Genomic DNA, 142,457 nt, shown 5'->3' with positions numbered 1-142,457 from the left:
ATTTTCATGGACCAATACACTGTAGAAGTAGTGTGAGGTGAATTCTGTGAGTTCAGTGAAGTGAACTCTATAGCTGCCCAGTCATAAAAGTTCTGAAATAGTGGCAGAAGGTGAAAGAATAGGGATGTCCTTTATTTATGTATATCTGGACTCCATTTTTCGACCCAATGGGGGAACTAAAGTGAGTTACAACACCATTCTCTCCTCCTCCATTTTATCCTCACAGCAACCCAATGAGGTAGGTGAGACTGAGGGACAATGACTGGCCCAAGGGGACCCAGTTATCTTCTATGGCAGAGGGGGGATGATGATGAAGATGATGATATTGGATTTATACCCCACACTTCACTCTGAAACTCAGAGAGAGCAGCTCACAATCTACCTTACCTTCTTCCCCCACAACAGACTCCCTGTGAGGTGGGTGGGGCTGAGAGAGCTCTCCCAGAAGCTGCCCTTTCAAGGACAGCTCTGTGAGAGCTATGACTGACCCAAGGCGACTCCAGCAGCTGCAAGTGGAGAAGTGGGGAATTAAACCCAGTTCTGCCAGATAAGAGTCCACGCACTTAACCACTACACCAAACTAGATTCGAAGTTGGGCCTCCCAGATCTCAGTCTGACACTAATGCTGGCTAGCTCTCCCTTCTGGCAGGCTCTTTGTGTAAGAGTCAAATAGAAAGTTCCGTTTTCTTCTATGTGTGCGTGTGTGTGAGAGAGACAGAGTTTCTGAATGGGTTATTCCAGCCATGTAGCCTGTGGTGGTACAACTTCATGCGAGGACTGTGCCACATTAGAAGCAACATCTTCCAATTAACCCTCCAGGAGTCTCTGCTGTTTCACACTGCCATCTCCTCAGAACTTATTACAAGTTGCTGTTTCTAAAGTAGCAGAGTCATTGCAGGAGGTTGTACCACCAACACGGAGTTCTTGTACATTCCCTTTGTGTTAACTGGCTCCTCTTGAATTGTTCCAGGAATCTCTGGGGACTGGAAGAACCACTTGACTGTGGCACAAAGTGAACTCTTTGACCGTGTCTATCGGGAGAATATGCGGGGTGTGAACATGACCTTCCCATGGGACTGAAGAATCCCAGAGTGTTCTGCATTCCCCACAGAACAGACGTGTCATCTGGTCCAGATCTAGGGTTCCCAGATGGCAGGAGATCCCCCAATTTTGGAAGTTTTTGCCTGCTGGCAGCCAGCTGGCTAGCTTGAGAAGCCCCACCCCCAAAGAGCAATGCCAGTGTGAAATGTCCCTGATAGGGTTAGAGGGACGCTACGGATAAAAGGGGGCTCACACTGTAGAATCACAGTGACAACATCAGGATGCATACAACGTGGATTCCAATGTCTCTACACTAATGCACAGATTATGGGAAACAAACAGGAGGAACTGGAAGTCCTAATAAAGGAAGGAGACTATGACATAATAGGCCTTACAGAAACATGGTGGGATGACACTCACAACTGGAATATTAGGATTCAGGGGTACAACTTATTTAAAAGGGACAGGCAAATGAGAAAGGGTGGAGGCGTAGCAGCATATGTGAAGGAGGTATATACTTGTGAGGAAATATGTGAATCAGAGCATGGCAGCTCAGTTGAGAGTCTCTGGGTAAAAATAAAAGGAGTAAGAAACAACAGTGATATTATTGTGGGGGTCTGCTATAGACCACTAAGTCAGGCAGAGGACTTGGATGAGATACTTCTACAGCAGATTGCAAAGTTCTCCAAGAGAAGAGATACAGTGATCAAGGGAGATTTCAATTACCTGGACATCTGTTGGAAGTCCAACTCTGCTAAAAGTGAAAAGTCAAATAGATTCCTGACTTGTCTTGCTGACAACTTCCTTTTTCAGAAAGTGAAGAAGGAAACAAGGGGATCTGCTATCTTGAATTTGATTCTCACCAACAAGGAAGAATTGATTGAAGAAGTGGAAATAGTGGGCACCCTGGGCAGTAGTGACCATGTGATTTTGGAATTTACAGTCTTAGGTAGGGTTGCCAAGTCCAATTCAAGAAATATCTGGGGACTTTGGGGGTGGAGCCAGGAGACTTTGGGGGTGGAGCCAGGAAACATTGGGAGAGGAGCCAGGAACAAGGGTGTGACAAGCATCATTGAACTCCAAGAGAGCATTTAAAGGGACCGCACACCTTTTTAAATGTCTTCCTTCCATAGGAAATAATGAAGGATAGGGGCACCTTCTTTTGGGGCTCATAGAATTGGACCCCATGGTCCAATCATTTTGAAACTTGGGGGGTACTTTGGGGAGAGGCACTAGATGCTATACTGAAAATTTGGTGCCTCTATCTCAAAAAACAGCTCCCCCAGAGCCCCCGAAACCTCCAGATCAATTCCCCATTATACCCTATGAGAATCCATCTCCACACAGGGAATAATGAAGCGCCCAGCAGACATATCCCCCACCCCTCTGTTTCTGGGGATTGGCCTCTCTACTCACGAGTTGCTGCCAATTTCTTCAAAGTAACACAGACACCCCACCCCAAGAGGAAGCCTTTCAATTGGAGACTGAAGCCTCCGTAGGGGGACAGGCACATGGTCCTCTGGGGGTGGGGCTTCCCCCCACTGACCTGCTGACTGGGGGTGGGAAGGAGCTTGGGAAAGTGGGAAGAACCCCCGCTGGGACCTGGGGATTGGCAAGCCTAGTCTTAGGGAAGGGGAAAGCTATATGTAGTCAGACTTATAGGTTGGACTTCAGAAAGGCAAACTTTGATAAACTTAGAACTATGCTGGGTAAAATCCCGTGGTCAGAAATACTTAGGAGGAAGGGGGTTCAGGAGGGGTGGAGTTTCTTAAAAGCAAAATACCGAAAGTGCAATCACAGATGATTCCTATGAGAAGAAAAAATGGAAAAAGCCTAAAGAAGCCAAAGTGGCTTCATAAACAGCTCTCTAAAGACTTGTGAAATAAAAAGACTCCTTTAGGAATTGGAAGGAGGGCCTTATAACCAAGGATGAATATAAAAAAATCACTAGTGCTTGTAGAGAAAAAGTTAGGAAAGCTAAAGCTATGAGCTTAGGCTGGCCAAAGATGCTAAAAACAACAAAAAAATGGTTCATTTCTTATGTTCAGTGTAAGAAAAAGAGCAAGGACATGGTAAACCCATTGCGAGGGCAAGAAAGTGAAATTGTAACAGGTAATGAAGAGAGGGTGGAACTGCTCATTTCCTACTTTTCCTCAGTCTTCTCTTCTGAGGGGAACGGTGCTCAACATGGCAAAAACAGAACATATAAGGAAGGTATGAAGTTCCAACCAAGGATCAGCGTAAGGGTAGTGCATAAACACATAGTTTCTTTAAATGAAACTAAGTCCTCAGGGCCAGATGAATTGCATCCAAGGGTTCTAAAAGAGCTTGCGGATGTAATTTCTGAGCCTCTGGCTATTATTTTTGAAAATTCTTGGAGAACAGGAGAGGTGCCGAAAGATTGGAGTTGGGCGAATGTTGTCCCCATCTTCAAGAAGGGGAAAACAGAGGATCCAGGTAACTACCGACCCATCAGCTTGACGATTATACCTGGAAAAGTTTTAGAACAAATAATCAAACAGTTGGTCCTGGAACATTTAGAAAGAATAGATGTGATTACTAAGAGCCAGCATGGTTTTCTCAAGAACAAGGCATGTCAGACTAACCTGATCTCTTTTTTTGAGAAAGTGACTACCTTGCTGGATTGGGGGAATGCTGTAGACATTGTTTATCTTGATTACAGTAAGGCTTTTGATAAGGTTCCACATACTATCCTTGTTGACAAGTTGGTAAAATGTGGTTTGGATCCTGTTACCATTAGGTGGATCTGTAACTGGTTGACAAATCGCACCCAAAGTGCTTGTGAATGGTTCCTCATCCTCTTGGAGAGGAGTGACAAGTGGAGTGCCTCAAGGATCTGTCCTGGGACCTGTTTTGTTCAACATCTTTATCAATTATTTGGATGAAGGAATAGAGGGAATGCTTATTAAATTTGCAGATGATACTAAATTGGGAGGGGTTGCATACACAGAAGAAGACAGAAACAGGATACAGGATGACCTTGACAGGCTGGAAAACTGGGCTAAAACCAATAACATGAATTTCAACAGGGATAAATGTAAGGTTCTGCATTTCAGTAGGAAAAATGCAATGCATGGTTATAGAATGGGGGAGACTTGTCTTAGCAGTAGTATGTGCGAAAAGGATCTAGGGGTCTTAGTGGATCATACTCTGAACATGAGTCAACAGTGTGATGTGGTGGCTAAAAAGGCAAATGCAATTTTGGGCTGTATCAACAGAAGTATCATGTCCAGATCACGTGATGTGATGGTATTGCTTTACTCTGTTCTGGTAAGACCTCACCTGGAGTACTGTGTTCAGTTTTGGGCACCACATTTTAAGAAGGATATAGACAAGCTGGAACGGGTCCAGAGGAGGGCAACGAAGATGGTGAGGGGTCTGGAGACCAAGTCCTATGAGGAAAGGTTGAAGGAGCTGGGGATGTTTAGCCTGGAGAGGAGGCGGCTGAGAGGTGATATGATCATCATCTTCAAGTACTTGAAGGGCTGTCATATAGAGAATGGTGTGGAATTGTTTTCTGTGGCCCCGGAAGGCAGGACCAGAACCAATGGGTTGAAATTAAATCAAAAGAGTTTCCGGCTCAACATTAGGAAGAACTGCCTGACCGTTAGAGCAATTCCTCAGTGGAACAGGCTTCCTCAGGAGGTGGTGGGCTCTCCTTCCTTGGAGGTTTTTAAACAGAGGCTAGATGGCCATCTGACAGCAATGAAGATCCTGTGAATTTGGGGGAAGGTGTTTGTGAGTTTCCTGCATTGTGCAGGGGGTTGGACTAGATGATCCTAGAGGTCCCTTCCAACTCTATGATTCTATGAGTCTTGTGAGCAAAAATTCTGCTTTGTGAGCTACTGGCATTAAAGTTGTGAATTACAGCATAGTGTGCTCTGGGACCATCCTTCCTGAGCTAAGACAAAAATCTGTGAGCTAGCTCACATGAACTCAGCTTAGAGGGAACACTGCTCCCATTATTACGTTCTCCTATGTGACCACAGTGGATGACGATGATTTTTCATCTGTCTGTTTTATATGTTTTGGTTACTTCCACATTTTTTTGTGGGGGAAAATATTAGAAAGTTTGTCAAATCAGCAAAATTCTCAAGGGGGTTTGAACAATGGAGCTCAGAAGCAAGTATTTTTTTTTTTTTTTTGTGGGGGATAAAGAAAGAGCACAATAAAATTTAGAGGTTCCAGAGCTCTGCTCCTGTGAGCTGCTGCCCAAAATAAGGCCTGGTTATTGGGGATATGCCAGATGCAACAAAGAAGTCTTCACCTGACAAGACACCAACAGAAAGAGACAGACAAATCTCCCCGTGGAGGGAGTTCCAAAGATTGTCCGGGCACACCAAAGTTTACACCCAGAATTAGACTTTGTTGGTCTTAAAGGCACCACAGGACTCAAACTGTTCTGTTGCTTCAGACCAGGGGTGGCCAAACTGTGGCTTGGTGTGGCTCTCAAAGCCCTCACCGCCTTGTTTTGCCAGCTTGGATAAGACATTTCTTTATTTAAATCAAGCCAGTGGCTTGGATAATGCATTTAAATTACTTTATTTCTACCTCTCCCTCCCTACTCCCACCCCCATCTATTTTCCTGCCTGCCTGCTCTCAAACATCTAGTGTTCATGTATTGCGGCTCTCAAGCATCTAATATTTATACTATGTGGCTCTTTCATTAAGCAAGTTTGGCCGCCCCTGCTTCAGCCCAACACGGCTACCCCCCTGAACCTCTCTGTTGTGTGCAAAATCCATCCATGTGTTCCAGCAGCAGCTTAGTAAGGCTGGGCTTGCCAGTACTCTGGCTTGTGCTTCAGTCACATGGTAGGAAGCGGAAAACAAAGGGAAAGCCGCCTTAACAAAAAGCAATAAGGAGAAAGTGTGCGACGTTTTTGCAGTTTTTCCCACCAAACACCCCACCGAGATCCTTTCATTGGCCAGCGGCTGGTGGCGGGCGCGTCATTAAGATCGCTTGGTTCAGATCAATGTTCTTTTAACTACTTGGACTCACGATCGGGCTGTAAATAACTCTGGATTCTCTCCCTACCCCCTCCACACGCTCCTATCAAATGCGTGTTGCTTCCTAATCTCTATCCGTTTGAACGACTGCAAAAGGTAAATTGCAGGTCGTGTGGATTCGGTTCTCGAGTCATTAACACGGATTTGGTGAGTGAGAATCTCCCGTTTTTATCTTTCAAAAGATGGGGCTGTGATCGTCGAGAAGGATCCTCGAGAGAGCCGCCAGTGCTGGTCAGTGGGAGAAATCGCCTGGACGAGAGCTGCCTCCCGACTGCGAAAGGGCTGAGAGAAACGCTTCGGGGAGGAGGCAGCCGGGAAATTACGTGTTTTGTGATGAGCAACTGTCTGGCTTTGCAAGATATCGCCTCGGCCAAATGGTCATTTGGTGGCCTAAGGCTGGCTCCGCAGCCCTCAAGTTTGCAGTAAATGGAGCTGATAAATGTTAGCTTGTTTTACAAGGATGTTGCAGGGAATGTGGAAGAGGTTGCAGCTGAAAGTGCTGAACATCAACAATTTTATTACTATTATCAGGGCTTTCTTGTAGGAAAAAAAAAAATCTAGCAGTGACTCATTTGCATATTAGGCCAAACCCCCTGACAGGACGATTAGAACAAAGTAGAAGTCAAGTTGTACCTTTGACCAACAAAGTTTTATTCAGAATGTATCTGATTCCTTGTCTGATGAAGTGTGCTTAGAGCACATGAAAGCTTACATTCCGAATTAAAACTTTGTTGGTCTTAAAGGTGCAAATTGACTCTTGCTTTGTTTGGCTGCTTTTAGGTTCCTCTTGGGGAGGAGAAAGGCTGGGATATAAACACAGAAAGTGAACAGAAGTGGGATAAAACAAGGCTTGAGTTCAGTGGCACAGTCTAAGAACATTGAATGCCATCTGTAACTTAATGGAAATTAGCACCAAATTGTTTAAATTGTTTTAACTGTTTTAACAATGTTTATCTAAATTGTTTTATTGTGATATACTGTGTACTGTGAGCCTGCTTTGCTGGGGAGGGCGGGATATAAATCATAAACCAAACTAGATTTTGAAGACCAACAAAGTTTAATTCTGGGTGTAAGCTTTCATGTGCATGCACACTTTTCAGATGCATTTAAAAAAAGACTTCCTCAAGCCTTACATCTAGGTGGGGAGGGGCGGGGTTAGTTGCCGGAAAGGGATAATTAATTTGCATAAGTAATTTGGCAATAAGTATAGTTGAGGTTGGATTAGAACTGTTGGTAAGATCTGTGAAATGTGAATAGCAGGGAATTAGCTAATACGAGGCTGTCCAGAATGAAATAGGGCAGCTGAGTCCTTCCTATACAAGGTGTTTGAAAATCGGATGAATGTGAGCCATTGTGCAGGGCATTTGATGAGAGAGGGGGAAATGTTCCAAAAATAGGATTGTGCCTATAAGGGACTGAACAGTGGTGTGTTTTTCCCCATGGCCAGATGAGTGTGGACTGCCAGATAAAGGATTATAGCACGCAGTCTTTCTCTAGCTGAAGCTCTAGCATGTTCTTATTTCTCCCTCCCTGCCTTTCATCCAAAGAGCTCTGAACAGCATACATTATTCTCTTGCATTTGGCCCTCACAGCAACTCTGAGAAGCAGCTTGGGCTAGGGTTGCTAAGTGTCTGCTTAGGAGAGAAGGGCTACTGCTGGCAGGGGTCAACCCCACGCCGCCCATGCTCTTTGGACCAGTGGGTGCAAGGTCGAGGGAGGGGTGGAATGATGTTGCATGAGGCCACAGCCAGCCCAAAAACCCTGGTATGATGTAAACACGTCCCCAAGAACTCCATGGTAAGTACCAAAGCATCCAAAGCATACAGTTTATGGCACATTCAGGTTTCTTTTGCTGGATGTGATGTCATATGATGTCATTTCTGTCCCCTTGCCCTGCCCATTAAAGCACCTGGGGATGTTGGAAACCCGTCTGGAATCCCTATATTTGGGCTGAAAAAGAGTGACTTGCCCATGCTCACCCTGCTTTGGGACTGAGTAGAGGCTAAAAGTCAGAGCTCCCTCCCTCTGAACTACACTGACAGGATTCGCCCAAAATACAAACAAAAAGAATGCCTCTGTAATTCAGCAGAGCTAGCAGGAAGAGTCTGTTGATGTAATTTGTGGTATCCTCTGCAGTACTGCAGTCCAAGCTCTGCTCACAGCCTGAGTTCGATTCCGGCAGAAGCTGGGTTCAGGTAGTCAGCTTGAGGTTGACTCAGCCTTCCATTCTTCTGAGGTCATTAAAATGAGTATCCAGTTTGCTGGGGGTAAAGTGTAGATGACTGGGGAAGGCAATGGCAAACTACTTCGTAAAAAGTCTGCCAAGAAAATGTGATGTGATGTCACCCAATAGGTCAGTAACGACTTGGTGCTTGCACAGGGGACTACCTTTTACCTTTACAATTTTTTTGCCTAAAGGATAGAAGCCAGTAGTTCTTTGAGGTCTGGAGGGGGAGTTTCAGATGTCCTTTTTCAGAGGGCAGACCTCTTTTTTGAGGCCTGGAACATCAGGATTCTGCTTCCATCCAATCAAACCAGCTGAAGTAACTTCTGCACGTGCGTTTGCTGAAGAACTTCTGTAACTATTTGAGTGGCGGACTGTCACTTGAGAAACTGAGTTGCCCCAAACAGAGCTGGCACTATGGTGAATTGTATTTCTATTCAGAGTATAGTACTTATATTTTAGTATATGTTTTAGATTAATTTTTTAAATTTTTAATGAGAATTTCACCCAGCATGGATTTATTGTGCATTGTTAGCCATCTTGCGGTAGAAATGGCTGAAATGAAATAAAGAAAACCAGCCATTGTTGACGTGCCTAATAGAACCCAACAGAACTTACCAGTTTGTATCTGTAAACAGATTCAGTTGAAGTCTGACAATGTAAAATTGCCTCCTTGCTGCCCATTCAGAACCAATTGGTAATTGAAACTGTTGCAAAATTTTTGTATCTAGCTTCTAGGAGGCACTCAATGAATTCGCAAACTGCCAGTTGATGGACGGACTGGTGGATATTATGCCAATAAAGATAGATCCAAATAGGCAGCCGTGTTGGTCTGAAGTAGTAGAATAAAATAGGAGTCGATTGCACCTTTAAGACCAACATAGTTTTATTCAGAACATAAGCTTTCGTGTGCATGCACACTTCTTCAGACGAGGAATGAGGTACAGTAAGCAGAGCCACATATAGCTGGTGGGGTTTGGAATGCCAAGTGGTACAAAGTTAAAATCCAATAGCAGAACAGTAAAATTAACAAATTCAGAAAACCTTTGATCTGGGTTGCATTAGCGTGGGAAACCATAAAACAGTAACATGTGAGAATGTGAGAATGCCTGTTAATTATTCTATTGCTAATAAACCTGGGTCAAAAAGCAGGCATTTCTTTCCCAGAAGTTTTTCCTGTCCAACTAATTTACCTTTTAACATGTAACATAAATATATACATCATTCTAGTTTGCCATTAGGAAAAAATACATTACAATATAGTAGAAGATGGGTTTATTATATGTAATAAGATAAACAGCTAATATTCCTAGTTTGAGTATGTCAATACAACATCATTATTTTGATACACTATCCTAAAAGAGAAATACATTGGAATACTGTGGATATATTGCCATACTTGGTGAAAGAAAAAGAAGAAGATATTGGATTTATATCCCGCCCTCCACTCCAAAGAGTCTCAGAGCGGCTCACAATCTCCTTTACCTTCCTCCCCCACAACAGACACCCTGTGAGGTGGGTGGGGCTGGAGAGGGCTCTCACAGCAGCTGCCCTTTCAAGGACAACCTCTGCCAGAGCTATGGCTGACCCAAGGCTATTCCAGCAGGTGCAAGTGGAGGAGTGGGGAATCAAACCTGGTTCTCCCAGATAAGAGTCCGCACACTTAACCACTACACCAAACTGGCTCTCTAAAGTGGGTTTAGCATATGTAATGAAATGAAAAAACAAAACAACATCTCTGTTCAGTCCTGGAGAGGTGTTTGTTCCAAGTTTCATAATAGTTTGTAATTCAGCAGTTCCCCTCTCCACTCTGTTCTTAAAGTTCTGAGAGTGGGTTTAGCATCTGTAATGAGATAAAAAACCAATATCCCTGTTCAGTCCTGGGGAGGTGTTTGTTCCAAGTTTCATAATAATTTGTAATTCAGCAATTTCTCTCTCCATTCTGTTCTTGAAGTTCCTTTGCAGTAAAACAGCTGCTTTGAGATCACCCATTGAATGCTTTGGAAAGTTATTGATCTTGATCTACAGATTCACTTTGCATCTGATACAGCTTGTAACTGTATTCAAATGGATATGGGTAAATGGGGAAACCATGTATCTCCCAGCACTAGCTCATACTTTTTTCTTTTTAAAAATTCTCTCTTCCCGACACGGATGATGTCCCTCTACAACGCACAGAAGCAAGGCAGAGTTGTTGAATTCAAATCAAAAGTGAACGTCATGCAGCAAAACCATGCAGGCATCATCTCGTTAGGTATGAATGCTTTCATTCTCATTTAATCAGGCTGTGGGGGGAAGGGGTGTTTATAGGTTGCACGATGAGAAGGGACTTTATTTTTTATTTAGTCCATTTGTATCCTGCTCCCTCCTTTAGTTTGCCTACCATCTTATTTATCTTCATTGTATTTATTGTAACAACCTGCCCTCGTCTACCAAACTTGCTCATTTGAGTGGCTTATGAAAATTGCTAAAAATTCCAAAATTCAGGATTGTTGTAAGTTGGCTGTGATGTAATGGCACTTTCCTCCACCACGAGTTGCAGTAATTGTGTTAAATTTAATTTTTAAACAAGTTTAAAAGAGCTGTTTGAATCAAGAAGAAACTATAAAATAAACTTTATCTGCTCATTTTTGCAGATCGTATTGTGTAAAAACTCCACAGTGTGGTGTATTGATTAAAGTAGCTGTTTAGAACTGAGGATGCTTGGATTCCTATCCCCACTTGGATATGAAGATTACTGGGTGATTTTGAGCCAGTCACTCACTTTCATATTAACTACCCTTACACAGGGGTGTCAAACTCATTTGTTATGAGGGCTGGATCTGACATAAATGAGACCTTGCTGGGCTGAGCCATGTTGGACCGGGCCATATATGTACCTATTTATGATTAGGTAGCATATAAACTTTATAAAGGACACAGACAAACACAATTAAAGATTTTTTTAAAAAACTTAAAATAAAGGGTGCTTAAAACATCAGCGCTCCTTGGTCTTAAAGGTGCTTTCTTTGTATCTCTCTCATGGGATCCAGGGAACTGGGCAAAGGAAGTTCTGGCTCTTTCCATCCTTTCCCAGGGGACTAGGAGGGGGAGGAGCCTCACCCAATAGAAGGAAGAGAGGCTTGGATCTGCTCCACAACTTTTCCAGCATCATAAACTGGTAGATTTATAAATATGAGAAAGTTGCTTTAGAGTTAAATACCATTGAATTAAAATTTTAATAGATTGGATCTTTAAAACAAAGAATGACTGTGTAAGGATTGATGTTGCCTTTCTCTGTTTCAGAAGACAATGAGTGTGAAATAATCTACCCTGGAGAAAAACCACATTACTACACAATCTATGGCAAAAACTTCAGTGACAAATCCAGCCTCGTTAACCGCGAGAGGCAAAATGTGGTGGAGAAGCGGTACAAATGCCCTGACTGTGGGAAATGCTTCAAGAAACGATCAGCCCTCCTCACCCATGAGAGAACCCACACAGGAGAGAAACCGTATACGTGCTCCGAGTGTGGGAACAGCTTCAGTAACAAATCCAGCTTGACGAGACACAAGAGGAAACACACTGGAGAGAAACCCTTTGGCTGCGTGATCTGTGGGAAAAAGTTCAGCCAGAGCTCAAGCCTTATCAGGCATGAGAGAAACCATACTGGATTGAAACCATACAAATGCTCAGATTGTGGTAAGAGCTTCAAGCAGAGCTCCAGCCTCCTTGTCCACGGGAGAACCCACACGGGAGAGACGCCCTATAGCTGCTCCATCTGCGGGAAAAGCTTTTCCCAAAGTTCCAACCTGGTAAAGCATGAGAGGATCCACACTGGCGAAAAGCCCTATCGGTGTTCAGACTGTGGCAACACCTTCAGTAACAAATCTAGTCTGACAAGACATAAGAGAAACCACACCGGACTGAAACCATATAAATGTATTCACTGTGGGAAAAGGTTCAAGCAGAGTTCTGGCCTTCTTAAACACGAGAGGATCCATGTGCGACCAAATCTACCAAAACCCTCTGAGTCTGGCAGGAGATTAAATCAGAATTCCACTCTGCTTCCTGCCCACTCAGGAGAACCTGTGGAAGTGCTCGTTCCATGAGAAAAGCTTTCCTCAGGGACCAGATCTTTTTCCCTGCAGGAAATGAAACTTGCAAAAGCGAAACCATATGAAATGCTCAGCATTTGTGAGGAATTGCAACCTCCCTAATCTACACATGCAAGCAGAATGAAGTGGTATGTGAAAATACACAAAAGTTTGGCTGAGTCACATCAAGACTCCATCTAGGCCGGCATCCAGTTTCTATAGCAGCCAACCACATGCTTCAGAAGGCCTATAAGAGAGGCACAGAGACCAAAGTCATCCCCTGTTGTCACCCCCCTCAGCAGCTGATATTCAGAAGTACCCAGCCTCTAAACATGATGGTACTATTTAGCCTTTAATGGATCTGACCGTTAATGTACACTATCCCCATTTAAAGAAATTTAAGCTAGAGACCATTACAACAGTGGGTTCCACAATTTAAAAAAGGTAAAGGTAGTCCCCTGTGCAAGCACTAGTCGTTTTCGACCCTGAGGTGATGTTGCTTTCACAACGTTTTCATGGCAGACTTTTTACAGGGTGGTTTGCCATTGCCTTCCCCATTCATCTACACTTTTCCCCCAGCAAGCTGGGTGCTCATTTTACCAACCTCGGAAGGATGGAAGACTGAGTCAACCTGAAGTCGGCTACCTGAACCAGCTTCCGCTGGGATCGAACTTAGGTCATGAGCAGAGGGCTCCAACTGCAGTACTGCAGCTTTACCACTCTGCGCCACGGGGCAGTTAAGGATGTGAAAAAAAAAATCTTTTTCCTAAATATATTGAGTGATCCCAGGTTCTAGTGTTATGAGAGGAGGGGCAAAAATTCTCTGCCACTTCTGCACCATGCATAATTTTATTAACCTATCTTGTTCCCCCTTAGCATTTATTTGGCAGGGGAGGGGCACGGAGAGATAACTAAGGTGGAAAAATGGCTCCTATTGGAAGGAGGCTATCATGTTTTTGAAGTCCTGCACTTTGGCATCTCCCTATAAACAGAATACCCAGCTGCACGCGCAAAGGGCTGAACTAGAAGTTGGCATTCTATCAAGTCAACCTGTTGATCCATCCGAGCCTGTATTGTCTATTCTGAGTAGCTACAGTTCTCCATGGCCTCAGGCAATAGAAGTCTGTGGACAACACTTTTTACTGGAGATTGAACTGGGGACCACCTGCATGCAAAATGGATGCTCTACCACTGTCCCTGCTGAGATGAGCATATACAGATGCCTTAATACCAAATCAGATGACTGGTTCATCTACCTCGGTTGATTAGTGGTGATGTTTCAGGGACTCAGGCAAAGAAAGACCTTTCCCAACAGCCACTGCCAGATCATTGTAACTGGAAATGCCTGGGCTTGAATATGGGAGCTGCAGTGCAAAGCACTGTCCCCACCGAGCTATAATATCAACTGCTGTAGCTTGCTGTTCTTTTCTTTGTGGGAAAGCATTAAAAAATGATGTGCCCCATTGGTAAGTTTGGAATTATATAGTCCATTCTGTGTCACCTCAGGAGTCTGCCACTTTATCCAGCTTCTGTTACTGGCTCAGATTTTATCTAGGACCCATCAAACAGACCACTTCTCCCCTGAACTTTACTGAGCTGAGGGTGGGCTCAATAAACATGGCTCCTGTTCCCTGGTCAGTCAGTTGGCTCAGAAGTTGTGTACCTTGTGAATGAAGGATTCGGTCTTCTTGGCATATGTGAAAGCTTGCTCAAGAAAAAGACCTTAAAATGATTATAAACATTCTAATTCTAATGAAAAGACATGGGGGTGGGAGAGGTGACAGAAAAGTCCCCTGCATAAGAGCCATCAGGAAGCTTGCAGCCTCAAAGAGAGTCTTTTGTGTCATTTTGTGCCACTTAGAGGGGGGGGGGGAGCAAATAACATGCCTTATTTAAATATTCTTAGTTTTACCTCAGTTAGGAAAAATATGTGTCTGTCAACTTATAATTATAATTGGCTCTGGAAAACTACATGTCTGAAACTGACAACTTTCTAAAAGAACCACCTCAGATGTCATAGATAAGCAATTAAGAACCTAAGAGCCCTGCTGGATAAGACCATCTAGTCCAGCATCCTACTTCACACAGTGGTCGACCAGGTGCCTTGGAGGGCCGACAAAGAAGCTGAGGCCTGTCCTGAGGAAGTGTTCGGGATCCCCAGATCTTTTCATTCGGTTGGATGTCAAGCAGGGGGGAAAAAAGAGGAGGGGGGATTTGTGACTGAGCACCTGCTTTGGATTTTGAAGGTTCAACCAGGTTCAACCTCTGGCATCTGCAGTTAAAAAGATTGTGGGTAGCAGTTGCTGGGATAGCCCTCAGTCTGCCTGATGCCCTGAGGAGCTGCTGCTGCTTAGCCCAGATGGTATTGAGAGAGCTGGCAGGACAAAGCCACTCCCTGGGTTTGCAGGCTGAAAAAGCCTCAGTCCTCCAGTCTGAACTATCTTTGAGGGGAGTGCAGCAAAGTATTAAGTGAACTATGCCAAGTGAAAAAAAATTATTTCTGGTTTTCACTTAAGACAAGGTTTGCTCATTATTTTTGAAATATAAAAGCTGTTCAGGTTTGAAAATGGTTGAAATTTGTTCCCTGCATCCTCTCATGCCTGGTTTTTGTTATTATTGTTTTGCTTTCTAGTCAAGTCTGAAGAATTCTGGGGAACTCGAAAGCTTACTAATTTGTGTCATTTTTTGATATTTAAAGAGTCCCATTGAAAACAAACGAAAATCTTACACTTCAGGACACAGCTGAGTATCTTCTTAATATGCCTTTAAATGCATTCAAAGCTGCAGTTCCCTCTATGTGCTTACTTACTCAGGTTCATTCAGTTGAACTTGCTCCTGAGTAAGCATGCATAGGATTGAGTCCTTATGTATCATAAGTCCTATTCTAGTCTAACCTTGTTTTTAAGTTTGGATATCTATTTTCTGAGTAAGTTTGTCAAACCTGCATTCTCATGTTGTGTGCCCCTGTGGATCGAGAGTTGCACTTGCAGTTCTGAGTTCAAGTGCTGCCAAGTAGTATCAGCCTCAGTTTTCAGCCTGTAAAAATGGTTATAATAGTAGCCTACATCACAGGGTTGTTGTGATGTCAAACAGAAATAAAGACTACATATGTAGCTTCTTTAGCTTTACTTTTGTTGCTTTTTTATTCTCTGAATTTTCTCCTAGGGGGAGCCTAAGGAGCTTACAACATTATCCTCCTTTCCTCCATTTTATCCTCACAATCCTGTGAGGTACGCAAAGCTAAGAGAAGGTGACTGACCCAAGGTCACCCACTGAGTTTCCATAGTAGAGTAGGTATCTGAACTTGGGTCTCCCAGCTCCTAGTCAGACATTCCAGCCACTGGCTGAATAATTTTAATTGCATTGTAGATTAAGTAGAGAGGAAAAGTATGTATTGATATTCTATCTGAAAAGGAATTATGGGAGTGATATGGGGAGCTAGAGAAGAAAAAGCACATCACAGAATCACAGAGTTGGAAGCAGCATCCCGGGTCATCTAGTCAAATCCCCTGCACCTCCCCCCCACAGCCCCAGGGAACCCTGCCCCATGCCCAGAAAATGGCAAAACAAACAAAAACCCTCCAGGATCCATGGTAAAAATGACCTGGAGAAAAATTATTGCCTGATCCCAAAATGGCGAACAGCATTTCCCTGGCCATTCAAGAAAGGGCCACGAGAACTAAACACTGGTGCAACCTTCCTGCCCTCCTTCTCATGGTCTGCCTCAGTTCACAGAATCAGCATTGCCATCTGATGGCCATCTAGCCTCTGTTTAAAACCTCCAAAGGAGAGCCCACCACCTCTTGAGGAAGCCTGTTCCACTGAGGACTGCTCTAACTGTCAGGAAGTTCTTCCTAATGTTTAGTTGAAAACTTTTTATTTAGTTTCAACCCATTGGTTCTGGTCTACCACTGACATGGAATGAATAACTGCACTAGTATGGCTTAATAGCTAGAATTGGTAAGGTATAGTGGGCAGTGTTCTGGGCTGTGTCTGTTCAAATCCTCACACACTGATAAAGCTCAGTGGATTACTATTAGCTACGAGTCTAATCTCCCTTACACAGTTGTGAGCAGCAGGGAACAGTGCCTTTGAGTACATTGGCTGCAGGATAAAAGTGCTCCCATTTGGAAGCCAAAGTGGATGGAAAACCTGTGGGTGGAAACGTCCTTTCAGTTTCTGCTTCCTGTGAAATTCTGTGCTTCTCAAAAGTTTGCAGATCATTTATTGACTGAGAAAAAAGTCATAATCCACAGCCCAGATGGATGTGCATCTTTGTATCCAACATATATATGGCTCTACCCGTTAGGAATCTGATGGGGGGGATTATTTTGAGTCTTCTGTGGTTAAGTGACGTGGGCCTACATGCTAAAGACACGACACTGGTTGTTTTAAAAATTAAAGAGAATTGTGTTGAAGTACATTGGATCCAACTCGTAGTCAATATCCATAAATACTAGCTCCTGGAAGTAGATTTTCTTCAGAAGGGATTCCTCAGAATTTTTTTTTTTTTACAATGCAATAATTATTTTATTTGTATTTAAAATAACTGCCTTTCTCCCATACAGAACTAAAGGCAGTTTACAAGTTAGATAAAATACATTTTAAAAAATTTAAATCACAATTTAGGACTATGATTAAATTTATCAAATACTGTCCTAAATAAAATCTACAACTGCCTCCAAAAGATCAAAAGTGAGGGGGCCTACCTGCGTTTAGAGTATGGTTTAGAAATTGGTTTAGTGCATGGTTCTCGAAGACAACAGCCCCGCTGGATCAGACCAGTGGTCCATCTAGTCCAGCGTCCTGTCTCATACAGTTGCTAACCAGTTACTCTGGAGGGCCAACAACAGGGCATAGAGACTGAGGCCTTCCCCTGATGTTGCTTTCTGGCTCTGGGATTCAGAGGATTTGTGCCTCTGAATGTGAAGGTTCCCTCAGTCGCCATGGCTAGTACCCATTGCTAGACTTATCCTCCATGAATCTTATGTAATCTATAGCTGTTGTTCCTGTGGCCATCATGCATCCTTCGGCAGCAGATGCCACTTTTTAATCACTCTCTGCATGAAGTAGTATTTTATTTAACCCATTCATCAGCCTGATTGAATGCCCTCTAGTTCTAGCATTTCGAGAGAGGGAAAATATGTCTCTTGGTCAACTTTCTCTACCTCATACATAATTTTATAAACCTCTATCATGCCCCTCCCCCTTTTAGTAGTCTCATACAAACGGAAAAGTCTCAGATCCTTCAGCATTTCCTCACATTGGGAAGATGCTCCAACCTCCTAATCATCTTGGTTGCCTTGCCCTCCTCTGTATTTTTTCCCAGCTCTGCATAGGGTTGCCAAGTCCAATTTAAGAAATATCTGGGGACTTTGGGGGTGGAGCCAGGAGACTTTGGGGGTAGAGCCAGAGGCAAGGGTGTGACAAGAATAATTCAACTCCAAAGGGAGTTCTGGCCATCACATTTAAAGGGACAGCAGACCTTTTCAATGCCTTCCTTCCATAGGAAATAATGGATAGGGGCACCTTATTTGGGGGCTCATAGAATTGGACCCCATGATTCAATCATTTTGAAACTTGGGGGGTATTTTGGGGAGAGACACTAGATGCTATACGGAAAATTTGGTGCCTCTACCTCAAAAAACAGCTCTCGCAGAGCCCCAGATACCCGTGGAACAATTCTCCATGATTTTCTATGGGAATAAATCTCCATAGGGAATAATAGAGTTCCCAGCAGACATTCCCCTCCCTCCCCCCCCCCCCCGCCGCTTTCTGACGACCCTAAAGTGGGGGGGGGGCTCCAAACCGGGGGATCCCCTTCCCCCACTTGGGGATTGGCAACCCTAGCTCTGCAAGGTCCTTTTTGAGACACAGTGACCAGAGCTATACACAGTTGTACGATGAAAGGACCTGAGTGTACAGCTATAAAAATTTCCCTAAATTACTGTAATCTGCAAATGAAACCATGTAGTTAACAAGTCTCCTACTAAACAGTAACAACGGCATCATCAAGGGGGAAAACTTTGCCAGATCTCCAAGAAAGTCCTAATTTTCTTGCTGTGGCCAAGAACTTTTACTGCCTTTCCTTTCTCCTCATTCCCTTTTGTCACTCAACCTGGAACAGATAACTTTATTAATTAAAACATTTATGGTCTGTGTTTCCTCTTGGTTCAAAGGCCAGTCACCTTGTGTAAACCTAACCTGCTCTATAGGCCTAAGGGCACATGCAGCTTTGGCCTGTATCTGGGTGCCTGTGCATACAAAAGCAGAGGACATACAGAGGTAATTGCTTCCGTATGTGTCCTCAGATTGGCTACTGCAGAGCCTCCAACACCCTTCCTTGGCACCAAGTATTTTTAGAAAGTGGGCTTTTGCCCAGCAAGGCTTCTGACTGATTGTTAAAAATGTTGCTTTGGCAGCAGCTACCACCAAAGCATAAGGATCTTCATTGGGTGATGGGAGGGAAAATGCAGCTGCCATTTTGTGGCTACCTCCTGTGGCAGCTGTTTTGTGGCTGTATCAGCCATGTTGTGTCAGAAAAGGGCCTAAGGACTCAAAAAGTTTGTGAACATCTAGGCCACACTCTGGGATGGTGCATTTGATTCTACTGGCAGAGAAGATGAGTCCCATTTATTTAAATACTCCCCTATGATTATAAAACTCTACAAATGAAAAAAAACAGTGACAGCAAGGCTCTGGTCAGATGCTGTATCTTTCCCCCAGATGTGTAAGTTTTCTATTGGCATGGAGATTTCATCCCATGTGGAGGAGCAATCAACTCCCCCACCCCTATAGTCAGAGGTGATGCTTAGACTGCTGGACTTCTGAGTGTGTCATCTGACAAACAGGTAAAGTCCGTAACTGCTCGTTCAAATGCTTTCTTTGTGGCTGGTCTGCCTCCCTCACCCTATTAGAAAGGCCCCTATGCCTCTATTGTTTTGCAAAATGTGCAAAAACGAATTGTTCAGGCGGGCATTCTTGTAGAGAGAGCAGAGCTGTGACTTAATGGATCAGCTTGGTGGGGGACCTCTACTAGAGACAATGTCTTTTATCTTGCAGTTCTTAAATCCCAGCTCCACTGTATTATGTTGTTTTATTAGATGTCTTTGCTGTTAGATCTTTGGATCATATTTTGTAAAGTTCCTTTTAACCCACTTGCTGACTGAATGAATAGCTTTGTTTTACTTGGCATCTTTGCTGTTAGATTCAAACATGGTTATTGTTCAAGCATTATCATATTTTGTAACCCGTTTATTGATTGATTGAATAGTTCTATCATGCTTCTAATCCCTCTTGAGTCCTGATCTGAAAAGCAGGGTAAAAATGAAAATAAAATTGTGGTCTTAATCTCCTCCGCAACTAAACCTAGGTATGTTCTTCCTGTTACTCTCTTCACCTTCTTCTCTCAGCTCCACGAGGGATTTTTGGGCTGGGGATCTGGCCCTATAAAGCAATGTGAATGTTTATGGCACTGAATTAATAACTAATAGCAATATGTAAGATGTAAAATATGTAAAATACTGAAAAGGAGATACTTGGTAGCAGTTGGGCTTTAAGAGGTGAAAAACCCAGGAAACAAGATTCTTTTTTATTTAAAACAACAACAACAAAGATAAAACGCCTCTGTGTTTATGGGGATAACTTTTATTCTAGCATTAATTAGCTTTCTCTCTGTGGTGTGGAAGAAGCAAATAATTTATAGCAATTAATCATTTGCCACCCTTGTTTTAACATTCTTAGTCTGACGATGCACACGCTTTTCCTCCTGTGTGGCTTTCGTGATGTAGTGCAAAGTTCTCACTTTTCCTGCATAGAGGGAACAGCTGAGATTTCTCCTCTGAATTATTTCCTCCATGTTGGATGAGATCTGATCTCTGATCAGAGCAATTGTATGGCTTCTCTCCTATGTGGGTCCTCTGATGTCGGAGGAGGTGGGATTTCCTATTGAAGCTCTTGTTGCAGCTGGCACAAGTGTATGGCTTTTCTCCTGTGTGCGTCCGCTCGTGCCGAATGAGGTTGGAAGTCTGATTGAAGCTTTTCCCACAGTGTGAGCATTTGTACGGCTTCTTTCCCATATGTGTTCCCTCATGCCTTGTGAGGTGCGCCCTCCGACTGAAACTTTTCCCACAAGCTGAGCATTTGAATAGCTTCTCGTCTGTGTGCATTCCCTTGTCCTCGAGGGGACACAAGACGTTCCCAAAATCTTCTAACAAAGTCCTACTTGGATGGTGACTTCTTTCATGTGCCCTGAGATCTGAACTTTGGTGGAAGCTCTTACTGCATTTGGAGCACTGGTAGGGTTTCTCCCCCGTATGGATTCTCTTGTGCCTTATAAAACTGGAGTAACTGCTGAATGATTTCTCACAGTCTGAGCATTTGTATGGTTTCTCCCCTGTGTGGATTCTCTCATGGATCTGTAGTTCGGGTCCCCAGCTGAAGCTTTTCCCACACACTGAGCATGAGTATGGTTTCTCCCCTGTGTGGGTCCTCTCATGTCTGATAAGATTCGAGCTCTGATTGAAGCTTTTCCCACAAATGGAGCACTTGTATGGCTTCTCACCTGTGTGAGTTCTCTTATGCAAGATAAGGTGGGAGGAGTTTCTGAAGCTCTTCCCACAGTCAGGGCACTGAAATGGTTTCTCTCCCGTATGGGTTCTCTCATGTATGACAAAGTGTGCCTTATTTCTGAAGGTCTTCCCACAGGTGTAACACCTATAGGGTTCCTTCCTCATATGGGTCCCCTTTTTTTCTCTGAGGTCTGAGTTCTGACTTAATCCAAGGCCATTCCCTTCTTTCTCACCTGTATGGTTCCGATGGTGCCTAATGAGGCTTGATTTGAGGCTGAATCTTTTTCCACACTCTGCACAGGTATGCAACTTCTCCCCTGTGTGTGTCTTCTTGTGTCTAATGAGGCTCGATTTTTCACAAAAACTTTTCCCACAGTCCATGCAAGCCTGGAGTTTCTCCCTCACATGTAGCAGGAGGTTTGAATCCAATATGAGGATCTTTCCACACTTGAGAATCCTCTCATGTATATCCCCCCTTTCATCACAAATCCTCTCGTCCTCCCCACAAAGAGGGATCTTCTTCACCAACATTGCTGGGTGGATTCGAGGCTCCCTTTCCACTCCATCTGGATCTTCCCACATTTCTCCCTTCTCATAACAGTTGGAAATGAGCCCTTTGACTCTTCTGAGTGATGTTTCATTTGGGCCCATATCCTCAGAAACACACAAGTGAAGATTCTTGCTTGACAGCCTGTTTCCTGTTGGAATAAAATAACATCTGTATATGTAAGATCCACTTACCAACGTTCTATCTAGGGCGGTCAAGAATTATGGTTATGAGGAAATCTTTCATTTTCTGTTCATTTCTTTTAAGAATAGCCTTCCCAACCCTCCCGCTCTGGCGGGGGATGCCAGGTTTTCGACCCTCTTCCCCCGCTCCCCCCAAAAACAGAAGCGGGGGGAGGGGGAGAAACGGCGGGCACCCCATCCCAGAGCGGGCGACGCTGCCGCGCTGCTGCCGCCCCCTCCCTCCCCGCAGCTGCTCCTCCGAGATGGGCCCAGGCTGAGCCCATCTCGGAGGAGCAGCCAAAGCAGAGAAGGGGAGGGTGGAGGCGGGCCAGGAGCATGGAGAGCCGCGAATCCGGGCCCCTCTAGGACCTGGACTTGCGGCTCGCCACGCTCCTGGCCCGCCTCCACCCCCCCCCCATTCCAACCCAGAGGCTGAGCGGAGCGCGCGACGCTGCCGCGCCGCCCCCCCCCCCCCGGCAGCTGCTCCTCTGAGATGGGCCCAGCCTGAGCCCATCTCGGAGGAGCAGCCAAACCAGAGAAGGGGAGGGTGGAGGCAGGCCAGGAGCATGGCGAGCCGCGAATCCGGGCCCCTCTAGGACCCGGACTCGCGGCTCGCCACGCTCCTGGCCTGCCTCCACACCCTCCCCATTCCAATGCAGAGGCGGAGCGCGGGACGCCGCCGCAACGCCCCCCCCCCCCCCCGCAGCTGCTCCTCCGAGATGGGCCCAGCCTGAGCCCATCTCGGAGGAGCAGCCACGGCAGCGCAGCGACGCTCCCCGGCGCCGTTTCCCCCCTCCCCCTAGCTCCACCCCAGTGTCTCCTGGCTCCACCCCCAAAGTCTCCTGGCTCTACCCCCAAAGTCCCCAGATATTTTAAAAATGGGACTTGGCAACCCTATTTAAGAACTACCTGGAAATGTGGCCGTCCCACCTATCTGAGGAAGCTGAGCCTTCTTTCTGAATCTGAAGGACCACATAGAGTGCAATCCTAAGGAGATTGACTCAGAATCCCACTCAGGTCTATTACTCTCTGGAGAGCATTTTTAGGACTGCACCTACAAACTCCGCCTCAGTTTGCTTTGGCTGGCTTCCAGCCTCAGCCTCTGAAATCCCCTTTTCAAATCCTTGCTAAGGCCTTAGGCTCTTTCCCTTACCTGCTACATTTCTACAAGCAGGAACGGTTAAGAGAAAAAGAAAAGCATTATATCTGAGGTCTCCCACTTACAGTCTGAAGTGGGAAAGTCCTAGGAAGGCTGTATCATTTGGTTTCTCCAAATAACAAGCCCATTCCTTACCTGAGACAGCAACTGCAATAGACTCTTTTCCTTCCCATTCTTGGTGGTATTCTGAGAAGCCAGGTTCTTCTTGTTCCAACTTTATGATCACATCTGGGAGCCCTGATGAGGAAAAGGGAAAGAAAAGGAGTGATTTTCCAGAAGATTTTTGTTACAATGCCAGGCATTCTCCTTGAATAACCTGGAAGCTCTTCTGTGAGCTAAACAATACACAGTTCGGGAGTTCTGTGGACAGAATAATAGGTGTGTCATTTGGCCTCAGAAAGAAGCTTCAGATTGATTTTGTGGATGCATTTTGAGAACATTCATTATTGAATGGAATTTGGAGAGTGACCATTTCTAATGTTTATGGGATAAATTTTTGTAGTTTTCAAACATAGTATTCAGAATTGGAGAGATTATTTTTAACTTCTATTGTTAGCTGCCCAGAGCTTGTTAAATGGGTAGGCTGCATGTTTTAACAGATAAATAAATTGGAGCCACAGAGCTGGGGAAAGAAAAGGAGTTCTCTTTTCCCGTTTACAATTTTATTGGAAACTGCCCTCCCCTAGGCTGCCTAAAGCTGGGACTGAGAAAAAAAGACAGGCGCACTAGGAGCATCTGTCTTTTTTTTTCTCTATGTGGGTGTAAAGCAGGCTGGGGGATGCACTCCTGATTGGGAAAATGGCACAGCAGAAAAGAGTAATTCTCTGTTCCTCTATCACAGTGGGAGCTTTCACACGTGCTAAATAATGCAGTTTCGATCCACTTCAGTGATGTTTAAAGTGGATTTCGCCATTCACACAGCTGTCTTTCACATGGCACCCGCCTTTCAAGTTGTCCCTGTGTTACTGCAGTTTTAACTATCATGCTTTGGTCATGACAAGTTCACACCCACACTTTTTCTCAGGTTTTCCCCATCAGGGTTCCGTCCATTCTCATTCACAGTAAATCATTTTGGGACGGGGAATTGTTTGATTTTATGCATGCAATGGGGAGCTGAAGTTTCATGGGCAAGTTGCCTCAGAACACCAAAACAAAAAACTGTTCAGATCCCCAAATAAGGCTTTTTTGCGAATACATGTTGCTTGCCCCCCCCCCAAGCAGTGCGAGAGAATCCATTTTTTTTAGTAACAGAAAATGGGGAAGGAATGAAACAGCAGTGGGATGTTTTCAATGTTGTGTGACCATGAGAAAAAACAACAACATTTAGACCAGGTAATGTATCAGGCATTGAGTCCACAGACAGACTGAAGTACCCAGAAACATTAATTTCATCAATGATGACGGAGTGCACTTTCTTTGCCATTAACTCAATAAGTTCCTCACATATCGTTTTGGACAGGTACGAAGGGTTGCCTTTTGCAGCATTGCCATACCATGATATGTGAGCAGCCAAGAATGGGTCAAACCGATTTATCAATTCAAGTAGCCCCAAATAATTCCCATTATTGAAAGACCCAAGTTTTTCCACTTTTCCTCGGAATGCCAATCCTCGTTCAGCCAGTGAGCAAATGACTGCTACAACACGCCGAAGCACATTCTCCCAGTAACAGTACTCCTCTTCAATTTGTTTTTCCAATGACTAAGCCTTGTTTCCAAGTTAAATATGTCAAGCCTAAGCCTTGTTTCCAAGTTAAATGTGTCAACATGGCATCTCGGTGAGTTGTACTTTTTTCATGATTGTCAATTACAGTAGTGTTTCACCAGTCACTGAATTCCTCATTTCTAGCAAAATGTGTTGACCCTTTGGGTGCAAATAGTTTACAAACAAAACAGTAAACTGATCCTTTTGAAGGAGAGTACAAAAGCCATTCTTTCTTGTAGTGTTCACCATTGGCTTTTATTCCAAAAAATATCTTCTGTGAACAGTATCTCTTTGGTTTCCCACTGATGAAATTGTGACACGATTTGTGAAATGGCCCATTGTGGTGCTGACATTCACTGAGTCCACAAGCACCCCAATAAGTCACATCATCACCATAAAATTCATCCCACAACCCTGGGTCCTTAGCTTTGTTCATTTCATCCTTGGTCAGTTCTCTAAACTCCTTGGACGGTTCAAAAGCATTTACACATCTTGTCATGGAAGTCGGTCCAGGTTGTGGCACTTCATCTTGTGCAATGTTATCATGAAAATCTGGCCTTGCACCAACACTGCCTGTTTCTGTTGAAGGAGATAATTTGATTCACTTCCTGTCTCTAAAGACTGATACTGGTTTTGATATGGACCATCTTTCTCTGCAGTTTGTAAGAAGAAATCTGTCAGCTTTCCTCTCTTGGCTACAATAGACAGATTCTTTTGCTCATTCTTTTACACGTTTTCTCTTTTGCACACCACTCAACTGAACACGCTTCATTTTTGACGTTTACATGGTGCTGAAATTAAAAAGGGGCAGAGAGGGTCATTGAAATTACTGTCATGACCACTGAATTTGACTCCATAATTTTACTTTTAAACATAGCCTATGACACTGCATCTCGCCAGCAAAAAATAGAAGATAACCCTAGGGTGCACCATAATCAACTTGCACTAGTTTTATCAATTTTTTTTTTTTACAAATCTTCATTCTTTTTTTTTTTCACCCTTTTCCAACTTTGTGGTGCCCCCTTTGGCCCTGGTGCCCTAAACACGTGCTTTGTCTGCCTAATGGTTAATCCGCCCCTGGGTGGGGGTCTGAAGCCTCATCTCCTACATCATAGTATGATCCAAGTGAGGCCCTGTGGCAATTGTGGAGGTAAGTTCCCGGCAGCTGCTGTTAGGCAGCTCACATAGGCTGGGCTGCAGTTGCATCATGGGATTCCCTCACCTGTGTTGTTGTCTGAGACAACCTCATTTTCCTCTGGTCGTGGATGACGGAGAGCAGCTGGTTTTTCTTCTTGTTCAAGCCAGGATGTTACATTGACTTTGGGACTGCGAAATTCTGCTCAGAAAGAAAAGGAGTATCTTTAAAACGGAAGCAATTTAAAGCAATTGGAGAGCTGTAGTGGTTAAGTGTGTGGACCCTTATCTGAGAGAATGGGATCTGATTCCCTGCTCTTCCACTTGTAGCTGCTGGAAGGCCTTGGGTCAGCCATAGCTCTCATAGAGCTGTTCTTGAAAGGGCTGCTTCTGTGAGAGCTCTCTTAGCCCCATCTACCTCACAGGGTGTCTGTTGTGGGACTCTGAGATTCAGAGTTAAGGGCGGGGTATAAATCCATCATCATCATCATCATCTTGGTACTTGCAAGGCATTATGTAAATATTCTCCCATAAACATAACAGAGACATGCTGTATGTTTTAGAAAGAAAAGAGGGCTTTGGAAGCTGACTTTGGGAACCAGTGTACCAGCTGGCCATGGGGAAAAGTCCTGTCCCTTTAATAGAGGCAGAATGTGTGGAAATGCATAAGTGAAGCTTTGTATGGCATGGAGGGAAACCATATCACCAGGTATTTTGTCAGAGGGATAGATGGAGATTTTAAAAGCTGTTACCCCTGGTGATGTGAAGTGGTTAGAGAATCAGACAAAGATCTGGAAAAAGCAAGTTCAAATCTGCCCCTCCCTGCTCACTGAGTGACCTTGACTGGTCACTCTCTGAAACAAGCCTACCTTGTAGGGCTGTTGGGAAGATAAAGAGGCAAAAAGAAGAACCTCCCTCAGCAACTTGGAGGAAGAGAGGGATTGAAAAAAAATGTGATGGAGCCTAATGGTTCTACAAGATGCCAAACTGTACAGGTTTCTTTCCACAGATCAAACACCACAAACTATTCTGCTTGCATTAATGAAAGGATCACAGAAATCATTTGACAGAGAGAAGCCTCTCTGTCACTGAGGGGATAACCTTTTCTGTGGGCTGTCATACTTAAAACTGAAGATGAATATTCATGTAACTGTGGGGGGGGGGGGGGTGCTCTCCACATCAGAAATAGAGGGAAGACTTCTGGACTACTTTGTTCCCTGACATGCTAGTTTTCTCTGTGTAAAGATATTTAACATAGGAGCATTCAAGCGTATGAGTCCCCATCTGTAGTCTGAAGCAGCTACTCCAATCCAGGTGCAGGTTCACTTCAGTGAGAAGGCCCAAGAACAATATATGGGCTGCAGAATGGCCATCTCGACTGCTTATAATAGTGCCAACACTGCCAAGGCTTGTTGGTCTGGTTCCCCCTTAGGGTGTAGGTGGGCCTGGATGTAAATCCTAGATAGTCTATATTTAGAGAGCCACTCTGATGTAGGGCCTAGAATGTCAGACTAGGACTGGGGACCCTACTTCCCACTGCCACATTGCTCACTGTGACCATGAGAATAATAATAATATTAGGTTTTTATACCTTGCTTTTCTCTACCTCAAAGAGTCCCAAAGCAGCATATAATCTCCTTTCCTTCTCCTCACAACAGGCACTTCATGAAGCAAGTGGGGCTGAGAGAATTCTGAGAGAACAGTGACCAGCCCAAGGTCACCCAGCAGGCTTTGTGTGCAGGAAGGGTGGGGAATCAAACCCAGTTCTCCAGATTAAATACCAACCACACTGATTCTTGCTTGAGCCCATTGTTCTTCTCTCTCAGCCTAATCTAAGTCACAGGGAGGATCAAGTGGAGGAGGGGAGAATGATGTGTCCCTCTCTGCAGGGCCAACCCTGCCACTAGGCAAATGCCTAGGGCGCTGGCCTTCTGGGGGCACCAAATTGGTTGCCCCCCATGTGACTCAGTGACATTATCAGTGTAGTGGGGGGGGGCGTCAGAAGTTAGCCTTGCCTAGAGCGCCAGAAAGTGTAGGGCTGAGCTAAATGCAGGATAAAATATGATCAAAAGTATAATAGAACTGCATTAGACGACAAAAATCTAGTCAGCCTTCTACATTTCTGAGGATTTTTCAGTTGAGATGCCTCAGAACAATGGGAAGTAATCTGCTTACCCCAAGCAGAAATCTGCAACAGCAAGAGAATAAATTTATCAGCAGGTCCCAGGATAGGTGTACTCAAAACTCACCTGAACAAGATGCTGGGAAGATCTTACTTTCCACAGGGATATGGGGATCCAAGGCCCAATACTCTTTATCCTCTTCCTTTTTTATCACATCAAAAAATCCTAAACGGGAGACAGATTGGAAGAAGTCACAGGTGGTTTTGGGATGATGGCCTCTGGGAAACCAGACCTGTTCCCCCAAACAGCATCAAGAGCTTCAGGGTGTTTGAATGGAGCACCAGAAGTAACAAGAAAGGATGGCAAGAAAGGATGCCACGTAACAGTGTGAGACAGGAAAAGGGGTAGGAACCTCTGCAGACATTTATTGGTCACCCCATTTCAAGATTCACAAAGGGAGAAATAAAATCAGGACTTTTTAGCCATATCATCCTGTTTTGAAAAAATTCCAAAATCAACAGTTCAGAGAAAAGTATATGAGAAATACTGCTACTAATATTTATTTACCTCATTTATACTCCACTTCCCCCCAATGCAAACCAAAAATGGCCTTCAGCACTCTACCCTTCTCCATTTCATCCTACCAGCAACACTATGAGGTTTACTAAGCTAAGTGTGTGTGCCTGGCCCAAGGTCACCCCACAAGTTTCCGTAGCACAGCAGGGTATAAATATGGGGCCTTGTCCAACACTCTGACCATGCTGTCTCTGAAGCTGGTTTGCTTAAAGCTGTTGTGAAGTTAATATGTCATTCCAGACATAAACGTTACAAATTTGGAAGGTCATTTGCACTCTATTAAAGCTCAGAGTCAGGATTTCCATAAGCAGAAGTGACTTGGTGACACCAAAAACCATTAGGTTAGGGGGAAGAAGAGAGGGATTTGGCTTGTTTTAAAAACCAGGAATGGCTTGGAAAGGGAGAAGCAAATATATGGCCTGCGGCTTCATGAGAACACCTACAGCTAGGCTTCCCAACCCTCCCGCCCTGGTGGGGGACCCCAGGATTTCCACCCTCTTCCCCCGCTCCCCCAAAAAATGGAAGCGGGGGGAGAGGGGGGAAACGGCGCCGAGCCGCCGGATCCTGGAGCCGGCGAGGCCGCTGCGCCGCTGCCGTCCCCTCCCCGCCCACCGCAGTTTCTCCTCCGAGATGGCCCAGGCTGAGCCCATCTCGGAGGAGCAGCCAAGAGGCGGCAGCAGCGCGGGGGAGGGCGAGGCAGGCCAGGAGCATGGCGAGCCGAGAATTCGGGCCCTTCTAGGACCCGGACTTGCAGCTCGCCACACTCTCGGCCCACCTCCACACCCCCCCGCTTCCATCCCAGAGGCGGAGCGGGCGAGGCCGCCGCGCCGCTGCCACCTCTACTCTGCTCGCCGTGGCTGCTCCTCCAAGATGGGCTCAGGCTGAGCCCATCTCAGAGGAGCAGCCACGGCAAGCGGAGCAGAGGCGGCAGCGGCGGGGCGGCTCGCCACGCTCCCCGGCGCCGTTTCCCCCCTCCTCCCTAGCTCCACCCCAGTGTCTCCTGGCTCCACCCCCAAAGTCCCCAGATATTTCTGGGGTTGGATTTGGCAACCCTACCTACAGCAAGAGAAAGAGATGAAACACATGTGCTAATTAAAGGACTATTCTGCCTACCTCTTAATAAATTTAATTTTCCCTTTGCTCAGTAAGTGTTAATGTTTGCTTGATTATATGACTTTTGTAACCCAGGACTTTGATAACAACTTAATTCCCCTCTTTTATTAATTTGATGTCATGGTGGTCTGTGCCCACCCACATACAAGCCCCACCTTGGGTAAGGTTCCCAAGCTCCAAGAAGGGTCCGGAGATCTCCCAGAATTACAGCTGATCTCCAGACAAGAGATAATATTTCCCCTGGAGAAAATTGCTGCTTTGGAGGGTGGATGCTACAACATGATACCCTGGCAGAGCTTTTTTTGTAGCTGGAACTCCTTTGCATATCAGACCACACCCCCTGATGTAGCCAATCCTTCAAGAGCTTACAGGGCTCTTCTTACTGTTAGCTCTTGGAGGACTGACTACATCGGGGTGTGTGACCTAATAGGCAAAGGAGTTCCTGCTACAAAAAAAACCCTGTACCCTGCTGATATCTCTCCCCTTCCCAAATCCTCCCCAGGCTCCAACCACAAATCTCCAGGAATTTCTCATCCTGGAGGTGGTAACTTTAATGGCCTATGTTTATTTAGTGTGGGTAATCTGAGTTCTGGAGTTAGTCTAACAAGCAAGATTCCCAAGGCTCCCCCTAAGTCCATAGCAAATTGGAGCAGCTGATCAAGAAAAATCTAGCCTTATTAATTTGAAGAACAGCATGTTGCAAGATAACAGAAATTTTACCTTTCCCAAGACTAAAAGTGCATATTTGTGTAAGTTTCCAGTAGAAAGGAGGATTGTGTCTCTTTTCAGGGAAAAAGAAATAGCAGCTCTCCAGCAGCCCTGGCCTCACTCAATGCACAGCAGCCAAGAAGGTCAGAGCGCCTGCTCCGGCTGCAATGCCACTGAGGATGTTCTCTGCAGCTGAGAACGAAACGTCTGGAAGAAAAACTTTCTCCAGTAGAACACGGCACTTGAGCCCGAAAGATTGTACAAACCCTAATGATGATGCCAGCCATGAAAACCTGAAATCTTTGATAAAAAGAATGCTGTTTCTTTGAAGGAGCTTGGGTCAGCTGGGTAAATTTCACCTCCTCCCATGGTGAAACAACTTGTCTGTGAGGTCCACACTCTCCCACACAAGCCATTCAGGCATAAGCAAGATTCAAATTCAGAATGTTCAGCCTTTTTGATGTTTTTTTATGTTTATTTTATGTTTATGTTTAATTCTATTTATACCCCGCCCTCCCCACCAAGGTGGGCTCAGGGCGGCTTACATCAAATCATAGTATACTATGATCGCAATCATAAAATCAATAAGAACCATTAAACAATACAAGTTAAAAAAATATACAGTTGGTGCTAACAAATTAGATGTTACTCTAGGAAGCTCTGGAAGAGTTCCAGTCTGAAGATGGCGGCAGCAAGCTTCTCTGGATATCGCAAGTTTTAATTGGCTCTATATGTTCTGGATATCGCAAGTTTTAATTGGCTCTATATGTTCTGGATATCGCAAGTTTTAATTGGCTCTATATGTTCTTTTTTCCCTACTGATAACGGGCTTTTAGTTCTTGGGCCAGCTGTCCTACTCGCTGACTTAGTGTTTGACTTAAAGTGTCTAACGAAATGCTTTTTCTACGGCTATAATTATGGGAGTAGCCAAATGGTCTCGGGAGTTTGAAGAATTAAATTTACAACCAGCCCAGAAGCAAACAAAGATAGATTACTTTACTGCTGGTAAAAATGATTTATATTCCATTCCTATTTCCAGTCGTTACTCACCTCTGGCAGGAATTGAAAGTGACGAAAGTGACGCAGGGGAAGAGACAGAGGCTACCTTAGTTGCAGAGCCAACGAAGGCAGCTGTGTGCAATTATCCTGAACTCACAGCTCTAACAGTAGCTAATATCTTTCATTCATTGAAAGAAATTAAGAGCTGCCTTGTGGAATTGTCACAGGAGGTCCAAAGACTGGCAGTACAGAAAAGTTCCAAGGCTAACATAAACACAGATGATCATGCTACCTGCAGTGTGGATTCCTCGTATACAGTCTGCAGAGCGGATCAGCTGCGGGGATGGCCTTTCCGAAAGGTCACAGCACACAGGAGTCTCTTCCACCTATCTTTATAACCACACAAAGTGTGCCTTATGATCCGCCCTTACAGAGGCTTCCTAGATGTTACTCTAAATGAATTTGTGTCTTACCTGAAGAGACTCCTGGGAAGCTCTTATTTCCCTCAGAGCACTGAGGCTGTGGGTCTTCCTCTTCCTTTTTCATAACGACATCAGGAAACCTGAGAAGGAAAAGGTGATATTTAGACAATCCAAGCAGGTCACCTCCACGGATTTCTCCATGGAAATTGATAACATGATAATTTGGTCCTTCATCCTGAGCAGTGGTCATTGGTTGATGCTGTAGTCAATGAGGGACAAAAATAAATGCATGTGTAAACTGGCCCCAGAACAAATGACCAGCCCAGCCCAAACAGGCCCAGTACGATTCCCCCCGCCTCAGTGCCCTCCTGTTCCCATTAGTCTGTCGAGTCCTTAACTTCCCACCCCCTTTCCTGTTTCCTTAGCACTCTGCCTTAAATTTCTTGCCATTGCCTCCAAGGGCACTCTCCACAGCATCCCCCGTCATCAAACTCACTTCTGCCTCTGCTCTCCTATTCTGCTATCCCTTGCAGCAGTTGGAATTCTTGAGAACATTCTATAACATCAGCCTAGCCAGGAGCAATGAACTCATACTTAAAACACTGCCTTGTACAGAGTCAGATCACTGGTGTATCAAGGTCAGTATTGTCTCCTCTGACTCCATGGTTTTAGGCAGAAGTCTTTCACATTACCTCCTAGCTGAACCTTTTTAAAAAAAACTGGAGGTTTCTGGGATTGAACCTGGGACCTTCTGCATGCAAAGCAGGTGCTCTGCTACTTGAGCCACAGCCTCACCCCGGAAAATGCAGAGTGAGGGGACAGTTTGCATATACACAATCAAACAACAACCAAGTTATTACTTTTTTTACACTGAAAATGGTGGTGGAGGTGACTTGGAGAAAAATGGGTGTATTTGTTCAAGGAAACTCCTTACCCCTCAGAAAGGATGGAAATAGCTGGCAAAAAGGTTGCCATGCCCGCCCGCCCCCCAACTCAGATCCTGTATCCATAAATCAGCCTTTCCTCCTGACACTTTTGAGCTTTGGCTTCCTCAAAGCACACTGTGGAAGGTGGTTATTTTGGTTTTAAAAAATACTTTGTCACCTAGTTGAAGCCACTTCATCTCCAACCCCATCAGGGACCCTATCAAATGTTAAACAAGATGCCCCTCAATGAAATATAACTGCAATTCCCCACCAAGATATATTATGTAATTGGGAGGGTGAGCTACAGCAACACAGAAAACAAAAGAATCACTCTGGATTTGCGATCAAGTACTTTTGAGACTGTTTATCCTAGAATCTAAAAATTAATGGTACCTTACCCTTTTTCATTTTGTTTGGCATCTTCTAACTAGTTTTTATTAGCCCTCCTCATTTGTGTGATTATATGTGCTCTGTTTCATTGTTTTAAATATTAAATATATTTGTAATTTAAATACTGTTTCTAATGTTTGACATGTTTTAATGTTTGCTGTCTTGGTGACCCAGAATTGGGTCAAAAGGCAGCACAGAAATGCTTTAAATACATAAAAGTTAGCTGGCTTGAATATATATAGAGGTTGTTGGAAGCTGCTTTCTACATCTTTAAATCTACTGCATGTATCTTGGAATTTCCCTGCTCTTAGGAATTATGGGTAAAAGATCACCAACAAAATGTTAAAACAATGATGTTCCTCTTGCTTCCAAAGTAATTAAAGTTATTCTGTTATGCTGCTTAAAAGATGAGTGGCGATGGGTGAGGTACAGAACTGATGCTACATTTGAAAATAGCACCTACCTTTGAAAACAGCAGCAGCTTGTTGGAAGAAAACAGAGTCCTGCCAACCTGATGAAGGGAGCTCTGACTTACAAAAGCTGATGCTGAAATTCATTTTATTTCTTTCTGGGATGCCAGCAGATTGTTGGGGTGGGGGTGGTTTGCTCCCACCAACACTAGCCTTGAGGCAGGTGTCATTACTGGGAAGATATTCTTAGTATTATCAGGGTCAAAGGAACAGTTCTGACGAGGCAGATAAATCTGTGGAAAGATGAGCACCATTCATCGTGTTTTGGAGAAATAAAAATATAAGATGGGGGATTTACCTTTGTTTTTGGTGTTCTGCAGAATCTGATCTTGTACTCCCAAGGAAGTTGCAGACTCACTTCTGTGTTTCTAGTTAAAAGATCTCAGGTAAAAGTGCTAGGAAAGGTCCTTCTGTTCGAGACCTTAGCCAGTTGGGCTAGTCAGGTCAACAATCTGGCTCATTCTAAGTCAGTTTCCTTTTGATACAAGCTGAAGATGCCAAGCCCAAGCCGTGGCCTCTCCATTTAATGGGTGTCAGGAAAGACCCCTTTCTCTCAGGATCTGACTCAATACTAGCAATTCCCTATATGCTACTGTGATCAATGACAGCAACTCAAGGAAGGGGCTCTATGGCTGTCCGTTCCTCCTCCTCCTGCAGGGTGGTCTACTGAATTTGCTCACCTGCTCAGTTCTTTTCCATTCCCGTCTTCACCCTCCTCCTGCGGCTCTCCTTCACCAGCGATCTGGTCCCCTCCTCGTGGGGTGGGAGGACTCCCTCAGTGCCTCCTCGGCAGTTTCCAGGTGTTTGTTTTGGGTGCTCCTGGCTGGTCCCTCCTTCCTTTCCGCTTCCCATTACTTGACTGAAGCAAAAGGAGCCAAGCCCAACTAATCCGAGATCAGAGCTCATGGATGAGGGAGGAGGGGAGGGGCGGAGGGATCTGAGGAGAAGAGATGAAGGGAGCATCGTATCTTCTGTATTCCGAGAAGACACCGAGATCCAGGGCATCGGCCAAGCCCCTTGAAATTAATGGGACTAAGGTGCACGATATGTTTGCACTGGCTTTAGTGGTTTGATTTCCATGGGGGATTTGAACCTAGAACCTCAAAGATGCAGCAGTTCTCCACCATAGGTGTAAATGGCAGCTCTGTCTTGTCTGTAGTCTCCCCCCCCCTTTATTATTCATCTCTTTTAAATCACACAATGATTAAGGTATCCTCTGCTTGCTCACAAGCTGATGCTCAAGGGGTTAAACAGGCAGAGTTCTCTCCATCCTAGACAGGGACAGAAAAATGCAGAAATGGGGAAAAGACTTATTAAGTTCTTTCTTGCTCTGCCCCCTCCTGTTAAAGTGTGGATTTTCTAACCCAGAACCTGGATGGTTTGAGCTACCCTGATCTTGTCAGATCTCAGAAGCTAAGCAGGGTCAGCCTCAGTCTCTCTTTTGATGGGAGACCAAGGAAGCCTGGGGCTGCTATGCAGAGGCAGGCAATAGCAATTGCAAAGCACCAATGAACATCTTTAGCCTATGACAGGGGTGGCCAACAGTAGCTCTCCAGATGTTTTTGCCTACAACTCCCATGAGCCCCAGCCAGCATGGCCAATGGCTGGGGCTGATGGGAGTTAAGAACATAAGAGAAGCCATGTTGGATCAGGCAATGGCCCATCCAGTCCAACACTCTGTGTCACACAGTGGCCAATATATGTGTGTGTGTATACACACACACACACACTGTGGCTAATAGCCACTGATGGACCTCTGCTCCATATTTTTATCCAATCCCCTCTTAAAGCTGGCTATGCTTGTAGCTGCCACCATCTCCTGTGTAGGCAAAAACATCTGGAGTTGTAGGCAAAAAAATCTGGAGAGCTACCATTGGCCACCCCTGACCTATGAAATCCCTATGGAGTTACTGTAAACCAACTGTGAGCTGACAGAGGAAGGAAGGAAGGAGTCTGATACTAGGGGTGGAGGTGGTGAGTTGCAGGTCCCCCAAAACTGCAATATAAAATTCCAATGGGGAAGTAAAAACAAAGAGATCTGGATTCTGGAACAAGAGGAAAGGAGGCACAGGAGATTAAGGGCAGGAGGGAACCGGTTGCAAATACAGCCAGAAATTCTTACTTTCATATCTGTGCATGGACTGCTGTCCACTGTTAGATCAAGGCATCATCACTGGAGAGTATCTGACTGGAGTGGAGAGGAAAGGCAGGGTTAATAATAAGGTAAATGACCCAATGCTGCCTATTTTGACTTGCAGTGGCTGCCCCTCTGGAGTTTCACAACACAACACAAAGACAGGGTTGGCCCTAGACTATTTGGCACCTAGGTGAAGCAACTTCTGGCACCCCCGCACCCCCACCCTGCACTGATAACAAATTTTCAAAAACAGATTAATTGTGGGGGAAATGAAAAGCACAAGACTCGAAATTGCTCCCTGATCTGGATAGCCCAGGGAAGCCTGAACAGGGCCAATTCTGGCAAATATTTGGATGGGAGACCTCCTTCACTGAGTCGCATGGGGGGTGCCCAATTCGGTGTCCCCAGAAGGCCAGCGCCCTAGACAATCACCTAGTTTGCCTAGTGGCAGGGCTGGCCCTGGACTCAGAATCCACATGGGAGAGAAACTGCGTAAATGTTCCTGTTGTGGTTTCTATTCTAGCTCAGTCTTGAGAAAACACAAAAGAATCTGCGCAGGAGAGAAACTATATAAATGTCTGGCACACAGAGCTTTAGTTGGCAGCTTACCCTTATTCAGAATGACAGAATCCACGTGGGAGAGAAACTGCACAGAGGCTCAGAATGTACAGACCTGATATAGCAAGCGAACATAGCATAAGAGAATTTGTGCTGATGAAAAACTATACAGATGATCAGACTGTGAGAAAAGGCATCTCATATACAGGTGACGAACTATACAGATGATCAGACTGTACTTTGTTATCAACACAAGGATGCCTATGAGAAAGAAAGTTTGTTAATTAACACTCGGGAAAGCTTTAGCTGGAACTCAGAATGTATAAGTCATCGCAAAATATTCAAGCTGGAGAGAAACCATGTAAATGCTTAGAATTTAGGAAAAACATCAAACAGAAGTCCTTGCTTTTCTACCATACGAGAATACATAAAGGACAGAAAGCCTGCAATAGTTCCAAGTATGGGGAAAGCCTTAACTGTGACTCAGCCTTCACAAAATATAAAAGGATCCATTCAGGAAAGCAGCCACATTCATGCTCTAAGTGCAGGAAATGCTTCACTCATTGCAGCGGTCTGGCTGATGGTGAAAAGTGCCATCAAGTCACAGATGACTTTTAGGGTGTGATCACATGGGAGATTTGGCCTGACCTATCCACGCCTCCCCTCTGTATTTAATGCACAGGATCACATGTGCACATCTGCCTCCCAAGTCCCACTCATACCTACCTTGGCTAAGGATGAGCTGCAACCGGATAAAATAGCTACCAGGAACTTCCCAGTAGCAAACTTCTAAAACATATATAGGGCGCATTTCCTGGCTGTCTGAGTGGCCAGTGCGCAATGCACCTGCCCCCTATGCACATGAGCAGTCTGAATGCTCCTCTTGCGCATTTGCAGCCAGTGTCTCTCCCAGCAGCAGGATGGAGGCTGTGTGAATGCCGGGGCACAGATCAAAGAGAACTGGCTTTTTCAGAGCTGGGATACTGCTGCACCAAATCTCTCATGTGATCTCACTCACGGGGTTTTTCAAGGCAACAGACTGAAGAAAAGTTGTTTCCCATTGCCTCCCTCTGCAGAGCAACCATGGAATTCTTTGGTGGTCTCCCATCAAGGGTTTGCCCTGCTTAGTTTCCAAGGTATTACAAGATGAGGCTAGCCTGGGCATTCCAGATCAGGACACTGTTCTAATTAAAAAGGTAACGTGCACCAGTCGTTTCTGACTCTGGAGTGACATCGCATCACAACATTTTCACGGCAGACTTTTACGGGGTGGTTTGCCATTGCCTTCCCCAATCATCTACACTCCCCACCTCCCAGCAAGCTGGGTACTCATTTTACCGACCTCGGAAGGATGGAAGGCTGAGTCAACCTTGAGCCGCCTACCTGAACCCAGCTTCCACCGGGATCGAACTTGGGTCATGAGCAGCGCTTAGGACTGCAGGACTGCAGCTTACCCCTCTGTGCCATGGGGCTCCTGTACTGTTGTTATTAGACCTCAGAAAATCCATGTTGGCAAGAAGCTGGAATGATGTTCAGATGAAAGCAGTGGTCAGACTAGTAAGGAATGACAAGGAAACCTGCTCATTATTAATTTTATTTATTTCCTTTATACCGCATCTTTCTCTCCAACAGGGACCCAGAGCAGTTTACACTGTAATGCAAATCAGACCTCAAACAGAAGAAGAAGAAGACTGCAGATTTATACCCCACCCTTCTCTCTGAATCAGGGACTCAGAGAGGCTCACAATCTCCTATATCTTCTCCCCCACAACAGACACCCTGTGAGGTGGGTGGGGCTGAGAGGGCTCTCACAGCAGCTGCCCTTTCAAGGACAACCTCTGCCAGAGCTATGGCTGACCCAAGGCCATTCCAGCAGGTGCAAGTGGAGGAGTGAGGAATCAAACCCAGTTCTCCCAGATAAGAGCCCACACACTTAACCACTACACCAAACTGGCTCTCAGATATCACATGACAAAAAACAAGTCATTGAACTAATGTTAAATTATGTCACTTTTTTTTCTTTTTAAAGAAGAATCATTAAGAATATTTTCAAAATGACAGGTGGAAAGTCAGATACCAACCTGCTCTGAGGCGTAGGTATAGACAGCAGACCATACGGAATGACATCATGGAAATGTCTCATTGGCTGTGTGCCTGACACAGTAAAGTGCTGAAAACAAATCGTAGATATGAGGTAGCCAGAAGATTGTTCTGCACAAAAGCTTCAGAGCAGTTTAAAAATATTGGGGGGGGGGGGGGTTGCTGCTGACCTGGATAGCCCAGGCAAGCCTGATCTCATTGGATCTCAGAAGCTAAGCAAGTACTTGGATGGGAAAACCTCCTTGGAATACTAGCAGTCGGGGGGGGGGAGGCTTTATTCAGCCACCTCTCTGAATATCCTCCAGTGTGAGGAAAAACCCCTTACAGAACATCATAGTTACCAACTTGGTTGTCAGAGCACCTGGAGAAGTAGCTCACACACGTCTGGCCAGAGAGTGTGAGTGAACCTATCCAGGGGTGAAAGGGACTTATGCAGTACTAGCAGCCATAACACTATGAAGGCACTCAAATCCAGTACAAGAGTGCCCACCAGGAGAACAGAGGGCTTTCCGCCGTTCTGTATGATGTCCATCTCTGCCGTGGAGTGGAGGAGACTGTGCCGCCAGGAGCTATCCAGGCAAACGGTTTTGAAGCACCGACTATGGAATCCACTGTGGAGGGATAACACCACACGCAGCCATCTTCCTACCAGGCCAGACTCCATTCCAGCGAAGCGAACGGCTCACGTACTCGCCAGATGTCACCTGTGATTGTAGGCAATCGACCCACCCCAGGCATGGCTAATTGTCCAACCACCACTGTCTTTGTCCAGCGGAACTCAAGACAAAGCCTGGTGCCAAGAAGAAGACTGAAGAAGAGGAAGACCATCTTCAGCCAGAGCCAAGTTCCTTTGTGTAAACCGGGTGTTACCTTAGATAACAATTTGGCCCTCTATTGTCACCCTCTTAGATGAGTGTGATAAACTCAAGCACACCTCCACCCAGTGATTTCCCCCATTCTTCTCTGTACTATCACCTTGGAGCACCCCCACCCTGGTCCATTTCAACCTGAAAGTTCACTCAGGTACCCAGGACCCAAGCCTGTTCATTGGTCAGGTATGGGCACCCAATTAAGTGCCACCAATGAACTTTCTATTGGCTATCGCAGTAGTCCAGCCCTTATGGTCACTGAGAAGCCTCCCCTTTTGCGGAGGTCATGCATCAGCTGATCACCTTCCTCCTCCCTCGTACCTCCCATCCCCTAAGGGCTCAAGATAGTCCTTATAACCTGTGGACTAGCTACCCACAGGTGTGCTTCTAGCAGTATCCCAATTCCACTGCCTAGATCCATCCCCGATTCTAAGGCCAAGTTTCGGGTCCCCTCTCCCACTTCCTTGCTCGTCGTCGTTGGAGCCTTCCTTGAAGACTACGATCGGTAAATATCGCCCTGTTCGACTACCCATGTGTTTCCCTATCTCTCTATTTTTCTTAGGACTGTATGTATGATTTTATGAGTATTTTAACTTGTATGGAGGCCTATATTTTTTCTGGAATAAATTTTAATTGTTTTACTTAATTAGAGTCCCTAATATTTTTAAGCATTAATTTCTGGACGTGGAATCCTGTATACACAGGTAAAAGATCCTGATTAAGTCAGTTGCCCACCTGACAATTCCCCAACCTTGTTCTGAGGGCATTTTGGCTTACACCAGGCCCCCAGTAGGGGTCAGTCACCAGAGGTCACCATGACTTCCATACACACAAATATACAAAAAAGATTTTCTTGAGGAGGGGCTATGGATCAATGGCAGAGCATCTGGCTTGGCATGCAGAAGGCCCTGGCTCAACCCCTGGCACTTCCAGTTAAAAGGAACAAGTAATAGGTGATGCAAAAGACCATTGCTGACTGACCTTGATGGACCAATGGTCTGATTTCATATAAGGCAGCTTCATGTGTATGAGAAAAAGCTATCTAATAATAATCTAAATCAGGGGTGGCCAAACTGTGGTTCGGGGGCCACATGTGGCTCTTTCACGCATATTGTGTGGCTCTCAAAGCCCTCACTGCCCCATCTGCTGACTGGGAGAAGGCATTTCTCTCTTTAAATCAGTTCTCCAAGCCAAGCCAGCCAGCAGATTGGAGAATGCATTTAAAGTTAAAAGTTGCTTTATTTCTACCTCTCTCCCCCTCCTTTCCTTCCTTGTTGCTCTCAAATATCTAACATTCATGTCTTGTGGCTCTCAGACATCTGATATTTATTCTATGTGGCTCTTACATTAAGCAAGTTTGGCCATCTCTGGTCTAAACAATGAGAATTTAGAATTTCAACAACAGTCCCTCAAGGTCCAACAACTATTGTGGACTCAGCCTGTGCTGTTCAAGAGATAACAGAAACCAATCATTATGGCACCATGCAAAAGAAAGACAAAAGGTGTGCAGATGAGTTAAGAAGATTTCAGTCAGTATCTAAAGATAATGCATGGGATGGAGAAAGTAGAGAAAGAAGTACTTTTCTCCCTTTCTCACAATACAAGAACTCGTGGGCATTTGATGAAATTGCTGAGCAGACAGGTTAAAACGGATAAAAGGAAGTACTTCTTCACCCAAAGGGTGATTAACATGTGGAATTCACTGCCACAGGAGGTGGTGGCGGCCACAAGTATAGCCACCTTCAAAAGGAGTTTAGATAAAAATATGGAGCACAGGTCCATCACTGGCTATTAGCCACAGTGTGTGTGTATATACAAAAAATTTTGCCACTGTGTGACACAGAGTGTTGGACTGGATGGGCCGTTGGCCTGATCCAACATGGCTTCTCTTATGTTCTTAAACTCTCCTGCCACTTCAAAAACAACAAAGGACTAAGGGAGCAGTCCAAAGCAGATCTAGTCAAAAGCAAGACCCTTTTTATTCAATGGTGCTCACTCCCAGTCCCAGGGAAGTGTTCTTAGGACCGTAGTCTGTCTGAATTATTTGAACCACTGCCTATTCAAAGTAGAGAGAGCTGCTATAATAAAAGTAGAGAAACAAACAAACTGGGAATCTAGAAGTTTCCCATTCAGGTGTCTTGAGATCACCTCTGGTCTTCAGCAATGTGTGTCTCTCTCATCCACTTGCAATATCAGGATAGTAATATTGACTTCCCTTACAGAGCTGTTGTAAGGATTGTTTTTGGTTTTGTGGTAAGCAATTACTGGTGAATTGCTCTTTACCAGAAGTACCTTGCCCTACATCTAGAGTGAGGGGTGTGTGCATGTTGTTTAAAAATAGTAAAAGCGCATAGTAAATGTGTATAAAACACTTTGAACACTTGCAAGCACTAGATAAACGCTAATAATTACCATACTCTAAAGGGGGAGGCTGGGACTGGCTTTAGTCCTCAACCTGAAAAATAGGAACTAGTACTACTTAATTTCGTCAGAATATATGTGTCCAACCATGGCTATGGGCCACAACAAGTAAATGGAACCCCCATGTTCAGGGGTAGTCACCCTCTGAATACTAGTGCTGGGGGGGACAACAACAGGGGAAAGCTCTGACCTCTATGCCCCAGCCTGTGGGTCTTCCAGGGGCACATGGCTGGCCATGGCGTCAAACAGGATGCTGGACTTGATGGGCCCTTGGTCTGATCCAGCAAGGCTGCTTTTATGTTATTACACACCACTGCGCATATTATTATACATATAATAACAACATTCAGTGGCCTGCATACTCCCATTTGGCTCAGCAAAGTCTGACATTTCCCTTCAGCCATTTCCCTCTGCTTTGAATGGCTCTTCTTCCAGCTGGGGGAAGCTGGAGGAAATTTCCTCTGGAGGAAGAGCCACTTAAGATGGAGGGAGGCTCTCTGGACTGGAGGAAGGTTGCAGCTTCAAAGCTTTGTAGAGCTGTATAATCAAATAGGTTCCTGCTCCAGGGAGCTTACAGTGATAATTCTGTGTGGCAGTGCTGCCATTAGACAGGGTGAGGTGTCCTCTCTGTGGTAGGATGTTTGCAGGTATTTTTCAAGGGTACAACACTGTCAGTTACTGAATTGGGGGGGCATTGTTAGCAGAACCACAGCCTGCTAAGAATGATACCAAATTTGCAGATGATACTAAATTGGGAAGGGTAGCAAATACGGTAAAAGACAAAGTCAGGATGATGATGACAGACTGGAACACTGGGCTAAAGCAAATAAAATGAATTTTAAGAGGGATAAATGTAAAGTCCTGCATTTAGGTAGGAAAAATCAAACACATAATTATAGAATGGAGACTTGTCTTGGCAATAGCAGGGGCTTTTTGAGCAGGAATACATAGGAACGCAGTTCCAGCTGGCTTGGCATTTGGGGGGGGGAGGTGGCCTAATATGCAAATGAGTTCCTGCTGGGCTTTTTTTAAAAGTCCTGTGTGCAACAATGGTAATGTCAGTGGGTGTGGACTAATATGCAAATAAAATTTTTAAACTTAAAATAAAGCATGCTTAAAATATTAGCACTTTAATAGTTTCTGATAACTGACACCTCTTGATCTGAGTTATTGCATCAAAATATGGAGTCAATGAATGTGCTACAGCAATCTTGAGCGTGATGTTCAGGTGTGTATCTGTAAGTTGCAAATCTACTTTTGATTTTTTTTAATTTATTGACATTCATTGCTAAAATCTCATGGTCAATGCTCTGAGCCTAAGGCCAAGGGAAAAAGATGAAATGGCTGGGCATTGAGAGCTTTTGTATGTAAATTGCTTCATGTGCTGGTCAAGAACATGTGAAGGCACCACAACACAGACTGAGGGCTATGTGTCTGTCTATTAAACTACAGTCTTCCTCAGAGAAGAAGAAGAAGAAGACTGCAGATTTATACCCCACCCTTCTCTCTGAATCAGAGACCCAGAGCAGCTTATAATCTCCTATATTTTCTCCCCCCACAACAGACACCCTGTGAGGTGGGTGGGGCTCAAAGGGCTCTTACAGCAGCTGCCCTTTCAAGGACAACTCCTGCAATAGCGATGGCTGGCCCAAGGCCATTCCAGCAACTGTAAGTGGAGGAGTGGGGAATCAAACCCAGTTCTCCCAGATAAGAGTCCGCACACAACCACTGCACCAACAAATCCTATGGGGCAGTGCAAGAACAGATAGACAGCAATTTATAGCGGTCAGTATCAGCCTACAATCTGGGAAGTTTAAGTTAAAAATCCCCAGTCTACAAATGAAATGTCTTGGATGAACTTGGTCTGGACACACATTTTCAGTCTAATCCACCTGACTGGCCTTTTGTTATTCCTCATCTAAACAGTCCACATTACTCTCCTACTCAGAAAGACAGGATCATGAAGGCATGAATACAGTGAAAAAGAGGAAGGGAATCCAGTTGCAGCCAGGAGAGCCCTGGCATAATGAGCCCAACACAAACTCTCTCTCTCTCTCTCTCTGTAGCAAGACAAAAAGCTCATACCTTGCATAAACTTTTGTTGGTCCTAAAGGTGCTTTGTATCTTTCCCATGCAATTGAGGGAACTGGGCAAAGTAAGCTCTTGCTCTAACCCTCCCTCCCCCTCTCTTCCTCTTCAGGGGAACAAGGTGGGGGAGGAGCCTCGGCCAATGGAGGAAAAAGAGGCCTGGCTTAGTAGCGCCACTGTATGATGTTTGACACCCCACCCTAGAACATCACTGTAGGATGTCAGCGATGTGATGACTTCACTTCTGGGTAATGTCATCATACTGCACATGTTTTGCACACAGGGTAGAAGATCTCGAGGAGGACACACACCCTACCACTGCGCTGAATAAAAGGTAGGATCTGGCAACCCTAGTACTCGTCCAGAGCCTGAAAAGTTGAATCCCACTGGGAGACCTGTCATTCCTGAACCACAGGCATGAGAGCGTCTTAAAATCTACACTAATATGCCTCTCTGAGGTTGATTCATCTCATGGGTAATGAGCCGCTGACACACGCAACACAAGTCGCAAAAATACAATATATTAGAGCAAAATGATAAAACATCAAAATTCAGTCAGAATACAATTGTCAGATTCTTTGCACAAAAAACTAAATAAACTCCCGCAGACTAACTAATACTTTAAAGTTCTCTTCTTTAGTCTGACAATGCATAACTCTTAGACATGGACAAAATATAGTTCCTTAATGACCATCTCCATGTGTTTGTCATTCTGACAGGCAAAGATCCCACTGAAAGGTGGTGCTGGTTGCCTAGCGACTTCTCAAAGCGACAGGGGCCAAAGGCCCCATCACTCCATACTACAGTAAATCAGGATGTTCCTTTAATTAGCACTTTAAGCAGCATTCAGCATTTATTTAATATGAAAATCTCCCACCTTTATCCAGCTTCTCACATCTCCTATGAATCCAGCTGACCTTGCTCAGAGATAAGACAGGCTTAAAGGCCCAGAGGTGCTACTACTGCTATTTTGTAAGAAATAAACTTCTATTATAACTATTAACTCTTACTGACCATGGACAAGGGGAGGAAATTAGCTCTTCACCACAGTGCAAAGCATGAATGCTCACCTTAGCACCATCGAGAGGAGGCAGAGGCGGACGTTTGCCAGCAACCTGGTGGAACTTGGAGTGTGAAGAAAAATAGTTTAAAATTGGGGAGGGTGACTGTTTGTTTTATTAATATCTGATAAACATCTTTATTATGTTGCTTGCTAATTTACTGCTACCCTCTACGTATGCGTATGGACTGGTAAATTCCATTTCATTGTCTCTGAGGAAGTGTGCGTACTCACAAAAGCTCATCCCTTGAATAAAACTTGAATGGGTTTAAAGGTGCCACTGGACATAAACTTTGTTCTGCTGTTTCAGACCAACACAGCTACCCCACCTAAATCTATGTTTATTTTGTTGTTAGTTAAAATAAAACCAATTGGAATCTTCATCAGATTTGTTGTAATGTTAGAACTGAAAAGAACCTCAGTTTGGCAAGGGTTGAAGATAAGCCCATTGCCAGGCAACAAAGGGACCCTTCTTGCTCCCATCTTTGTTCCTTGCAACAAGTGGACCTGGGTGCTGGAGGGATGCTGTTCATTTTGACTGCTGGAATTTGCTGCAGCTTTGAAGTTGTCTGCAAAACACAAAGCAGTGGTGTTGCCACCCATGTTTTCCAAATTGCAGCTGTGATACTTGAGCTGGTGAGGAAGAACAGGGGAGGTTTCTTTCTTGGGGCACAGGGGTTTCTTGCACATTCTGAAGCAAATCACTAGACTTCTTCAGATAACCCAGACAAAACTGATCTCATCAGATCTCAGAAGCTAAGCAGGATCAACTCTGGCAAGTACTTGGATGGATGGGAGACCTCCTTGGAATACCAGGAGTTGGGAGGTGGGGGCAAGCTTCCTTCAGCCACCCCTGTATATCCTCCAGCCCCACAGTAGAGGTCAGTCACCAGAAGTCACCATGACTTCCAGGTGCATGCACAGATACATGCACATAAAAATACAAAGAAAACAAAAACACAAAATGCAAAGAAAGTGCTACTTGGAGTTTCCTGTTTCTGGAATTTGCAAGCCAAGTTGCTAGAGATAATGCTGCCAGGGCCTTCCTCCTTGTGGTCCCCTAGGAATAATTTTAAATGAGCATTTGATCAATCATTATATCCATTTTGAAAAAAGAAAAAAAAAGAGTTGATGTACATTTCATTCCATTGTTCCGTTGACTGGCAAGGTTTGTAAACTGTCATCTACTTTTACTGTGGGCCAACAGAGCTGTCTTTGTAATGAGCAGTAGGTTTAGAACAGATAAAAGCAAGTTCTTCTTCACCCAAAGAGTAACATGTGGAATTCACTGCCACAAGAAGCAGTGGCTGTTAAAAGCACAGACAGCTTCAAGAGGAGATTAGATAGGGAGCAGAGATCTATCAGTGGCTATTAGCCACTGTTAATTCCATTAATTGTTCCCACAACTGTATTCATCGCTGTGACTCTTCTTTCGCTATCTTTATTATTTTTCCCCTCATATCTCTCTACACCTTATGTTGCCCACAGGATCACACTGGATTCACGCTCATTTTTTAAAATTTATTTCTTTTTTAAAAACCTAGAAAAAATAGAACAAGGAAAAACACAATATTCAGCAACTAAATAATATATTTTTTAAAAAACACACCAATATACATAATGTAAAGACAAAATTAAAACAACAGTGGCGGCGGATCTACACATAAGTTTCTATAAACAGTTTCCAAACATATTTTTAAAAATCTAAAAAAAAAAATAAAAACCTTAAACTATTAACATTAGGTTTCAAAAGGACAGTTGAAGGCACAGAAGAACTGTTACAGTCATAATGTTTATAAAATAGAATGGATAAACGAAAAAATATTGTACAAGAATAGTTCAACTTTCAGCCTAGTACTGGAAGAAAAATGTAAATCAGACAAAGGAAAAAGAAAAAAAAATCAAATTACACAACAATAAACCTGACCCTTCCTAATCCTAACATTAATACCCTTTCCAAAGTGGTGTTGGTGGAAGGTGACAGTTTTCATTGCATTCAGAGGAGGCCTTGGTATTCTCCAATCTCTAAGCTAACCTGCTCAGCTTCCGAGATGTAACCGAGATTGGTCTAGTCTGAACCATCCAGGTCAGAGTTTTCCTAACTACCTCACTTAATAAAACTCTACCTCCTTACCTGAAAAGATGTTTTAAAACTGCCACTTTTCAAACAATATATACATTTCTTCTGTAATCAAATTTTCTTTTCCAATTGGGATACTTCTCTCCTGGCTCTCTCGCTCTCATTCCGACACTCAAAGCCACTTCACGCATGCATACATCTAGAGCTTTTTTTTTTTTAAGCAGGAACTTCTTTGCATATTAGGCCACACCCCTCTGGTGTAACCAATCCTCCAAGAGCTGACAGTAGGCCCTTTAAGAAGAGCCTTGTAAACTCTGGGAGGATTGGCTACATCGGGGGGGGGGGGTGTAGCCTAATATGTTGTGGAGTTCCTGCTACAAAAAAAGCCCTTCATACATCCCTCCCCGCCCCCCACAAACATCCTTTTAAACGGTCTCTCAAGACCAATATGGACAGTTACAAACTTAAATTGGCTAGATTCAGATTCCCTAGCACCTTAGAGAACAACAAGATTTTCAGGGTATAACAGCCAAAGATCCCTTCGACAGAAAGATGCCTTTGTCTTGTTGGGCTCCAAGATCCTACTGGACTCTCCAATCTAGCTCCTCCTGTACACACAACTACCTTTCTGAAACAAATTTTACTGGCATTATCTACCACTGTTATAATGCATTACATCAGAATCACATCCCCCATTTTAACAAAGTTCACACGAAAGCTTATACCTTGAATAAAACTGTGTTGGTCTTAAAGGTGCCACTGGACTCAAATCTTGAGAAGAGGAGGAGGAGAGAGGAGGAGGAGATTGGATTTATACCCTGCGCTTCACTCAGTCTCAGGGTGGTTTACAATCTCCTTCCCTTCCCCTCCCCACAATGGACATCCTGTGAGGTAGGTGGGACTGAGAGAGCTCTTTGGAGAACTGCTCTTGAGGTAACAGCTCTGAGAGAACTTTGACTGACCCAAAGTCACAGCAGCTGCATGCGGAGGAGGAATGGGGAATCAAACACAACAACAACCCTTATTGGCATTATACACTAAGAAGTATACAGAAGATAAGGAGTACTTGATACAATTAACGCAAATCACGCCTTTTTGAAGCCAGATACAAAAAATTTGCCGGGGAATCAAACACGGTTCTCCCAGATTAGAGTCCACCACTCTTAAGCACTACACCAAACTGGCTGTATGTTCTGCTGCTTCAGACCAACAAGAGTACCCTACAATTTTCCTTTTATTTCTCTGTCACAAATTTTATACTGTGTATGTTTTATTCCCATTTTACTATTGCCTGACTGTATCTTATTAAGTTATTTGTATTTAATGGATTGGTCTTTGACCGCATTAAACTTTCACAGAGTACCCACCTAAATTGTTCCCCGTTTTAGTTTCCTTTGTGTATAGAGGTAAAAGGTAAAGGTGCAAGCACCAGACATTTTCGACTCTGGGGTGATGTTGCTTTCCCAACGTTTTCACAGCAGACTTTTTACTAGAGACCAGAGCTCCAGATGATATTTCTGGTACAGCTAGGCACCAAGAATCATGCACGATTGGAAAGATAAAAGCTCATAGAAACTAATGCGAAACGTGGGACAAAATATTACCACATCGTGCATGATTCTTGGTGCCTAGCTGTACCAGAAATATCATCTGGAGCTCTGGTCTCCGTGGAGAACATTACCTGTGGAATAGTCACCTGCACTCTTCTGATTAGGAATATATGGAGATTTTTGAAATTTGAGAGACTTTGGTTGTGGCCGTTGACATTCCTTATCTGTCTGTATCATTTGTGAACTATTTCTTGTGTACAAAAGTTTATAATTACATGTCATATATTTTTGTAAAACATTCCTGTCTGTGATTATTAAGGCTGGTTTTCGCGAAGGTTTTGTAACCCTTTTCCTACTCCATTATCCGCATTGCTTTTTTGGTTGTGTAACCTCCAAGTGAGGCTTGGAGATCTCTTGCTTTTACAGCTGATCTTCAGCTGACAGAGATAAGTTCCCCTAGAGAAAATGGCTGCTTTGAAGGGTAGATTCTATGGCATTGTACCATGCTGAGACCCCTCCCCTCCCCAAACCCTGCCCTCTCTTGGATCTACCCCCAAAGTCTCCAGATGTTTTCCAACCCAGACCTGGCAACCCCAGTTCTCAATATAATTCATCGGAGGGATGGTGGTTCAGTAGCAGAGCATCTGCTTGGTAAGCAGAAGGTCGCAGGTTCAATCCCGGGCATCTCCAACTAAAAAGGGTCCAGGCAAGTAGGTATGAAAAACCTCAGCTTGAGACCCTGGAGAGCCGCTGCCAGTCTGAGTAGACAATACTGACTTTGATGGACCGATGGTCTGATTCAGTATAAGGCAGCTTCATATGTTCAATGTACTATAATATACAAAAATATCTTAACTGCTACAACAAATACACATTTAATAACACATATAAGTATGAACAACAGGAACCATATTTCTAGACACCAATTAGTTCCTGAAATGACATTAAAGGCTATAATCAGCTGTTATATACCGACTGTCCAACTATGTGTAGACTCTTCAAAGGGTAATTCCGCCAATACTCAGAATGTGTTGTGTAGAGTATGTGCAAAAGAGTCCAATAAATTCCATATGGATCCATGATCTGCCCGAAGCAAAGCATATCCAAATCCTCTGTTTGTTATAAATTGTGCCAAAATACTTGAACAATGATGCAGAGTGTGCCAAACCATTGTTCAAGTGCTTAGGCACAATTTATAACAAACAAAGTATTTGGGTATGCTTTGCTTCAGGCGGATCGTTGGATCCATATGGAATTTATTGGACTATTTTTTGAACATACTCTATGCAACACATTATGGATGTTGGAGGAATTACCTTTTGAAGAGGGGTGGGGGGTGGGCTCCCTCTGGGAATCCTACCCCCCCAGGGAAAGTGCATGCGCAATACATAGCCTCTCCTCTCCCGGTGTAGTGAACGCAGCGTGGTCACTGTCTGGCTATGCCTGGCAGATGGTCACTGCAATGGCCTCTCCTGCATTACTGCATCCGTAGCAACACCTTCTCGCTGGTCCCCCCCGTTTTCACAGAGTTTGCTACGTCATGGTGCGACCGAATGTCCGGCGGTATAACCGGATGGGCAGGCTGGGCCCACCAACCTCGCCAGCCTAAGAGACGGAAAACTCTAACATCAAACCCGGGCAGATAGAGCTCGTTAATGTAACACCTACCACCTGGAGGACTCGCTGCCGGCGTCCCGGCTTACTGGGCCATGGCAGATGACCCCCAGGTGAAAGGGTGGAGCCAGTACCGCGCACACTGCGCTTCACCTAAAAAATTCCTCTGCGCAGGCCTGAAGGGCATATCCACACACACAACCCACAACGCATCAAGTCCTGCAGCGATGGGCAAGGGGCGAAACGGCAGGTGGAAGGTGCCACTGGAAGCCGCAGTCCCGATCCTGCATGTAGGCGGTTCAGGGTATTGGTCGCCTGATGCTGACCCGGAGACGAAAGCATTTTTCGGCAGCACCCTGAACGACCAAGCAGCCTTATCTAGGGACAGCACTGCTTGCTCCACACGGAGAGGGGCCTAGAAAAGGTGGCCTAAACAAAGCTCGTCTCCCCCACCCCAGTTGGCTAGCCGCGGTCAACGGGCATCCTTACTTGCGGTCGAAAAATAACAACAAAGAAAAGGCATGCACCTGCCTCACAAAGTGTGCAAAGACTAAAGCTTGCGTGTTGGAACATCAGAACCATGCTTGACACAGTAGGCAGTGGTCACCCTGAACGACGCTCTGCTCTAGTTGCCCATGAACTTCTCAGGTTGAATATTGACATAGCAGCTCTCAGTGAGGTCCGTTTCCCTGAGGAAGGTAGTCTTCAAGAACACGGTGCTGGCTATACCCTCTACTGGTCGGGTAAGTCAAAGGCTGAGAGCCGCCTTTCTGGCGTTGGCTTCATGGTCAGGAACTCCATTGCCTCCAAACTCGAAAACCTGCCAACAGGTCACTCAGATCGCATCATGTCCATGCGCCTCCCACTTCAAAACAAGCAGCATGCAACACTCTTCAGTGTGTATGGCCCAACCCTTCAAGCAGATCCTGCAGAAAAGAACAAGTTCTATGCTGATCTATGCAACCTCGTACGGAAGACCCCTACAGAGGACAAGGTGATCATCCTTGGCGACTTCAATGCCAGAGTAGGTAAAGACTCGGAAGCCTGGAAAGGAGTACTTGGCAAACACGGCATTGGCAACTGCAATGACAACGGGCGCCTCCTGCTAGAATTCTGCACGGAGCACCAGCTCACCATCACCAACACTATCTTCCAGCAGAAGAACAGTCTGAAGACAACCTGGATGCACCCACGGTCCAAGCATTGGCACCTTATCGACTACATTCTGGTGCGCCAGAGAGACCTTCGAGATGTCTTACACACCCGAGTAATGCCCAGCGCAGAATGTCATACGGATCATCGTCTTGTACGCTGCAATCTCCGTCTTCACTTTAAACCCACACCCAGGAGAGGAGGTATCCCTCGGAGGAAGTTTCAGGTTGGCAGCCTCCAGTCAGCCAAAGTTAAAGCTGCCTTCCAGGCAAAACTCCAGTCAAGAATTGAGGACCCCAGTTGCCCCACAGACCCTTTTCCAGAAGCACTCTGGGAACACCTAAAAACTACCGTCCTGCAGATCTCTGAAGAAGTCCTCGGGTTCTCCACAAGGAAGAACAAGGACTGGTTTGATGAGAACAATCAAGAGATCCAAGAATTACTGGCAAAAAAGAGGTCTGCCTACCAAGCACATCTTGCTCAGCCCTCCTGTCCTGGGAAAAAAGCAACCTTTCGCGCTGCATGTAGCAACCTCCAGCGCAAGCTTCGAGACATTCAGAATGTAATGTACTGGGAGACGAGACGTGGTGAAGGCATAGGTCTTTATTGGCTAGTACATCACCACAACTGAGAACACGCGGCCGGGTCCGCTAATATATACATGCCTCCCGGAACATCCCCTTCGCTGGCCAGCCCAATCCTGGCCAGTTAAACTTCCCGCCCTTGGTCAGGATTGGCAGTGGCTTTTCCCGCGCTGCGCACGGCGACCCGAGGGTGGCTCGGGTCGCGCGGCGCTTGCGCTGAGTCCGATACACTACACTCCTCCCCTCCTAGTTTAAACTACATAGTCCTGTAGGTACGCTGGCGTCCTGCGTTCCCGTGTTGATCTCCTCGGGGTTGCCGTTGGTGTGGGGCCCGATCCCAACGTGGGTGGCGCCGTTTCTGGCTGTTGCCGGCCCGGGTCGGGTGCTGGCTCCGGTTCTGGTCCCGCGGCTGCGGGGGCCTCGTACGTGGGTAGCTCCTGTATTGGCGGGGCCCCTTCTGGCGGTTCCGTTGCTGGCGGTTCCCTACTCACTGTCTCTTCTGTCTCCTCGGGTAGGGTGCGGCGGCGCAGCTGGTCGATGTGCCGCCTCAGCACCTGGCCTCCGGCGGTGGTTACCTCGTATGACCGGGAGCCTGTTACCCTCAGAACCCTTCCCGCCAACCACTCGGGGCCGCTTGCGAAGTTTTTCGCATACACTGGGTCGCCCGGAAAGAATCCTCTCACTGCTTCCCGGACCTCGGGGGACCCGCGGACATCCGGCGCCCGGTCCGGGTGTAGCCTATCTAGACGAGTGGTCAGTTTCCTCCCCATGAGCAGTTCTGCGGGGCTGAAACCGGTTACAGGGTTTGGGGTGATCCTGTTGTGGAACAGGAATGCTGAGAGGCGGTGGTCCCAATCCCCATGTACTATACGGCCAAGGGCCTCTTTGGTGGTCCGCACCATGCGCTCCGCCTGGCCGTTGGTGGCTGGATGGAATGGGGCGGACCTTATGTGCCTTATGAGGTACCGGTCGGTGAACTCCCGGAATTCCCGGGAGGTGAATGCCGTGCCGTTGTCCGTCACCAGGGTGTCAGGGATCCCGTGTGTGCAGAGGACCCTTCTGAGTGCCCTGACTGCTGCTGCGGTGGAGGTCGAGGCCACCGGGATTACCTCTAGCCATTTTGTATATGCGTCCACAAGTATAAAGAAGATCTGGCCCTGATACGGCCCCGCGAAATCCACATGGAGGCGGGACCACGGCCGCCCGTTCGACTCCCACCTGTGGACCGGGGCGGACGGCGGATTGGGTCTGGACTCCTGGCATGGTTGGCACCTTCTTACCCACCCCTCTATTTCCTCATCCATGCCCGGCCACCACACGTAGCTCCGGGCCAGGGCTTTCATTCTCACGATGCCCGGGTGGGTCTCGTGGAGATCCTCCAATACCTGTCTGCGCAGGGGGGGGGGCACCACCACCCGGCTCCCCCAGAGTATGCACCCCTTGTGTGTCGATAGCTCGTCCTTCCTGGACGCGAACGGCCGAAATGCTTCTTCCACCTTGCCCGAGGGCCACCCCCTTCCCACCCAGTCCCTGACCCGTGCGAGGATGCGGTCTCTCCCAGTCGCCCGAGCCACCTCGTCCGCGTGCAGTGGGCGCTCGGGGAGCGACTCAATGAGCATCACCCCGTGTGCCGGGGCGGGATCTGGGTCCGTTGTGGGTAGCGGCAGGCGGCTGAGGGCATCTGCGTGACCCATTGCTTTACCGGGGCGGTGTATCAGAGCGTAAGTGTATGAATTCAGGAACTGGTTCCACCTTAAAACCCTCTGAGACAGAATCTGGGGGGTCTGACGATCGGGGGCTAGGAGGCCGAGGAGCGGCTTGTGGTCAGTGGCGATGGTGAAACGCCTACCGTAGAGGTAGTCGTTGAACTTTTGCACCCCCGCCACGATCGCCAGGGCCTCCTTATCAATCTGGGCGTAGTTCCGCTCGGCAGGGGACAGAGTCCGGGAGTAGTAAGCGATCGGCGCCTCTCTCCCGTCCGGGAGTTGGTGCCCTAAGACCGCTCCTACTCCGTAGGGGGAGGCGTCGCAAGCCAGGATCAGGGGTAGGTTTTCATCGTAGTGATGAAGTACCGCGTTAGAGACCAAGAGGTCTTTCACTGCCTGGAACGCCGCGGCTTGGCGTTTACCCCAGACCCACGGGGCCTGTTTATCTAACAAGCGGTGCAACGGTTCCGCCACGGCGGCTTTGTGTGGCAGGAATGCATGATAAAAGTTCAATAATCCTAAAAAACTCTGTAGTTCTGCCTTGCATTTGGGGGCAGGGGCCTGGACTATGGCCCTGGTCTTGTCCGCCGTCGGGTGAATTCCAGCCGCGTCCACGGCGAACCCCAGGAACTCCACTCGCGGAACACCCAACAAACATTTCTCCTTTTTGACTCGCAGCCCCGCCGCTTGGAACCGTCTGAGGACCTCTCGCAGGCGGCAGCTGAACTCTCCTTCGGTGGGGGCGGCGATTAAAACGTCGTCAAAGAAGGGTTGAACTCCGGGGATCCCTTTCAAGAGAGAGTCCATTATGCTCTGGAATATCCCCGGAGCTACACTGACCCCGAACTGCAGCCGTTTAACCCTGAACGCGCCCCTGTGGGTCACGATCGTCTGCGCCTCCGCTGTCTTAGCGTCGACCGGCAGTTGCTGGTATGCTTGTGCTAAGTCCAGCTTTCCAAAAACCCTCGCCCCGGCTAGTGCTGCGAGGACGTGGCTAACCACCGGGACTGGGTAGGGGTTGTCTTGCAGCGCCTTATTGATCGTGCACTTGTAGTCAGCGCAGATCCTAACCTCCCCGTTGGGTTTGACTGGCGTTACTATGGGGGTCTCCCATTCCGCATACGTTACAGGTTCTAGGACGCCCTGGGCTGTTAGGCGGTCCAGTTCTGCCTCTATTTTAGGCTTAAGGGCGAACGGGACGCGCCTCGCTTTAAGCCTTATGGGCCTGACCATTGGGTCTATCGGTAAGGTGATGGGCGGACCCTTGTAGCTCCCCAAGGACCCGTCGAAGACCTCGGGGAACTCCCGGCAGACCCCGTCGAAATTGCTGGCCTGCAATTGGTCCACCCCCACCAGCTGGATCCCCAGTGGATTGAACCACGCCAACCCGAGAAGTGTGGTCAGTTGGCGCTTGACCACTAGGATGTCTAGGGGCCCCCTAAAACCCCCTCTTTCTACATGCACCCGGGCCCACCCCACGATGTGTACTGGGTTCTTCTGAAAGTCCCTCAGTACGAAGTCCGCTGGCCTCGTTTGGATGCGGCGGCGGGGACATAGTTTCTTGAGGGTTTCCTCCGAAATGATAGAGATGGAGGAACCCGAGTCTACTTCCATGATGCAGGGGGCGCCCTCGATTAGGACCGACATTTTGACCTTGTCTGGGGCCGAGAGGGGCAAGTTCAATACCTGCAGACTGGTGGATGCCGTCGTGTGTGTGTCCAGGGAGTCGTGATGTGCTGACGGTTGGCGGCGGCTGTTCTTGGCCCGGCAAGCCCGGGCGATGTGGCCTGTCTTTCCGCAGCTGCGGCAGTCCAGGTTGCGGTACGGGCAGTCCCGTCGCTCGTGGGGGTCGCCGCAGCTGGCGCACCTGGAACCGGTGGTGGCGGTGGCCCTCTCCGTCGCTCGTTGTCTCGCGGGGGCCCGTGTGTCCGTTCTCTGAGGCCTCCGGAGCTGAAACGCTTCTTCCTCTGCTCGGTCTTCCAGCTCAGTTTCCCCTTGGTGGACTGCTTCGCCGCGTGGCTGGCCGAACGCCTTGGTGGCCCTCTCGAACGCCGTCGCCTCGTTGAAGGCTTGTTGTAGCGTGAGCTCCTCCCTAGCGAAGAGCTTCTGCTGCAGTCGTTCGTCTCGGAGGCCCCAGACGAAACGGTCCCTCAGGGCTTCGTCCCTTTTGTCAAAATTGCAGTTCCCGGCGATCTGTCGAAGGGCCGCCAGGTAGACCGCCGCTGTCTCCCCCGACTTTTGGTCCCTCTTGTGGAAGAGGAATCGGCGGGCGACGATGGACGGTTGGGGCGAAAAGTGGCCCGTGAGGAGTCTCACGACTTCCCGGTAGGTCCTCTCGGTCAGCTTAGCTGGAGCGGAGAGGCCTCTTGCGATCTCGAAAGTTTCTTCTCCACAGACGCTCAGCAGGACGTCTCTCTTCCTGTCGTCATCTTCGATCAGGTTCGCCCGCAGGTAGCACTCGACCCTTTCGGTGTAGGTCTCCCATCTCTCGGGGTGCTCCGGGTTGAATTCCGCAAGATGGCCCGTCGTTACTGTAGAGTTCGCCATGGTGGCGGCGGGCTGTGCGATCCTGCGGTCTCACGCCTTCCTCGTCTCCGGCCCGGTCAGGTTCCCCTCGGGGCGGCCGGACCTATCTAGATCCCATCCTCGTCGCCAGTGTAATGTACTGGGAGACGAGACGTGGTGAAGGCATAGGTCTTTATTGGCTAGTACATCACCACAACTGAGAACACGCGGCCGGGTCCGCTAATATATACATGCCTCCCGGAACATCCCCTTCGCTGGCCAGCCCAATCCTGGCCAGTTAAACTTCCCGCCCTTGGTCAGGATTGGCAGTGGCTTTTCCCGCGCTGCGCACGGCGACCCGAGGGTGGCTCGGGTCGCGCGGCGCTTGCGCTGAGTCCGATACACTACACTGAACGAGTGGTGGACCAAGCTAGCAGAGAGAACCCAGCTGTGTGCAGACACTGGTGATTTAAGAGGGTTCTACGAAGCCCTGAAGGCAGTATATGGTCCATCATATCAGGCTCAGAGTCCCTTGAATAGTGCAGACGGCCAAGTGCTCCTCACAGACAAGGCATCCATACTGAACCGGTGGTCGGAGTATTTTCAGGTTCTCTTCAGTGCCAACCGCGTAGTTCAAGATTCAGCAATCCACCTCACCCCACTTCAACCGGTGAAAACAGAGTTGGATGAGATCCCCACCCTAGAAGAGACTGTTAAAGCCATCAAGCAACTGAAAAGTGGCAAGGCAGCGGGAGTTGATGGAATTCCACCAGAGATCTGGAAGCATGGGGGCACAGTACTACATAGCTCACTTCACAAAGTACTTGTCACCTGCTGGGAACAAGGCAAATTACCACAGGACTTTCGCGATGCAATCATCATCACCCTATACAAGAACAAAGGGGAAAAGTCAGACTGCTCCAACTACCGGGGGATAACCCTGCTCTCCATCGCAGGCAAAATCCTTGCCAGAATACTCCTGAACAGACTGGTGCCCACCATTGCAGAAGAACTCCTCCCAGAGAGCCAGTGCGGCTTCAGAGCTAACAGGAGCACCACTGACATGGTATTTGTTCTCAGGCAGCTCCAAGAGAAATGCAGGGAACAGAACAAGGCTCTGTATGTGACTTTTGTCGACCTTACCAAAGCTTTCGATACCGTTAGCAGGAAAGGCCTGTGGCAAATCTTGGAACGTTTAGGATGTCCCCCAAGGTTCCTCAGCATGATCATCCAGCTACACGAAGACCAGCGAGGCCAAGTCAGACACTGCAACGACCTCTCGGAGCCCTTCCCAATAGGCACAGGTGTAAAGCAAGGCTGCGTTCTCGCGCCAACTCTCTTTACGATCTTCTTTAGCATGATGCTTCAAAGAGCCGCAGTAGATCTAGATGATGACGATGGTGTATACATCCGCTATCGCACCGATGGCAGCCTGTTCAACCTGAGGCGACTAAAGGCACACTCCAAGACAATGGAAAAAGTCATCCGAGAGCTACTGTTTGCTGATGATGCTGCACTTGTCTCCCACTCGGCATCAGCTCTGCAGCATATGACGTCCTGCTTTGCAGAGGCTGCCAAGCTATTCGGCCTAGAAGTTAGTCTGAAGAAGACAGAAGTTCTCCACCAGCCTGCACCCCAGGAAGATTATCACCCTCCCTGCATCACTGTGGGTGAATCAGTTCTGAAGACAGTCCAGCAGTTCAGCTACCTGGGGTGCATCATCTCCTCAGATGCCAAGATCGACAAGGAGATTGACAACAGGCTGGCAAAGGCAAACCGTGCATTTGGCCGACTGCACAAAAGAGTGTGGAGCAACAAGCATCTGAAAAAAGGCACAAAGATCAATGTTTACAAAGCGGTTGTGATGACAACCCTCATCTACGGCTCCGAATCGTGGGTTTTATACCGTCATCACCTGCGACTCCTTGAGCGCTTTCATCAGCGCTGCCTTCGCACCATCCTCAACATCCACTGGAGTGACTTTGTGACCAACACTGAAGTCCTCAAGAGGGCGGAGGTTACCAGCATCGAGTCACTGCTGTTGAAGACGCAGCTGCGCTGGGCAGGGCATATTTCTAGGATGGAAAACCACCGCCTTCCCAAGATTGCCCTGTATGGCGAACTCTCCACCGGCCATCGAAATAGAGGGGCACCAAAGAAGAGGTACAAGGACTCCTTGAAGAAATCCCTTAGCACCTGTCACATCAACCATCACCAGTGGTCTGACCTAGCCTCAGATCGCAAAGCATGGAGGCACACCATCCACCAGGCTGTCTCTTCCTTTGAGAACGCACGCATAGCTGGTCTTGAGGACAAAAGGAGATTGAGGAAGAATCGCACTGCTACAGGACCAACCCTAAATCAGACTTTTCCCTGCAGCCGCTGTGGCCGGACCTGCCTGTCCCACATTGGTCTTGTCAGCCACCAGCGAGCCTGCAGCAAACGTGGACTATTGCACCCTTCTTAAATCTTCGTTCGCGAAGCCAAGCCGAGAGAGAGAGATGGATGTTGGAGGAATTACCTTTTGAAGAGTCTACACATGACTTGGACAGTCGGTATATAACAGCTGATTATTTTGGGAACTGGTTGGTGCTTAAAAATATGATTCCTGCTGTTCATATTTATATACAGACCTTGAATTCAGCAGGAGCTCACAGGGGTGCAGCTCCTGAACCTTTCTGAGGGTTCCCCCTCCTCTTCCCCACCGACCTTGTTCATTGAGTAGTAGGTGCAGCTGCATAACAATCCCTGGATTAGGAGAGTGGGCAGCCAGCCAGCCATCAAGAGCTTTGCCATGCCTCCAGTAGCCCTCATTAACCCCTGGAGAAGCCCACACCACCCTTTTCCCACTTCTTATGCTGGCCTTTTGACTGAGGGGGGGTGGCCAAGGAAAGCCCCAGATGAGTGAGGCCTGCTTGGGCTGGCTGGATCTCTAGCCAGTCCAAGCAGGCCTTGCTGTCCTGAGGCTCTCCTTTCTTGTGTCAGATTGCTTTTGGCTGGGGGGGGGCATATGCTAATGAGTTATGTTCAGGGCCTTTTTATAGCAGGAACTCCTTTGCATATTAGGCCACACACCCCTGATGTAGCTAATCCTCAAGAACTTACAGGGCTCTTAGTACAGGGCCTACTCTAAGCTCCAGGAGGAATGGCTACATCAGGGGTGTGTGGCCTAATATGCAAAGGAGTTCCTGCTACAAAAGCAAGCCCTGGTTATGCTAATGAGCTTCACCACCTATTTCTGTACAAAACGACTCCTGCTTATTTGTGTTGTTAAATGTGTTTCTGTTGTTGCAGTAATTGCAGTACATTAACTATACTGAGAACACACAAGTTATGAATTTTTTAAAGTCAATATAGCTTTATTCACCGTTTCATAGTGGACAATGCACGTTATTACACAGTATCATTTCTTCTTGTTTTATCGGCTGTATACTGTGTTTCCTGTTTGTATCTGTAGAGTTCCAAGCCAAGCATCCTGCATTTGAAGCAACTGTTTCCAAATGGATACTTCTGCAAAGGAAGAATTACACCTCCCAGGCTCTTAGAATAATAGAATCATAGAGTTGGAAGCAGGCTTCATTTTGGGCAGGAGCTCACGAGAGCAGACCTCTGGAACCTCTAAATTTTATTGCGCTCTTTCCTTCTCCCCCCCCACACCAAAAAATACTTGCTTCTGAGCTGCATTGTTAAAACCATCTGTGAGAATTTTGCTGAACTCTAAGATGCGACATACTTTCTAATATTTTCCCCCACAAAAAGTGGGGAAATAACCAAAACATATAAAGCAGACAGATGGAAATCATCATGCCACTGTGGCCACATAGGAGAAAGTAATTTAAAAAGTATGATGGGAGTAAGGTTTTATTATGACAATGATCATTCAAGAAACATTTTAAGGTAGATGCTGAGCTGATATAATTTGGACACCTTCTGGTGATGTCAGGGGTGTGTGGCATACGCAAAGGAGTTATGCAAAGGAGTTGTGTTAATTTGCTCCAGCGCCTCTTTTTCTACGAATTGACCCCTGGTTGGAAGGGACCTCCAGGATCACCTAGTCCACGATGTATACTAAGCCTAACATCTTTCACTTAGCTCAAAATAAATGAATCCATATTGTAGATCTATCTTGCTCTTTACAGGTAACTCCCAATTGTGATTCAACAGGTGGCTTGGTTGTTACACTATTTCAAAACGCCTTTGTCAACAATCGCTTTTATGAGTGGCAATTTTTGAGTTGTATAAAGTTCTTTTCTACAACTATTTAGTCGCACCACAACTTCAAAGTGGACAGTCATTCAGATCAGCTGTTTATTCTTCAGATGAAATGCAAATCTCCACAGTAATTAAACAAGCATATTCTGAATTCCAAAATAAATAAATAAAGTGTTCTCTAAAATTAACATCCACATACAACCTTGTCTACTTTTTAGGTTTCCCTCTGCTTGCTCTGCTCTGTCTCCAACCTGCTTTGATATGATCATTTTTGAAAGAATTCTGTCCAAATGTGTTTTGATGCCATCCTCATGGCAGAGAACATGCTTTCTAAAGGCTTAACCAAATAAGTGCTATACTATACTAGCAGTTTTATTTATTATTGAGAGCTTTGACACAAATGAGCAATTTTTATAGTGTGACCAATTGCCGCAACCATATTCCAGTTACTCTAATTTTCCAACTTTCTAACTTTCTTTTTAAAAAAAAAAATCAGTTGATTTCTGTTCCCTTTCATTGTGGACATAAAAGGGGGAAGGTACAATTTTTGTCTAGATTGCCTAAAAAGAATGGGGAGAGGAAGTTGCAGCTGAACAGATGCAGCAGGGCAGGAATTCACTCCTCCATTGGCACTGCAAATTCCTCTGCATCTGTAGTGGCAATGAAAATAACATGGAGAATTGTTATGGTGTGGATGCAGCCAAGAAGTACTTGCTGTGTGGTTCAGTATCATCACATTTTGATTTCCTCCACTATCAGGACTGGATCTACATGTTTGTTTGTTTGTTTGTTTGTTTGTTTGTTTGTTTGTTTGTTTGTTTTTTTTGGGGGGGGGCAAAATTAAAAAATGATGTCCCCTTATGGGCCTATTCTATCTTATGGGCCCATAGAATAGAATGAACTCCATACCCAATTCGGTGCCCCCCTCTGTTGCCGCCTGGGGCAAGCACCCCCCCTCTGCTCCCCCCCCCCCTAGATCCGGCCCTGCCCACCATCAGTCAACAGCATGGAGAAAAGCTAGATTAAACTCCAAACCAGGGCCTTTCTTGTAGCACGAACTCCTTTGCATATTAGGCCATACACCCCTGATGTAGCCAATCCTCCAAGAGCTTTCAGTAGACCCTGTAATAAGAAATAATAAGGCCTGCCTGCCTTCCTTCCTTCCTTCCTTCCTCCCTCCCTCCCTCCCTCCCTCCCTCCCTCCCTTCCGGCTCTCAAATATCTGATTTTCATATCTTATGGCTCTCAAACATCTGATATTTATTCTATGTGGCTCTTACATTAACAAGTTTGGCCACCCCTGCTGTTGACAATTTTGGAACTTGTGAAGAAGGGTTGAGATATTGTTCATTGAAGCCTTTTTATATGAAAATATACTTGGTGGAGTATCCTTGCATGAAGAAATTTCAAAGCAGGAGTGTCAGGTCGACTTCCTGTCCATAGGGACTCTACAACATATGACTTTATATAGAATCACAGAATCACAGAGTTGGAAAGGGCCATACAGATCACTAGTCCAGGGGTGGCCAAACTTGCTTAATGCAAGAGCCACATGGAATAAACATCAGATGTTTGAGAGCTGCAAGGAAGGAAGGAGGGAGGGTGAGAGGCAAATAGATGGGGAGAGAGAGAGAGAGAGAGGTGGAAAGAAAGCAACTTTAACTTTAAATGCATTCTCCAAGTTGCTGGCTGGCTAGGCTTGGAGAAGGGATTTAAAGAGACGAATGCCTTCTCCAAACCAGTCAACGAGAGTCATTATTCCCTATGGAGACCAGTTCTCATACATTATAATGGAGAATTGATCTGTGTGTATCTGGGGCTGTGGGGGAGGGCTGCTTTTTGATGTACAGGCACCAAATTTGCAGCATAACATCTGGTGCCTCTCCTCAAAAGACCCTCCAAATTTCAAAAAGATTGGACCAGGGGGCCCAATTCTATGAGCCCCAAAAGAAGATGCCCCTATCCATTATTTCCAGTGGAGGGAAGACATTTAAAAGGTGTGCAGTCCCTTTCGGTGTGATGGCCAGAACTCCCTTTGTAGTTCAGTTATGCTTGCCACAACCTTGCTCCTGGCTCCACCTCCAAAGTTCCCAGATATTTCTTGAATTGGACCTGGCAAGGCTGGTAACCCTCCCAAATGACTTCTATTTGTCTTTTGCCTTGAAAACCCTACGGAGTTGTCAAAAGCTGACTGGGACTTGACAGCACTTGCCACCATCAATGTAGAAATGATTTAAAATTATCCAGTACGCCAACAGTCAAAAGCAGCAAAGGTGGCCCACCGTGGCCTACACTCTTCTCCACCTCCTCACACTGAGTTTTATCTGCTCCACACAAGTCCCTATTTAGAAAAACACCAATTTGAGTAGTAAACACATTCCTCAGGGTCATGTAAGACGCTCATTTAGGCTCCCAATCAGGTGGGGAGAAAGAAAAGAGAAGGGTAATTAACTCTTGAAAACATACAGATTACATGCCACTGACATTTGTGTATTATAGTTTACAAAGATCCCTCATTGCCACGGTTCTCATTAGCTAGTCTGCCTTCCAGACACTGGGTGTTTTTATATCTTATGATATGTAATTAGTTGAAATGCATTGACAAAGCTGTTCCCATCATAAGAATTATTGATTTTTTTTCCATTAAAGGACTCATTTTGCTTTAATATGAACTCCCATGACAGCTTTGTTCTTCTGGCCGGTTCCAGCCCTCAGTCAGTTTCTATTATAGGGTTGTCAATTCTAGGTTGCGACTTCAGTGGGGAATTATGCTACAGTCTGCTTTTAAAGCAGACATTTTCTTCACAAAGTTTGAGCCCCGCAGTCTGAAGATTAGTTGTAATTCTAGGACATCTCCAAACTGAACCTGGAAGTTGGCAACTCTAATCCTGAAGACACAGTTGCTTAGTTTTAATACAGCAACATGTGAAACATGTGAGGCATAGCAAATAAACAATAATGCTTTCCCAACTCCATTTTCTAGGTCTCTCTCTCATAAGTATAGATTGGTATTTCTTCAATTTTTCTGTTGTTTTTCATCCTAGAAACCGCCGAGCCTCATCCTAGCCTTCTAGTTTTACTTTGAGCCAGTCCTATAACCAGGCCTCAGATTCATTGGGAGCTCACAGGAACACAGCTCCTGAACCTTTCTGAGGGTTCCTCCTCCTCCTTCTGAGAGTTCCACCTCCTTGTCCATTGAATAGTAGGTGCAGCTGCATAACAATCCCTGGATGAGCTTCACCATCTATTTTTCTACAAAACGGCTGCTGCCTATGAAGGGGAGACCCCTGAATAATTATGAACACCCCTATAATAATAATAAATGAAAATATGGTTTTGTGCCTTCAAAAGAGAATGTCTGATGCAACATTTAGAGTGCCTATTAAGAGGCTCCTCAGAGGAGCTTCTGCTAAACTGTTAAAACCAGGCAGCCCAAATGGGTGTGAGTCACAGATGTGTATTGATGGCAGACACATTTCTATAAGGAAACTTCTTGCTGAATAGATAAGCAGACACACTGGAAAACTACCAGGGAGAAAGGGGAGGGGGGAAGTGAATCAGATAACATGTAAAGGGCCAGCCTGCGGGCTTGCTTTTGCTTAAAGCGGATGGTCTGAGAAGTGTGCAGGGTTCATTATTTTTGGGAGCCTTGATGCTCAAATGAACCTTGTTATTGGCGCGAAATAGTAAAATACCTCGTTTTCAATCAGTAAGTGTGCGCCTCATTATTTCCCTGCTACACCTATAACTCTTTCACATGAAGCTTTTGCTGTACGCCCTTTCCTGTCAGGACCCCCCTGGTACTCAGTTAATAGGCTCCACTTTCTGGTAAAGTTCCATTTATTGTAGAATCCAGGTAAGTACACTCAGGCAGGCATTCTGAATCGAACCTAGGGTTAGGCGGGGGACCAGGTATATTATAAGGGTTAGTGAATGCGAAGCGGGAATTCCCCCCCCCCTCCCACTTTCCCATGTTCTTTTCTTTCCCAGAGGTTCCTGGCCCAAGGCTGCAAGCTTAGATGCATTTCGTTACAAGCAACGCACTAGACAAAATGCCACAGGTGCAACTGGCTATAGTGATGGGAACTGGGGGAAGGGAAGCAGTGAGGGAGAAATAACTATACAGAAGAATGTGTGACGGTTTCAACTCTGTAGCAATGCATTCAGGGGAAGAAAACGAAGGCACATTAGGATTTAACTAATTCATGGCAAGATATTTGACACCTCCTAACAAGCTTTGGTTGGGGGGCAAGGGGCGGTCCATAGGACATTGTCACACAGTTGCCTACCTTCCGGATTTTCCATGGCTTCACTACTTCGCTCCTTAAACTTGCTTTTGGTATTATCTTTCCTGAAACAGCACACACAAAGCAGATTTGGGGATTGGAAATGCTGGGTTGGAAGGTACATTTCATCTGTGGTCAAGAATGTTTCATCAGCCAGCACAGGAGATATGGTTGTGGAAACAGCAGAATAAGAGGGAAGAAGGGTGAAAAAGCTGTGGGGGAGAGATGGACATGGGTCTTTTTGTCAGCCACTGTTTTGTGTTAGTGTTTTGTATTACATCAAGATGTTCTAGGATGTTCTGCCAGAGACTTGCTGACCTGTGGGTCACGACCCAAAAGTGGGTCATGAAGCCTCTGCCAGTAGGTGGTAGGCCAGTCTTCCCTCATGGTTGCCCTTGCCTTTTCCGTTGCTCTCTTTTGTATTTTGGAAACCAAGATCTGATCCTGGAAACAGTTCATACGTCTCTTGAAGGTTACTTAAGAGTTTCTTAGACTCTTAGAGGAGATTAGAGAGAGTAGTGAAGAAAGAGAGGGTGGTCAAAGGCAGGAATGTAACTTCCATATGCAAAAGGTGTGTGTGTCCAAAGGTGGTTTGCTCAGCCTCAGGGTTCATAGTGGAGTCAGTTGCACCCTTCATGCCATGTTTGTTGGCTTGTCAAAAACATAGTTAGCTGCTGCAGAAAATGGCTACTGAACTAGACAGAAAGAAGGCTCATTCTTTTCAGAGTGTGGAGTGCAGAAGAGAAGGCACAATATTCTTGACTGTAAGGCCATATCAAAGTCTGCTGATGTTAAAACTAGGATATTTATACTGCTGTCCCTCTTGGGTAAGCCACTAGGCCTGAAGGTCAGAGGGGCATTGTATTCTGAGGTCCTCTGGTGTCTCTTTCTGCCTACAATGTTGCCCTTCAACTTCTCTGGCTCTGGAAGGAGAAGAAAAATATTTGACTTGCTCTGGGGCTTTGCCTGGGCAAGAGCAGCCTCCCTTCTGTCCGCCCAGCTGCAGCTTCTGTGTTTTGCTCCCCATCCCATGGCTGCCTTAGACCCATCTCTGACAGACAGAAGTACTCACAGTGTGTGAGCTCAGTTTTTCTTCTTATAATTATCTTTGGTCAAGCAAGCTTCCACAGCGCTCCAAGAACTTGCCTGAGCAGAGATGATGATGGGGCTAAAGAAATTAATCACAGTCCTTGTTATGTATGTGCCTTAAAGTATGTACTTCCTGCCGGCTCATTGGAGCCAGGAAAGCAGAGCTTGGGGACTGTGTAACAATGGGTAGTGAGATCCAAATACCTGTCACCCTGCACCTATCACAGACCCTGCCTGTTTGAATGAACCAATGGCAGGCTAGCGCGGGAGATTAGAGTTGTATATAGGTTTGGCCCACAGGCCCTTAGTCAGTCTTTTTTGGGAGCAGCCTTCATCATGCTTCCTTTAATAAAGAGCTGTCCTCACTATGATCTCGTCTCTGCAATGCTTTGAACCCACTATATTATAGTCCTTGTAATACCATTTATTAAGATCAAGCAAAATGACACAAAACAGCATGAAAGCTTTTGAGTTCACCAGAACTCTTCATCAGGTTGGAGATTACAATTTTTAAAAAAGGGGGGGGGGGCAGGATAAAAAGACATTTCTGGCCATGACTTTAAGGTCTTTTCTCACTAGCATTCCTGTGTGAAATATAGGGTGCCATCCTCCAGGTGGGGTTTGGAGATCACCTGGGGCTCTCCAGACAACAGAAATCAGTTCCTCTGGAGAAAATGGCTGCTTTGGAGGGTGTAATCTATGCCATTATCCCTCATCCCTACTCTCCTTAAACTCCACCCTCCTTAGGCTCCACACCCAAATCTCCAGGACTCCCCCACCCCTCAGCTGCCAACTTTAGCTAAATGCCAATGAAGAAGAAGACAGTGGAACAGTTTGTGTCAAGTAGCATTAGGGTTGCCAAGTTGACTCAAGAAATATCTGGAGACTTTGGGGGTGGAGCCAAGAGTCTCTGGGAGTGGAGCTAGGAGCAAGGGTGTGACAAGCACAGTTGAACTCTGGAGGGAGTTTTGGCCATCACATTTAAAGGGACCATGCTCCTTTTAAATGCCTTCCCTCCATTTGGAATAATGAAGGATAGGGGCACCTTCTTCTGGGGCTCATAAAATTGGACCCCCTGGTTCAATCTTTTTGAAACTTGGAGGGTCTTTTGAGGAGAGGCACCAGATGCTATGCTACAGATTTGGTGCCTCTACCTCAAAAAAAACAGCCCCCCTCCCTCAAGCCCCAGATACCCGTGGATCAATTTTTCATTATACCCTATGAGAATCAGTCCCAAAGGGAATAATGGAGTGCCCAGCAGACATTTCCCTCCCCACTCTGCTTTCGGATGACCCTGAAGTGGCGGGAGAACCTCCAAACCAGCGGATCCCCTGCCCCCACCTGGGGATTGGCAGCCCTAAGTAGGACCCTGCTTGTTGTGAGCAAGAAAAAAAACAAAACAAAGGTCTACAATTTTCCTTTTATTTCTCTGTCACAAATCCCTTGTAGGGAGAAAGAAAAGGAATTATTGTACTAATTGTATTACTCGTTTTTGAGATAAGTTTTGTGACTGGCCCAAAGATCATCCAGCAGACTTCATGTGGGGGAGTGGGAACAAGCTGCCCTGAGCCACTTCGGTGGGAAGGGCGGGATATAAATCGAAATATAAATAAATAAACAAACAAACATCAAACCTGCTGCTCTTAACCACCATACCAAACTGGCTCATCTGTCTCAGGTTGAAATTATAAAATGGAATCTGTCACAGTACATGGTCTCCACCACACTAGAGGTCTCCCAGCAGCCCTGCAGAATAGGAACAGGGTTTGGGGGTAATTCAGTTTCATCTCCATTTTTCTACTCAGGACATAGACTAGGTTTCTGGAATTAATCCAAGAAAATATGTTACAATAGAGCGGGAGGCAAGGGGGTCTGGAATGATTTCTGTAAGTGCCTAAACATGGCAATGTTTTGCCGGAATGGTTTATTCTTCGTTGACTGTAAGCCAAACCACACAAGACTTTTTAAACATTTGGTTCAGGTTCCTCAAATCCGAGTCATTTTTCCCACAGCCATACAGCGGCTTCAGAGAATGCTGTGTTAAGGTTCAGAGAGTGCAGTTCAGAACATCAACTGTAGATTTATTTCTATTCATTCATTAAAATATTTATATATTACCTTTTCCCATGAACTGAAGGAGCTTACAACACATAAACATCAAACAAGAATTAATTGAGCCTATTAACCCTGTTCCTTTCTCCACCCAATCGTCACATATTCTAATAGTGAAGTTGGTCATATCAGAGGATATTTAGATCTGGTGATTGGAGCTGTGAACAGGTTAAATAGATCTTTCCACAACCCTGAAAAAACACCCCAAGTTTAGAGGTGGGTGGGGGAGGAAACACCCTGAAATCTAAAAAAAGGGGGGAGAATTGGATTTTTTAAAAAAAACAAAACCCAAATGATAAAAGGAGCTCTTATAGCTTTAACAAACAGATTCCCTCAGTGACTGTTGCTAGGCAACCACAGCATTCCAGGTTGGGCTTCTGTGACTAAAAGGCATGGGGCCATAGTCCTTTCAAAGGTTGTTCTGGGCTTTGAGGGAAGGCTCATTGGAGCCAGGCTTGACAGCAGACGGTAAGAGAAAATGCTGGGGAATGAGATGTCTGTGAGGTTTTGCCAAGCAAGATAGACTTCTACTTATGAAAGCACAGATGAAGCTTTTTTTTGACATGCTACTAGTTCAAACCTTTCCATAGAGAAGCTTTGCCAGAAGTGAAACTGAAACTTACAAACATAAAATGCATTCCCAAAACTGCAGACTCTTCCCCCCCCTCAGGCCTTCAAAGACATAACTCTTTCCTGTTCACAGGGAACTCATCTTATCCTCAAGCTCTGGATGGTAGAATAAGGGAGAGGACACCCAGCCACTAACGCTATCACTGCAGCTAGAAAAAGAGCCCTGGAGAGAAATAATAGTCTCACAATCCATTCCGACTAGGGTTGCCAAGTCCAATTCAAGAAATATCTGGGGACTTGGGGGTGGAGCCAGGAGACTTTGAGAAAAAGCTTTTGAAAATCAAAAGTCCCTTTGTCAGTATTATTGGTGTCTAGAGAGCCAGTTTGGAGTAGCGGTTAAGTGTGCGGACTCTTATCTGGAAGAATTGGGTTTGATTCTCCACTCCTCCACTTGCACCTGCTGGAATGGCCTTGGGTCAGCCATAGCTCTTGTCGCTGAAATGGCAACTGCTGTGAGAGCCCTCTCAGCCCCACCTACCTCACAGGGTGTCTGTTGTACGGGAAGAAGATAAAGGAAATTGTAAGCCACTCTGAGACTCTGATTCAGAGAGAAGGACAGGGTATAAATCTGTGTTCTTCTTCTTCTTCATTAAGGGACCTTTGACTCTCAAAAGCTTATATCATAACTTGGTTGCAACTCAACAGCACTTGCATATGTATGTAATGCAAGCATACATTCAAACCAATGATTATGAAAGTTTTTTTAAAGTTTGTATATACAAGCTCAAGTTTTTTAAAAACCTCTATGAAGGGTGAGCCCTGAGATTTTCCTTAAAAACCTCAAATCGGCAATTATTCAATGCCATTCCAGTGAAACACCAAACATTAATATTGGCACTACCTTGTGGCCCTATGGCACAGAATGGTAAGGCAGCAGTACTGCAGTACTGTGAACTGAACTCTCTGCTCACGACCTGAGTTCTATCCCAGCAAAAGCTGGTTCAGGTAGCCGGCCCAAGGTTGACTCAGCCTTCCATCCTTCTAAGGTCGGTAAAATGAGTACCCAGCTTGCTGGGAGGGGGGGGGTGGAATGTAAAAGACTGGGGAAGGCAATGGCAAACCACCCCGTAAAAAGTCTGCTGTGAAAATGTTGTGAAAGCAACGTCACCCCAGAGTCGGAAACGACTGGTGCTTGCACAGGGGACCTTTCCTTTCCTGTGGCGCTATAGCAGTGCCAAAAATAACAAACCTCTTGCTTTTCAGGTAAGTAAGGAGCATGTTCCAAAGAGCAAGGAATCTTGGGATGGGTGACGAAAGCCCCACCATCACCACTCCAATGAAAGGACACCTGTGGGCACAGAAAGGGGACACAAGGATAATGGTCTGGTATGCACAAACAAAAGTCCACATGGATTAAAAAAAAAACGCTAGTTGTATACACGGAGATCATGTCACATCTGATTAGGTTCTCAGGGCTCACCCTTCATAGAATCAAAAACAGATATGCAGAGGCGAGCAGTGTTCCCTCTAAGCTGAGTTAGTGTGAGCTAGCTCACAATTTTTTAGTTTGCAGCTCACACATTTTTGTCGCAGCTCAGGAAAAATGGCCCCAGAGCAAACTAATTTATGCGGTAGCTGACAGCTTTAATGCCAGTTGCTCGCAAAGTAGAATTTTTGCTCACAAGACTCCACAGCTTAGAGGGAACACTGGAGGCAAGACACCTGCAAGTTCAGAGGTGTCATTTCTAAGAACCCCTTGTTCCACGAACCTGTGATATGTTAAATGCACTCAGCCTGGATCCAGCAGAGCAACTCTGCAGATGGAAGGTTTTCCACTTATACATCATGACTTTCTCACCTCTCTCTCATGCTGCAGTCCAAGGGTGGAATTCTAGCAGGAGCTCCTTTGTATATTAGGCCACACACCCCTGATGTAGCCAATCCTCCAAGAGCTTACAAGGCTCTTTTTTTGTAAGCTTGTGGAGGATTGGCTACATCAGGAGGGTGCAGCCTAATATGCAATGGAGCTCCTGCTAGAATTCCACCCCTTCTTCCCCCCCCCCCCCATCGATGTGTAACAGGTGATTCTCACTACCACTACCCAGGAGCAGCAAGAAGGAACATGTGCTTTAGTGGAAGCAGAGAGGTGAGAAAGTCATGCTGTCTGAGCAGCAGCCTTTCTACCTGTGGAGATGCACCACTGGATTCAAACCTTTTTTTGGACAAGACTTGGCAGGAGTTTTGAACTGATGACCCAGGGTAGTCACAGGTTGCTATCAGAGATTTTATATAAGATCCACTTCTGAGTGGAGCCAGTGTCTCCTTTGCTTATCCTAACCAGCGGGTGGCCCCTTGTCTCCAACCCTAGACAATGATTGATCAACTGTGCTCAGCTCTCCATTCTCCAATATAGCACAACAAATGTGTGGCATGATTAACCCAGGTACTGAGGTGTCTCCTGTTCAGGAGCAGGTTTGCAGCTTGGGGGTATTGCTGGATCTTGTTCTTCCTACTGGATGTCAGAGGTGGCCATAAATGCTTTTCAGCTGCTTTGGCTGATGAGCCAGTTGTCATCAAAGATAACTGTGACACATGCCCTGGAGACATCTAGGTTAGATTACTGTAATCCGCTCTGTTTGGGGGTTGCCCTTGGAGAGTATATGGAAACTTACAAGGTATGGAATGCTGTGGCTAGAACGTTGACTGGAGTGGGTTGTTGGGACCATATCAATACAGTCTTGTTCCACCTGCATTGGCTTCCAATTCACTTTCAATCCTGGCCCAGCATCTCCAGTTAAAAGGAGAAGGCAGGAAGTTAAAGACCTTTGCCTGAGACTCTGGAGAGCTGCTGCCAGTATGAGTAGACAATACTGACCTTGATGGACCCCAATGGTCTGATTCAGTAGAAAGCAGATTTACGTATTCATGTACCTTGCTATTACTATTATCCCTAGGGACCTCGCTTTGGGTGTCCTGGTCATTTGAGGCAAGATAAGTGACAGGGCCTTCTCAGTTGTAGCACCAATTCCCTTCCTGGGCAGATTGGTCTGTCCTCTCTACTGTTACCTTCTGTTTGTGCAAGAAAAGTAAACACAGGAGCAATCGTGCCTTTCAGGTTCTTACAGTGTTGTACCAGATCACTATTTTTAGATGATGACTCAGCCAGCCACTAGTGTGGATCTTGTACATCGTGATGGAAGACACTCATGGAAAGATGTTCTACTTGATAATAGAATTGATATAGTAATAATATAGTGACCCCCCCCAATGTGGCCCTGTGGCGCAGAGTGGTAAAGCAGACCTGAGTTCTAGCCCAGCGAAAGCTGGTTCAGGTAGCCGGCCCAAAGCTGACTCAGCCTTCAATCCTTCCGAGATTAGTAAAATGAGTACCCAGCTTGCTGGGGGGAAAGTGTAGATGACTGGGGAAGGCAATGGCATACCACCCTGTAAAAAGTCTGCCCTGGAAACGTTGTGAAAGCAACGTCACCCCAGAGTTGTAAACGACTGGTGCTTGCACAGGGGTCCTTTCCTTTTTCCTTTCCAATGTAACACCTGTGGTTTCTTGCCCATTTGCTTAGTTCAGTAAAGCATCCCTTCTCAAACCAAATAGCTAATTCTGACATTCCTCCATCATACTGGAGCAGGAGGTACTTAAGAGCCCAAGAGGCATCACTTGTGTATCTGCTAGGGTTGCCAACTCCAGGTAGAGCCAAAAGTTACAATTGATCTCCAGATAATAGAGATCCATTCCCAGGAGAGAATTCTTGCTTTGGAGGATGATCTTTATAACTTGTCCCTCACGACCCCAAATCCTACTCTCTTCAAGCTTCACCCCCCCCCCCTCAAATCTCCAGGTATTTCCCACCCTTGACTTGGCAACCCTATGGGAGCCTCCATTCAGAAATATCTGTCTTTCTCATAAAAGGATATTTGGCTTGCAACCTCTCAGCCCTGTCCCCCATGGCAGCCCTTTTGTGGTGGTGCCAACTCTCTGTTCTCAAATGTAATGAAATGCCCAGTCTTAATAAGTTTGGGGACCCTTGACCAAATATGTCCAGGGCAGGCAAGATCTGAATCAGGGATCTTCCACATCACTGCTTATTCTACACAATCTCTGCACTCTGAGCAGGGGTCATTTTGTAGAAAAACAGGTGGTGGAGCTCATTAGCATACCACCCCCTCCCCAGCAAAAAGCAACCCAATGTAAGAAAGGAGAGCCAGCCAGTCCAAGCAGGCCTTGCTCCCCTGGGGCCCCCTGCCCCCCCACACAGTGAAAAGGCCAGCGAGCCCCCTGCTGCCCAGGGTCACATCAGAAGTGGAGAAAGGGTGGTGCAGGCTTCTCCAGGGGTTAATGAGTGCTGCTGGGGGTATGGCAAAGCCCCTGGTGGCTGGCTGACTGCCTGCTCTCCTAATCCAGGGATTGTTATGCAGCTGCACCTGCTATTCAATGGAGAAGGTAGGTGGGGAGGAAGAGGGGGAACTGTCAGAAAGGTTCAGGAGCTGTGCTCCTGTGAGCTCCTGCTGAATCTGAGGCCTGACTCAGTATTCTCACATGGATAAAGAATAATCTGTGAGTTTGTGTGGCTTGAGAAAGACTTCATCAACACTCTTGTTAACATTCAATTGAGGTTTTTCTCCTCAACAGGTTGAGAGCTGGATCATGCCCTGCTGTGAAGGACAAAGAAAAGAATTCTGAATAGTTGGACTGCAGTTAATTTAAGGCCCCAGAAAGAACAAAGAACTCCGCACAGAATTTAGTTTCCTGAGATCTGAACCCAAGACCTTCCAAATCACATCTTGTTCTCTGAGCTGCATTTCAACTGCCTGTTTTCATATTAGTTTTATAGTTGTGCTGAAACACAGGGTAGAAAAGGTATTAATAAATACACAAATACTGACATAAACCTAACCTAGATGCAGGAGAACTACCTTAGAGCAAAGTTCCAGTCCAGTGGTAGTTTAAAGTTTAATTCTGGGTGTAAGCTTTTGTATCCATGCACACTTCTTCAGTGTGAGTGCATGTACAGGGATGCTGATACCCAGAATGACCTTGGTTGGTCTTAAAGGTGCCCCTGGACTTAAAGTTTGTTCTGTTGCTTCAGACCAGGAGTGGCCAAACTTGATTAACATAAGAGCCACATAGAATAAATGTCAGATGTTTGAGAGCAGCAAAACATGAACATTAGATGTTTGAGAGGTGGAAGGAAGAAGATACTGGATTTATATCCCACCCTCCATGCCGAATCTCAGAGTGGCTCACAATCTCCTTTATCTTCCTCCCCCACAACAGACACTCTAGGTGAGATGGGTGGGGCTGAGAGGACTCTCACAGCAGCTGTCCTTTCAAGGACAACCTCTGCCAGAGCTATGACTGACCCAAGGCCATTTCAGCAGCTGCAAGTGGAAGGGTGGGGAAATCAAACCCAATTCTCCCAGATAAGAGTCCACACACTTAACCACTACACCAAACTGGCTCAGAAGGAAGGAAGGAAGGAAGGAAAAAAATAGATGAGGGGAGGAGGAAGAGATAGGTGGAGAGAAAGCAACTTTAACTTTAAATGCATTATTCAAGCCGCTGGCTGGCTTGGCTTGGCAAAGTGATTTAAAAAGAGAAATGCTTTCTCCAAGCCAGCCAATGGGGCCGTAGGGGCTTTGAGAGCCACATTTTGGCCACCCCTGCTTCAGACCAACGCGGCTGCCCACCTGAATCTTGGAGAACTACTTTAGACAAAGACTCCACTGTGACCATCCGCAGAAATGAACATTTACCGCCCTCCCCTTGCGTGACTGTTGATCAATGTGCTGTGACAGGGAGAGCTACCAGGGCTATTGCATCATCAGGGCAGCCCTGAAAATGACTCCTGTGTCAGCGTGAGCTGCCTTTTCGGGATGCGAGTGGAGGGGTGCGCGTTGCAGCAGCCCTCCACCACATCCATTTGCTCCAGCAGCAACTTCTTAGGGCTTGCTTTGCCAGACCTCTGGCTTTGCTTCAGCCACATGATAGGAAGCGGTAAACAAAGCAAACGGCGCCGGAACAAGCAGTATAGGGGAGGGTGAGCACGGCTGCATCTTCTTGACATTTAAAAAAAGTAATTTCCCCCCAGGTAGGGTGCTTGCTCGTTTAACATCACTTCATGGCGATTAACCTGCTGCCGCATTCACTATATGAAGGAGGAATTTTAAAGATTTGATTTTCTCTCCCCTCCCTCTTAAAAAAAAAAAATCAGTGCACGCTCATGGATGAATCCGATGTAGAGGCTCCAAGGAAGGAAGCCAGAGGTATGTCTGTTATTGGTGCGTTTTGCAGAGTGCAATCCAGTGTTCCCTCTAAGCTGAGTTAGTGTGAGGTAGCTCACAGATTTTTAGCCTCCAGCTCACACATTTTTGTCTCAGCTCAGGAAGGATGACCCCAGGGCACAATAATGGATGCAGGAGCTCACAACTTTAATGCCAGTAGCTCACAAAGCAGAATTTTTGTTCACGAGACTGCAGGTTACAGGAAACGTTGCTGCAAACCCTTTGTGGCGTTTTGGCGTTGAAAGTGAATAAGGCGGGCGAGGGAAGCTTTTCGACAGAGGAAGGCAAATGGAAGAAGACAGAGAAAGGCAGATTCAGAGGGATCACTTCTGCAGGGAGGACGAAGTGCTGAAGCAATGAGAGAATTGCAAGATTATACTCCAAACCTGATGTAACTCCTCCACCCGTCCGGTGCAATCTTGCTGCAAGCCCCTTTCAGTGTTTAGTCAATTTCGGGATATGCATGAAGAGGAGAGGCTGAGAAGATGAATGGATGAACACGTTTTATAATAACACAATACAAAACGTACATGGAACTCACTGCCGCAGGCGGTCGCGTTGTCTGCAAGCTTAGCTGGTTTTAAGGGGGACTGGCTGCATTCATGGACGATGGATCCCTCAGTGCTTCTTAGCTATGTAAGCTAAACTGAGCCTCCATGGTCAGCTATGAATGTCAGATTGTGAGGAACTCTTGTGAACTTTCTGAGTTTGATGGACCATTATAAGGAATGGGATGCTGAATCAAGTATGCAGATCCAGGAGGGTTCTTGTTAACAATAAAGATGCTTATATTCCATAGTTCTTCTGTTGCAAAAGTCTCTTGTGTGACAGAACTAATGAGCATGATGGACCAATGTTTATATACTCCTGGGCCTGGCAGCCTCAGTTTCCTCTGTGCAAAGCTTGTGTACGGATGATTAACATCCCAAGGTATTGGAAAATCACACTCAAAGCATAGAATACTTCACATATTTTAAAATAGTGGTACGTCTTCTGTAGCAAAAGTAGATGACACACTTTCTTTTCTTTCGGTTTGGTGTAATCAGTTCAGTGTAGTGGTTCAGTGTGGGGACTCTTATCTGGGAGAACCAGGCTTGATTCCCCACTCCTCCACTTGCACCTGCTGGAATGGCCTTGGGTCAGACATAGCTCTCGTCCTTGAAAGAGCAGCTGCTGTAAGAGCTCTCTCAGCCCCACCTACTTCACAGGATGTCTGTTGTGGGGGGTGGGAAGGTAAAGGAGATTGTGAGCCGCTCTGAGATTCAGAGTGTAGGGCAGCAGGATATAAATCCAATATCATCTTTTTCTGCAAGGTCTCCCTGGTGAATTTTGGAGGACAAGGCAGAGTCCACAAAGGAGCTCTAAAAGATGCTGAATCCCCGTTGGTGAAGCTGAGATTGGATTTTATACCATCTGAAGAATATCAGCAACATGGCTCTGCTGGGTAAGGATTCTGATCTTGTAATTTGGCGTTAGAAATTGGGGTGTGAAGAAGGGGGGGAGAAAGTAAAATGCTGTTAGAATCAGTGTTGTAGTGGGGGCAACCCCCATGTCATGTTTGGCATAGAATCCTGCTCAGAACTACTCCAGCCTAAGCCCGTTGGTTTCCTTATGTGCTTTGACTGGTGAAATTCTGCATAGGGTTTAGGGTTGCCAACATCCAGATGGGGCCTGGAGATCTCCCGCTATTACAACTGATCTCTAGGCTACATAGATCAGTTCCCCTGGAGAAAATGGCCACTTTGGAAGGTGGATGCTATGATATTTATGCCCTACTGAGGTCCGTCCCCTCCCCAAACCATCTCCAGGTAGTTTCCCACCCAGAGCTGGCAACCAGTGTTCCCTCTAAGCTAAGTTAATGTGAGCTAGCTCACAATTTTTTAGCTCACACATTTTTTGTTTCAGCTCAGGAAAAATGACCCTAGAGCAATCTAATTAATGCAGAAGCTCACAATTTTAAAGTAGAATTTTTGCTCACAAGATTCCACAGCTTAGAGGGAACATTGCTGGCAACTCTAATAAGATTCCAGTGTGGATGTGTTTATGTAATGATCCTCTTTGTGGTTATTACATTGAGAGCTGGGCTGTATCTCTCTTTTGCAGAGTTGTTTGGGTTTTGGAGAAGAAGGGCAATCTCCTAAACCCTTTCCAGGGAATGTTGCAAACAAACCAGAGAGGATCTTCTTCCACCCGCAAAAGAGAGAAGGAGTGCTAATGTCTCATTTCTCCAAACCTCTTTACTTTGTCTCCATCAGACTTTCCTCATGTCGTGATAAAGATGGAAGAAGTCGAAGAGGTGTCCTGGTTCCCAAATAACCAGGGATCAGAAGACAGTGGGTGCGTCAGTGAGACTTTTGTGGGTGCGTGCCTGAGGAGGGAATGATCCGGTGAACTGTAACGCTTGCATGCTTATTGCAAAGTTCTCTCTTCCTTTCTCCTTCTACCCAAGGTCAGCCAGAGGATAAGTTAGCCCTTCTTCAATGACTCTGGGCATTCTCATGGCCAGGATGATGAATTTAGGAGCTGCCTTAGGTCTAGTTTGGTAAAGTTGGAAGCATGCAGTGGACTCATCAGGAAAAGTTTTGGAATTTGCACTGAAATTGATTCCCTTACAGCTGGAATATTTTTTTCTGACCTCAGCCTCTTTTATCTGTCCTCTCAGAGCTTCCTGATGTGATTGTGAAGCTGGAAGAAGAAGACGAGCCATGCGTTCCATATTGCCCAGGATCAGAGGGAAGCAAAATGCTCCATGGGGCCCTCTCAGGTAAGAGAGATCACAGGGACTAGCACCACTTTGACAAGCAGAAGAATTGCAGAGGTTGGATCAAGCCAAGGGTCTGTCTAGTCTCCAGCAATGACTGTCCACATCCTTCTCATAGGAGTCCATGTGAGTTAATGGTAAGAATGTTGGACCATGAATGGGGAGACCCAGTCCAAATTCCCACTCTTCAGAATATGATTGTCCCAAGGTGAGTAAGTTTCCATGGCAGAATGGTGATTTGAACTCAGGTTACCCAGATCCTAAACTGCGGCTCAGAAGCCATATGTGGCTTTTTTACACACATGGTGTGGCTCTTGAAGCCCCCATCACCCTGTACCCTGGCTTGGAGAAGGCATTTCTCTCTTTAAATCACTTCCCCAAGCCAAACCAGCCAGCATCTTGGAGAATACATTTAAAGTTACATTTTTTTTTCCACCTCAACCTTCCTCTCATCTGTTTTCCTTCCTTCCTTCCTTCCTTCCTTCCTTCCTTCCTTCCTTCCTTCCTTCCTTCCTTCCTTCCTTCCTTCCTTCCTTCCTTCCTTCCTTCCTTCCTTCCTTCCTTCCTTCCTTCCTTCCTTCCTTCCTTCCTTCCTGATGTAGCCAATCCTCTAAGAGCTTAAAGGACTCTTAGTACAGGCCTACTGTAAGCTCCAGGAGTATTGGTTACATCAGCGGTGTGTGGCCTAATACAAAGGAGTTCCTATTACAAAAAAAGCCCTGGAAGTAATAATTGTGAATGTATGAGAGATCTCTTCCCACTGCTTTTCTCTTGCTCACAGGTAGCAGAAAGTCACCCTTGATAGGGTCCAGCTTGCCACCTCTTTGCACAGGAGGAGAAATAGCCATTCTGCATAAGCCTTGGGCCAAGGAGACAAGCAAGGAACATTTTGAATCCCCCTTATTTTGTCACAGGAGCTTTTCAGCTGGTGCAAGCTGTCAAAGCAAGGTATGCTGCAAATGCTTCTTTCTCTTCCCACATAAAGCATTGAATCCTGCACAAGAATATAAAATTCCCCAAGTGGATTTATTTGCGAATAGCAAATGCTGTTGCTTCCTCCTTCCAGGGCTCTGTGTCCTTCAATGAGGTGGCTGTGTATTTCAGTGAAGAGGAGTGGGCTTTGCTGAATTCTGGCCAAAGAGCTCTTTACAGAGAAGTCATGGTGGAGAACTATGGGAATGTTGCCTTTTTGGGTAAGCAAGTAGTTGGCTGGTGTGTGGATGGTCCTGAGTCATTTCATGAGTGTCCCAAGAATTCTCTTTTTAACTGTTGAATTCTCTTTTGACTGGGCTGAAACAACAACAGAGGCAATGTATGTCAGAGTGGCAGATTGATGTCTGTTTCAGAAACTAATGCCCTCATTTTAACCCAGAGCTGACATTACAACAAACTCTTGTTTGTTGCACTTCACACCTGAGGACACAGACATCAGTCCAAAATATGTTGCCTTTGTTGTTGTTTCAGCCCAGTCAGCACAGACTAGCTATCTCTAGACCCCAACTTGTGATTCTTTTAATCTGCTAACAAAGATTTCCATGATTTTGCATGCTAATTCACTGCCCACTTTCTCTATATGAAGGACTGCTTACCATTCCATCCTGTTGTCTAATGAAGTGTGCTTCTAGCACACGAAAGCTTACATTCTGAATAAAACTTTGTTGGTCTTAAAGGTGTAACTTGACTCCTGCTTTGTTCTGCTACAGACCAATATGGCTGCCCACCTGGATCTATCTACCAAGAATTCTCTGGTAGAGATCCCTGTCTGCCCTTTATCACTCTTTCCCTGCATTTCAAACACTTTTCCTGAAGAATCAGTGATAGTTATAGCCTCAAAGATGTGACTAATCTGTATGTCTTGATTTTCTTCCAGAAGGATCTTGGACCTGCAAGCCTGACCTCATCTCCTGGCTGGAGGAAGCGGGTGAGATGCTTGCCCATGACTTTGATGAAATGAAGAGCCCAACAGGTACTTCATTGATGTGTGGAGGGAAGGACCCTTCAGTGTTTGAGAACTGTGGTTCCATTTTCATTTCCCTCAGAATATATTATCCATCTGCTTCTGGGGTTTCCCAGCAGCCTTCTTTGTGGCTTCGTATCATTCCCTCATGTCTGATAGCGAAGATTGACATAAGTCCATGTTCTCTTCAGTGCAGGCCTGAAATTGTAAACTCAATCATGTTTAAGTGATTGGATAAGGGATTGGATAAGCATATGGAGCAGATGTCGATCAGTGGCTATTGGCCACAGCATATTGTTGGAACTCTCTGTCTGGGGCAGTGATGCTCTGTATTCTTGGTGCTTGAGGGGGGCACAGTGAGAGGGCTTCTAGCCCGACTGGTGGACCTCCTGATGGCACCTGGATTTTTTTTGGCCACTGAGTGACACAGAGTGTTGGACTGGATGGGCCATTGGCCTGATCCAGCATGGCTTCTCTTATGTTCTTAAGTGTCTTCTCCTTCCTTAGAAATTCTTCCCTGCTGGAAAAAGGAATCCAAAGAAGGCACAATCAGAAGAGAGATGAATATGGAGTTTTTTTCACAGGAAGGCCCTGCATCAGAAGACAGGCTGGACTGTTTCTTGGTTGATTCTCAAGAGAACATTTGTGTTCTGACAGAGTTGGCTGAAAGTGAGTGATAATCTGTTTTTCTCTTAAGGCATAACCTCGGACAGCCATTGTGAAAGAAATGTTACATTGAAAGAACCACAATCTGTGCTGTGGGGAAACTTCATGACCAGGATCATGATCATGCCCAGTGTGATGTAGAGCGGTATTTCTCATCCTGTGGGTCAGGAGTGGAAAGTGGGTCTTAGGCCAGCCCTCCCTAGTGGCCACCCCTGCCCCTTTTCCATTGCTCCCTTTTATATTCTGGCCCTGCAAACAGTATCTTCTGTCAGGGTGGCCAAACTGCAGCTTACATTCTGGCTCTTTCACACATATTGTGTGGCTCTCAAAGCCCCTGCCACCCCATCAACTGGCTTGGAGAAGGCATTTCTCTCTTTAAATCACTTTGCCAAGCCAACCAGTGGCTTGAAGAATGCCCTTCCTTCCTTCCTTCCTTCCTTCCTTCCTTCCTTCCTTCCTTCCTTCCTTCCTTCCTTCCTTCCTTCCTTCCTTCCTTCCTTCCTACCTACCTACCTACCTACCTACCTACCTACATCTGATGTTCATGTTTTATGGCTCTCAAATATCTGATGTTTATTCTTTGTGGCTCTTACATTAAGCAAGTTTGGCCACCCCTGTTCTGTCATACTTTAGTTGGTATTTTTTCCCTTCACTACATATAGATATTGAACAAGTAAAATGTGTCCTGATGGACACTGGAGTGCATGAGAATTTTAGGAGGGATTAGAGGAAATAGTGGAGGAGATGGTGGTCAGAGGCTGGAATGTAAGCTCCATATGCAACATCTGTGTATGTTAGAATGCCACTTGCATGGGTTCGTAGTGAGGGCAGCTGCACTATTTGTGTGATGCTTGTTTCTCAAAAATATCTGGTTAGCCTCTGTAGAAAATGGAATACAATCAATAGTTGGAAGGGACCTCCAGAGTCATCTAGTCCAACCCACTGCACAAAGCAGGAAAGTCACAAATACCTCCCTGTGCACACCCCAGTGACACCTGCTCCACACCCAGAAGATCTCCCCCCCCCCGCCCCCCAAAAAGGCACCCTCCAGGATCCCTGGCAAAACTGACCTGGAGAAAAATTGCTGCCTGACCCCAAAGTGGCATTTAAGAAAGGGCCACACCTGACCCCCTGGACATGTAAGAAAGGGCCACAAGAATTAAGCCTTGATGCAACCCTTCCTGCCCTCCTTCCCATGATCTGCCTAAGTCAAATATTGAACTAGATGGGTGCCAAGGTCATAGTTCGCCTAGGCACAAAAAACAACAACATGGCCAGCCCTGAAATGGGTCACCATACCAAGGAAATTTGGACTTGTGGCTCACCATGCTGAAGGTTGGGAACCACCAGCGTAGAGGTTAGGATGACAAACTGAGATCAGGGAGGTCCAAGTTCAAGTCCCATTTCGGCCCTGAAGTTCACTGGATGACTTTCTCCTCTGCCTAGCCTACCTCTCCAGATTGTTCTTAGGAAAACAGAGAAAAGGAGAGCAATGTGTGTCTCCCCAACTCCTTCGGGAAAAGGCAAGATAAATTTTTTTAATAGTAAAGTGATCTAAAATAACCTCTTGTTCAAGTGCCCTTGTAAAATACTAGTTTGTACTTTCTATCCCCTCTGATTCAACTCGCTTACCCTGGTAGGACATTAAATACATAAAAATAATTTGTGATTGTTCTCCCATGTTAATCTTTCCTACACATTTCACCAGGAGAAGTGAAGCATCTTCTCGTTAAGACCACAGGCGGCTTTGGTAAGGCTAGCCTGTTTTATTAGACAGCTGCAGATGTTGCTTACCTGCTCACTAGACCAGTAGTCTAGACCCCAAATGTACCTTCAACACCTGCATGGCATTGCAGGGCCCCACGAGCTGCTGCCACAAATAGGAAAAGAAGGAGCCAGAGTTATGACCTTCTTAGAAGACAGATTGGTTGGCATGGAAAGGGCAGCTTCTGCTTTGGAGCATTTCCTTACACAGAAAGCATTTGAGTCTGAAAAAATAAGTGGAACTTCAGTGTAGGCCAGGGACTCCTCAACCTTTTTGAGCCAGTGAGTGCCTTGGACTTCTGACACAGTGTGAAATGGCTGCTGCAGGGATTGGAGGCAGCCACAAACTTGCAGCTGCACCTTACCTTCAATATCACAGTGAAGATCCTTGTGCTGTGGTGGCAGCTGCTGCCAAATCAACACTTTTAAAAAAATCTACATAGGCAATCAAAATCTCCAATGGCCAGGGCGTTTTTTTTGTAGCAGGAACTCCTTTGCATATTAGGCCACACATCCCTGATGTAGCCAATCCTCCAAGAGCTTACAGGGCCTACTGTAAGCTCTTGGAAGACTGACTACATCAGGGGATGTGGCCTTACATGCAAAGGAGTTCCTGCTACAAAAAAAGCCCTGTCAATGGCTAATCAGAAGCCTTGCTGGGCAAAAGCCCCACATACTTTCTAAAAATGTGACAAGAACCAAGAAAGGCATCAGTGGGCATCATGGTGCCAAGTTGCCAATGGCATCACATTGGGGATCCCTGATGTAGATCATTATTCCCCCCCCCCCCCGCTTTTTGCTTCAGAAATGTAGCAGTTCTGCCTTTCCAGCTGGCTGATTTTCTTCTGAGACCTGAAAAGTAATTACAGGCAGCAACATCTCCCCACACACAGCCCATGCTCTGCTCCCCTCTTGCTACCTTCTGGTTAAAAGTTAGGGGTTGCAGAGGTTTCTCCAGGTCTATCAGTAAGAATCATTCTCTAAGGTTCTTCTGTTGTATGTTGTGTATTCTGTGTGTCTCACTGGATTTCTCTCTGTTTCAACAGGAGAAGAGTGGGAATCAAGTCTGGTGGACATGGATGGAGACAAGGATCTGCAGATGGAAAAAGAAGCTGGTAACAGAGAGATCCCAAACAGGAAGCAGAGGATGAACAGAGAAGCAAACGGGAATCAGAGGAAGGAATCACTTGCCTGTCTGAGCAGTGACCTCCATGAAATTCTGTCTGAAGACAAAATGAGGGAACAAAGGAATCATCATTCTCTGTATGAGAAAAAGACTGGCTGCAAATCTAGCCTTAACAGACAAGACAGAACTGAAACATGGGAGAAGCCGTATAAATGCCTAGAGTGTGGAAAGAGTTTCAGTCGGAGTGACCATCTTACTTCACATCAAAGGATTCATACCCCAGAGAAACCATACACGTGCTTGGAATGTGGAAAGAACTTCAGGAGGAGTGCAAACCTTACGTATCATCAAAGGATTCACACAGGTGAGAAACCGTATAAATGCTTGGAATGTGGAAAGCGCTTCAGTTGGAGAGCAGATTTTACTTGTCACCAGAGGCTTCATACAGGGGAGAAACCATATAAATGCTTGGAATGTGGAAAGAGCTTCAGCCAGAGCGGACACCTTACTTCTCACCAGAGGATTCACACAGGGGAGAAACCATATAAATGCTTAGATTGCGGAAAGAGCTTCAGTCGAAATGCAGAACTTACTTACCACCAGAGGATTCACACTGGGGAGAAACCATACCATTGTGTGGAATGTGGTAAGAGCTTCAGTCGGAACGCAGAACTTACTTCTCACCAGTGGATTCACATAGGGGAGAAACCATACAAATGCTTGGAATGTGGAAAGAGCTTCAGTCGGAGTGACAGGCTAACTTCTCATCAAAGGATTCATACTGGAGAGAAACCATATAAATGCTTGGAGTGTGGAAAGAGCTTCTGTCGGAGGGACAGTCTAACTTCCCATCAAAGGACTCACACAGGAGAGGAACCTTACCAATTAGACTTGTTGAAAGAAATGTTCTTAATTCCAATTCACCCAATTTCTCCCTGAAACATTTAACATCTGCCATTATGTCTGACCCTGCAACATTCAGAAAGCCATATAGATGCTCTGACTGTAAAAAAGGCTTGTGCCTAATAGCACTTGGAAGGAACATAACTAACTGTGGGGGAAACTTGAAGCAGAACAGAACTGATACTGAGGGGGAGGGAAACTATTTGAATAGTTCCTGTATTGTTGTAAAATAGAGTGTTTCATGCTGCTTTTTGTGAACATATCCTTTTATTCATAGCCAGTCTGTTAGCTGTATATGTTAGCACTTAATTTCTTTGAGTAATTAGCTTTACTTGGGATAATGTTCACAACAGTGTCAAAGAACTGCAGAAAATTGAATTTACTGAAAGTTGCTAGAATGATGACTGATGGAATTTGAAAGCTTTACAATTCAGGGGTGTCATTTGTTATGAGGGCCAGATCTGGCATAAATGAGACCTTGTTGGGCAGGGCCATGTGTGTCATAAAATGTAGTGCCAGGAAATGAAGATACAAACTTTTTAAAAAACACAGAGGTGCTTTCTTTTTTTAAAAGGTGCTTTCTTTGTATCTCTCCTGTGGGATTGAGGGAACTAGGCAAAGGAAAATCTGTCTCTTTCCCTCCCTCCCCAGAGAACCAGGAGGGGGAGGAGCCTCAGCCAATGGAAGGAAGAAAGGCTTGGCTCAGTAGTTCTGCTACGTGACTGAGAGAGCCTGGAAAAGCAGCTCTCCCTCTCCCCCCTTCCTCCCCAAGGGAGGAGCATCAGCCAGTGGAGAAGGTAGAGAGAGGCTTTGCTCTGTAGCTCCTGGGTGATTGAGCAAGCCTGGCAAAGCAAGCTATGACACAGACGGAAGGAAGAGAGAGGAAGAAGAAAGCAGACTTGCTAATGGGCTTGATAGAAGCCCCCGGGGCTGCATGTTTGACACCCCTGTTTTACATAGTACTGAAGATTGACAGAGGCAAGTCTACTATGTAATGTTAATGAATAAACAAACTATTCAAGGGTGGGGGGAAATCCAGCCAATGTGTTTTATTTAACCATGGTAACTTTAATAGAGCCAGATACTTGAGCATACAGCAAGAAGTGAGAAAAGGTTTTTATTTATTTTTTTCTGTATAAATTGTCATGTTTATAATAAAATAGTTGATTACTTTTGTTCGTATGTTGGATAACTGATGTATTGCACCTGTTAAAATGTTGATAATGGAAGACCTGTGTTTTTTTTTCCTTTCAAAAATGCCTTCTCGAGTTGCACTATTTCAAAAAGCTTAATTTTTTATTTTTATTCAATCTCTTTTTTTTTTGTCATAGCCACACCATTATCTATGTTCTTCAGCAGTTAATTTCCTTTGTAGAATATCCAGCAGCAGTGCCAGAAAACAGCTGCCAGAATATTGGTTGACCAATCACGGAGATTGGACATTTTACCCATTACTGGCTGAGGCAAGTCTAGTATGTAATGTTAGTTAATAAATGAATTGTTCATAAATATTTAAAACAGAAAATACATCTAAGGAAGTGGTATTTATTCAGCAATGGGAACTTTATTGAAGTCAGGTACTTTAATATACAGTAAGAAGTGAGATATGTATGTTTTCCTTTGCTTTTCTTCAAAAGCCCTACTTGGCTCTGCCTACTCCCTGAAAACACTTGGGCACAAAAAAAAGAGAAAGCGTTGGCAAGCACCATGATGCCCACATTCTGGGGGTCCCTGGACTAGCACAAAGTTTTGCAATTTTCCCCTCAGGCACAATTTCCCCCTTCTCCAGCTGGTAGCATCCAGGAATTACTTTTTTTTTTTGACAGGTTTAAAATAAAGATTTTCTTTGTGGAAAGAACAAGCTGTTAGTCTGTGCACAAAGAGTTATGTCATGTGGATCCATGAAAAAAATGCACCAGTTGTGTCGCTGAAACATGGGAAATCCTCAGTATGGAAGCATCAAGTGTTGATGTGTGCTAAAATATCACATAACATTCTCTTGGCTTCTTTCTCTTAATTTAGAATTATGCAGGTGATGATACATGAGATGAGGTTGCTCTAATAGCTATAGTTTGTGGTTGAGAAGTCTTCTTAATTAAAGAGTCTGCTGCTCTGCTGTTTGCCCCCCACCCCATATCTGAAGAGAAAGCAGAGGTAAGAAAGGAAACAGGGAGGAGGAAGCAGAGTTAGCCGGGGCTGCCGACTGCGCAGAAGAATAAAACCTTTTCTTCTAAATCATGCCTTGTGGTGTCTCTCTGCCTAACAAAACAGTTGTGAGCATCAAAAGGATAAAGGGCTTCAGTAGCTATTGCTGAGCGTGCTTAGTAGTTGTATTTAGCTACAACCAGTGTTCCCTCTAGCCTCCAGCTCACACATTTTTGTCTTAGCTCAGGAACGATGACCCCAGAGCACAATAATTTATGCTGTAGCTCAGAACTTTAATACCAGTAGCTCACAGAGTAGAATCTTTGCTCACAAGACTTGCAGCTTAGAGGGAACACTGCCTACAACCCTGTGTTTTTTGTGCTACAGGATGTGGTTGAGCAGAGAGGGAGGGGAGAACTATCTTCCTGTGGCTCCTGATTTCTCAGGCACTGGTTTGGGGTCCAGTGTTCTCTCTAAGCTGAGTTAGTGTGAGTTAGCTCAGTTTTTTAGCCTCCAGCTCACACATTCTTATCTTAGCTCAGGGAGAAGGGCCCTAGAGCAAACTAATTTATGCAGAAGCCAAATCACTTGCTTACAGCTTTAATGCCAGTAATTCACAAAGTAGAATTTTTGCTCACAAGACTCCACAGTTTTGAAGGAGCATTGGAACCAAGCCAGTCTGTCTGATCTTCTGGAGAGCTGCAGAGCCCTGACTTTGATGGTTCAGGTTAGCCTGATCTCATCAGATCTGGGAAGTTAAGCAGGGTTTAAAAATGAATAGGGCATGTTTTCCAGTCCTGAAAAGCACAAAATGCCCTACAACAGCACGACAGATAAAATTAGAATTTCAATAGCCAATCCATACACAAAAGAACCTCCTCAGGAAAGCTCCATTAGTATGTCACAGCCTGGGAAGCTCCTACAAGATAACGACTCAGCCCTACCCCACCTTCCTGAGTAGATATAAATTACCTGCCTACCATCATCTTCTCACTTTGTCCCAGAGAGAACTCCAGTTTTCTGGGTTATATCTCTGAGGTTATATCTCTTGAGTTTTCTGGGTTATATCTCTGAGAATCTCTATAAGGTCTCCATAAGTCAGCTGCAACTTGATGGCACTTTACACTGCCTGAGAGGGGGAGAGGGGTGTCTTCTTTCCCCAAACGACTTTGCCTTTCTTCCCTCTTTTCTTCCAGCATAAGTTTTCTCAGTCCCCTTCTTCAGAGTCATTGGCTTGACTCCTTACACGAAGACCTTTTAAGGAGGTGATATGGGGGGAAAATACACAGTGGTCTGGAATGAAATGTAAAAAGTACAGGGAGAAATGTAATAATGTAAAAACTATATAAAATTCAAATTAATTAAGGAAAGTATGAAAGACCATTAATTACAAGAATTCCGGAGGAGCATCCATGCCATTTTGTTGAAGCAAGATAATACGGAACATTTATTCTATCGCATACTGTTGGTATGAGTCTTGAGTTACTTCTTCAAATGCCTACTGGATGGATCCAGCTCTGGGTCTCTGCTGTAGCAAGCTCTGACTTCGATTTTGTTAGGAGATGTAACACGACACCTATAGTGCGCAAAGCATCTGTCTGGCACACAGAAGGTCCTCAGTTTAATCCCCAACATCTCTAGTCAAAAGGGCCAGGCAGTAGGTGATGTGAAAGACCTCTGCCTGAGACCCTGGAGAGCCACTGCTAATTACAGTAGACTGTGAGGTGGGTGGGGCTGAGAGAGCTCTCCCCGGAAGCGGCCCTTTCAAGGACAACTCTGCGAGAGCTACAGCTAACACAAGGCCATTCCAGCACTCTGTGTAAAACAGCATTTCCTTTTGTCCATCCTGAACCTGCCCATCAGTTTCATTGGATTCCCCCAAGTGGTTAAGCGCGCGGACTCTTCTGGGAGAACCGGGTTTGATTCCCCACTCCTCCACTTGCAGCTGCTGGAATAGCACTAAGCCTCTGATTCCCGGAGCCAGGCGGCAACATCAGGGGAAAGCCTTGGCCTCTATGCCCTCTTGTTGGCCCTGCAGTGGAACTGGTTGGCTACTGTGTAAGACAAGATGCTGGACTAGATGGACCACTGGTCTGATCTCTCAGGGCTCTTCTTATGTTCTTATAAGCAGGCTAGAGTGTTAGCAAGTAGGTATGTCCCTAATCTATAAGCATAATAAATGTACTTTATTCATTTATAGCAATGCACACAACAGCTTATACCCAGAATTAAATTTTGTTGGTCTTAATGGTGCCACTGGACTCAAACTTTTATTTAAGTTGGAAAACATGGCTTCTTTTTTTGCTTTTCAAAATGTGACAACCCTAAATTTTCGCTGGTGTTCATGGGTTTAAATACTGTAACGCTGTTTAGGACAGCTTTTGATTTCCTCTTTCAGTTCTATTAACCAAACCAGGACTAATGGTACAAATCTGCATGTGGACAAAAGAGGGTTTTGCACAGAGCGTTTTCAGCACGTGAATGAGCCGGCTGGCTTCCACTGTTTAGACCAGGAGTGGGGAACCTCCGTCCCGAGGGCCATATGCGACCCTCGAGATCACTTGGTGTGGCCATTGGGGATTGCTGGGCCGAACCGAGCCATGTGGCACCCTCCCTGGGGCCTGGCTGGCCAACGAGGATAATGGGGCCCAGCTGCACTGTGCAGCAGCCTCCCCAGGGCCAGGCAGGGATCACAGGGCCCAAATGTACAGTGCAGCAGCCTGCCAGGGGCCTGGCTGGCCGGCCAGAATTGCTGCAGGGCCTGGAAAAGTTACTGTCAACAGTTCTGGTAATTCCCCCTCATTTCTTTATTTCCCTTTCTTTCCATCCCATTTCTTTGCTCCGCGTTCTTTATTGATTATCCCAGATGGTGTGGCCTAATATGCTAATGCGTGTGACCCAATATGTTAATATTAGAGGATGTGGTCTAATATGCTACTGTGTTCCTGCTGGACCTATGCATTTGCCTAGGGTGGCAGGTGGGGGGGCGGGGTTGTGCGCCAGATTAGGCTCTCCCCACATGACCTCAAATAGAAAAACAATTATTTGCATTAATTTTGCCAGCCTGAATCCTCCTCTCTCAGCGCAGCACTGTTTTTTAAGTTGATAATTTTGTATGGCCATCGAATGATGTTATAAATATCCAAATAAATATCCAAATAAAAATAAAATAAAATAAAACAAATGGCCCCTGGCAGAAAAAAGGTTCCCCGCCCCTGATTTAGACTGTTGCGCTGTCGGGAGCCCCTTTAAGACAAACAGGCGCCACTGGCACGACACCTGCTTTCAAAGAAGCCTTCTGCACCACACACCCCGTCGCCCTCCGTCTTCTTGCGGTCAGCTGCGCCGACAGCAGAAAGGCCCTGCTTTGGAACGAAGGGGCGTGACGGTAGGGAAGCACCTCCTCTGGAGCAGAGGCAGAACCCAGCGTGGCGTGGAAAAGCTCCGCCCGAGCCTGCTGCAGAAAAGACAACAACAACGGCGGCTTAGGGACAACGGTGAGTTCAGGCAGCCTCGTCAGATCCGCAGAAAGACGGGCAGCGGGTGGAAGGGGAAACTCAGCCGGGCAGGGGGGATGGGTCCTCTTCTTCTTCCTCCTTTTGCTGTCGCCTGGTTCTAGCAAAGAATCCGCCCGGCCCCTTCCATCCTGGTTTGCGTTCAGTGACGCTTATCACCGGGCAAATGCCTGCAGGGTTGCAGCCTGAGTCGCCAGGGGACTGAAATCCCAGTAGCATTTCAGATTTGCCATGCCTGAGTGCTTCAAGTTGCCTTGCTCCCGTCTCAAAACCTCTGTGAGCCTTTGCGCCCACCCATTGGCGAAATGATGGAAAGAGCGGAGATTGCGTAAATGTTACTGAAAATTAACGGTGGTGGTGGACTTGCTCTGAGCCTGCCTTCCTTCAAAATTCTAACGTCTCCATTTTTAAAGCGCACAACACACACAACTTGATCTGAGCTCTGCGCTAAAGAATAAATGGACACAAATCCGACTTTAAGAATCACAAAACTGAGAAACCTGTAGGACATTTCAACCTCCCAGGGCACACAATGGGGGACCTCAAAGTAGCTGTTTTATTTCAAAGGAATTTCAGAAACAGACTGCAATGGGAGATAGGCTGAATTAAGAAGTCATTACAACACTAAGGGAAATGGAACCCCCTGGACTTAACAGAGATATTGAGTTCTTATCTCACTACACATGCTAAGTCATTCAGTTCTGACTTATACCCAGAATTAAACTTTGTTGGTCTTATAGGTGCCACTGGCCTCAAACCTAATTCTCTCATCTGTTTGTTAACAGTTTTATTATCTGTTTGCTAATGTGCTGTATTCACAGGTTTAAGTTACCAACCGCTTTAACCCAGTCTTAGTATACTGTTGGGGAAGGCAATGGCAAACCACCCCGTAAAAAGTCTGCCATGAAAATGTGAAAGCAACATCACCCCAGAGTTGAAAACGACTGGTGCTTGCACAGGGGACTACCTTTACCTTTTTTTAGTATACTTATTGCTCAGTTACTTATGCATCTTGACTCTAATTAGCCCTTCCTGGTGACTGAAACCCGCTACCTATATGTAATGGCTGAGGAAGTCTTGTTTCAATGTATCTGAAGACATATGCATGCACACAAAAGCTTATACCCAGAAATAAACCTTGTTAGCCTTAAAAGTGCCCCTGGATTCAGACTTTGTTCTGAGCTCTTATTGGTTAGTTATAAAATATAGAATTATCTTGCAGGGTCATTATGTAATTTAGGAAGGGAGCTTGGTCTGAGCCCCATTTGTAAAATGGGAATTTTCTTCATGGCAGTTTTTAGGGTTGCCATTTCTGGGTTGGGAAACTTCTGGAGATTTTGGGGGCATTGCTAGAAGTCCATGTCACTGCAAAGAAGGACATCCAGGTCTCAAGCACATTCAACGGGGAAAAATTCTCCAAAACTAGGCTACATTGAACTTTTTGTATTTAACAGATTTACAGAGACTACTAGAGAGTTGTCATGAGAATTTATATGTTTATTCAGAGTCAGAGACATTTGGGGAATACATTTTGTATATCTGTATATCATTAATACATTAGAATTTTGTATATTTTGAGAGCTGCAGTCGTATTTACATGGTGTTTCGGTTGTTCTTTGGGTTTGGCTTATATATAGAAGAGAAGAGATTGGATTTATACCCCACCACTACCCGAAAGAGTCTCAGAGTGACTTACAATCTTCTTTTCCCTTGACTTCCTCACAACAGACACCCAGTAAGGTGGGTGGGTGGGACTGAGAGAGCTCTCCCAGAACTGCTCTGAAAGAACTTGTGACTGACCCAAGGTCACATCAGCAGGTGTATGTGGAGGGGTGGGGAATCAAACCTGGTTCTCCCAGATAAGAATCCGTGCATTTAGCCACTGCACCAAACTGGCTGTACACTGTGTCCCTTTAATTGTCCACTATAGCACTGGATCAGGCAGAGTCAGAACTGGCTTACTTGGGAAGGCATTTTCATACACTGAGATGTTTGTATGATTAAATCCACTGAGCTCATTTTGTATATAATAAAAATGCCCCATGTTTCTCTCAAAGAGAAATTGAATGTCAAGTCAGACTTACGAAATAGGTTATTGTGAGTTCCTTTCAAGAGACTATACAGAGAACTTTTAAAAATTCAATGGAGATTAATATTTTTCAAGTTGGTATGTATGATCAGATCAGTGGACTTTCTGTGGACATATTTGAATATGTAAAGAGCTACCCTGTAGTATCTGATCACTCGGGGATGCATTCAGGGTAGAAAAATATTCAGATTGCGAACTAGCAATAGGAATTGTGAATGTAAGGAAGGACTCTCCCCACTACTTTTGTCTTGCTCACTTGCAGCCCAAAGACATCACTGACTAGATCAAGACCACCATCCCTTTACAAAGGAGTGGAAGCAGCCATTCTGTATCAGGAAGATGAGCAAGGAATTGATTGGGTCCCCTTTTCTTTGCCTCAGGAGCCTTTCTTCACCTGGCTCAAGGTGGCAGAGCGAGGTAGGCTGAAAACTCCACTACTTTTTCTCGTATTAAGCTCTGCACTGAATGTGAGAATATAAAATTCCCCGCTTTTTCTAGGACCCTGTGTCCTTTGAGGAGGTGGCTGTGTATTTCACAGAGGAGGAGTGGAGTCTGCTGGATCCTGACCAAAGAGCTTTCTACAAAGAGGTCATGTTAGAGACATATGGCAACGTGGCCTTTCTAGGTAAGCGAATAATTGGCTGGGTATGGATGGTCCTGAGTCAGCATCCTGAGAATTCTCTTTCTCTTTGCCCTTTGTTTCAATTTCTCAAGTTCCCTGTGTGATGTTTTGCCCTGGGTATGTATGTCACAATTTTTTTAACTTTGCTTTTCACATGTTGCACCTGCACTGTGTGTGAATTGTCAGGGGTTAAACTCAAACTGCCTTTATAGATAGTAATGTCAAAAGAAAAGAGCCACTTCCCTTCCCCACTTCTCAGTTTCTTTGGAATCCTAAACTGCAGAGTGAAATCATGAAATCATTAGTGTGATCGTGAGGGCAATCCAAGAACAAAGTGAATTCACCTTTCTGGTGAATTTGCGTTGGGAGTGGTTTGAAATTTGTGGGAAGAAGGACTTTTCCTGGAGGAGAAGCAACCATTTTTCAGGAAAGAGGTGTAGCCATTCCTAAAGGGGGGGCAGACATGCTTTAGGAAAGTGGACATCCCTGAGAGAGATGGAGACGTGCTGGAACTCTGAAGGAGATACAGATACAGACAGGTAGTCTGAAATGAGATGAATAGCCAGTGGGAGAATGTAAATCAAAGAGGGCCACATCTTGGAAAACACACCTGGAGCCATTAAGATATTTCTGCCTATTGGTTTAACATAACAGAGATGAATTTTAGACCTAGGGGGAGACGAATACCTTATTTCAGGGGTGGCCAATGGTAGCTCTCCAGATGTTTTTTGCCTACAACTCCCATCAGCCCCAGTCAGCATGGCCAATGGTTGGTGCTGATGGGAGTTGTAGGCAAAAACATCTGGAGAGCTAACGCTGGCCACCCCTGCCTTATTTGATTTTTACTACACAGATGCTTTGCGGGGTGGATTAGGCATTTAACCCCTCATCCAGGGTCATTTTTTCCCTCCCAGTCTGCCCCTGTATGCTGGTAGTCTTTTGCTGTTCAACTGTATGATTCTTCTTGCAGTATTCATTCATTCTTTTTTTGAAATTGGAGTTTTTACAGCCATGGAAACAGTTTCCTTCTTTGGCATTATAGCATAGTGGGCAGACCCTGCCTGCTGGATAATATCTCTTAAAGAGTATGATTTCAAAAAAATTTCTGCTAGTTCCATGTTGGCTGTATTAAGGAGGTGAGTCTGATTCTTTTACACAGGGTCTGACTGTAGTCTATCAGAGTGCAATTCTGTTAGTTGCCCTGCAACAGAGAGTGAGCCCTCTTTGTGAAAGGGAATGTGTGGATTGAAAAGCTCCACTCCTCATTGTGATCTAGCAGCTGTAGACTGGGGACAGCTGAGTAAATCCCTTGTTTCCCACAGTATAAACAAGGGCCTGCAGAGTCGTTGTGCCATGCCCTGGAAAATGGAAGATTGTAAAACCAGACAATCTGCAGACACAGTCTCAAAGATGTCCTTAGTTTGTGTACCCTTTTCCTCCTCAAAGGGTTTTGGACCTACAAGCCTGACCTCATCTCTTGGCTGGAGGAAGAGGATGAGATGTTTGTCCAGGATTCTGAAGACAAGAAGAGCTCAACAGGTACTTCCTTAGATGTGTGGATGGACCCTTCAGTGTCTGAGAATTGTGGCTCTACTGTTATCCCACACAGGGTATATAGATCAGTTTGCTTGTGGGGTTTCCTGGTAGCTATCTTTGTGCCTTCATCTCATCCCCTCGTGTCTGAAAGTAAAGCCTGACATGAAGCCATGTTCCCATCAGTGACGGCTGGGATTATGGACTTATTTAAATCAAGACTGGAGTGTTTTCACCTTGACCTGGATAGCCCAGGCAAGCCCAATCTTGTCAGATCTCAGAAGCTTAGCAGGTCGACCCTGGCAAGTATTTGGATGGGAGACTTCCAGAGAATACTAGGATCAGGAGGCAGAGGCAGGCTATCAAGCCACTTCTCTGAATGTCCTCCATTCCCCTGTAGGAGTCACCAGAGGTTGCCATGACTTTCAGGCACACACACACACAAAATGCAAAAACAAAAAAAGAAAACAATTCTGAAGTGTTTTTCTGTTTCCTTAGATGTTCTTTGTTGCTGGAAAAAGGAGTCCTGCTTTCTTTCTCCCCAAGAAGACCCACTCAAGAAAGAGATGAGGGAGGAGAGTTTTTCACAAGAAGACCTTGCATCAGAAGACAAGCTGGAGTGTTTCTTGGGAAGAACTCAAAAGAACACTTCCTTTAAGACAGAGCTGATTGAGAGTGAGTTTTCTTTACGGTGATACCCCAGAACGAGACAAGGTGTAACCTGGAATGATTCCCTCATTGTGTGAGATTGTTGTTGAAAGACCCACAGTACATGGTGTGGCAAAATGCCATTACTGGTTTCAGGATGAGACCCTGTTAAAAAAAAGGATAATTATTTGAGAAGTTTGACGACCTGCTCCATAGAGATGTTTGCCTGTAGAGTGATGTGTTCTAAGGCAAAATGTGAGGAGACAAGTATAGACAATCCTGCTTGAAAACAACCCCTTGTATTACTCCTGAAGGCTGGGAGGGAATAGGACTTGTACCCTTCTAGTTGGATCTGGTGTGGAGCCCAGGTTTCTTGTAGTAATATAACATCAAACCCCTTAAGATATCTTATAAACTCAGCATCCTTGGCATTATTCTTCCAGCTGGCCACATTCCAGGAGACGATCTTAATATCCAGAATGGTAAAGGGTTTGGATGGCGAGAGTATGAAAGGGGTGGTGAGTCAGTCTTCTCTAGTTCGTTGTTCAAGGGTGCCATTGGTATCATGAAACACAGATCCATTACCCAAGCCGGTTGAGATGTTCTTAATTAGTTGACTTGTATTTGGCCACACGATCTCACTATTGCTGCTCAGAAGGGGGTTCTCAGCCATTACTGGAGACGTATGAACTTCAGCTTGTGTTGATGACTCAAGGTTCTCCTTGAGATCCAATTTGCCTTCTATGGTGGAAATTAAATCAGTCTTCTCTTCAGGATTCACTTGTTGGAAGGGTGAGTGGTTTACTCCTGTTTTCCTTTGGTCTACCTCCATAAAAATGAGAGGAGTTAGAGGGACTGATAAAGCTGACCGTTCTCAAGAGTGTTGGGCATCATGAGCAGGTTTGTCCCTCACTTTGAGTTTAGTTGTGATTGCAAGTTGTTCCATAGATGGGAGGGCTGTGAAAAAGTTAATTAGATCCTGTTCTATGGAGCTCCCAAGAAGGAGATGCTCTGAAGCTGGGTTCAGGTAGAAAGGTGAATCAGGACCCTGAGCCAAGCCACTCTGGTCTCCAGCTTTCGTCATTCCTGCCTTGAAATTGATGTCCTCTGTCAAAGAGCCCTCTTTTTGCCAGTGGGGTAGCAGGGGGTTTATAAGAGAATTGACAAAGACCCTAGCTGGAAAAATCCCCTTGGTGTGAAGGAAGTCTTTCTGAGACTGCAGCAGACTGGGGATCCTGGAACTGCTGAAAGTGAGCAAGATTCTTTGAGCCTGATTTGGGCTGGTAAGAGGTTCCACCATAATTAAGTCAATTGATGGTAATTTCCCCCTTAGAAGGGCTTTTAGATGGTAAGTAGCCCATCGAATTGAGTTCCATAAGAACTTCTGTCCTTTGTTTGGGCAGACAGTTAAACACACTTTGGAAGGTTGCAGCTTTAATTTTAATTGGGCTCCCTCCTCACACTGCTGCTGTACCAAGTTCTTCTTTGGGCTCTTCAACTCTTCACTTGCTAATTTCCCAGGGTTTGCTTTAACTGGTATTTAGCAAGAATTTCTGAGATAAGTGGTCAATTTTATTTTCAATTTGTCCAAGTCTCTCAAAAATAGATTCAACAGTTTTAGCAGTTAGCTGTATATGATCACTTGTAGCAAGTTCAAAGTCTTTGTCAACTGTTTGCATCAGGAGAGATTTATCTTCCCTCCCATCAGTGGAGTTGGTATCTTCCTCAAGATTTATGAGGGGTGTAAAGCGGTTGGAAGTTGGAATATTGCAGGTTGGTGGGAATAGACTTGAAGCATAGAAGTCATTAATTTTAGTTTGCTTACGTGCTAGCTGAGAGAAAGAGTCATCTAGGTCACGAGTTCTTTTGCTGATGCCCATAATGAAGAACTGGGATTCAGACCTAGGCTCAGAAGGGGAGAGAAAAAAAACTCTAAAAGCCGTAATGTCAGACACAAGGTACTGAGGTTCTTTTAAAAAAAAGAAAAGAAAAGCCTAGCTCAACTTTTTTCAGTAAAAGTTCAACTTTTTTCAGTAAAAGCTTTCCTTCTGCTGAGATATAAATCTCAAGGCTAAAATCTCCAGCAGTCAGAGACCAAATGTAACGCAGTCAAAAAGTCCGTGGAGAGTGAGGAGCAGCAGTCTCATTACTGTTTGCTCATTAAAAGCCTTCACCATTATGAAAGGTTGCAGATAAGATTACTATAGGAGTATAAAGGAGTGTAAAGGCTAAAACTGAAATAAAACCAAACAACAGTACTCCCCTTCGATGGAGCTCAGTCAGCAGGTGTCTGCTCCCTCAGAGCCGGAACCGGATCTCGAGATCCTATTAAACAGTATGGTGTAGGGCTTTTTTTGTAGCAGGAACTCCTTTGCATATTAGGTCTGTGGAGAAATGCCATCTTAGTCAATGTTGGTGCTTCATTGGAAGGGAACATTAAACTACTAAAGTAGGCTTTGGCCTAGCCTCCCTCCATCCCCTCCTCCCTTCCAGAGTTAAACCATCAACTCTAGGGGGAAAGCCTCCTAGAGGGGCAGGAAGTTCTTTAGCCTTCCCCTCATTCCCTCCTCCCTTCTGGAGTTAAACCAGCAACTCTAGGGGGGAAAGCCTCCTAGAGGGGCAGGAAGTTCTTTTGTTCTATTATTTGAGTTAGGCGGGAAAAGGGCAGTCTGCAGCTGGCCCTCCACGAGAGAGGTTGTGAGTCTGTGGGCTCCTGACTGTGGGAGAGGCCTACTCAAGAGGAGGAGGACCCCAGGCAGTCAGACCGAGTAAGTCATTCCCAAGGCAGGGCAAGTTTAGACCAGAGACAGTAGGATGCGTTTAAAACCACCTTTTATTTGTCATGCTGGTTGCTGTGCGGGTGCTGTGCTGTGCTAAACTTTTACATGCAACTGTTTTTGTTTTGTTTTGTTTTTCTCTTTTAATTAAATATTTTTACTGTTTTGAATGCTGGCAGTCAAACTCTGTACCACATAGATCCCCAACCGCTTTAGACCACGCTACTTTATGAAGGGGGCCCCGGGGAAGGGGGAAGGCATGCAGTTGGATAAGGTGCCAATCCTCCAGGGGTTCCCCAAAGAAGTGCTGTGGTCTCTGTGATACCCAAGTACAGGGTGGCAGAGGACCTTGAGGCCTGGCCTCATAGCTGGAGACGGGGATTGGGAGTCCTGTTCCTCTCAATCTGAACCTCTAGACTGAGCAGGTGGTGGCAGCGAGCCCAAGTGGCCGGAGGAGAAATAGCTCCCTCCAGGAGTTGGCGACTCAATAGGGAGTTGACGGGATCGGGTCTGAAGGCAGAATCGGGCCGGTTCCGTCACAAGGTCACACACCCCTGACGTAGCCAATCCTTCGAGCTTACAGGGCTCTTAGTACAGGGCCTACTGTAAACTACATCTGGGGTATGTGGCCTAATATGCAAAGGAGTTCCTGCTACAAAAAAAGCCCTGGTGTGGTAATGCTTAGAGTACCATACTGAGAGGACCCAGGTTCAAGTCCTGGCTCAGGCTTGAAACTCGCTTTGAGCCAGTCACCCTCCTCTGCCTTGCCTACCTCTTAACGGAGGGGAGGAGAAATAGAGGAGGGGAGGATGATTTGCACCTCCCCAAACTCCTTAGACAGAGGCTGAGATCATCTTTGATTAATAATTCAGAAATGCCTTCCCCTCCCTTCTGATGCAGAGTGCTTATCCTATCAAGACATTAAATCCTGAATAATGTAATTCTATGCAGATCTTTGCCCCATGCTTCACCACCAATAAGAAAGCTTCCTCTCCTTAAGATCAGAGGCTATTGATTATTGGCCTTAAGGATGATCTATTTAATCATTAAAGTTTTGGCATTAGTAGAGCTGCAGGTTTGCATTCCTGTTAACTGAGTTATGATCTTCAGGGGTGGAGGGTGCCACTTAAGCATGGATTTGGCGAGATGGAAAGGGCAGCTTCTGCTTTGAAGCTTTTCCTTTTCAAAAGATGCTTCTATTAAAGTAAACAAAACCCTAATGTGTGCATTCATTCTCTCGCTGTTGGAGCAGAAAATGAGTAGAATGTTGACACAACTGTCTGCTCTTTTTTGGACCCCTGAGAAGTAACTGTAGGTTGCAATTCCCCCCTCTCCCTTCCACAGCTCTGCTCTCCTCCCTTTAAAAATGTCTAGGATAGAGGTTGCAAAAGTTTCTCAAGGCCAGCGGTACTCACTCCACAGCTTACAGAGAACTGCATTTGCAATTACCATCAATGAAAAAAACCACACTTACTCCTGTCTGACATGAGGCCTGCCACTGAAGGAAGCTCACAGCTTACCAGTTCTTCAGTGATGGCTGTTTCAAGGTGGAAACCACCTGCCAACCACAAGCCCCACTAGAGAAAGACCTTGTCCACTTTCCTGAAATGTGGGTGGTGGGTGTTGCATTAGGTTAGAAGAGCCCCAGGTAGCAACTCAAAGACTGAGTCACCGAATGAATATCACTGTTCTATGCCTGTTGGAGTAAGAATCATTCATTAATGTTTGTGTCTGCTTTGTGGTGTTTGCTCCTGCATCTCTCATTCGGTTTCTCCTTCTGTTCCAGCAGAAGATGAGAGAGAATTATGTCTAATGGATGTGGAAGGAGACAAAGAACTGGAGGTGAAAAAAGAAGCTGGGAATCAAGAGATCTCAGAGAAGCATCAGAGAAGGAACAGAGAAGCAAACCAGCAGAGGAAGCAATCGTTTTACTTGTTGAAGGGTGACTTTCATCAGATTCTGTTTGAAGACAAAATAGAGGAAGGGGATCAAGGAAACTGTTACTCTGTGAGTGAGAAAAAGGTTGGCAGCAAATCTAACATTAAGAAACAAGAGAGAACTCAGACATGGGAGAAAGGATATAAATGTCCAGAATGCGGAAAGAGTTTCAACCGAAGTGACCATCTGACTACCCATCAAAGGATTCATACAGGGGAGAAGCCATACAAATGCCCAGAGTGTGGGAAGAGCTTCAGTCAGAGCAGAAGACTTACTTCTCACAAACGCATCCACATGGGAGAGAAACTTTATACGTGCTTGCAGTGTGGGAAGAGCTTCAGTGAGAGTGGGAACCTTAATTCACATCAAATGATTCACAGTGGGGAGAAACCATATAAATGCTTACAATGTGGAAAAAACTTCCGTCATAGTTCAAAGCTTACTGCACATCAGATGATTCACACCGGGGAGAAACCATATACATGTTTTCATTGTGGCAAAAACTTCAGTCAGAGTTCAAATCTTGCTTCCCACCAAAGGATTCACACAGGAGAGGAACCATATAAATGCCTGCATTGTGGAAAGAGCTTCAGATGGAGGGACAATTTACGTTCACATCAAAGAATTCATACAGGGGAGAAACCATATAAATGTCCAGAGTGTGGAAAGAACTTCAGAAGGAGTGCCAACCTCACTTCACATCAAATGATTCACACTGGGGAGAAACCATATACATGTCTGGAATGTGGAAAGAACTTTAGAAGGACTGCGGAACTTGTTTTTCACCAAAGGATTCACACAGGCAAGAAACCCTATAAATGCCTGGAATGTGGAAAGAATTTCAGCTGGGGTGCAGAACTTACTTCCCACCAGAGGATTCACACTGGGGAGAAACCATATAAATGCCTAGAATGTGGAAAGAGCTTCAGTAGGAATGACAATCTAAGTTCACATCAAAGGATTCACACAGGTGAGAAACCATATCAGTGCTTGGAATGTGGAAAGAGCTTCTGTTGGAGCGCAGCTCTTACTTTTCACAAGAGGACTCACACTGGGGAAAAACCATATGATTGCTTTGAGTGTGGAAAGAGCTTCAGTCGGAGCAGCAGGCTAACTTCACATCAAAACATTCATAAAAGGGAGAAAACAAACAAATGCCTGGAGTGTGGAAGGTGTTTCAGAAACAGCAGAAGCCTTACTTCCCACCAAAGGGTTCACACAAGAGAGGAACCATGTCAGTTACAGTTGCTGAAAGAAGTTCCCGTAATTCCTCTTTACCCAATTTCTCCATGAAACAAATAAATCCGAATCTACTTCCCAAACCATATCTGCCATTCTGTCTGTCCTTCCTACATCAGAAAAGCCATATAGGTGTTCTGGTTGTAGGAAAGGCTTGTGCCTGATAACACATCAGACAAAGAAAGTAACTGACTGTAGGAGAAATCTGAAACAGGAGAGAACTAATACTGTCAGGACAGAGAAGTCTTTGAATAGGTCCTGTTCTAGAGTCAAAATGGAAGCAGACGGAATGTTAATTGCCACTTTCTATGGACAGATCTTTTCTTGTAGACACACAATGGTAGTTATGTGCTTTAGCAGTTGATTTCTTCTGTGGATTAGCTTTAACGGGGGATTGTGTCAACAACCATGTCAAATAACAGCAAAAAATAGATCCTGAAATTATTAACAGCTGGTAAAATATGAAGCGACCGATCATGAAAACTTGTTACTGATGACTGAGTGAGGCAAGTCTGGTATGTAATTAATTAATAAATTAGCGGTTTATACACAGAAAATAGCATCTAGGGAAGGGGGACTTGAATTTGGCTGGTCTTTGTTGTTGCCTTCTTCTGCCGAAAATATGTGCCAGAATGTAACACCTACAGCAGTTGAACTAATCTGTATGCCTGCCAACATCTAATTCCACCAGAGGTGGCATGAGAACTTGTCCTTGTAGCAGCCTGAGGAAGGGTTCTAACAAATTCAAAAGCTTGCACTGTATTTTGTGTCATTTTGGTTGGCTAGAATAAAAAAGTATTATGTGGTTTCTTGTTTTGGATATTGTGTGGGCTGTTTGCAACCTTCCCCAACTATAAATAGATAGGTCTGCTGTATGAGACCCAGTGTCTGTTTAGTCTAGGTTTATCTGCTGGTAGACAACAGCTTTGAAACACAAGGATCAGTATTTTCTACTAGGGGTGTCAAACATGCCCCCAGAGGCCAGATAAGGCCCCCAGAGAGCTGCTATCAGGACCGCGAGCAACTCACTATCATCTCCTTCCTTCTCCCACTCTCTTGCTTCCTTCTGCATCACAACTTGCTTTGCCAGGCTTGCTCAATCAGACAGGAGCTACAGAGCAAAGCCTCTATTTTTCCCATTGGCTGACCAACACATGAAGCAACTTATGTACAAAAGCTTACAATGCCCAGCCATTTCATGTTTTCCCCTGGGTCTTAGGCTCAAAGCATTTCTGTAATGAATGTCAATAAATCAAAAGCTCAAAGCATTTCTGTAATGAATGTAAATTCTGTAATGAATGTAATGAATGTAAATCAAAAGCTCAAAGCATTTCTGTAATGAATGTCAATAAATCAAAAGTAGGTTTGCAACTTACAGATGCATACCTGAACCACACCTGAACAGCATAAGCAAGATTGCTACAGCACAGATATTGTCTCTAGATTTTGATACAATTATTCAGATCAAGAGGTGTCAGTTATCAGAAACTATTGCAAGAGTGCTAATTATGTCCCTCCCTCAATTTGGAAAGCATATTTTCTGACATTAAAGAGACTTGCCACAGGGGAAATACAATGCCAGCGAATCACAGGAGACCCTCAAGGCACCTATTGTTTTAAGTTTCTTTAAACAAAAATCTTTAATGGTGTTTTGTCTGTGTCCTTTATAAATACAAGAACTCGGGGGCATTCAATGAAATTGCTGAGCAGTCAGGTTAAAACGGATAAAAGGAAGTACTTCTTCACCCAAAGGGTGATTAACACGTGGAATTCACTGCCACAGGAGGTGGTGGCAGCTACAAGCATAGACAGCTTCAAGAGGGGGTTAGATAAAAATATGGAGCAGAGGTCCATCAATGGAGCTTTGGGGGTGCAGCCTGAAAAGGACAGAGTTTGGGGAGAAGCTTCAATAGGGTAAATAATGCCATACAGTCCACCTTCTCTAGGTCCAGGGTGGCCAAGCTTGCTTAACTTAAGAGCCATATAGAATAAAGTCAGATGTTTGAGAGCTGCAAGGAAGCAAGATGGGGGAGGGGGATGCTGAAAGAAAACAACTTTAAACATTCTCCCAGTCACCAGCTGGCTTGGATCAGTGATTTAAATAGAGAAATGCCTGGTTTTACTCTGGGGGCTGTCATTCCATTACCAGAGTAGTCTGTTTGGGCCCGGATGTCCATTCCACATTTTCCTCGCAACTTTGCGCTGTGATATATTTCAATGGAGTGGAGCTCCAGTGGTTTCACTTTCCAGCATTTGTATGCTAGCTGTAGCTGTTACTTGCTAAAGTTGTCTCCTTGCAAATAAATGGTTGATGTTTTGAGCCAGCTTGTCCCTGCTGAATGAACCTGAGAATGAGTGCCTGCCTAAGTATACTAACCTGAGAACCCACAGCCAAAGGGGGACATTATACTAGAGAGCCACTGCCACTCTGAGTAGACCTTGGGGGGGGGGGAGAAGCTTGTAATGGCCAGCCATTTCATGTTTTCCTAGGCTCAGAGCATTTTATATTTTTAGTTTCTGCTATGATACTTGTGCTTTTTCTGGGTGTTTTATTTTAAAAATTGCATTGTCAAATCCCACTATTCCCCCACCTTTCAATTTTAAACAAAATATTGCAAGAGTTTTAAACATGTTTTTATTATAAGTAAAAAAATATATCTTTAGAAAAGAAGAAAAAAGAAATGCCTTCTCCAAGCCAGCCATTTGAGAGCCACACAATATGTGTGAAAGAGCCACAGTTTGGCCACCCCTGCTCTGACCTGTTGTCTGGAGACCACAAGCTGTGAACCCAGGAGATCTCCAGCCCCCACCTCGAGGATGGATGGCAGCCCTCCCAGACACCTGGGCCAGTTTTCAAGCTCTGTGCTGCCGGCATTCTGGGCTGCTGTTGCTTTCTGCAAAGAAGCCTTCCAACAGACAAGCAATAGCCAAAGTCAAGATGGAAATGTTTTCTCCTCCCTTTTTGTATAAGAGTCCACTTTTCTCTCCAAGAGAAAAAGACAGGAGAGAGATGAAGTAATTATAATCAGGAAAGCCTTGCATTAGAAGAAATGCTAGTGTGTTCCCTGGACAAATCTCGAGAAAATCTGTGCTTAATTATTAATAATTAATTCATGTGACCATTCTCTCATATAAATCTTTTTCACATGGTTCACCAGGAAAATTAAACCTTCTTTTCTTAAGTTCAGAGGAGACTGTTGGTTCAGAGTTCGCTCATATCTCTGTAATGCTTTTTGTTATATAGAGCCCTTAAGAAATGTAACTATTTATTCCCTATGACTCAGAGTGCCTACACTGTTCGGATTTTAAATCCTGATGATTGTGCTCATTCTCCCAAGTGAATCTTTCCAACCCTGCTTGCTGGGTGGGTGGGACTTCTTGGGGGAGGGCACTTCTCCTGAAGATCGGAAGAGACCAGTAGTGCAGTGTTGGATGATGGGACTTAAGGCAGTCCCATTTGTTGGAATTCTGAGTATTTATATTGCATGTCTAGGCAATATCTAAGTTCAGTCATTGTAGGGTTTAATATGTTTACCAGTTTGTATTGTTTGGCTGACTAAGGAAGGGATATCTGGCTCACTGCCAATGAGATGAGAGCTGATGGAATGTTAAGCAGAGGGTTGAAAAACGACGGTTAAAGAAGCAGTTGGCAGTTTTGGATCTGGGGAGAGCTGACTGAGTACCAAGCTTGTTAGTGTTAAAGTAAGGATGTAATGAGTGTTATTATTTTCATCCCAATGTCCCTATCCCTTTAGAAATAAAGTATATATTTTTAAATACTAAAGATCTCTCAATCTCTTTCGTGATCCAGCGGTCCATTGAGCTGTGTGGGAAAGTTTAAACAATTTCCCTCACAGAATTTCCCAACACTATATAAACATTAAAGTTGACTAGAGAAGTGACTTTCAACCTCTCCTGTCCTCAGACTCACATTCAACTCCTGTGAGGACTCCATGGAGACAGGAAAGGAAAAGGAGGAGTTAAGACTTTGGAGGGAGGGGCTCCACATTTGGAGGGAGGGGCTCCAGGTTTGTAAAACAAGTCCCATGCCATGAAGGGAAGGCATGGTGGCTCAGTGGCAGAGCATCTGCTTGGTAAGCAGAAGGTCCCAGGTTCAATCCCCAGCATCTCCAACTAAAAAGGGTCCAGGCAAGTAGGCGTGAAAAACCTCAGCTTGAGGCCCTGGAGAGCTGTTGCCAGTCTGAGTAGACAATATTGACTTCGATGGACCAAGGGTCTGATTCAGTATAAGGCAGCTTCATATGTTCAATGTAAGTAATTATTCTTTTGTCACTAAATAAAAGAATTAGGCATCTGGCTTCTGAGACCTAGAGGAGTAATTTCCCACCCCTTTCCTTTCCCTTTAAAAGACTCTAAAATTTAGAGTTTGCAGAGCTTTCTCCAGGCCTATTGAAGGAATAATAATCCTTAAATATCTCTTCTGTTTTTATTGGATTTATAGTTTACAGACTCAAGATGGCAGGTGGTGTTTATTCCTCAGCTGCTCACTTTATTCCAGCAGGAGATGATGAGGAATCAAGTGTGGTGGGGGATATGGATGTGAATGGAGATATAGATCTGGAGGTAGAAAAAAAGCTGGAAATGGAGAGATCTCAATGGAGGAGAGAAAGAGGAAAGAAACAAACAAGAAGCTAACTGAGGAATCATTTGCCTTTGTGGGCAGGGAACTCCATGAAATTGCAGTTGAAGAGAAAACAGAGGAAAGGGAACAAGGGAATTGTCATACTCTGAGTGAGAAAAGGGCAATCTGTAAATCTAGCTTTAAGAGACAACAGAGAATTCAAATAGGGGAGAAACCATACAGATGCCTGGAGTGTGGAAAGACCTTCAGTTGGATTGCAAACCTTATTTCCCACCAAAGGAGTCACACAGGGGAGAAACCATATGAATGCATAGTGTGGGAAGAGCTATAGTCACATCAATAGCCTTACTTCTCACCAAAGGTTTCACACGGGGGAGAAACCATATAAATGCTTGCAGTGTGGAAAGAGCTTTAGTGAGAGCACAAACCTTATTTCGCATCAGCGAATTCACACTGGGGAGAAACCGTATAAATGCTTGGAATGTGGGAAGAGTTTCAGTTGGGGTGCAAACCTTACTTCTCACCAAAGAATTCATACAGGGGAAAAACCATATAAATGCTTGGATTGTGGAAAGCGTTTCAGACAGAGTACACACCTTACTTCACATCAAAGAGTTCACATGGTAAAAATCATACAAATGTTTGGAATGTGGAAAGAGTTTCAGTTCTGGTACAAACCTTACTTCCCATCAAAGGATTCACACAGTGGAGAAACCATATAAATGCTTGCAGTGTGGGAAGAGCTTCAGACACAATGCACATCTTACATCACATCAAAAGTTTCACAGAGAAATCATACAAATGCTTGGCATGTGAAAAGAGTTTTACTTCCAATGCAAACCTTATTTCTCATCAAAAAATTCACACAGTAGGGAAACCATACAAGTGCTTGGAATGTTGGAAGAGCTTCAGACAAGGTGCACACTTTATGTCACATCAAACAGTTCACATAGGGGAGAAATCATACAAATGCTTGGAATGCAGAGAGTTTCAGTTGCAGTGCAAACCTTTCTTCTCATCAAATGATTCATACAGGGGAGAAACCATATACATGCTTGCAGTGTGGGAAGAGCTTCAGTTAAAAAGCACACCTAACTTTCCATGAAACAATTCACACTGGGGAGAAGCCATATAAATGCTTAGTATGGAAAGAGCTTCAATAGGAGTTCAAACCTTCATTCTCATCAAAATATTCACACAGGTGAGAAACCATATAAGTGCTTAAAGTGTGGAAAGAGCTTTAATAAGAGTGCAAACCTTATTTCTCATCAAATGATCCACATGGGAGAAACCATATAAACACTTGGAATGTGGGAAGAGTTTCAAGTGGAGTACACACCTTATTTATCATCAAAGTATTAATGCAGGGAAGAAACCATATAACTGTTTAGAGTGTGGGAAAAGCTTTACTCAAAGAACAAACCTTACCACCAAAGAATTCACACTGGGGAAAAACCATATAAATGCTTAGAGTGTGGTAAGACTTTCAGTTGGGGTGCAAATCTTACTTCACACCAAAGAATTCACACTGGAGAGAAACCATATAAATGCTGGGAGTGCGGAAAGAGCTTCAGAAGGAATACAGACCTTCTCACCAAAGGATTCACAGTGGGGAGAAACCATATACATGTTTGCAATGTGGGAAGAGCTTCAATCGGAAATTTGGCCTTACTTCCCACCAAAGGATTCACACTTTGGAGAAACCCTGTGAATGACGCTAATCCCAATCACAGAGTTTTCATATCTCCATTTTATCTGACATTCTTACATTGGAAAACTTGTATGTATTGTTACAATTGTGAGAAAGGCTTGTACCTGAGTACATGCCTCGGGAGATGCATAAGAGATTAGTAGAAATTTGAAACAGAAGAGAACTGATATTGACAGAGTAGAGAAGTGTTTGAATAGATTCTCGTTTGGACTCAAAATGTAACTAAGAGTGGTGTTTTTTTGGCTGTTTTTCAAAAATCCTTTTATATAATCATAGCCACATCATGTGAATTATTTGTATTAGTATCTGATTTCTTTTTTGGATTTCCTCCAATTGGGATTATGCCAACAACAAGGCCAAATGCAGAAAACAACTGCTGGCATTTTGGTTAATCTGTCATGGAAACTTGAATTGAGGATAGGTTGAGGCAAGTCTTGTATATAATATGGAACAGGCTTCCTTGGGAGGTGGTGGGTTCTTCTTTGAAGGCTTTTAAACAGAGGCTAGATCAGAGGTTCCCAAATTTATTTGGCCTAACACCCCCTTTTCAGGAAAAAAATTACTCAGCGCCCCCCTAGAAATCTACCTTCAAGGAGTGGACTAAAAGATGCAGTGACATATTTGCACACAGGGTTAACAAAGATATTGTAAAGAAGACACTTTAAAGCTTGAAATTCCAAAAATAATTTTATGATATGATATGATATGATATGATAAATTTATTGTCATTTTCTCAAAAAAGGAAAATGAGAGCAACGAAATGAGGTGCTCTTCCACAAACATACCAACACATCAACACTAAAGAAAAGACATATACATAAACGATTTAAATACATCTAAAACAAATAACCATTCATGACCCTACATTAGCCTACATCTAAAACAAATAACCATTCATAGCCCTGCATTTAGCCTAACCACAGCACTTGGATAGAAGCTGCCCTTAAATCTATTTGTCTTAGCCTTCAACACTCTGTATCGTCTGCCCGACAGTAAGATCTCAAATAGCAAGTGGCCCGGATGTGAAGGGTCCTTTAAGATCATTTGTATCTTCCTTTTACATCCCATATTATACAGATCCACCAATGAGGGGAGAGAGCATCCACAAATCTTCTGTGCTCTTACCATCACTCTTTGGAGCACCCTTCTCTCTGCTTCCGTGCAGCTCCCAAACCACATGCAGAGGCAATAAGATAGAATGCTCTCAATGGAACTACGATAAAAGGCAACCAGCAGACTCCCTGACAGTTGTTGTGATCTTAAGAGTCTTAAATAGTATAGTCGTTGCTGGGCCTTTTTCTCTAGAGCTGAAGTATTTGCCCCCCATGTTAGATCCTGTTTCATAGTAATTCCCAAAAACTTCCATTCTGTCACCTGTTCTACCATAACACCATCAATAAACAATGGCTGAATATCCAGACTACTCTTCCTGTAATCCACTATGATTTCCTTCGTCTTATTTACATTAAAAATAAGGTTATTTACTTTACTCCAAAGGGACAGCTGATGAACTTCCCTCCTATACGCAGACTCATCATTCTCGGAGATGAGCCCCACTAACGTTGTATCATCTGCATACTTAATGATTTTGTTACTCAGACTACTAGAAACACAATCAGACGTATAAATAGTGAAAAGAAGTGGACTCAAGACATCCCTGAGGAGTGCCAGTGTTTAAGATCTTCACGGAAGAAGTATATCCGTCCATTTTAACCCTTTGTGAGTGACCTGATAAAAAGTTCAAAATCCACTCACATATAGAGTCCGACAGCTTCAAATCCTTAAGCTTAAACAACAATCTATGGGGTGATATTGTATTAAAAGCGGAGCTAAAATCCACAAACAACATTCTAACATACGTCCCCTTTTTATCCAAATGCGATAAAGCAGTATAAAGGACAGTATTAACAGCATCCTCAGTAGATCTGTTTTTCCTGTAAGCAAATTGATGTTCATCAAAAGTAACAGGCAGGCAGGAAATAATATATTTTCGAACTAATTGCTCAAAACACTTCATTATCACAGAAGTCAAGGCCACTGGCCTATAGTCATTTAAAACCTTTGCTGGCGTCCTCTTTGGTATTGGGACAATAAGAGAAGCCTTCAAACAAGTGGGAACAATAGATTGTGACAAAGAACGATTAAAGATCTCAGTCCACACCCCAGCTAACTGCCCTGCACATTCCTTTACTACACAACCCGGGATATTATCAGGACCTGCAGCCTTTCTAGAATTTACTGCTTGCATTATGCGCCTAACATCGTGCTCCCTCACAACGAAAGGAGAACCTTGCTCAGTCCCCAGCAGTGATGTTACTAGTAATTCCGCTTCCTTGCGATCCACTTCGAACCGGGCATAGAAATAATTTTATAAAATCAACCATAGTAACATTTGCATACACAGAGAATTTTTGAAATTTATTTATAATTATTATCCCACCCTCCCTGCAAGTGGGCTCAGGGCAGGTAACAGCAATTGAAATATAGTATACAATGCATCACTTCCATCATACAGAACAATTCAACAAAACCAATGAAGATAAAATATGCATGTAGCAGTAAACAGGAAAAGCAACAGGCAGTCTGAGTTCAATTCACCAATTAGTTCTGGCTTGCAAAATGTTGTGGTCAGTTAAGACCTACTTCTCAGTCTTGCTCATCCACCTCTTTCAAATAGATTCAGTTTCAGCAAACTGGCAGCCCTGCAGTCTCCAACTTGAAAATTTATACACACAGAAAATTAAGATAACAAAGGATAATATTAAAATAAAAATAGGGTATAATGGAGAATTGATCCATGAGTATCTGGGGCTCTGGGAGGGCCGTTTTTTGCGGTAGAGGCACCAAATGTTCAGCATAGCGTCCAATGCCACTACTCAAAACACCAAGTTTCAAAACAGTCAGACCAGGGGGTCCATTTCAATGAGGCCCCAAAGAAGGAGCCCCTATCCTTCATTGTTTCAAATGGAGGGAAGGCATTTAAACAATGTGCAGTCACTTTAAATGTGATTGCCAGAACTTCTTTCAGAGTTCAATTGTACTTGTCACAACCTTGCTCCTGGCTCCACCCTAAGTCTCCTGGCTGTATCCCCAAAATCTCCAGATATTTCTTGAGTCAGACTTGGGAACCCTACCCCCCACATGAATAGTTGGGGAAAAGCCACCTTTGCAATTTCTTTAATTTTGAAATCATTACTTATCATTATCAGTGCAGAGATTAGAGTAGTATTTGAAGCAGCATCTGTTTATATCTGTTTATCTCAGTCAGCTCCGTGGGAAGTAAGGTCAGAGCGTGGGAAACATGAAGTAATGAATGAAGCAGGCAGCCAGCAGTGGGCTCCTGGCTTCAGGCTATTCAGAAAGCACTTAACTGCTTACAGAATGACATAAAAGAATAAGGAAGTTTCTTTGAAGAGGCTTTACTACTATGGAGATAGAGAGGCTTCTTTGATGTAATGCCAGTTGGTCATTGCTTAGTTTTTTATCACTGTGTCATAGCTACAGGATTGGGTTGGGAGGGCAGACTAGACTGCCATAATGCCCCATCCACAAGTCGCAGAAGCCTCCTGTCAAGAAATTGAGCATTTCATCAACCATGTGTGTATTTGTCTGCATCATTACCTGGAAAATGACAATACCCAAGTTCTAAGTGTTTGTGTAGGTTGATATCACCTTAAATAAGCCTAGAGACCATGTTCTTAATGGCAAACACCTGTGAACTGTCAATTCCAACTGACAGGCTATCTAGTTTGACAGTTATTTGACAGAAGAAGATCTAGATGGGCCCAGCTAAATTAGTTTTGTACCAATGATTGTTTCCACAATTCTAGCACTTTGCCAGTCAGGGATATAAGTGGATTAGTAAAATATCCAAACTCAAAAAAAGGAGCAGAAGATCAGTGCTGGCACTAGGGGTTCCGTCGCCCTAGCCATGCCCCCCCCCCCCCCCATGAGCTCCTAACAGAGGGATATTCTTCACACACCGGCAATGACATTATCGTACCAGCCAGCAGGCAAGCCAAGAGTCCCGGGCGGTGCATGCAAGTTCTGCCGCACTGCCACTTTTCTTCACAGGGCAAATGTTGTCTGTGCTTGTTAGAGGCTTCAAAGGAAGCCTCTGAAGAGTGCCCCATTTTACTGCTGCCCATTGCTTTCGGGTTGAGAGCAGCTGGGTGGGCAGCACCTTCCCATTGCACTCATCAGCTCTGACTAGTGCAATGGGAAGGTGCTGCCACCCAGCCGCTTTCAACCTGAAAGCAGCAGGCAGCGGTAAAATGGGGCTCTCTTCCTTGGAAGCCTCCAACAAGCACAGACAACATTTGCCCTACAAAGAAAAGCAGCCCTGTAGCACCACCCAGGGCTCTCAGCTTGCCTGCTGGCTGGCAAGTTCGTGCCACATGGGAAGAGGGAATAAGGAGACACCCTAGGCAGTCGTCTACCCTGCCTACTTCCACGTGCTGCTCCTGCAGAAGACACTCTTGTGTCTGGGGCACTGCAGTTGGCTGAAATCAACAGAAGCAACCACCTGGTAACCACAGGACTGTAAGAAGCTTAATGCTCTGCAGAAAACCTTGTGAGGAGAAAGCTGCAGGTTGGAACTCTTCAGAGAAGCTTGTGCAATTGCCTTAGTTCTTCCACTGTCCTGACTGGAACTGTATCGTTGAGAAACTGCAAGCAACCTTGAGAAGCTGCTAGCTGCTAGCTGTATTGGCTAGGATAGCTAGTAAGATTTTTTGTTTATGGGTTCCTTTGTTTATGGGTCTATACACATCTATTTCTTATTCAGTCTTGTAAATAAACTGCATCCTTCTTATATTTTAAATGGAAGGAGTTCTGGGCCTCATTATTAGTCTAATTGGGTGAAATTGCACTAAGTAGAAGACAAAAAGGAACTCTCTATTTTTGTTAATGGGAATTTTTTTTCTAAATTAGAAATTCTGGATACCTCCCAGAAACTTGATGTTTTGACACCTCCTGCCCTCTTCTCTTCTCCCTTTATGCTTCCACCACCCCCTTATTTTTATTCACCGCCCCCCAATTGCACCCAAGGCTACTACCGCCCCCCTGGATTGTTTCAGCACCCCCCCCCCAGGGGGCAATATCACCCACTATAGGAAACACTGGCTAGATGGACATTTGACGGGAATGCTGATTCTGTGAACTTAAGGGGAAGGAATTGTGAATTTCCTGTAAAATTATGTATGATTCTGTAGCAATCCAACAGTTATAGTGGGTACAAATACTGCCAGTTTTGGAAAGAAAAAGTATCTTTGGAAAGATTAGCATTTTCACCACTTGGGAGTTTGGTAGTTTAAAGCTGAAATTATATAAGATTCCTGGCTGTTTTCAAATTATTTAATCTCCAATCTAGCTCATTTTTCAAAATGTCAAATTTTTGTTAAAACATTTTGTTGAGGTATTATAAATTCCTATTTCAACAAATGCTTACAGCTCTCTAGTACTGACACAGTATGCGTTCCATCTAATTTAGTTTTAATGCTGTATAGACATATAAATAATAACAAAAACTGAAGAACAAAAATTAGGGAAGAGAAAAACAAGAAAAGGGAAGGTGGAAAAGGAAAAGAGAATAGGAAAGGGACAGAGCCTCTTTCACAGACCTGCTGCTTCTGCTCCTGCTAATTGCCCTTACCCTTTAAGCAGCACCCTTTGTGTGCCATGACCACTAGCCTTTTTCAAATTTTATAGCTCAGGTAGCAGCTAATTTGGTCTTGGTAGGTCTCATCTTATTAATAAAACATAACTGAGTTCATTGGAGGTAAAATATGAGGTCTTAGATTGTAGATGCCATCATTTGAAGTTAAGAGGAGTGAAAGAAACAACAGAGGGTGATGATCCCTTAGTCTTATACTTTTTCATCTATTTTGGGTCTGGATTTCACAGCATATCTTTATAGAGTGCGCTCAACAAAATTAAACTTTGCAAATTATTGAGTTATTTTCATTTGTAGTCCACCTTTCTCCCTGGTACTCAAGGGGTATTACAAAGTATGATAATTTCTCAGTCAGTAAGGGCATTAAAGATTATGATCTTTTTCACACAGCCTAAGTATTCCGGTATGCCAGCTGGTCAGTTACTGATCAGTAACGGGTTTCTGCTGGCATTTCAGACAGACCCGATTCAGTAACTGGCTGCTACCGGAATACTCTCACCTTTTCACACAGTCCCGCGGCTGTCCCGGTAGTGAGGCATGCCTGAGTCGTTACTAACAAAGAGCAGCTTCTTCCACTTTTCAACCCCTTCTTCCGGGTTGAAATCGCTATGGGATGCTGTGTGAAATGTCCAGTATCTAACCCGGGAGCAGTTTTCGCGCCCTTTTTCGCCCGCCGGCGCGCGCAATCTCCGGCTTTTTTGGGGGGGGGAACGTCGGCTAAGATCGCTATAGCGCTATAGTGACGTATCACAACAGCATCACCATAGGGATGCCTGGGCTCCATTAAAATGCCAGATATTGCCGCCGCTGAAATCTGGTAACTTATCTCAATAGAGCCTAGCCATCTCTATGGTGTTGCTGTTGTGATACGTCGCTATAGCGCTATAGCGATCTCAGCCGGACGTTCCAAAAAAAAAAAAAGATAAGCTGGAGATCGCGAGCCGGCAGGCGAAAACAGCTGGCGCTGGTGGAAGCGAGATAAGAGCGGAACAGTGTGAAATGGATCGCTTCAATCACGGAACCCTATCGGAAAAAAAAACATGTGTCTGAAAACTCCCATCCCTGTCTCGGATTACTGCAAGGCGGCACAATACCGACTCCCTTCCGGCTTCCACTGGTAAGTGTGAAAAGGGCCATAGTAACTTCAGTGAATGAGTAAGTGAATTGCAAGATAACATTTGAATCTTAACAGCAAAGTTTCCTAGTAAAACAAAATAATGCAGTTGGGCTGGAACTGTACAATGGGAAAAACAAGAACAGTGCAAGTGAAAGTTCTGTTTAAGACAACAAGACCATCAATGTTGGGAAACCTTTATCCCTGATAAAAGTCCTCTTTGGAGCTGATCCATTATGCTGCTGCTTTGCTGCCTTGACAAGAATGCCTGCCTGACCAATACTATTTCCCACATTTTGCAAAACAATAGACATGTGGGGACCTTCCTAAGACCCTCAGGTAGACTGTTCCACAATATAGGAGCTAACGCAGAGAGTATGTGAATGGGCAGTTGCCAATCTTACCTGTTTGCAGGTTGGCACCTTGAGAGGGCTTTGCTGAAACAAGTGGAGATGTCACAACTCACGACAGAACACAAGAGATAGTCCTGCATGTATTTGATTCCAGTGCTTTTAAGGGCTTTGTTGTGGTAACTAGAACAATTAATTGAATTTCATAATTGCTCCGTGGCCAGTGGAGTGTCTGCAGAAAGGGAATATGCAGATTCCACTGTGGGATAAGGTTGCCATATCCAGGTTGGGAAACTCCTGGAGACTTGAAGTGTAGCCTAGGGAGGACAGGGACCTCAGTGGAGTACAATGCCACAAAGTCCACTTTCCAAAGCAGCCATTTTTTTTTTTTTAGGGGAACTGATCTTTGTAGGCTGGAGATTAGCTGTAATTCTGGGGGATCCCCAGGTCCCACCTGGAAGCTTGCATCCCTACCTCAGTTCATGTGGAGCAGCGGTAAGGCCAGGGCTGTAGCTGGGATTTTAAAAGTTTTTTAAAAACCTGCCCAAGATGGCACCCTTTCCCATCCACTGCAAGGCTTGCCACTTATCAGAAGCTTTCTGAGGTAGGGCAAAACCTGGAGGCTCTGAATGTGGCCAAGTCAAGGCAGCCAGCCCTTAAACTTTGGAGTCAAGAAGTGACTGCACCTTGCTTGCAAGCAGGTTTGTATGTTTTGTAAGCACTTTGCAGCCAGCAGCTCCATCTGTCCGGCCCATTCCACACAGCTTCCTCCACCTTCTGCTCCTCCGCCTCCCTCCTCTTTGCCTGCTGCTCTTGCTGCTGCAATATACTGTGTGCCCTGATTAGCTCTCCCAGCTCCAGCTGCTGATGCTTCACTGATTCAGCCACGGCAAAGAAAAATCAAAAAGCAGGCTTCACCCCAGTGGGGCCACCTGGGAGTCAGGGGCCCTGCCTGGAAGTAAGGGGGCAGGGTTGGCATTGGCTAATACTTGGATGGGAGACCAACAAGGATGACACAGAGGCAGGCAATGGCAAACCGCCTCTGTTTGTCTCTTGCCTTGAAAACTCTATGGGTCACTGTAAGCTGACTGTGACTTGATAGCATTTTCGATTACTTTACCAAACTCCCCGAGGGGAGAATTAGGGGTGAGAGAATCAGTTGGGGCTGAGTACTTAAAATCAAGATTCTGCATAAAGATAAGCTAATTCTGATATAAATGATGCAAAGGATGCAAATGTTGTGTATCCAGCATTTTCAGGGCCATAAATAATAAAAGGATGCATAGGTTTGGATAGCCCATGCTAATCTGATTGCATCGGATCCTGGAAACTAAGCAGGGTCAGCCCTGAGGAGTATTCGGATGGCTTTCCACTTGGGAACTCAGGGATCACTCTACAGAAGCAAATCACCTCTGGAAGTCTGTTGCCCTGGAAACACCACAGGGTCGCCATAAGTCAGCTCAGTGACTTGACAGCAAAAAAAAGGGAGAAAAGGTGAGTCATCATTTTAATTGAATAATTTTCTATAGATCAGTTTATGACCAAAACTTTAGCATTTCTGAAATACTGAAAGAATGGTTGATGTAACTTACACTTTGATACACAAAAACACAAATATTCATGAGAAGAAAAGGCCATATTTAATGTTCTCTTTTTCATTCCCTATTCCAGTAACACAACAGAATCTAATAGGCTTCCAATCCCGCCCCCATGAGAATCAAACAAGTGCGCTTTTTTACTAGCAGCCCCTGCAGATTATGGTTGCCCTTTACCAATTACAATTTTCTACTATTTAACCAGCTAAAGATCTGGCAAATCAGTCGATCCACTAAACCAATTAAAGTTTGCAACCCACACTTCCCTTTTTAATGGTTCTGCCACTTCTAATCAAAAAGGGGAGAGAAATCCCATCCCAAAATATTGAAATTACTACCCAGACCAGCCCCTTGAAGCTTTACGCGGTATAGCTGACATACCTATTTGAACACCTGAAGAACTAGAAACTTATTTTTTAAACGGAAAACTGAGCTTCTCTGGATCCTCAATACTAACTTGTTTCTACTCTTGCATAGCATAGTAAAAAATGTGCAGCTAGGGTTACCTGTCCCCAGGTGGGCCTTGGCGTTCTCCTGGAATTACAACTGATCCCCATGCTACAGAGTTCAACTCTCCTGGAAGAAATGGCAGATTCAGTGGGTGGACTCTAAGTTATTCATTTCCACTGAGCTGTCTCCCCTCCCCAAGCACAACCCCCAAATATCTGGGAATTTCCCGGGCTGGAATTGGCAACCGTACATACAATTCAGCTGAAAACACAGCTGCTACATTTCTGATGGCCTTTGTTACTTGACATGTACAACCAAAGTAACTTCATGGCCCTGAAGAAGATGCTGGGATTCCTCTGCTTCCTACACAAGAGGTAAGGGGAAGGGCACTACTTGCTTTCCACGTAGAAGGCCCCAGGTCCAATGCTTGGCACCTCCAGTTAAAAAAATCTAGGCAGTAAGTGATGTGAAAGACCTTTTGCTACCCAATACCCTGGAGACCACATGACAGAGCCATTGTCTGAATCCATATGAGGCAGATTCACATAGTCAGGAAAGAACAAACTGTGAGGAAAACAATGTAATAACACAACTGTGTTTGAGAATGTAAGAAGAGCCCTTGCTGGATCAGACCAATGGTCCATCTAGTCTAGCATCCTGTCTCACCCAGTCCTCTGGATGGCCCACAACAGGGCATAGAGGCCAAGGCTTTCCCCAGATGTTGCCTCCTAGCTCTGGGATTCAGAGGTTCAGTGCCTCTGAATGTGGAGGTTCCCCTCAGCCACTGTGGCTAGTAGCCATTGGCAGACTTATCCTCCATGAATCTATCAAATTCCCTTTTAAAACTGTTTATTTCTGCAGCCATCATTACATCCTCTGGCAACAAATTCCACATTTTAATCACTCTTTGTGTAAAGAAGTATTTCTCTTTGTCCATCCCAAACCTACTGCCCATCAGCTTCGTTGGATGCCCTAGAATTTTGTGAGGGAGAAAACAATTCTCTTTGTCAACGCTCTCCACCTCATGCATAATTTATAAATCTTTATCATGTCCCCTTTAGTCGTCTCTTTTCCAAACTGGAAAGTCCCAAACCCAATACTTATATGGTGATTCATAGAACTTCCCATACATTACCTCAGCAATCCTGACATTCATTTAAAATACTTATATCCCATCTTATCTCTTCAGACTTGGTGTCTCAATGGCAGTGGTGGTGGGGGAGCACATACTGAGGTGAGAGAATTTGTTTAAAATGCCTTTATTTTAACTTGTATTCTGTTGCTTTGGCTTGGCAACAAAATACTGACTGAGTTTACAACCGAGACAGAATTTAAAACTTCTCATCTTGTGTTATAAGGCCGCAATTCTGCACCTTATGTGCACAGAAAGTAGAACATGTGGTGCGGCTCCCCTCAGGACTCAGTGCAAACCCTTCCCTCAGCACCGACTACCTGTGGATTCTGCGTCTCAGCCAGGCCACTTTCATCTAGCCAAGGCCTGCTTCTTCTGGGGGCGGCTTGTGTACCAATACAAGAACCAGTGGAGATACTTGACAAAAGCTTGGCCAGTTCACAGCATCAAGGCAACGGGAGGGAGAAGGAAAATTTATACCAGGACCTTCTAGAGAACAGTCCACACACAGCTCTCCATGTACAGAGTCTGGGAGGATTGCTGCTTTAACCATTGCCCCACACTCCTGGGATAGCAGCCTGGTTAGTGTTTCAGCTTGGTTAGTGTTTCAGACTGAAGAGATGTGAAGATCCAGGCACATTTGATACTGAGCTTGCTAACTGACAACACTTTTACAGGATGCCACAGAAATGAAGGAGCATGAAGTAACCTGGGAATAGTGGCCTTCAGATCAAATGGATCCCTTGGACACTTTCAAAGGTGATTTTGACAGTGAAAAAAAAAGGGCTACAGAGCTCATTCATGAAGATTTTCCTGCAGTCTGAGCAACTACATAGGTTCTTTTTTGCACATATTTTCTCAGGCTGAATGTGGGGCAGCTCAGATTGAAGCAGTTTTCACAATCTGATTCGGTTTTCTCCTCTGGGTTTTCTGCTAACCATGTATACTCTCCCTGCAGGCTCACCATGGATCTGGTTTGATCTCTTGTGTCTGCTCTCCCATGGGCAATATGGTTTGAACTTTGCTCTTTTCTGGCACCTTTATATGGTGTCTCTCATGTTTAAGGAGGGATGCTTTATGACTGAATCTTTTCCCACAGTCTGAGCACTCAAACGGCTTCTCTCCAGTGTGACTTCTCTGATGATTAATAAGGTTTGACCTCTGACTGAAACTTTTCCCACAGTCCGAGCACTCGTATGGCTTCTCACCTGTGTGAGTTCGCTGATGCCCGATCAGGAATTCTCTCCGGCTAAAGCTCTTCCCACATTCTGTACACTCATACGGCTTCTCTCCTGTGTGAATTCTTTCGTGTATCCTGAGGACTGAATTACAACTGAAGTTCTTCCCACAACTGGAACACTTATAAGGCTTTTCTCCTCTGTGGGTTCTCTCATGAGATGTAAGGCTCGAACTGTTACTGAAGGATTTCCCACAGTTTATACAGCTGTACGGCTTCTCTCCTGTATGGATCCTCTGGTGATTTAGAAGGTTGGAACTCTGACTGAAATTTTTCCCACAGTCTAAACATTTATATGGTTTCTCTCCTGTGTGGAGTCTCTGATGACGAACAAGGCTGGACCTAAAGCTGAAGGTTTTCCCACAATCTGAACACGTAAATGGTTTTTCTCCTGTGGGAAGATCAGAGGTCTGAGGAATACTTTTTTCAGTTTCTGAAGGGTTGGATGGTTTCTCTTGTGGGTATGGACTTTCCTGTTTTCCATAAACAAAGCTTTTACCACAGTTGGAGCATATATAAAGTCTATCTCCTGTATCCTCTTCATGAAGGCCTGTGCTCTGACTGAAAGTACTCCCACATTCAGAACATTTCTGTGGCTTCTCTCCTGCAAGTATTCTGCAAGGACTGCTTTGGAGTTCTGCTGGACTGAAGTTATTTCCACAATAAGAGTTGGTAGGCAGCTTATCTGTTTGTGTTTTCTCCTGTTGAATGCCTGATTTCCAGCTGGAACTTGTCCGACCATCAGTATGCTGACATGTTTTTTCTTCAGTCAGCATTATCTGATGCTTCAGAAGGTCAGAATTTTGGCTAGTGTTCTTTGCACAGCCAGAGCGTGTCCTGTTCTGTTTATGGATTCTCTCGGGCAAGGCACTTTTGTTTATGATTTCACCACCTCTGTGAGCTTCCTCCCACAAAGAGTTTCTATCTTTATTCCCCGGAGTGTAATTTCTGTCATGCCTCTCTGGATTTTGCTGAATTCCAGACATGTTTTCTGTTTCAGAAAACTGGAAAGCATTCCACTGAGCTTTGTCAGATACAGCACCACCAACTTCCATGTCTTTAGATGTTTTGGGATAAATTGGGTGTTGATCTTTTCTACCTGTTTGTTCATCACCTGATGGAAAGAAGAGAACGTGAGCAGTCAAAACCTTTGATATTGTGTGCAAAAATGGTTTCATCCCCCACCTTACTCAGGCAGCCTGTGCTCAGCATCTATAAGTTGGACTGGCACATTTGCACAAAGGGCTATATATACACTGAACTCCAGTATCTACCTGCCCCAAACACATTATCTGTATACCAGAAAACCACAGCATGCACAGAGTACACAGCTGGGGCCTACACACAATAGGGTCTACTGCAGTTGTACAGGATTTCTTTGATATATTTATTTACAGTATTTGTGTGCTGCTTTTCTTCTCAGAAGGTCCCAAAATGGTTCACAAACGGATAATACCATTAAATAAACAAAATTCTGGACTGGTCCCAATCAGTGGGATTTCCCCTTAACATCAGAACAAGAGAAGCCATGTTGGATCAGGCCAGTGGCCCATCCAGTCCAAAAAAAACCCCAAGTGCCATCAGGAGATCCATCAGTGGGGCCAGGACACTAGAAGCCCTTTCACTGTTGCCACTCTCCCGAGCACCAAGAATACAGGGTATTTGGGGAGGGATGGCTCAGTTGTAGAGCATCTGCTTGGTAAGCAGAAGGTCCCAGGTTCAATTCCAAGCATCTCCAACTAAAAAGAGTCCAGGCAAATATGTGTGAAAAACCTCAGCTTGAAACCCTGGAGAGCCGCTGCCAGTCTGTAGACAATACTGACTTTAGTGAACCGAGGGTCTGATTCATATAAGGCAGCTTCATAAGGTATGATTAGTATTGCTGCCCCAGACAGAGAGTTCCATCTATGCCCTGCAGCTAATAGCCACTGATGGAATTCTGCTCCATGTTTATCCAATCCCCTCTCGTCTCTCAGTATAAGGCTACTTTATGTGCAGCCAAAGTTAGGATTGGACAGCAATTTGTATAATACATAATCTTCATAATCATAATGTCCTGACCTGGATGGCCCAGGATAACTCAATTTTGTCAGATCTTGGAAGCTAAGCAGGGTTGGTTCTGGTTGGTCTTTGGATGGGAGACCATCAAGGAAGTCCAGGGTTGCTATGCAGAGGCAGGCAACGGCAAACCACTTCTGTTTGTCTCTTGCCTCGAAAAGCCTACAGGGTCACCATAAGCTGGTTGTGACTTGATAGCACTTTCCACCACCACGATTATTTACTGAGGGTAAAAATTATCTGCTAGCACAAGAAATACACCCAGGGCTGAGTTGCACTGACTGCCTCATTTGCTTGCTTAAATGTTGAATTCAGAGCATCCTTGGAGGAAAAACAGAGAGAGAGAGAGAGAGAGAGTGTCTGCAGAAGCCCTTTTAGAAATTCACATCATATCAGAGCAGCCTTACATAGCAAGTTGATCTCCCCCTCAGTCTTTTGCTTGGCCTTCCCACAGAGCTGTGTCATCCTAGCCTGCTCTGTCTTGCAAGATTTCACAGCCACCTTCTCCAAGGACTCCGACACCTGAAACAGAAACAAATAAATGATAGTTATATAGTACGGGTGGCCGAACTGTGGCTTGGGAGCCTCATGTGGCTCTCTCACACATATCGTGAGGCTCTTGAAGTCCCCACCACCCCATTGGCTAGCTTAGAGAAGGCATTTAAAGTTGCTTTCTTTCCACCTCTCTCCCCTCCCTATCTACCTGCCTAGAGGAGGTGGCTGAGAGGTGATATGATTACCATCTTCAAGCACTTGAAGGGCTATCATATAGAGAATGGTGTGGAATTGTTTTCTGTGGCCCCAGAAGGTAGGACCAGAATCAGTGGGTTGAAATTAAATCAAAAGAGTTTCCGGCTCAACATTAGGAAGAACTTCCTGACCATTAGAGAGGTTCCACAGTGGAACAGGTTTCCTCAGGAGGTGGTGGGCTCTCCTTCCTTGGAGGTTTTTAAACAGAGGCTAGATGGCCATCTGATAGCAATGAGGATCCTGTGAATTTAGGGGGAGGTATTTGTGGGTTTCCTGCATTGTGCAGGGGGTTGGACTATATGACCCTGGAGGTCCCTTCCAACTCTATGATTCAACTTACCTTCCTTCCTCTGTTCCACTTAGCTATAACAGCTACTGAAAGCTGCACAACTGTGCCTGGATAAACTAGGAAAAAGGCCAAGTCTTGCACTTGTTTTCTCCAGAAGGAAAGACCAATGGAATTAAGTCATAGGAAGACAGGTTTTGGTTGAACATTAGGAAAAACTTCTAGAGGCAATAGAGCTTCAGCACTGAAACCCGTTTGTTGTTGTTCAGTCGCACGGTTGAGTCCGACTCTTTGCGACCCCATGGACCAAGTCACACCAGGCCCTCCTGTCTTCCACTGTCCTCCGAAGTCTGCTCAAATTCATTGAAGCCTGTTCTCCAGGGGCAAATGCTGTGCTCTCACCCTCTGGGGGTCTCCAAGCAGGAGGTTGGAGAAACCCTCTGCACATGACCCCTCCATGTGCTCAGCCATGGACTGCCAAAAAGACAAATAAGTGGCTTCTAGATAAAATCAAGCTTGAATTCTCCCTAGAAACTGAAATGACTGAACTGAAGCTATTGTACATTGGTCACATCATCATAAGACAAGACGCACTGTGGAAAAGAGTCATGCTAGGAAAAGCTGAAGGCAGCAGTACAAAAGGAAGACCCGAAATGAGATGGACTGACTCAATCAAGGAAGCCACGACCCTCAGTTTGCAAGACCTGAGCAAAGCTGTCAGAAATAGGACATCTTGGAGGTTATTAATTCATAGAGTCTCCATACATCACAAGTGACTTGATGGTACCGTGACCTGGATAGCCCAGGCAAGCCCGATCTTGTCAGAGCTCAGAAGCTAAGCGAGGCTGACCCTGGTAAATACTCGGACGGGAGACCTCCAAGGAATACGAGACCGGGAGGCAGAGGCAGGCTGTATCAAGCCACTTCTCTGAACGTCCTCCATGTCCCAGCAGGAATTGCTAGGGGGTCACCATGACTTCCAGACAAGGACACATACACACACAAATGTAAACAAAAAAAAACAACCAAGGTGACTCGTTGGCAAATAACCTAAACACATAGAGAGGGATTGATTACAAGCAAGTTGGTCCAACGCAGCGCAACTGCCAGAGCATGGCCAAGGGGGGAGTATGTGTGGAGGAAGTGTTCGCACATACGCTCTCTGCATACGACCAGGGATGCTACTCTCCCAATGGGCATATGCTTCCACTGCTCACAGATGCCATACTCACAAGCCAGTGATTGCACAGGTGGGGCACACCAGTACCCGCTCCCTCACTTTGTGCGTTCACTGAACACACAGAAAGGTTAGCTACTGAGAATGTGCTAGGTTTGGGTTCCCTGCACTGGCCCACGGCTGACTAGATGACCTCTAAGAGTCTCTACAGCTTTAGGATATTATAACCCTAGACAGGGCTTTCCCGGCTGTAGGTCCCTCAAAACACACACACACACAAATGCCCATACTTATTGCTATCATCATATCCTATAGCAGCTGATGACAGTGGTAGAAAACATGCCTCCCAGCTTCACTGCCCTCCTCCTCCATTTTTATAAACAAATTCAGATAAGCCTGCAGCCAGCTACAGTAGCTAAATGGAACCTCCATATCCAGAGGCAGGGGTGGAATTCTAGCAGGAGCTCCTTTGCATATTAGGCCACACACCCCTGATGCAGCCAATCCTCCAGGAGCTTACAAGGCTCTTTTTTGTAAGCTCTTGGAGGATTGGCTAGATCGGGGTGTGTGGCCTAATATGCAAAGGAGCTCCTGCTAGAATTCCACTCCTGCCTCTAAGTACCAGAAGCTGGGAAGGGGTATTGCCTTCATGCTCTGCTTGGGTTCTTTTCTGAACCATCTTCTGGCCCCCGTGAGAAACAGGATACTAGCTCCGATGATTCACGTTATGATCCAGCACAATTAATCGCTAACTCAGCACACTGATGATACAGTGTTTCAAGGCCTGCTTCACTCTCTCCATACCACTCACAATGTTAAATCGTTTATTAATTCAGATAAAGTACATGCCATCTTCTCCAAAGATCAGCTCAAGGCGGGAATTTATTTATAAAAAATGCCATGAATCATTACAAAAATAACAATGCAACAATACCTGTTAAACTGACCTTAGGTGAGAAGCAAGCCATTAAAACAACCAACAAAGATGGAAACTCTCAGTTCATAAGAACATAAGAGAAGCCATGTTGGATTTGGCCAATGGCCCATTAAGTCCAATGCTGTCATACAGTAGCCAAAAACCAGGTGCCATCAGGAGGTCCATTAATGTGACCAGGACACTAGAAGCCCTCCCACTGTTGCTTCATCTATATCCTGTGGCTAATAGTCACTGACAGACCTCTGCTCCATATGCTTATCCAATCCCCGCTTGAAACTGCCCATGCTTGTAGCTGTCACTACCTCCTATAGCAGTGAATTCCAAGAGTTAATCACCCTTTGGGTGAAGAAGTTCAAATCCTGGGCAAAAAGCGACCCAATTTGACACAATGGTTTGAGTGTCGGACTAGGATCTGGGAAACCAGCACTCTCTGTTATGGAAGCTTGGACCAGTCAGACACTCTCAGCCTAACCTACCTCACAGGGTTGCTGTGAGATTTAAAAGGAGGTAAGGAGAAAAATGTAAGTTTCTTTGGAACCCCACTGAAGAGAAAGGTGGGACATAAATAAAGCAAATAATAAATGGAAACTTTTTGACCTGGTGCCTAAAAAACTGTGACACTGTTGTCAAGGGAGAGGACACTCCCCCCCACCCCCCATTTAAAGCCCTGTGTCTGTTCAGCTTGTGCTTCAACTCTGTAGGCAGGAGCACAGAGTCTGGGAAGAGGATCTTAACAATTAGGCTGGACAGTAGTGGAGGAAGCTTTACCTTTTCTCCTATTTCCTCTTGATGTCTTTCCCCTCCCAATAAAAGCAGACTTTATTATTCTAGTTATTCTTTCCTAAACCTTTTCCAGCTCTCATTACAAGCTAGACATGGAGGAAGAAAGGTTATCTGTGCGATCATTTACAGTGCCATTCTAAAGAGAGTTACACCCTTCTAAGTCCATGGGAATCAACAACCTCAAGAAGGGTGTAATTCTACGGAGAGTGGCACTAGATCCTGGTCAAAAGCCTGCAAGAGGTGGGAGAATGCTCAGTTCCCATGATCCCCTTTCTTCCACACTGAGTGGAACAGATTTTGCTTGTACAGGGGAAGGCCAAACCGAAATCCTCTCACCTGCTCTTCCTGCAGTTCCCCCTCTTCCTTCCACAGCAGGAAATCCTCTGCCAGGGCCACCGCCTGGGAGCAGGTTATAGGGTTGTCTTCCCTGACCCAGCTCTGCATTTCTGGAGGCAAAATGGCCAGGAACTGCTCCAGGATCACCAGCTCCAGAATTTGCTCCTTTGTGTGGGTCTCTGGCTTCAACCATAGATGGCAAAGATCCTGGAGATGCCTGAAAACCTCTCGGGGCCCATCAGCCTCTTGGTAGGAAAATTGCCTGAACTGTTGGCAACATACGTTTAGGTGGGTAACATCCGTATCTAGGATTCCTTCTCTCTCTTCTGGACTTTTTGGCACCTGGGCAGCTTTTCCTCTAGGCTCCTGGTTGGCTGTCAGAGATGCTGAAAAAGATGTCATATGGTCCCAGTCTACAGATCCAGGCTGCTGGGGTTTCCCGCTTTCTGAGTGAAGAGGCCTCACAGTCTTCTGGAAATCCTGCCACTGGCCATCTGGGTTGAGGTAGATCTCTTCATCTGATTCCCCTTTAACTTGTTGGGGATCCACACCAGACAGGAACTTCCCAGTGGCCTCAACCTGAAGAACTCGAGAGTCTCTTTCTTCTCCCTCCATTTTCTCCTCTGGAACTTGGATAGCTGAGTTATGGAACTCCATTTTTATTTCTGACTGAACATCTAGTCCTGGAAACAAATGGTGAAATCTGGTAACTATAAAAATAAAATCAGACAAAAAGAATTTCCAGTCAATATTTTGGCATGATTTGTTCCTGTTCTTCTCAAACCTCAGTCCTGCAGCATATACACCTAACAATGCCTTTCAGCTTCCAAGGAAAAGATTCAGCCAAATGTGAACTTTTCACACACTCAGGGCTTTTTTTTAGCAGGAACGCAGTTTCAGCTGGCTTGGTGTCAGGGGTGCGGCCTAATATGCAAATGAGTTCATGCTGGTCTTTTGCTACAAAAAGTCCCGCGTGAAACAATGGTGACATCAGGGGGTGTGGCCTAATGTGCAAATGAGTTCCTGCTGGGCTTTTTCTACAAAAAAAGCCCTGCACACACTTATTCAACACTAACAAAGCACAGTAATATTTATTTGTAAATAAACTTGCAAATTTGTTAACATGGCATATAGACGTGGACTGGGGAGAGCCAAGTTCAGTTTGCTTCTCAATCACTATGCTAATTACACCAAGCCAGAAATGATCTCTCAATTTAACCCACCTCACAGTTTTGTTGTGAAGATAAAATGAGGGGGAGAGGAAAATAATGCTTTATGCCACTCTGACCTCCTCAGAGAGGAAGGACACGGCAAAACAAATAGTTGGGAATAAACCCTATTCAGTTACTCTTGTAAATAGGATTACTCTTGAAAATATTTTTAAAATGAAAGCTCTGTCACCTGAGCAGTGCGAGAGGCTACTTTTTATACATCCAGGCATGGAAGGTGCTCTAAATCAGGGGTACCCAACTACTGGTCTATGGCCTGCTAGCAACCAGGCTGCGGAGTGAGGCAGAGCAGCCCTGGACTAAAGTGGCAGCACGGCCTCACTCCAAAGCTGCCACCTCTTGCAGGGTTCTGGATAAGTAGAAGGGGCAGCGCTACTGTGACTTTAGCCTATGCCTCATTTATAGACTCTTTAAATGGACGGGGGAGCCAGAACCAGTCCCCTCCATTTAAAGACTCCCATGGGGGGCAGGGATGTGGCGTGGGCAGGGGGGGAGCCTGGGGTGGCAAAAGCTCCAGCGCTCCCCCCCCCCCCCGCTTGGACCGTGGAAAAATTGTCTTCCACAAAAACCAGTCCCTGGTGCCAAAAAGGTTGGGGGTCACTGCTCTAAATGACTGAGCTATGGAATGCAAGGACTGGGGAAGGCCTCAGTAAAAGAAGAAGATATTGGATGTATATCCCGCTCTCCACTCAGAATCTCACAGCGGCTCACAATCTCCTTTATCTTCCTCCCCCACAACAAACACCGTGAGGTGGTGGGGCTGAGAGGGCTCTCACAGCAGCTGCCCTTTCAAGGACAATCTCTGCCAGAGCTGTGGCTGACCCAAGGCCATCCCAGCAGCTGCAAGTGGAGGAGTGGGGAATCAAACCTTGTTGTCCCAGATAAGAGTCCGTGCACTTTACTACACCAAATTGGCTCTCCTTTGTTAAAATCCACCAGCCCTACCCCTTGCATACAAATAAAGCCAGAGGGTTTAAATCTTAACCTTGCTGAACAGTCTTCAAAAATCACTTAGTTAAATTTGTATGTTACATGCTGTCAAGTCACTTTCAACTAACAGTGAGTGTAAGAACCAATGATCTCCACAATGTCCTATCATTAACAGCTTCGCTCAGGCCTCGCTAACGGAAGCCTAAGTGGATTCCTTTATTGAGTCAGTACCTCTGGTGTTGGGCCTTCCTCGTTTTCTGCTACCATCAACTTTACCTAGCGTCAGTGTTCCCTCTAAACTGAGTTAGCATAAGCTAGCTCACAGATTTTTAGCCTCCAGCTCACACATTTTTGCCTTAGCTCAGGAAGGATGACCCCAGAGCACACTAATTTTTGTAGTAGCTCACATCTTTAATGCTAGTAGTTCAAAACTTTACTACCAGTAGCTCAAGAAGTAGAATTTTTGCTCACAAGACTCTGCAGCTTAGAGAGAATGTTGCCTAACATTATCGTCTTTTGCAGTGAATTCTGGTTTTCTCAGGATGTGACCAAAAGTATGACAGCCACATTTAAGTCAATTTTAGCTTCTAGTGAGAGTCCAGGCTTGCTTTGATCTAGTAGTTAAATGGGCCATCATAAAATTTAGGAGTGACAGTGGAACCCTCCCACCCCCCTGAAAATCCAAACACTGGAAAAGTTGTCCTTTTGTCTAAGATTAGGTAACAAAACCTCCAGAAAGGGGAAAAAACACCCGGCCCTGCCCCTTAGGCTTTCAAGCAAGTTTTCTAAAAGCAAAAAATCTGGCCAGGCTAGTTTCTTTCCCCCCCTGGTTGATTAATAACCCAACTTGCCCCTGCCTGTTCTACAACCATGAGGAAAAGAGTTGCTTGGCAGGAAATTCAGCTAGCCCAACCTCTTGTACTGGGAAAGTGGGGGGTGAGGCTGAGGAGAATTTTCCCTCAGATGACTGTCACTCAATGTGGGTAGGGGAAGCCTTATCAAGGGCCTGGCCTATTATTTTTTATATATGTTATATTGCAGTGGAAAAGTTGTCCATTTGTCTAAGCTTAGGTAACAAATATTTGTTGCTCTATGCTGCTCTATCCTCATTCTCCTTTGTAAAAAATAATATAGACCACCAGCCCTTTCAGGGCCCACCATCTCCCTCACCCCTTTTTTCATCAGTGGCTTGTAAATACAGAAGCCTGCTTGGAAGAATCATGGTGTTTGTGCGGCACAGGGGTGGCCAAACGTGCTTAACATAAGAGCCACATAGAATAAATGTCAGATATCTGAAAGCTGAAACGATGTTTGACAGCCACAAGACAGGGAGGGAGGGAGGGAAGAAGGAAAATAGTTTGGGGAGGGAGAGAGAGAGGTGGAAAGAAAGCAACTTTAAAGAGAGAAATACCTTCTCCAAGCTGGCCAACAGGGTGATGGGGGCTTTGAGAGCCTTACAATATATTTGTGAAAGAGCCACATGTGGCTCTTGAGCCACAGTTCGCCCCCCCCCCCCGGTGTGCCTTCAGGTCTCCTTTCAAATGCCACAAGCACCTGTGGCTTGGCTTCGCTGCAGCAGGCTGAATAGAGCTACCCTCTGGGACATTTTGAACTCCATCCCACACTAATGCCCCAAGGGATGGGACGGCTACCTGAGCAGTGTATCTCCATAAAACTTCCATGAGGACCGGCCAGCGTTTAACCAGCGGAGCCAGCAGAAGCAGGGTCAATGGTGTGTGTGAAGGGCTGTCAAGTTGCAGCTGATTTATGGCGACACCGTAGGGGGTTTTCAGGGCAACAGACTGACAGCTGTGGCTTGCCACGACTGCCTGCCTCTGCGTTGCAACCCTGGGCTTCCTTGGGGGTCTCCACTGCAAGTATGAACCAGGATCGGCCCTTCGCTTCAGACATCTGACACACAGTGTTCCCTCTAAGCTGAGTTAGCGCGAGCTAGCTCACAGATTTTTAGCCTCCAGCTCACACATTTTTTGTCTGAGCTCAGGAAGTACCATACTTGAAGGGCTGTCATATGGAGGATGGTGTGGAATTGTTTTCTGTGGCCCCAGAAGGTAGGACCAGAACCAGTGGGTTGGAATTAAATCAGAAGAGTTTCCGGCTCAACATTAGGAAGAACTTCCTGACAGTTAGAACCGTTCCCCAGTGCAACAGACTTCCTTGGGAGGTGGTGGACTCTGCTTCCTTGGAGGTTTTTAAACAGAGGCTAAATGGCCATCGGACAGCAATGAAGATTCTGTGAATTTAGGGGGAGGTATTTGTGAGCCTCTTGCATTCTGCAGGGGGTTGGACTAGATGACCCTGGAGATCCCTCCCTCTATGATTCTATGGCCTCAGAGCACACGAATTTACGCAGCAGCTCACAAAGTAGAATTTTTGCACACAAGACTCTGCAGCTTAGAGGGAACATTTGCTGACGAGTCAGTGACAGGCATTCTTAAAGCAGGCACAGAGCCACCGACCCCCCCCCCCCAATAGTGCACCCCCCCCCCCAAGCAGAGTTCCTCTTTACAAGCCTGTCCAAATCTACGGCCTTGGACTGGGGTCACGCTGCACTGCCCGCCGCCCTATTTCATTGCGGACGCTTCACACATACTTGAGAAGAGTCTGCGTTCCCGCGGCCACCAGGGAGCCCCCTCGCGGGTCGCCTCCTGGGCTTCGGGACGCTTTGGCGCCGCTTCTATTCTGGAGGCAGGCGGTCAGTAAAGCAAACCTGGAACCCTCCTCTCCTCACCCGGGGGAGAGCCGCTTCCCGGCCCGCAGCCCCGCTCCCCTTCCCGGGCCACGCCACGCCACGCCACGGATTTCCTGCCTGGCTGCTCCGTCCCTCCTTCCCCGCCGCCGGGTCCCACCTCCTCGCTGGGGGCAAAAACTCACCTTGGCACGGGCAGCAGCAGTCTTTGCCTCGCCGAGGGAGGCGCCACCTGCTCGCTCCCTACCTGGGCGCCCCGCTCTTTCCTTTCTCGCGCGCAGTGAGAGAGGGTCTCTCGCTGGGCCATTTGGGGAGGGGGGAGGTTGAAAGAGGCACAGAGAACAGCCGCTTCCTAGAGAGGCCCAGCCATTTGGGGAGGGGAGTCTAGAACGGGTGAAACGGGCTCCTCCTCCTCCCTGTTCTTCCACACACACACAAACACCCGTGGGAAAGTGCCCTTTGGAGTTCCCAGGCTCGGTTGCTGAGCGGGAAGGGGAAGGTGGTTTGCCGCCAGCTCCCAAATCCGGAGTGAGGCAGCTTGCATGTAAGCCAAAAGCGTGGGGCGCTTTCCTGGATGCTCCAGTGGGGGCGCAGGCGTGCTTGTCCCGTGGCTTGCGGCGAAAAGTAGAAAGGGTGTCCAGTCAGCAGCACCTTAAAGGCCAAATGTGTTCATTCTAGTGTAGGTTTTGGCGGGGAGTCAGATCATGAAGTGCGCTCTGGCTCGGGAAAAGTCTCGCGCTGCCTGGAGCGGGACTCTGGAGAGGCAGCGTGGAAACAGCCTTCCTGAGCGAATGAAGATGCTGGAACGAAATTCCTGTACGTCCCTTAGCGATAGCAAGGTGTGTTATCCCAAGCAAAGCTTTCTGAAGGTGTTAGTCTGCGAATGGATAAGAGCTAGGGGTGGTTAGCCTCCAGGTGAGACCTGGGGATCCCCTGGAATTATGGCAGTCCCTGTATTCCCCAGGATCCATCCCCAAATCGCCAAGAGTTTCCCAACCAGGATCTAACAACCCCTTTATATGTGCATTCTGTACTGTGGCTTCCATCTTGTAGCAGAAGAAGACAACGACATTGGATTTACATCCCACCCTATCCTCTGAATCTCAGAGCTTCCCCCCCCCCCCCACCACACACACAACAGACACCCTGTGAGGTAGGTGGGGCTGACAGAGCTATCCCAGAAACTACCCTTTCAAGGACATCTCTGAGAGCTATGGCTGATCCAAGGTCACTCCAGCAGGTGCAAGTGGAGGAGTTGGGAATCAAACCCGGTTCTCACAGATAAGAGTCTGCACACTTAACCACTACACCAAACTGGTTCTCACAAGAAGGCTCCCACACTTCTATTCTGCCAAATGTATAAAGCAGAAATGTTCAGGGGGGCCATAGATGGCTTGGGGCCACCATACCTTAAGGATCATTATCTCTCATATGAACACTAAAGGTTTGCCAACCTCCAGATGGGACCTGGCAATCAAATCTCCCAGAATTACAACTGATCTCCAGACAACAGAGATCAGTTCCTCTGGAGAAATTGTCTGCTTTGGAGAGTGGACTCTGTGGCATCACAGCATGCTCCCCAAACCCTGCCTTCCCAGACCCCACCCCCTCAAATCTTCAAGAGTTGCCCAACTCACAGCTGACAACCTAGAACATGCCCCACCCACTTCAGAGACAGGCGGTAACCTGAGAAAGTGCCTTCTCTGTCATGGCACCAAAACTGTAGAACTTGTAGAAAAAGCCCAGCAGGAACTCATTTGCATATTAAGCCACAGAAAAACCTAGCAGCATCTTATTTACATATTAGGCCATGCTGTTTTTCTTCATTACACTGTTGCTATAATCATGCAATCTGCCTTGAGTCTCAGCAAGGAAAGCAGACTGAGTAAAGTAAATAACTGAATATTTAAAGTGCTACCGAACTATTTCTGTGGTACCTTAACAAAATGTCATTCTTGTGTAAGCTTTTGTGGATGCTTCTTTGGATGCAGTGAAAGGGTCCTCACTGCGCCTTCATTTTGTATAGAAGGTCTGAAGAAACAACCCATGGAGCCATGAAATGCCTGTGTTCAACAAGGATGGGATCTTGGCCAAATCTAGGACACCCACTCTTCCAGATCTGGGACACCCACTCTATTCCCAGGAGTCATCATTCTACTCCCACAGGTAGACATCCTTACACTGGGACATTGTTCCAGGTTCCATGGACCCTTGTTTCATTCCAACAACCATCATTCCAGTTTGGTGTAGTGCTTAAGAGCACAGACTCTAATCTGAGAGAACCAGGTTTGATTCCTGACTCTTCCACATGCAACTGCTGCTGTGATCTTGTTACAAGTTCTCGGAGCTGTTCTCTCAAGAGTGGTTCTCTCAGAGCTTTCTCAGCCCCACCTACCTCACAGGGTGACTGTTGTGGGGAAGGGAAGGGAAAGGAGATTGTAAGCCACTCTAAGACTCCAACTGAAAGGCAGGGTATAAATCCAATCTAGTCTTCTTCATTCCTAAGGTCCCTAGTTTACCTCTAAGCACCTCTAATTCATCTCCCAGGGATCGCTATACTGGATTTGTGACACTCAATTCCTCTCATTAGGACTGTCATTCTTTTTTCTGGGACAGATATCCCAGGCATCAGCCAGTCCTTCCTTTCCAGGGATTGTCAGCCCAAATTTAGTCCATTCATTGTCATCTGAGGGACCATCATTCCCACACTCCCAAGAATAACCATTCACCCCACCCCTACCCCCAAGGATCACCAATGACTGTCAGCCCAGTCCATGTTGGGGCTGTTGTTTCCATCTGAAAAGGACCAATATCCAGACATTGGGCACTGATGCTTATACCAAGAGACTGTCATTTCATTCCAGCCTTGGAGGTCATCGGGTGGAATTCTAGCAGGATCTCATTTGCATATTAGGCCACACACCCCGATGTCGCCAATCCTCCAAGAGCTTACAAGGCTCTTTTTTGTAAGATTTTGGAGGACTGGCTACATCAGGGGTATGTGGCCTAATATGCAAAGGAGCTCCTGCTAAAATTCTACCCCTGGAGGTCATTATTGCATTCCCAGGTACAGTCTTTGGTTCATTGGGGGAGGGACAGTGGCTCAGTCGTAGAGCATCTGCTTGGGAAGCAGAAGGTCCCAGGTTCAATCCCCGGCATCTCCAAAAAACGGTCCAGGCAAATAGGTGTGAAAAACCTCAGCTTGAGGCCCTGGAGAGCCGCTGCCAGTCTGAGAAGACAATACTGACTTTGATGGACTGAGGGTCTGATTCAGTATAAGGCAGCTTCATATGTTCATGTTCATTATGTCTCTTGCCCTGCCCTTTTTTATTTATCTGCTCTGTACCTTTGTAGTACATTTCAGTGTCTTTCAACAGAGCCCAGTCAAGTCTATTGGCATACGCATGAAGCTACTTTATAATGACACAGACCGTTGATCTGTCAAGGTCAGTATTGCCTATTCAGACTGGCAGTGGCTCTCCAGGGTCTTTCTAGCTATCTAGTACATATTTATGCTGCCCTTCTCCAGGAAGGCCAGGGTGATATACTTGGTTGCCCCTCCCTCTTTTTATTCTTCACAAAGCCGACTTGCAAGTAGGTTAGGTTGAGTGAGCACAACTGGGCCAACGTCACCCAACAAGTTTCCATGGCAAAATGGGAATTTGAACCTGGATCTGCCAGGTCCGTGTTGGATACTTTAACTATTGTACAACACTGGCTTTCAAGCTCCTATTATATTTACTGGACCTTCTGTTATGCCTAATAATCTTATTTCTTTTTCCCACCCTTTAAAAATATTTATGTTATTTATAGTCCACCTTTCTCACTAGGACTCAGAGTGGACTGTACAATCAGTAGGAAGGGGCATGCAATAAACAATGAAATAGGATTTGGATTGTCTAAAATCAACTAGAAATCTGAAAACAGAACTGAAGCAAAAATATGGACTTGACACATTAAACAATGAAATAATTACATAGCAGAATCTACAGCCACAGGCAATATAATCTACAAAACAGAAAGGTAATCCCCTGTGCAAGCACCGAACTCATTACAAGTCGTTACCGACTCATGAAGAGACGTCACATCAGTACGTTTTCTTGGCAGACTTTTTGTTATGGGGTGGTTTGCCATTGCCTTCCCCAGTCATCTACGTTTTACCCCAGCAAGCTGGGTACTCCTTTTACCGACCTTGGAAGTATGGAAGGCTGAGTCAACCTTGAGCCGGCTACCTGAACCCAGCTTCCACTGGGATTGAACTCAGGTAATGAGCAGAGCTTGGACTGCAGCTTACCACTCTGTGCCACGGGGCTCTCTAATATAATCTGTACACAGTAGTATACACCACCACCTCTAAATTTGTATCCAAGTACTTTCTAAACTATTCTATACAGAACAAAGTTTGAGCCTGAGTTCTAGGTATAAGCTTTTGTGTGCATGCACACTTCAAGCACACAAGAGCTTATACCCGGAATAAAACTTCGTTGGTCTTAAAGGTGCCACTGGACTCAAACTTTGTTCTGTTGCTAGAGACCAACACATCCCCACCTGAATCTATGTTCTATACAGTACAACCCTGTTACCTGTATAGGAAAGCCCTCTTGAATAATTCAGTTTTGCTTTACTTTCCTTTGCTTACCATCTAGCCTCCAGAAATATCCTGGTGTGTTTAAACCTTGCTTTTTACTTTCCCAGAAAAGTATTATGTTATACAAAGGATGCTCATATGTGTGTTCGGTTTTTTATATATAAAAGAGTCTCAAATGGTTAAACAAGCAGAGGTGCAATTCCTAGAAAGACTGAGACACTTGATTGGGCAATGTAAAAAAGGATGAGGGGGAGACTTCTTCCTGTCCCACCTTCTTCCCCTCTCTTGGGGGTGTTTGTAGCAATCGTGGGTTGCTGATTCCCTCCAGGGGGTGTAATGTAGAACATGGAAGAAGCTGGTGAGTTTTAAAGAGGGGGGCACCTGGATATGGGGCACAAAGAATAGGGGAAAGCAGGAAAATCCATGGTCAAAGCAGGCAAATTTGCAGCAGAACTTCTTGCTAAAACACAGGTTGTCAGTACAGCTCATCTAGGGTTTCCCTCCCTCTCTCCTTTGCAGATCAGGAGCTTATAAAGATAAGGAACCACCTGACAAAGGATGGAGGAGAGAGACTCTGGTTTCTGAATGAATGGATGATGCTGGCCACAGAGGAAAGCAAGTAGCTAAGATGTGAAACCAATAACATGAACATATGTGGCTGCATTATACTGAATCTGACCCTGGGTCCATCAAAGTCAGTATTGTCTACTCAGACTGGTAGTGGCTCTCCAGGGTCTCAAGCTGAGGTTTTTCACACCTATTTGCCTGGGCCCTTTTTAGTTGGAGATAACGGGGATTGAACCTGAGACCTTCTGTTTACCAAGCAGATGCTCTACCACTGAGCCACCGTCCTTCCCCTTAACACTACATTTATCTAGAGCTTTCAGTATTAAATGTGTTTTGTGGGTTTGCTGATGCAGAACTTGTAATGCCCCCGTAAAGAAGTGAGTTTGTGGTGAAATGCGGAAGTGAGATTTGAACCCAAGTCCTGCTCAGCTTACCTTCTGTTCTGTTATCATTCTGTGCTGCGTTTGTTTCTAGATCAGATGCCTGAAGCAGTGCTTTTCCCTGTGGTTTAACAGGAAGGGATTTAGGCAAGGGTGACAGATGTTGCACTTCCTAGAAAGCCTTTTTCTGCTCAGTTGTTTGACAGGGCAGGAAACTGGCTGGTTTCCTTTGTTTTGGGCTACTTTGTTGCCTGAATAATTTTTGAGGCATAAGTCCCAGAGACACTCAAGCCTCATATTACAGCGCTGTTTCTCCTAAGATATCCCTTTTGGTTAGCAAACTGTAAATGTAATGTTGCAGTTTTTATGTGCTATCATAAGTCATGACAATGTCAATTGTTATATTTTTATTATTGTAAAGTTACAGGTTAACTATTTTCACTATGTTGGAACCCACCCTGAGCCCTGCAGTACAGGTAAGGGTGGGATAGAAATTGAAAGTAATAAATAAATATCAGAAATAAATACATATCTGCAGCAGAAAAGCCAATGTCTGCCAGACATCCTTATGAACTCTACTGGATGCTCATCCCTGTTGCTCCAGCAGCATCCCATAATAGAAGCAGCTAAAAGAAATCTCTGTTTCCTGTCAGGTAGCGCAATGCAAACTACTAGGGTTGCCAGGTCAAGTTCAAGAACTATCTGGGGACCTTGGGGGTGGAGCCAGGAGCAACAGTGTAAGAAGCATCATTGAACTCCAAAGGGAGTTCTGGCCATCACATTTAAAGGGGCCACATGCCTTTTAAATACCTTTCCTCCATTGGAAATAATGGAGGATGGGGCACCTTCCTTTGAGGCTCATAGAATTGAACCCCAGTCCAATCTTTTTGAAACTTGGAGAGTGTTTTCAGGAGAGGCATCAGGTGCTATGCTGAAAATTTGGTGAATCTACCTCAAAAAACAGCCCCCCCACCGAGCCCCGGGTACCCATGGTATCTAAGGCCAGATATGCCACAGACTGTAAATACCAAGTCAGTAACTCTCCTTTTGGTTATTTTGCTTTGTGCTCTGAGATCTGCCTTGTAGAAATAAAGGTTGTTGACGAAAGTTGCTGAACCCTGCCCTGCAATCTGGTAATCTCTCTGGGAAGCTTTTCTGCCCTCATTGATCTTCCCTTGAGGAAAGCTTGATATGACTCCCACAAACACTGTCTGAAAATGATTGTTATACAGGCAGGTACTTAAAAGATGTTACCTATATATGACTAAGATTGACAGACTGAGTATCGGCTAAGCTTTTGTCTGACCTAGACTGTGACCTGTTGCCTTAAAGCACGGGTTCTGGAGTGTAAAATTGCGGCCAGAGGAAGTGTAAAGGAAACATGAATTTGAACCTAGGACTCGTGTCGCCACCACTACACCTGTTGAATTACTCTTCAAAGAGGAGCAGTCGAGTCCATCTGCGTCTTTCAACAGAAGGAAGAGGAGACAGCAGATTCTATGTACATGACAATCTTTAAAATTTGAGTTTCTGCTCTTTTGCTTTAAAGGACATTTAAGAATTATTTTGCTAAAGTGTTTGAGTAAAAGAGTGCATGCGCACTTATATTGCTACATTTGGTATGCGGTGTTTCTTTTGTCTTACCAAATCCCCAGGTGGGGACAGGAGATCCCTCAGTTTGGAGGCCCTCTCACCACTTCAGGGTAATCAGAAATGGTGGGGGGAGGGAAATATCTGCTGGGCACTCCATTATTCCCTTTGGAGATCAATTCCCATAGAATATAATAGAGAATTGATCTATGGATATCTGAAGCTCTGGGGAGCTGTCTTTTGAAGTAGAGGCACCAAATTTACAGCAGAGCATCCACTGCCTCTCCTCAGAACACCTTCTGAGTTTCAAAAGGATTGGACCAAGGAGTCCAATTCTATGAGCCCCCAAAGAAGATGCCCCTATCCTTCAAAGAAGATGCCCCCAAAGAAGATGCCCCTATCCAACAGAGGGAAGGCATTTAAAAGGTGTGTGGTCCCTTTAAATGAGATGGCCAGAATTCCCTTTGGAGTTCAATTATGCTTGTCACAATCTTACTCCTGGCTCCATCCCCAAAGTCCCCAGATATTTCTTGAATTAGACTTGGGAACCCTATTTATAATATGTTTTTTTCCCTATGTATCTCCTTACTTCTCTTGCACCCATTTCATGATTCTTTGTTTCTTCCAGCAGTTAATGTGCAAATGAATGAAAGCGAGGCAAATCATCTGCTGGAAAGACCGCAGCAAGTGGTAGTCAACGGGGAATCATTGAAAGAGGATGTAACTCATCCTGGGGAAATATCGAGAAGAGCCCTTCTTTATGTGGAAGAATCACATTGTGCAAGAAGCTTCCAAGAGAGCTTTGACAGCTTGAATTGTCAAAAAGTAGACCTGGGAGACAAGTTGTACACATGTTCTTTTTGTGGGGAAGATTTCAAACAGCAATCCTACCTTATCAGACATGAGAGAACTCACACGGGAGAAAAACCCTACAAATGTTCAGTATGCGGGAAAAGCTTCAGCCAGAGATCTCACATCATTACACACGAGAGAACTCACACAGGAGAGAGACCGTACAGGTGTTCAGACTGTGGGAAAAGCTTCAACCGCAGGGCAAACCTCATGGCCCACAAGAGAACCCACACAGGGGAGAAACCATACAAATGCTCAGACTGTGGCAAATGCTTCAGCCAGAGCTCTTGGTTGATGACACATAAAATAATCCACACTGATGAGAAGCCCTACAAATGCCAGGACTGTGGAAAGTGTTTCAATCACCGGTCAAGCCTCATTAAACATGAGCGGTCTCATTCGGAAGAGAAACCTTATGCTTGCGCGGACTGTGGGAAGTCTTTCAATGAGAGCTCTAAGCTGATTAAGCATCAAAGAATTCACACAGGAGAAAAACCGTATAAATGTCCCCAGTGTGGAAAAAGCTTCTGCTTTAGGTCCAGCCTAAGTCAACATGAGAGAACACACACAGGGGAGAAGCCATATGAATGCTGTGACTGTGGGAAACGCTTCAGGCAGAAGTCACACCTGATCAGGCACGAGAGGATGCATACTGGTGAAAAACCCTACAACTGCTTGGACTGCCGGAAAAGCTTCAGCCGGAGCTCAGCTCTCATTGAACACAAAAGGATCCACACAGGGGAGAGGCCATACAAATGCTCGCACTGTGGGAAGAGTTTCAACCAACGCTCCTACAGCATCATCCACGAGAGAAGCCACACAGGGGAGAAGCCATATAAATGCTTTGACTGTGGAAAGAGCTTCAACCAGAGATCACACCTCGGGATACACGAGCGGACCCATTCCAGCGAAACCCCTTAATATTCCCTGTTTGTTGTGAAAAATGTCAGATGAGAGCTCTGAACTTTAATAGAATGTACAGCACTGACATTATCTAGAAACAAAGAGTGGGAAAGGTTTAGAGCAGGGGTGGCCAAACTTGCTTAATGTAAGAGCCACATAGAATAAATGTCAGATGTTTGAGAGCTGCAAGACATTCATGTCAGATGTTTGAGAGCCGCAGGAAGGAAGGAGAATAGATGGGGAGGGGAAAGGAAGAGTGGTAGAAAGGAACCAACTTTAAATGCATTCTCCAAGCTGCCAGCTGATGAGGTGGTGGGGGTTCAAGAGCCACACAATATGTGTGAAAGAGCCACATGTGGCTCCCGAGCCACAGTTTGGCCACCCCTGGTTTAGAGTTTGCATGGTTAAAGTGCTGACTAGGATTTAGGAGACCCGTGTTCCAATTCCCACTCTGATATGGAAGCTCACTGGGTGACTTTGGGCCTGTCAGTCTCTCTCAGCTTTACCTACCATTCAGGGTTTGAATAAAATGGAGGGGGAGGGATGGTGCAGAATTGTTTTCTGTGGCCCCAGAAGGTTGGACCAGAACCAACGGGTTGAAATTAAATCAAAAGAGTTTCCAGCTCAACATTAGGAAGAACCTCCTGACAGAGCTGTTCCTCAGTGGAACAGGCTTCCTCGGAAGGTGGTGGGCTTTCCTGATTTGGAGGTTTTTAAACAGCGGCTAGATGGCAATCTGACAGCAGTGCTGATCCTATGAAGTTAGGGATATCATGAGAAGGAGGGCAGGAAGGATTGCATCAGTGCTTAGTTCTTGTGATCTTTTCTTACGTGTCCACTGAAATGCTGATTGACACTTTGGGGTCAGGAAGCAATTTTTCTCCATGCCAGTTTGGCAAAGGATCCTAGAAGTTTTTGCCATTTTCTGGGCTTGGAGCAGGAGTCACTGGGAAAGTATGTGTGTAGGGAAGGTATTTGTGGCATTCCTGCATTATGCAGAGGGTTGGACTAGATGACCCTGGAGGTCCCTTCCAAGTCTATAATTCTTTGATTTGTTGCTTCCTTCCCTCCCATGCAAGAAAAAAGGTTCATAACAGATGGTGGGGTAGGTGGGAACAGGTTTGTACTCTGAGCCAGACCCTCCCAGAGACATATTGAATCTACCAGCTCTAGGCTGTCTATCAGCTGGCATGGCACTGTATTTTTATGTCAAGGAGAGACAACAGCACTGCATTACTGTTGAAGGTTTTGTCCAAGAATAGGATGTCTTATATCAGTATTGTTCACACATTCAGGGAATGAAGTCTATGTTTACTCTTAAGAGCTATCCTGTTCAATCATATCATCTTTCATCTCTCAAATGTGCCCTGGATTGGGCTGGAGAAGAGTAGGCCCTGATCCAGGCCTCATTTTGGGTAGGAGCTCACAGGAGTGGAACTTCGGTACCTCTCAATTTTATTGTGCTCTTTCTTTCTTACCCTCCTTCCTCAAAAATTGCTTTTGGGCTCCACTGTTCAAAACCTTCAGTGAGAATGTTGCTGAACTCTAAAATCTGACAAACATATTTTCCCCCACGAAAAAATGGGAAAATAACCACAACATATAAAACAGACAGATAGAAATTTTCATCATGCCACTGTGGCCACGTAGGAGAAAGCAATTTAAAAAGTATGATGGGAGTAAGGTTTTATTATGACAATATAATTCAGGAAGCATTTTAAAGTAGATGCTGAGCTGATATAATTTAGTACACCTTTCGGTGATGTCAGGGGTGTGTGGCATATGTAAATGATTTGTGCTAATGAGCTGCAGCACCTCTTTTTCTACAAAATGACCCCTGCCCTGATCATTTTAATGAACAAACAATATCCTTGAATTATAGGTGATCTGGAGAGCCAGTCTGGTATAGTGGTTAAGTGTGCAGACTCCAATCTGGGAGAACCATGTTTGATTCCCTACTCTTCCACATGCAGCTGCTGGTGTGACCTTGGGTCAGCCACAAATTCTCAGCAGAGCTGTTCTCTCAAGACAAGTTTCTGTATGGGCCCTCTCAGCCCCACCTCCCTCACAGGGTGTCTGTTGTGGAAAGGAGAAGGGAAGGAGACTGTAAACCACTTTGAGATTATGAGTGAAGGGCAGGTTATAAATCCAATCTCTTCTTCTTCCTGACTACAGAGATCAGTTCTGCTGGAGAAAATGGTCATTTTGGGGGGAGGACTGTGGTGTGGCGTTATACCACACTGAGGTCCCCACCTTCCCAAACCCCACCTTCCATAGACTCCACCCCAAGTTTCCAGGAATTTCTAGAGTTGGCACCATACAATGAGGGACAACCTATTTTTTCCCTCTCTTCACCTTGCTTAATTTCCTCCCAAAGAACAGGAAATTAAAAAGGAAAAAACTGAATCTGTTAAACGGAAGTAATTTAAGTAGGCCTCTATTCATTCGAAATGGAAGACGGAAGGAAGTGCATGACATGTGAACTCTGTGTGACTTCTGCACTAAAAATTCTGTCCTACAACTGGAATAAATGAAACATAAGTGTGTGGTTTTGAGTTTTTTGTTCCTTATCTGTCAATACTTTGCATAATATATGTTTATTTCTGGCAGTTTGGAAGCATAAATATTAAACATGAAATATTAAACACTGAAGTAGCTTATTCCCTTTCTGCTATTTCCTTTCTTATTCCCTTTCTGCTATTTGATAAAATATAGTAAAATATTTCTGGTCTTTGTGTTCTGTGAACAGAAGGAATGAATAACCCAAATAGAATGTAAGAATCATCTTGCCCTACAGGCAAGGAACGTAGGTGTGCAAGATGAACCTGTTTCACTGGAAGGCCTATTTATTATTTGCACTTTAGGTGCTTTGGAGGTGGAGCAAGGGAAAGTACTTCTGTGCATTGGGCTGCCTCCCCCACCACTATACATATACCTAAGTTTAGGATTGCACTCTCCAGGTGAGTCCTGGAGATTTGCTTTTACAACTGATCTCCAGCTGGCAGAATCAGCTGCCCTGGTAGGGTTGCCAAGTCCAATTCAAGAAATATCTGGGACCTTTGGGGGTGGAGCCAGGAGCAAGGGTGTGACAAGCATAATTGAACTCCAAAGGGAGTTCTGGCCATCACATTTAAAAGGGGCCACACTCCTATTTAAATGCCTTAAACTTTAAACTTCTTCACCCAAAGGGTGATTAACATGTGGAATTCACTGCCACAGGAGGTGGTGGCGGCTACAGGCATAGCCAGCTTCAAGAGGGGGTTAGATAAAAATATGGAGCAGAGGTCCATCAGTGGCTATTAGCCACAGTGTGTATATATGTGTGTGTGTGTGTGTGTGTATATATATATATATATAAAAATTATTGGCCACTGTGTGATACAGCGTGTTGGACTGGATGGGCTGTTGGCCTGATCCAACATGGCTTCTCTTATGTTCTTATGCCTTCCTTCCATAGGTAATAATGAAGGATAGAGGCACCTTCTTTTGGGGCTCATAGAATTGGACCCCCTGATCCAATCTTTTTGAAACTTAGGGGGTATTTTAGGGAGAGGCACTGGATGCTATACTGAAAGTTTAGTGCCTTTACCTAAAAAAACAGCCCCCCCCCAGAGTCCCAGATACCTGCAGATCAATTCTCCATTATTTCCTATGGGAATCAGTCTCCATGGTGAATAATGAAGTGCCTAGCAGACATTTCCCTCCACTCACCTCCTCTGCTTTCTGATGACCCTGAAGCAGGGGGAGGGCCTCCAAACCAGGGGATACCCTGCCCCCACCTGGGGATTGGCAGCCCTATTCCCTGGAGAAAATGGCTACTTTAAAGGGTGGGCTCTATGGCACTGTACCATACTGACGCCCCTCCCCTATCCAAATCCCACCCTCTCATGGATCCACCCCCAAAGTCTCCAGGTATTTTCCAACACAGATCTGATATCCCTACCTAACAAGGTGAAATCTGGTTCCTTACTGAGCTTGCAGGTATAGGAACTTCCCAGTCAACCCCCAAATTAACTTGTCACTTCCAACTCGTATCTCCATGCCAATCCCCTGGAACAATTTTCTATTACGTGCCCTTTCTAAATTAATTCTCTTATTTCTGGTATGCCCAAGGGATGCCACAGTTTCACTTATAAATCAATAGTGATTTGGCTTCAGCTAGAAGATCTCCTGGGGACCTGCCTCCTTATGCCTCCAAGATTAGCAAAACTACCTTCATTTGCTGCCTTTTTTATTTTTAACATCAAGAGGATATATAGAGAAGCAATTAAATGGCATTTTGCACAGGATGGCTCCGTGGTAGACCATCTGTTTTGCAGGCAGAAAGTCTCAGGTTCTGTTCTGGCAGCTCCAGTTTTAAAAAAGGAGTAGGCAGTGAGTAGCTGATGTGAAAGACCACGATCAATATACAGGGAAGCCCTTAAGATCTCTAAATGCAACATATATTCCCCTTTC

General features: G+C 45.3%; 6 protein-coding genes across 7 annotated transcripts in view; 4 read left to right on the top strand and 2 right to left on the bottom strand.

The window, feature by feature from the left end:
• Positions 1 to 1,634, top strand: part of LOC132571333 (sulfotransferase 2B1-like) — a 20,379-nt gene extending 18,745 nt beyond the window's left edge. The window contains exon 7 of the mRNA XM_060238141.1: positions 971 to 1,634. Coding sequence (XP_060094124.1) covers positions 971 to 1,080 — 110 coding nt within the window. The 3' untranslated portion in view covers positions 1,081 to 1,634. The remainder of the gene's footprint in view (positions 1 to 970) is intronic.
• An 8,878-nt stretch (positions 1,635 to 10,512) lies between these two features.
• Positions 10,513 to 12,651, top strand: LOC132571334 (zinc finger protein 239-like). Its single transcript, XM_060238142.1, has 2 exons — positions 10,513 to 10,547; positions 11,579 to 12,651. The coding sequence occupies exons 1-2, from the start codon at positions 10,514 to 10,516 to the stop codon at positions 12,382 to 12,384; spliced, it is 840 nt and encodes a 279-aa protein (XP_060094125.1). The 5' UTR covers position 10,513; the 3' UTR covers positions 12,385 to 12,651.
• Positions 12,652 to 20,000: 7,349 nt separating this feature from the next.
• Positions 20,001 to 33,724, bottom strand: LOC132571271 (zinc finger protein 774-like). The gene is made up of 6 exons (XM_060238025.1): positions 33,689 to 33,724; positions 31,656 to 31,744; positions 27,913 to 28,011; positions 25,752 to 25,865; positions 22,963 to 23,064; positions 20,001 to 21,637 (listed from the first exon to the last, which is right to left on the bottom strand). The coding sequence occupies exons 2-6, from the start codon at positions 31,726 to 31,728 to the stop codon at positions 20,109 to 20,111; spliced, it is 1,917 nt and encodes a 638-aa protein (XP_060094008.1). The 5' UTR covers positions 31,729 to 31,744; positions 33,689 to 33,724; the 3' UTR covers positions 20,001 to 20,108.
• Positions 33,725 to 74,113: 40,389 nt separating this feature from the next.
• LOC132571903 (zinc finger protein 91-like) lies at positions 74,114 to 106,393 on the top strand. The gene is given in 19 exon segments (XM_060238696.1): positions 74,114 to 74,187; positions 74,311 to 74,362; positions 75,694 to 75,824; positions 76,636 to 76,740; positions 77,043 to 77,144; positions 77,923 to 78,089; positions 78,208 to 78,334; positions 79,012 to 79,107; positions 79,606 to 79,767; positions 82,575 to 83,590; positions 91,616 to 91,723; positions 91,805 to 91,931; positions 93,375 to 93,467; positions 93,960 to 94,136; positions 98,676 to 100,105; positions 104,605 to 104,978; positions 104,980 to 105,291; positions 105,293 to 105,451; positions 105,453 to 106,393. Coding segments are annotated over 17 exon segments (4,887 nt in total). The 5' UTR covers positions 74,114 to 74,187; positions 74,311 to 74,362; positions 75,694 to 75,811; the 3' UTR covers positions 105,772 to 106,393.
• Positions 106,394 to 116,803: 10,410 nt separating this feature from the next.
• Positions 116,804 to 129,652, bottom strand: LOC132571251 (zinc finger protein 397-like). Of its 2 annotated transcripts, none has more exons than XM_060237994.1 (4): positions 129,308 to 129,652; positions 124,257 to 124,966; positions 120,395 to 120,509; positions 116,804 to 119,043 (listed from the first exon to the last, which is right to left on the bottom strand). In XM_060237994.1, exons 2-4 carry the CDS (start codon positions 124,911 to 124,913, stop codon positions 117,653 to 117,655), a joined length of 2,163 nt encoding a protein of 720 aa, XP_060093977.1. In that variant the 5' UTR covers positions 124,914 to 124,966; positions 129,308 to 129,652; the 3' UTR covers positions 116,804 to 117,652. The 2 variants fall into 2 exon arrangements, with proteins under 2 accessions (XP_060093977.1, XP_060093978.1); XM_060237995.1 differs by having other exon boundaries at positions 124,257 to 124,939.
• A 174-nt stretch (positions 129,653 to 129,826) lies between these two features.
• LOC132571902 (zinc finger protein 501-like) lies at positions 129,827 to 138,063 on the top strand. Its single transcript, XM_060238695.1, has 2 exons — positions 129,827 to 129,938; positions 136,876 to 138,063. The coding sequence occupies exons 1-2, from the start codon at positions 129,827 to 129,829 to the stop codon at positions 138,018 to 138,020; spliced, it is 1,257 nt and encodes a 418-aa protein (XP_060094678.1). The 3' UTR covers positions 138,021 to 138,063.
• Positions 138,064 to 142,457: the final 4,394 nt, after the last annotated feature.

Source organism: Heteronotia binoei, chromosome 5 (genome assembly GCF_032191835.1).
Source record: "Heteronotia binoei isolate CCM8104 ecotype False Entrance Well chromosome 5, APGP_CSIRO_Hbin_v1, whole genome shotgun sequence".
Lineage (NCBI taxonomy): Eukaryota > Metazoa > Chordata > Lepidosauria > Squamata > Gekkonidae > Heteronotia > Heteronotia binoei.
The sequence above is the reverse complement of the archived record's forward strand: the minus strand, read 5'-3'. Positions and strand labels throughout refer to the sequence as shown.

Bases quoted from the DNA above. Each gene is read 5' to 3' on its own strand.
- LOC132571334 (XM_060238142.1), top strand. From the start codon at position 10,514: ATGCAGCAAAACCATGCAGGCATCATCTCGTTAG. The intron at 10,548-11,578 runs GTATGAATGCTT...TCTCTGTTTCAG, and splicing joins TGCAGGCATCATCTCGTTAG to AAGACAATGAGTGTGAAATA.
- LOC132571271 (XM_060238025.1), bottom strand. From the start codon at position 31,728: ATGAAAAAGGAAGAGGAAGACCCACAGCCTCAGTGCTCTGAGGGAAAT. The intron at 28,012-31,655 runs GTAAGACACAAA...TCTCCCGTTTAG, and splicing joins CTTCCCAGGAGTCTCTTCAG to GATTTTTTGATGTGATAAAA. The intron at 21,638-22,962 runs GTAAGGAATGGG...TTATTCCAACAG, and splicing joins TATTGCAGTTGCTGTCTCAG to GAAACAGGCTGTCAAGCAAG.
- LOC132571251 (XM_060237994.1), bottom strand. From the start codon at position 124,913: ATGGAGTTCCATAACTCAGCTATCCAAGTTCCAGAGGAGAAAATGGAG. The intron at 120,510-124,256 runs GTGAGAGGATTT...TTTCTGTTTCAG, and splicing joins GGGAACTGCAGGAAGAGCAG to GTGTCGGAGTCCTTGGAGAA. The intron at 119,044-120,394 runs GTAAGGCTGCTC...TCTTTCCATCAG, and splicing joins GGGGGAGATCAACTTGCTAT to GTGATGAACAAACAGGTAGA.
- LOC132571902 (XM_060238695.1), top strand. From the start codon at position 129,827: ATGAAGTGCGCTCTGGCTCGGGAAAAGTCTCGCGCTGCCTGGAGCGGG. The intron at 129,939-136,875 runs GTACGTCCCTTA...TGTTTCTTCCAG, and splicing joins GATGCTGGAACGAAATTCCT to CAGTTAATGTGCAAATGAAT.